This window comes from Portunus trituberculatus, chromosome 15 (assembly GCF_017591435.1).
Source record: "Portunus trituberculatus isolate SZX2019 chromosome 15, ASM1759143v1, whole genome shotgun sequence".
NCBI lineage: Eukaryota > Metazoa > Arthropoda > Malacostraca > Decapoda > Portunidae > Portunus > Portunus trituberculatus.
The window spans coordinates 11,907,764-12,051,942 of record NC_059269.1 but is presented as its reverse complement, the minus strand read 5'-3'; the positions used below and the strand labels follow the sequence as shown (position 1 = coordinate 12,051,942).

Below are 144,179 nucleotides of genomic sequence, written 5' to 3'. Positions count from 1 at the left end.
ACTTTTGGCTAACCCTTTCAGATCTATAAGGGGACTGGCAACTAAGTGGGCCTTTTCTGTTGTTGTTGTTGTTATTTTGTTTGTTATTGTTGTTGTTGTCCTTGGCCGAGAAATAAAAATGTCTATCCTCGAAGCGTTTCAAGTTCCAGAACACAACACAGGCAGCAGGACCAGATATTGCAACAGAGCAGCTACTAAATTAGACTCGTGATCACTTCAGCGGCGCCTCTGATCGTGAGGTAATCAATTGCCGGAGACATGAACTTGTCCGTCTGATTTGCTCTTGGTTAGCTGGGACACACTTGGACATTATGACAGGAATATTCTCATCCTTCTTAGTCTTAGTCTCAATTGATATCTTCATTAACCCCTTCAGTACTGGGACGCTTTTTTAGCATGAGTCTCCAGTACGATTAGACCATTTTCTTTACATTAGGAAGGGTCTATGGAGGTCGGAAGATTAATGGCCAGAGTCTTCACTATTTTAATCCCCACTTAAGTTTCTGAAGCTGTATAAAATTACCAAATAGTAAGCAGAATGAATATGGAAACGCGTCATGGTACTGAAGAAGTTAATGAGACATTAACATCATGTAGGACGTTGGTCTCTTGAAATATGTGTTGTTATTAAGGGTTTTGTGTTAATGGTGCTAAAGCAAGTGTCACGCATGAAGAATACATTCGAAAATTATGCTGTTTGTGATATATATAAAGTATTCCTCCTTCTTAACCCCTTCAGTACTAGAACACATTTTTATTATGATTTTTTTGGTGTGAATAGACGATTTTGTTTACATTAGGAAGGGTCTATCCATGGAAGAAGATTAATGATCAGTCTTCACTGTTTAATTTCCACATAAATTTCCGAAGCTGTATAAAGTCACGAAATAGTAAACAGAACAGATAGGAAAACGCCTCCTGGTACTGAAGGGATTAATCTCACCCAGCATATTCTAATATAATATGTTGTAGTATAAAGTTGGAATACTCTTTAAGGAAATATACCTGAGAGTCACGGTGTAGTAAAGGAAATGCGAGCACCTAATATTTGTAACCATTTCACTCAAATTTGGTTCATCTCTCCTTAATTAATATTGACTGATACAGGTTTACTTACTCTATAGCCATATCCATTATTTAAACTGGGTAGATATTGCAATTTTTTTTATCCCTTTCTCTCTTGTAGATACTTATAAAAAAAAATCTTGTTTCCGATGGTGCTAATTTTTCGAAACTCCTCAAAAGTCTTAAGGATCACGTTCCCATGATAAATTGAGACCCTTCATCATTATTCTAGCAACTCCAATGGACACACTGTACTCCCCCGCACCAAAGCTTCAGTTACGCGGATATTGCTATTAACCCATTGGTGTTTAATCAAGCCACATGAGTTTAGTTCTCCTTTGAAATGCTTCTCAGGTCATCACTGTTGCCTGATTGACCGGTCTGTAGTTGATTCCTCGTCTGAAAAGTTAAAGTATGGGCGTATTACTTAGAGATGGTCATTAGCGATATTGTTGTGATTTTATTGATTTTCAGTACCAAGGCGCGTGTTCATATTCTGCTTACTGTTTGACGTTTTTATACAGCTTCAGAAACATGTGTTGGGATGAGAATACTAAAGACTGGCCATTAATCTTCTGACGTCCATGGACCCTTCCTAATGTCAATAAAATCGTTTAATTGTACCCAAAAATCAAGGTAAAAATGCGTCTCTGTATTGAAGGAATGAATTGAACACTCATTGCATACAAAGCTGAAGTAAGTCATTGCGGAGGAAAGGATACTGTTGGAGCGAAAAGAAAAAAAAACCGGCAGGCTGATGACTATTAACACAGAAAAAAAAAAAAAAAACGATACTCTGAATATGCTGGTATAGAAAATGGCATAGGTTTATAAAGTTAAGCCAAATAAATTCTATTGTACTAAAAGCCGGAAGAGAGATATTTATAATTCACCACTTAATCTTCTATCACTCTTTATATTCTGGAAAAAGTCACTAATGCATTTTTTGTTTTCATTTCTCGTACATTTTCACCACACTCAGCTCGCCTCAGTGGAATCTCCATTTCCACTGATGCCGCCGTGGCCACAACACAGCCATTATTTATATCTCTGCTCCAAGACTTTTACTTTTAAATCTACAAGTTCTCCCTTATCTGTTCGGACCACTCGCTCGGCCACTGGAAAGCTGTGTGTGTGTGTGTGTGTGTGTGTGTGTGTGTGTGTGTGTGTGTGTGTGTGTGTGTGTGTGTGTGTGGATGTGAACTAGCGTATACGACTAAATCTATTTGTTAGTAAAGGAGAAAGACAAACACAGAGACACAGACAGGAAGAAGTTATCAGACATACACGGAAGCAGGGAATCAGAGAGAACGTTGGCCACTCTTTGAAGTCTCACGAGGACGACGAAGGGCTCACTAGACAGGCTCACGACACTGCACCAGCAAAGGGCAAAGGTCATCTAGCCACGGAGACAGTCACTTCTTCGCCTCATATTCCACGGTTTTCCTCGATACTTTGCCGCAAAATCTGCAGTGCGCAATATCTCCACGCATCAGTTTACGAATACCCAACGAAAAAAGGTGAATGTTAGGAGTAAGAAGATAAAAATGCAAAAGTAAAGAGAGAATGTGAAATGTAGCCACGTTAACTTTCTTCTCTCCTTTTTTTTTTATCATGGAAATGGAATGTGAACAAGAGTTTTTACAGTTATCCATCAAGTTGATTTGCTTTTGAAAGTGTAGTGCAGTACTTAGCTTCGTTTTTCAGCGATTACACACTGATGGTTTGATAGCATGCTGGAGACTAATAGCATGCATATACGTTCTTCTTCTTCTTCTTCTTCTTCTTCTTCTTCTTCTTCTTCTTCTTCTTCTTGTTCGTGTTCTTGCTCTTGTTCTTGTTCTTGTTCTTCTTGTTCTTGTTCTTCTTCTTCTTCTTCTTCTTCTTCTTCTTCTTCTTCTTCTTCTTCTTCTTCTTCTTCTGTTCAGTGACCATTTTCCACATAAACCACTTCATTTAACGCAGTGGGCGAGTGAAAGCCATAAGAACATCCATGAACGACAAATACAGAGTGATGTGAGTGGCAGTGATACGTGTCAGCTATAATATAGAGTAAATTGGACCTAAATCAAACAACGTAGATCCGACTTCAGAGGCTATAACAGGCACGAGAGCCAGACACACACGGGCAAAGGCAATAAGTTTAACAGGCAAAGGGAGTGAGAGGCCAGGTACATAAAGGCGGCGTGTGGGTGAGGGGGAACACACTCACTAATAACATCACGGTATAGAACAAGCACCATTTGGCAAAGCGACTTAACACAACTGTCTATATATATTGTGTGCGACCTCAAAATACGATTACTAGTCAACCGTCCATTGCCATAGTTGCAGAATATCCTTTTAACATGCGCCTGGGATACATTGCGTGCGTGTGCTTACTAATAATGTTACGAGATTATGGGACGCTACGGAAGTACTGGCTAATCCTGTCTTTCATTAACTTCTTTATGTTTTTTTTTCCTTTGCATTCTTGTTCTTTTTACTGGCTGCTGTCATGGGAGTGGAATAATCTTTTTTGTCTTCAGTTTATGTTTTCTTGCACAGAGAGAGAGAGAGAGAGAGAGAGAGAGAGAGAGTGTGTGTGTGTGTGTGTGTGTGTGTGTGTGTGTGTACTTTACATGTTTCCTTGTCGCAGCTGTTCGCACACCCAGGCAGTGTGACCACCACTATCGCCACCACCACCACCTCACTTTGCATTCTCAGCTCCTCCTCCTTTACTCTGCTCCCTCCTCCTCATTTTCCTTCTTTTTCTCCTCCTCCTCCTCCTCCTCCTCCTCCTCCTCCTCCTCCTCCTCCTCCTCCTCCTCCTCCTCTTCCCATTTTCCGGGGCATTAAGACAATGGTGGCGGGGCCTGCATGGGAAGGAACGCTCCTCCTCCCAAAAGCGTTGTCTGCAGATGATGCCTCCAGTTCCGCCCGCTCTCACCTCCACCCATCCCCGCGCCGCACCTTCCACCCGCTCCCTCTCACCTCGTTCTGGATGGCAGGAAAACAAAATTAAATACAAACGTAATGTCGAATTTCTTTTTCCATAAAGCACAGACGTACCTGGTGTTGACCGTGTAGCTGCACCAATAACTACCGGGAGAATTACGTAGCCATGAAATATTTGATATTAAATTTAAGACTTTTCTTAATTTCCAGTTTCAGGAAACTAGTGAGAGCTGGCTCAACATAAATTCCCACCAATCCACTTGTGAGTCACGTAACAGGTTCAAAACTCATAAGTTAAGTGAGGTGTAAACCAACGCTCCCGCACCGCAAAACTTCTCCACACCTCGCAACATTACTACCGCAACGATGCTCTGATTTTTAACTTGTTCGTGTGTGTGTGTGTGTGTGTGTGTGTGTGTGTGTGTGTGTGTGTGTGTGTGTGTGTGTGTGTGTGTGTGTGTGTGTATCTATCTATCTATCTATCTATCTATCTATCTATCTATCTATCTATCTATCTATCTATCTATCTATCTATCTATCTATCTATCTATCTATCTATCTATATATATATATATATATATATATATATATATATATATATATATATATATATATATATATATATATATATATATATATATATATATATATATATATATAATCATAAGTATGATAATGTCCGCTCTTCATTACCTTTGCTGAACTTTCTCCATAATATTTATTGACACTGGCTGTGATGGAGTGCAATTACTGTTCGACTGCAATTTCAGCGACAACCTAAATTGATAATGGTTATTGTAATTGATTTTACGTCAAATAATCACTTGAACCCCGCGCGGCCTCGTTCTAATCCTTCCATCTCACACGTCATGCCGCCACTGCCGCCCCTTCACACCGCCAACCCACTTGTGTTTCAGCCCACCTACCTCCGCCCACCCCGCACCATGCTGATGCCGCGCTGTGACCATCCTGTCAACGCTGAACTTAGAGGAAGTCTTCTTGACACTGCACTGAGACCACACACACACACACACACACACACACACACACACACACACACACACACACACACACACACACACACACACACACACACACACACACACACACACACACACACACACACACACACACACACACACACACACACACACACACACACACACACACACACACACACACACACACACTTCAGAGAGAGAGAGAGAGAGAGAGAGAGAGAGAGAGAGAGAGAGAGAGGTAAATATCTTGGAGTCAAGTTATACGTCCATCAAATTTGCATGAATATCGTAAACATTTTGGATTTTTGCTCATGCTTAGGAAAGATGTTCCGGAGCAGAGCACGATCTGGAAAAGCTACTTTGGATCTTGTTTTTGAAGACTGTGGCAAGAGAGAATATGTTATGCTGCCTCAGAAGTGAATGTTGGTAGTGCTAATGTGTGTTGGTTCGTAAGTGTGGTGATAACAAGTGGTGTAGATACGACTGGTGATTGCATGATTGTCGATTCCAAGTGCTACAAATTTGACTGAAGGTAGTGGATGAATGTTATGTGACGAAGGAAAGTGTTCATTAAAAGTGCTCCAGTATTCCAGTAGCTTTGATTGAAACTGTTAGATTGAACAGTTGAAGTGTTAGTGGAGTCCTTATACAGGGTTCACCTAGAATGTTAGGTTAGGTGAAGGTTAAGCTAAGGTTAGTTTTGGTTAAGTTTCGTTAATCCCTTCAGTACCATGACGCATTTCCATATTCTTTTTGCTTAGTATTATGTGATTGATTTTATACAGCTTAAGATAGTCAAGACTATGGCTATTAATCTTCTGACCTACATAGACTTCCTAACGTCAGTGAAATAGTCTAATCGTACACAAATCTCAAGGTAAAAATGTTTCCCAGTATTGAAGGGGGTTGAGGCTTAGTTAGGTTAGATTAATACTAGGTTAGGTTCATTTAGATTAGGTTGTTTCAAGGAAGGTGTTGCATAAAGGAGTCGTGGAGGGGAGGTATCAGGAGAAAACAAATGTGGGTGTTGGAGGGATGTGGGTGTTATGGTGGTGGTGTTTCATGGATGGTGATGTAGTTTTATGCCAAGGTTTTACGATGGTGTTTGAGAATGGAAGAATTATAGGCGCCATTGAGCTGCTGTTATTTACAATATCGTTTTATTTTTAGCCTCTGAAATGGCGTGTTAAAATGGCTCCACTCGATTGGTCCTCGTAAAATATTTCTTCTCGTCAGGCAGGCAACTTGTTAAAGAGTTAAAATGTGTTTGTATGTGTGTGTGTGTGTGTGTGTGTAATATTTACGTTTTATTCCTCCCATTTTTTTTTCTCTCTCCCTCTTTAGTTATTTGATATTTTTCTTTTACATTTTTTCAAAGTGGAATGATTTCTTCACTTTATTATTCCATACACGATTTTAGCGGACTGTGGGAAGCTCTCCGTATCTCCCCTTCCTGTGTAAAAGTTTTTCCTATTGAGTTGTATGTCTTTCCCCCTCTTGCAGTGTGTCCGTTTACCTTTCCGTGCCTTGCCTCGTACCCGCATTTTTTTTCCTCCATACAAAGGTCATCATCCCATTCCCTTCCCTCTCCACACTTCCTCACCTCTGCAGGAGAAAGACCAACAAAACGTTTTCCTTGTCAAGTTCTAAGACAAATACCTTTCGGCTTCCATTTTCTCTAATGTGGGAGAGCAAATATGCTATGATGTGACGGCTCTCTCGAAACTAACTCGCCACTTAATGGACCTTCTTATTCATTTCCTTAGAATAGTGGACGAAATTTCTTGTAATGCTGGTATTATTTTCTACCCGTGTATAAGAATTACCCTTTTTAACAACTGACGATGGATTTTTGGTAACAAATGTTGTTCTCTCTACATTAAAAGTCGGTGGTAATAAGCTTTAAGTGGTACATTTCTATTAGTTTAAGTGTATTGTATCATATTTATCTTCTTACTTTGTACCTAATGTTCTTCTCTCTACATTAAAGATCGGTGGAAATAAGCTTTTAGTGGGAAATTTCTTTAAGTTCAAATGCATTATATCACATTTATTTTCTCACTTTGTCATATTAATCTGTTCGGATGTTTCTCGTCATTTTGTTGGACAGAAATGAAGTCATCTTGAAATGGAAGGCTGAAGTGAGGAGAGGGAAATGTCTTTGTTCCTCGTAATGTTGTTGATATATCTCCATACCTTAAGCCGAAACCAATATCCATAATCCTTCTGCGCTTAGTGAAAGTGTGCTAGAGGACGAGTTTACAATATGTCTTGCTATCTCTTTCATATAAACCTAAGCCTCATATTGTGAATGTTGTCGACGAGCATAAAATGTGAAGTGACCCGTTGCTTGCTGTGTTACCGTTTGTTAGTAATGACTCCCGTACCTATATGTTTCACTTCCTAATCTTTGTATCACTATCTCTCTAACTTTGCCTGTCTGTCTGTGTGTCTGTCTGTCTGTCTGTCTTTCTTTCTTTCTTTCTTTCTTTCTTTCTTCCTTCCTTTCTTTTTTTTCTGTCTGTCTGAATGTCTTCCTACCTGCCTGCCTACCTATCTCTTACTCTATCTTTCTCGTTATGTTTCGGTACAAGACACCATGACTACGAGCTACTCTCTATAATTTTGGACAGCTGCCGCTATTCACCTGTATCTGCCTTGCTGCTGGAGGACTCGTTTGTGTGTTCTGTTAGTCATGTGCTGAACAAACCTTCCCCGGCCTGCGTACTGAAGGCTTAAAGCAGTATTCAATTAGGGCAGTTAAAAATACAGTGTAAGAAAGCAGCGTAAATGCAAGACCTCGCTCATTTCTCCGCTTAATTATAACGAGACAGAGTTAGTATATTGTTTCTCTGTGCTGTGTAGTTGCTAGCTGTGTTACTGTCAGTGTATTAGACTTTGGATTTTTTTTCTCCAGGATGGGAAGTAATGAGAAGGGCGTGTGTCATCAGAAACGTTTACGCAAGAGTAGAATTCGATGGCATGAGCTGCGACTCGATTTAGGACGTGAGTAGAATTCGAACAGTACGGCTAATGACTCTGATGCATGAGCTTAATGGAGGCCGCTCTAACACACCTGCTGCCTTGAATAACTGCATGTTTGATCGGTAATTTATGAGTCTCCCGGTACTGTAGTCTCCTCCAGAGTACGCGATATCTCTTTCCGATACACATTTCATTTGCTTTCTGCTGGACACTTGCTACCGTTTATTTTGTAGTATTGCGCTCTCTTATTTTTTCAAGGCAATGCGAGTAAAAAAAAACAACAACACACCCAGAATATTTTACCCCTTCAATGCTATGACGCGTTTTCATATTCACTCTGCTTACTGTTTGGTAATTTTAGACAGCTTCAGAACTTCAGAAACGTATGTGGGGATTGAAATAGTGAAAGCTCTGGCTATTATTCTTCTGACCTCCATAGACCCTGCCTAGTATAAATAAAATCGTCTAATCATACCTAAACTGAAGGTACAAATGCGTCCCAGTACTGAAGGAATTAAATGTGTTCTTAGATCATCTCTTTAATTTGACTTCATTCTGAACTTGCTTAGTTTTGTGTTGGTGTGAAGGGATGGCTAGTGGTGGTGGTGGTGGCGGCAGTGGTGGTTGTGGATTTGTTCTATTACTGAGATAGGGATGTATTGATGATTCTCTCTCTCTCTCTCTCTCTCTCTCTCTCTCTCTCTCTCTCTCTCTCTCTCTCTCTCTCTCTCTCTCTCTCTCTCTCTCTCTCTCTCAGGTCTCTAAGGCACAGACCATCGCTAGAAAAGTTCCGATTAGCAAAGTTTTGTACAAACAGGTGCGGCATTTGACAAAAACAGGAAATACTATCCAATGCTTGCAAATTACGAATGCAATGTAAAACTGTAAAACTATGAATTTTGTTATGTACCGTGAAAATTTCAACTAAAATGCGTGAAAAGCCTCCATTACTTGTTTAAAGCAATTTATACATTCCGCCAAACAGTGCAATGATGTGGGAGGTGAATCTTTTTAAATACTATTTCAAACTTATTATGAGAGTGTTCTTTTCGAAAAATAAGAGGAAAACTATATATTTTATGAGTACTTTGTAGTTTAATTTTGCCATTCTCTGGATCTTGTTACTATCTTGTTGATAATGGTGATGATAGTTTTATTACCACCACCACCACCACCACCACCACCACCACCACCACCACCACCACTACTACTACTACTACTACTACTGCTGCTGCTGCTGCTGCTGCTGTTACTACTGCTGTTGCTGCTGCTGCGGCTGCTGCTGTCCTTATAATGATTAATTGATGATGGTTTATAGAGCTGATTCACTCAAATTACGTAAAGATAAAAGATTAACAGTGGAATGGAAATAGTTACCATTTTATTAACTCAGTTACGAATGCATCTGAATCAAATGAAACTGACGAACTAGCACAAAGGTAACTGAATCTAATGAGTGACGAAATACCTCATAGTAAACCGAGGCTCTTATTTTCAAACAATTCTGTGCTTCACCTCCGCCATCTCAAAAGGCTTTATCTAGATTGACACGATAATTTTCAAGTGTTTTTATGGTTCCAGAATAAAACTGACAAGATCTTTACATTGTTAACTGTAGAAACACTATTCAAAATCCCGTTAATCATCTCTGTGGCCTTGAAAAAAGAGTACTGATGAGAGAGCACAGCGTTTCTGATTACGGGCCTGAATCAAAGACAGATGATGAAATACCACACAGTCCTACTCTGATCACTGTACATTCTGACCTTCCCGCCTGCAGCCCTTCACCCCGCACAGTCTGCCCACCTGCGGGAGCTTGTGGGCGAGTCAGCTTAGGTTGGGACACATTAAGATGATCTTCCCAGGATAACAACACTGACGTTGGTAAATAGTCCACATTAATTCTGCTTCTTTCGGTACTGACTCTCTCTCTCTCTCTCTCTCTCTCTCTCTCTCTCTCTCTCTCTCTCTCTCTCTCTCTCTCTCTCTCTCTCTCTCTCTCTCTCTCTCTCTCTCTCTCTCTCTCTCTCTCTCTCTCTCTCTCTCTCTCTCTCTCTCTCTCTCTCTCACCGTCACAAAAAATAGGTTCCATCCATCTATTTAAAAAAAAGGTAAATAAATATTCAAATAAATTCTTCCTATTCCATTCACCCAGTTGACTGTACACTATCATATCGTGCCGTAATTTGACGATACTTTCTCTCTCTCTCTCTCTCTCTCTCTCTCTCTCTCTCTCTCTCTCTCTCTCTCTCTCTCTCTCTCGCTCTTTAGCTCTCGCTCTCTGTCGCTCTCTCTGTTTTGCAGCAATTGGTATTAGCTTTGTTTCTGGTACATGTGTGTTTATTGACACTACATGTTTATATTGGCAGCAGTAAATGTTGAGTGTATGCATTTGTAATTAATCAGCAAGCAGTCTGGTAATTTTTTTTTTTTTTTTGCCCTTATTACTGTTATTGCTATCTTTGTGTTTCTGTGTTCTGTGTTCTCTCTCTCTCTCTCTCTCTCTCTCTCTCTCTCTCTCTCTCTCTCTCTCTCTCTCTCTCTCTCTCTCTCTCTCTCTCTCTCTCTCTCTCTCTCTCTCTCTCTCTCTCTCTCTCTCTCTCTCTCTCTCTCTCTCTCTCTCTCTCTCTCTCTCTCTCCACTAGGTCAAAGGCCATTGAAGCAACATGCAATTAATGTATTGAGTGTGAGGTATTATGGGTTGTTTTTGACCGTGTATTTCCTACCACGAGATGCTGGTAAAGGTTTCTCTACTCTCTTTAACCCTTTTAGTACTGGGACACATTTTTACCATGAGTTTTCGGTGTGATCAGACATTTTTTTGTACCCTACGAAGAGTCTATGGAGGTCAAAAGACTAATGGCCACTGTCTTCACTGTTTTAATCCACCACATGAGATTCAAAAGCTACATAAAATCACCAGATAGTACTCAGAGTGAATATGGAAACGCGTCATAGTACGAAAAGGGTTAAGGGCAATTTTTTTTTATATACCATGTCGGCTTTTTTTCACGGGAATTTATGGGCTAAAGGGGATACTTTTTGGGGTACCTCCTATCTCAAAGCCCACCCGCTAGGAAACCGTTGCCCTGATTAGTGAAACCCAACCTGCACTCGGACCATGGACAGGATTCGAAACCGTACGCTTGGAGACCCCTCAGACCCCAAAGCACGCATGGTTCCTCTGTACCACGGCGGCCTCCACCAGTTGCGTTGTTCATCGTGTTTTACGGAAGGATAAATTTTTGATGCATCTGAATAATAGTGGTATCTTCCTGAAGTGTTGCAATCGTAGCAGACGTAAAGCTCTTTGGGTGAACATTTTGTAACAGGAGAGAGAAAGTGTAAGTGTTCGTTATCGTTATTGTTCGTTATCGTTGTCTGTTATGTGAGTCTTTGAGTTATGTTCACTTTATCAAACATGCTTTAATACATTTTTATATTAACCCCGTCAATACTGGGATACATTTTTTTATCTTGAGGTTTGTGTACGATTAGACCATTTTGTGGACATTAATAAGTGTGTATGCAAGTCAGAAGATTAATGACCATAGTCTTCACTAAGTTTCTGAAGCTGTATCAAATCACCAAATAGTAAGCAGAATGAATATAGCAAAGCGTCATTGAACTCAACGGGTTAATCTCACGTGGTATGAAGCAGACAAAAGGTGAATTGTTATAGCGTTAAGGTAATAGTTGTGGGGATGCACGGCATTTCCGCAAACAACACTAAATCTGCCACAGCACACCGCCGCCGCACGCGACTCTGCCTCTTTACGTGTCCCATTTGTCGGGGTTCTGGCGGACCTCCAGGACCACTGTGGCTCCACTCCAGTAATGTCTCCAGCTCAAGTTGGTCCTTCCCCCTCCTTATGGGCCCAGCGTGACAAACAGAGCTGATGTCGTGCAATGTAGCTGCGGAAGGGCGTGTGTTAGGTCTGGCGACAAGTCCGTCCGGGGAGAATGTTACGTGTTTTTGATATGGGCAGAAGACTGGAGACGCCGTGAAGGAGGCAACTGGAAAAGGGAAGGAGGAAATGCGGGTTACATTTTCTTCTGAGGCTTCACGCGATGTTTCTTCTTTGCTGAGCGCCGCACTAGTCACGTGATGTATATACTCATCTTTCGCGTACGTTTGCTATGCTTTTGAATTCAACCTTGAACCTTTTCTTTGTTTTTAAATTTTGCTTTCAGGGTTGGTTTATTATTTTTCACTATTTTTCCAAGTCGTTGTCCTCCTCCTCCTCCTCCTCCTCCTCCTCCTCCTCCTCCTCCTCCTCCTCCTCCTCCTCCTCCTCCTCCTCCTCCTCCTCCTCCTCCTCCTCCTCCTCCTCCTCCTCCTCCACTACTACCAGCTATCGTTCGTTCATGCAATCTTATGGACTCTCTGCTCGTTCTCCTTTCCTGTGTCTGCTCTTTGTTGTTTCTCCCGATTCATTCCAGCACATTTTTTTAGACTTAGTTTTTCCGCCTTGTTCTTTGTTATGTCTGCTTTAGTTTCGTGGTTTCTATCTCTGGTTTAAAGTTCTGAATACCGAAATGTCCTTTTAATACAAGTTCCTCGTAGTGTGACACTCTTCGTAAGCTTTACTTTGTCCTCACACCCTTCGTGCTGGGAATGTTACTGTCCTACCCTGACCTCTTTAGGCGAGTATAACTTTGCTCTCAAACACTCTCAAGTTTTCCAAGTTTTTCATTTATTTGTTTGCAGTAGTTTGAGATATAATGCATGCGTCTGCTGCTGTGGTTCCTTTTATTTTTACTTCTTCTCTTGGTTTCTGGTTGTAAATTATAAAAAAAGACAGTAAATGAGGCGCCACTCTTCACGACTCTCTAGCTCCTTGTCTGCTTCTGTATTTCTTTCTTCCTCTGATTTAAACTTTTTTTTTTTTTCATGAGGGAGGTTTCAAGGCAATTAATCTTCAATACCCAGTGATTCTTTTGATCTTCCCTGTAAGGACTGACACTTAAGTAGGCCTTTTTTGTGATTCTTTTTGTACTTAGCCAGTTTAATAATAAAAAAATGTTCGAACAAAAAAGAAATGTTCGAGAGTAGTTTATGAGTAAAGCACCGTGCCATAAGTTGTGAAATGCCTACTGGATGTTGAATGCGTGTGTGCTCTGCCTGAAATAGATGTAAGCTTGTCAATAGTTATATAACCAAATCCTGTCATGTATTACTCTGTTGGCAAGGTCAGTTTCATCCTTAACGTGTCAAGATACGCTTTTGGCATTGGAGCTCAGGTCAGTGTAAAGGTGAAGCGCACAAACACAGGTTTAGGTTAAAGAAAATACATACTGGAGCGAGAACTTCCAAGGAATTACTCTTTCAGAAAATAGTATACGATAGATATAGAATCAAACACCATTCAGGAACATCATAAATAGATTCAGATACGATTCATGGAACGGATGTGAATAATACTAATAACAACTGAAAGAAAAATAACATGAAGATATTAAACGAGGATAAACCAGGCAAAGGTAGCAGAAATTAGAAATAAAATAAGGACCTACTGAGGTGTCGGTCCCCAAGCAAGTTAAAAGATTATGTAGTGAAAAAGTGACTCCAAGAATGGTATAAGAAGTTATCTTTTTGATTTTTTTTTCATGAATGTTACAAATAATAGACATGACAAGCAGTATAGTGTAAGGGAAGCTGTAAAAAAAGCCTCTAGGACTATACGTACCTGTCACTGTATGAAATTTACCAACCTATTTCTACTTTCATCACAGGAATAAAAGGACCAGAATTTTATAAACCAGGCAAATTACTCAAACTAACATTGACGATTATAAGAGAAAAAAGGTACCCCAAAAAGTATCCCCTTTAGCCCATAAATTCCCGTGAAAAGCCCACATGGTATAAATAAAAAAGAAAAGAAAAGATATGGAAGATTGTGGGCAAACGAAACGATCAATTGAGAAAGACGTTCATTGGAAGAAATGGGATAGTTATGTGAAAGAAAAGTTCCTCCTAGTTCATTACCAAGAGGAACAGAAATTCAGAGGCAATGAATAAAACTCACAAAAGTTTTCCTCCTGGACCAAAAAGTAATAGAAAAGCCATTAGCCTGGCGTTCAAAATAAAGGAAATGTTTGTAATTCCTATTAAGTGATTTAAGTGTTATCTGGTAAGGAAATGGAGAATAATTAACGAGTTCTAACAAAACAGTGGACTTATTGACTCCTTCAGTACCGGAACACATTTTTACTTTGAGTTTTGGTTACGATTAGACGATTTTATTGATATTAGGAATGGTCTATGGAGGTCAGAAGATTAGTAGTCAGAGTCTTCACTATTTTAATCCCCCACGTAAGTTTTTAAAGCTGTATAAAATCACCAAATACTTAGCAGAGTGGATATGGAAACGCGTCAATGGAGTCAAGATAAAATTAACCACCGGGGACTTCAGTGGAAATAGAAAAATTGAGAAAAATAAAATGATTATAACAAAACAGTGGATTTCTTAATAGCTTAATAGAGTTCGAGGTAAAATCAACCAGCGTGGGCTTCAAAATGAATTTGTTTATTCATCCCTAGCAAATCTAATTCTGTATTGCTCTGACAGTGGGAAGTACTTCAACTGTAGAGTGGAGGCTGTATACTTCTGGGATCTGTTTACAAAAGCTGCGGTTATTTTTGCGTCCACGATATTGAAAAGCACTGGGTTAGGGAAAAAAACGTTTGAAAAGTTATTTTGAGGTCTCTCTCTCTCTCTCTCTCTCTCTCTCTCTCTCTCTCTCTCTCTCTCTCTCTCTCTCTCTCTCTCTCTCTCTCTCTCTCTCTCTCTCTCTCTCTCTCTCTCTCTCTCTCTCTCTCTCTCTCTCTGTGTGTGTGTGTGTGTGTGTGTGTGTGTGTGTGTGTTAGTCCTTGTCTGAATGTGTTGTACGTTCCTCTCTGCCTTTGTGTTATGCAATACTCGGTGCGTGTCTGCCGTGTGTGTGTGTGTGTGTGTGTGTGTGTGTGTGTGTGTGTGTGTGTGTGTTCATGCATGTCCGTGTGTTTGTAAGCGCCAACTTCCCGACAGCAAACAAACAATTAGCGCAAAGCCAGTTCATGAATTCTAAACCAGAACTACTGAGGTGCTCTTGAATCAACAGAGTAGCTCCACAAAAACGCACGCCAGGTATATAATGTTCGGCTCTTACCGGCGCCACCTTTTTCAAACACGATGCTGGAGTTTCGCCGAAGTTCGTGAAGGTAAACTTAGAAGCACTCAAAGGGGAAGTAATGACATGCTGAATAATGAGACAAGGAGAGGTTGTAATAGGAAAAAATGATGATAATGATGACGCAGGAGGTTGTAATCATAATAAGTAGAGACTGTTCACCCTTCTTCTTTTTATTCCTCCTATTCATCCTCCTGTTTATCTTTCTTTCTGTTATCTCTCTCTCTCTCTCTCTCTCTCTCTCTCTCTCTCTCTCTCTCTCTCTCTCTCTCTCTCTCTCTCTCTCTCTCTCTCTCTCTCTCTCTCTCTCTCTCTCTCTCTCTCTCTCTCTCTCTCTCTCTCTCTCTCTCTCTCTTTCTATACAGCCTCTTCCTCATCCTTGCCATCACAGGATAATAAGTAAATTCTATTCCCCGTTCTGGTTTTATCCCTCTTGTTTACGCTCTACTTTTATCTCTCTCTCTCTCTCTCTCTCTCTCTCTCTCTCTCTCTCTCTCTCTCTCTCTCTCTCTCTCTCTCTCTCTCTCTCTCTCTCTCTCTCTCTCTCTCTCTCTCTCTCTCTCTCTCTCTCTCGCTCCTTCTATGCCTCTTTTTCCTCATTCTTGCCGTCACTCCTCTCAACCCATACAGTGATGTAAATGAAATGTGAAATGTAGTTACCGTAGAGTTTTCATCCAACTCTTTACTTAAAGATGACAGCAATTAACCATGGCCTAATAATAGTAATAATAATAATACAGTAATGATGATGATAACAATGATAATAATAGCAATGAAAGTAATAGTAATAGTAATAGTAATGATAATAATAATAATAATAATAATAATAATAATAATAATAATAATAATAATAATGTGAAGAAATTTAAGGCAATTAGCGAACATAGCTATACAGACAGGCAAATGAATAGGTAGCAACAGCGCTATAATAACGAAAGTAAATGAGAACAGGAGAATTATACCCTCGCAAACACACACACACACACACACACACACACACACACACACACACACACACACACACACACACACGATATACAAAATGTTTCTGCTTCATGCTTAGGTCTTTTTCTATTGTAGGTAGGAGACGAGAGAATACCCTCCAATCCCTGCTTTGAGTGGGCGGCTAAGGGGCGTGTAGGGAACAGATAGGGTGCGTGTGATACAATAAACTGAGGTTGGTTTCTCTTTTCCTTTTGGGGATGGCTGTGCAGATGACTGAGAAATGAACTACGAGTGTATCCGTGTACCCTCTTCCTCTTGTTCCCTTTCTCTCTTGTGTTTTCTTCTCTTTGTCTGTATTCTTCGACTCTATTTTTATCCTCTTTATTCTCTCTGTGTTCTTTTATTGTCATTTCTTCTTTTTTAAATGTTACTTTTCTTTTAATGTTTTCCTTATCTTCGTCTTCTCCAGTTTTCCTCCACCTCGTCCTCCTGTAATTATCGTTTTCCTCTTCCTCCTCCTTTGCCTTAACGTAATTTTCGTCTTCCTTTTCTTCTTCCTGAATGATATCGTACTGTTCCCTCTTTCTCTTCCTACTCCTCTTCCTCCTTCGCCTCCTCATCTCTCTCCTCCTCCCTCAGCTCATCCACATCCACCTCTTCCAGCTGGACTCCCCTTTCCCTTCCGCGAAATTCATTGTGTACTGCTTTCGTCTCAGGTTTCCTCTAAAACACCACAGTTTATGTTGTAGATCTTTTGTATACGTCCTGGTTTTTGTTTTATGCTTTGTGAATGTTAGAAAGGTGAATTACTTTTTTTCATATATATTAAGTAAAAGTGTAATATATTTTTACTTGCAGCTTTTGTTTAGTGAATGCATTCATTTTCCTACGTTTCCTCGGGTTGGTAGTCGAGTGGTGGGCTGCAGTTGTTTGTCCTAGTGGAGGAAAGTTTTCACTGGGAAACGCTTTTCCTTTTTCCTTTTTACTTGAAAATTCATTAACTTTCATTTTCTTTTCTTTCTTTCTTTTTATCTACCACTTTCTCTCTCTCTCTCTCTCTCTCTCTCTCTCTCTCTCTCTCTCTCTCTCTCTCTCTCTCTCTCTCTCTCTCTCTCTCTCTCTCTCTCTCTCTCTCTCTCTCTCTCTCTCTCTCTCTCTCTCTCTCTCTCATCAACCCTCCCACTGACAATTCCTGTGATGGTCTCACTTTGCACGGCTATTTTAAGTCAGTGACTTCTTCGGTACAAGACGTCAGACTGAGGTCGACGACACACACAATAATTCTTTCCAACAGTTGGGGAACGCGGTGTCATGAAAACTGAATTGCTGTAACGGAAAAAAAATATTATACGTTGTAATATTGATACTCGGTCTCTAGGGAACATATCTTTGACTCGCTGCACAAGACGATAATGGAGAAAAAGAGTTCTCGTCACTTACGATTTAATGAATCTTAAGGTTTTCATACTTTCCAAAGCATAGTAAAAACCTCGAAAAGTATGTCATTTTATGATCAGCATATCATTAAGCCTAATCCTACATATATATATAGGGTAGTAAAAATGCTGAATTTTACAGTGTTGCTTGGGCGTGTCTGGGAGTTAAGTGCAGAGGGAGTCAAACACATGCATTTTTTTTTTTTGCCAACATTTCCAAGCAAGGAGAAAAAAGAAACAAGCTGACGGGAACATAAGGTGCTTTTAATGTGTGAAATTAAAAGCGAAAGTTAAAATTTTGCTTAATGCCTAGAGCTAGATTGTCGAAAAAGTTTACAAGAGAGAGAGAGAGAGAGAGAGAGAGAGAGAGAGAGAGAGAGAGAGAGAGAGAGAGAGAGAGAGAGAGAGAGAGAGAGAGAGAGAGAGAGAGAGAGAGAGAGAGAGAGAGAGAGAGAGAGAGAGAGAGAGAGAGATATTAATCGTGGTATGAATCCGTCTAATGCTGATGGTCGTAAAAAGTGATCACAAAATTTTGCTCACCTTCCCACATTAAAAAAAAAAAAAAAAACACAAGAATAAAAATTAAACCTGAAACCAACCGAGCTGCGTAGAATGTGGCTTGGTTTCTCCCCATCCCTCTCTCTCTCTCTCCTCACCTCCCTCTCTTCCAAACTGCCAGAGAATAACAAGTCATAACGATACTAACAATGGAGTCTCGATCGTTACCACTAATCATGCAAAAAAGAAGTACACAATACCAGTTCAATATGACGCTTTTAGTTAAAACGCTACAATAACACAGCCGGCCATTGTTGACGGCACCGATGTGAGATAAAAGAAAGAGACCGAAGAAAAAAAAAAAGAGAAAAAAGATACACGAGCGACTTGAGTCGAGGGTCGGCTAGACAATCGGGAGATAGGTCGGACAACTCAGCAGCGCACAATAGAGGTATGAAACATCACATGGGAGGAAATCAATACTCTTAGCCACACTGAACGACTGAGCGTCTTCTCCCTATACGAGGCGCCCAACCGAGCGACTTACCGACCACGCCTGCTTGTCGCGCGCCACCTCCTGCTATTATACTGAGAAGGAGAAGCTAGAGGAGGATGGAAATAAAGAGAAGCTGTATCTAATTAACCCCTTCAGTACCATGACGCGTTGCTATATTCATTCTGGTTACTATTTGGTGATTTTATGCAGTTTCATAAACTCATGTGGCGGATTAAAATAGTGAAGACTGGCCATTAAACTTGTGACCTCCATAGACCCTTCTTGTTCTCAATAAAATAGTCTAATCACACCCGACACTCAAAGTAAAAATGTGTCTCAGGATTGAAGGGGTTAAGAGAAGGAAGGAAAGCAGTGAGGGAATCCTGATGTTATGTCTCTGTTGCGTATTTGAGGGGTTGAGTTTAGATGCATCTCGACTCAGCACCAGCAGCGTTTCTCCCCACAGCAGCCACGGTCATCAGTAACGCAGGCAGTTCCGCTCCTCCCTCGTGGTTTATACAGGATCCCCAGCCGCGGTCTGGCTTTCTTGAATATTGATCTATTGATTTGGTTATATCATTGTATCTGCTGAGAGAGAGAGAGAGAGAGAGAGAGAGAGAGATTAATAGTGGTGATAATAATGATGGTAATAAAAGTACATGTTCTCATTTCGCTCATTTCTCTTTCCTTTGTCACTGGATGCTTTAGTTATCGGTTATCGTCGCTTCCTTTTCCTCTTCCTCTTCCCTTTCTCTCCTTTCTTAATTCCTTGCCTTCATATGCGTTGATTGTATCTTTTTTCCTTACTCTCTTTGTGTTTCTTTTCGTGTTCCTTCCCTTCCTTGTTTCATTCTTCCGTTTCCCTCTGACCTCCATTGTTATTTACCCTCGTGGTTTATTTTACGACTTGTTCTCTTCGTTGTCTTTGTTCGAACTTCAGAAAAAATCGTTTCTTGTATTTTTTTTTCTTCTTTTTCTCGTGCAACTGGAAGATTTCAAATGATGTACACACACACACACACACACACACACACACACACACACACACACACACACACACACACACACACACACACACACACACACACACACACACACACACACACACACACACTTGAAAGAAAAAAAACTTCACGGAAATAATCATATCCCCAAAATAATTCCATCGTTTGAAAAGTAGAAAAAAAAAAAAAAAAGGAAAACACCACATGAATTAAATACACGCGGACACGACACACTCACCGAGAAGATGCAACGAAATATCACACCGAGGCAAGTGGTGCAAGTAACGACCGAGAAAATGTTGAAGTGGCTTGTGTTTATAGTTTTGTGTATGTCCTGCGTCGTCGTCCTGCTCTCTGAATCCCTGAGCTGGAGCTTACCCGCGAGTTGTGAAATATTTGCCAGCAGTGGAAGGGGGGAGAAGGAAGGCAGGAGTTGGTGCGCGGGATGAGGGCAGCTGGGCCAAGGCTGGGCTGGGGGTTTAGGATGGTGGGGAAAGCAGGCACGCTGGTCCTCCGGGTTCCCTCAGCGGCACGCAACGCGACGGGAAGAAGAGGACATTTGGATGCGGGCGGTCCTACTCCCATTTGTATGAATATTTGGCAAGGATTCTGCGGCGTTCCCCTGAGCGCGTGACAAAAGCACCGTCTTCCCTCCTTTCTACGGATGGTCCCAGAGGCAGCGGTTCGGGAAATTGCGTTGTGTTGTCGTTCGAGTGGTTTTCCTTGTTGTGGCGTGCGTGTGCAAGTAGCTTATAGTCCCCAGTGCTGTCAAGACGTGGTGGTATATTACTCCTTTTTTTGCCCTAGTTTCTTGTATTTTCTTACGTGTTCGGTTTTGTTCCCCTCTAGATTCGGCGATAGGTGGGTATAAGTAGGTACGTTGTATACAGTGATTGGTTTGAGTAGGTGTGGTGGGTTCCTGTAGCTTCCTTTAATTTCCTTTGTTTTACACATTTGGACTCTCCTAGACATTAACCCTTCAGTAGCATGTCGTGTTTTCATATTTATTCTGCTTACTATTTGACGATTTTATACAACTTCAGAAACTTATGTGGGGATTAAAACAGTGAGGACACTTTTGACCTCCATAGACACTTCCTAATGTCAATAAAGTCGTATAATCACACCCAGACTTGTAGTAAAAATGCGTCCCAATACTAGACAGGTTAAACTGTTGTAGATTATTATGCGTGACATTGTTTTTTCATCAAGCTCCAATGAAAAATATTAATGTTATGCAGAATATTAATGTTAAGGCCACTTCTCACAACATTTTTTCTCACGTTTTTCTTCATTATGCCAAGTTTTCTCATTAATTTTTCTTAATTTTCATGAATAAGTTTTTTCTTCTTAACTATTTTCTTCCATTGAAAGCTCAGATCTGAGATTACTTAGGACATCTTACAATGACATGTGAAAACTGAATGGAGAGAGAGAGAGAGAGAGAGAGAGAGAGAGAGAGAGAGAGAGAGAGAGAGAGAGAGAGAGAGAGAGAGAGAAGAGAGAGAAGGCAAGACAAAAGAATAGAAGAGAAGAGAAAAGAGACATGTAAGAGAAAAAAAGAGAAAGCCATAGAAACACACACAAACAAACGAAGCAAACTGAAAGAAAGAAAAAAAAAGCAACTGAAGAAAAGAAAACGAACAAAGAGAAACCATAAAACCATCCAGTACGCACTTTATAGAAAACGTGAGTATGTGTGTGTGTCTTTTTTTTGTCTAGGTGAGGGAGAATCACCACCCAGCACACATCACTGCCTCTGCCCCGCGCCTCACTGCCCCGCTGGAAGGAGAAACCGAGGTGAGCGAGGCGAGCAGGCTGACCAGGCGGGAGTTAGTGGTTGATGGTAATTAAGGTGCCACGTAAACACGACCCTCCGCGCTGCGTTGCTCCTTTTAGTCAGCTGGAGCGTAATTAACTTTATATACACCTGTAGTCCTGTTCCGCCTCACTGCTCAGGTAATTATGGGGAATCGCCGATGGTAGGGGCCACTTATGCCGTCCAAAGGTGACTCATGACCGCAGGGGTTTGAAAAATTTCCCTTCGAGTGAGCTTCCGGAAATAACAGCGCAGGAAATTGACGTACGCTTCTATACTAACCAGTGCTAATGTACCAAGAATCGAGGCTTTTGAAGGGAGGTGGTAAAAGTTGCATGAGATTAAAGGAGCGTGATTTTTTAATGTTACTTTCAGCGTGGAATATCGGTCTATAACTCTATGGCTAATGGCGTCAACACAGCAAGAATCAGGTCTTTAGAAAGAGGAGTAAAAGTTATATGGTTTGAGAGTAGAAGGGAAAGAGAATTTGTGAGTGCTTACTGGGAAAACAACGTAGGAAATTGCGGTATAAATTCATACGTGCCGTCATTAATGCAGCAAGAATCAAGTTTTCGGAAAGGAGAAGTAAAAGTTGCATAGTTTGTGAGCAGAAAAAAAGGAAAGAGAGTTTCAGAGTGCTTTCTGGAAATAATAACGTAGATAATTGCGATATAAACCAGTACTTACCGGCATCGATGTAGCAAGAATCAAAACTTTGGAACGGAAAAATAAAACTTGTACCGTTTGAGAGTTCTAGAAAAAAGAGAAGGAGGAGGAAGAGAGGAGAATTCTTTGCGTGGAAGTAGAAGATGGCGTGAGATTTTTCGTAAAGGGAAGGACAAAGGGTGCGTGTTACTACCATTAAGCTTATTATCTACGGGAGAAGCCGGTCGCCCTGAAGCTATTGCCGCAGTTCTCCACTATCTTATTCCTTTACGGTTCGCTCGTTTGTCCCGTGTTATTATGCTCATGGCCATAAATTGCTACGGGATTTTATGGCCCCTGTGCTGGTTTATGCTGGCACCCTCACCAGCGCGCCGGCAGGAAGTCTTGTTTGATGTGGCCATGGTTTTTCCCTCCACCACCATCTCCTGCTGTCATCTACGGTTGTCCCACGCCTCTTCCCTTTACTCTCTACTCTCAATCCCTAGGCGTCTTCTCTACCTCCTATCCTCTTCTCTTTCTACTACCACCACTGCTGCTGTTACTACTACTGCTCTTATTACTTCCATCTCATTGTGTCTTCTCTTCTCTTCCCTCGTGTGTTCTTGTCTCGTCCACACTCCAGTACGTCCTTGCAATGGCTGGTGTTACATCTTCACAGTTGCTCCCGAATTTACACGGAGCACTGAAGCAAAAAGGGTAGCGGGGAAGGCTTTTGTATTGAGGTTTTTCTTTGTAATGTAAGAGAGAGAGAGAGAGAGTTATAAAGACACCCACAAACACAAAAGAAAGACATTCAAATAGATAAAACACAGATTGCAGCAATATAACCTCACCCCTACCCACCCCGGGCCACATAAATCACTGGCGCCACTGTATTACATCACGATAAACGAGCTTGTTGAGTTGCCAGCTGTAAACCATCTACCCTGGTGCCTTGTTGGAGTGTTCTCGTTGGCAAGCCTGGATCAGAAGCCCGGATGCGCGACGAATCTCATGCGGGGAATCGTTCCAAGTCCATCTAAGCCCAACAATAAGTTACTGTCGCGATAGACTTAATATGTGAGGAGTGAACATAATATAGTGGGTAATACATCGACTAGTGCGAGTTATGCTGAATATTGGGGAGTGTGGAGGGTGGAGGGAGTATTAGCAAGCAAGGGAGGAAGAGGAGAGAGAGGAAGGAAGGAAGCAGGAGTAAGGAAGGGATGTTTGGGTAATTTTGCGAGTATTTATTAATTTGTTTATTTTTCCGAGGATATTGGAGGTAATGTAGGATAATGTAATAACTGGACTGCGAGGAAAATTACACGTTAATAATTACACACATAGCTGTTTTATGGCCTCCTCTTCATCCTCCCCCACCTTGCCGTGATTCACATTCCTGTACCACCGAGAAAGGAAAGTTTTTTATTCTGTAGTAAAAGAAAAGACAAAGAAAAAATACCATGGATGTCAGATTCATGTACAAGAAAAGCAAGAAACACAGTATAATAATAAAAGAATCTTCAACAGGGGCAAAGAAACAGAAACTAATATTGGTGGAGTCTGAACGGCCGTACTTAAAAGCACCCCCCCTCCCAACACACCCTCCCTCACCCGACACACACTGAGCAATGAAGAAACTCGTCGAGGAAAAGAAACACCATAAGACCAAGGAGAGACACACACAGGGGCGGGAAGAGCGCGAGATCCCTGGAGAGCTTTCAAGAGGATACTTTGCACACGCATTCAGCTGGCGCGGCCATCTTTAAGCGCTCCCACTTTCCAGATTTTTATTTAAATACCATTGCGTCTCATTCATTATTTACATTTTAGTTACGAATTTCACCGTAGTTCTTCCTCCATTAGACTTGCTGTGTTTTGAGTCACTTCTTAGTCACGCCTGTAGTTTCAAAAGGCTGTAGTTGATGTTACAATGGTTTTTAATGGTCTTTTTGTGGTTCTAGTGACAGAATAACTATATGTGTACATTGAAAAAAAATACTTATAAGAATTTCACAAATAATGTATCTTTTTTAATGAAATTTGCCAAAAAAATTAGTTTCTAAGCATGATTTGATATATTTTGTAGTGCTTTTCTAGGTGGCAGCAAGAGTCTTTTCTCCTATTGGATCTCTCGTATTTCTGTGTCCCATAGCCCCTCACCGTGCTCTGATTGATGTTCAAGGACTTTCATAAGCCTTTAGTAAGCGTAGAAGTTTCTGTAACTCATAGGTCAGGGTTGAGAAAGCATGATTAATTGTATCTCTCCTTAAAAAAAAAAAAAATATAGACCTATAATCGTAAAAATTCAAGGCAGTCCATTTTACTCTGTTCCTGTTTTAGTGTTGGTGTTTTTACTAGCCACCTCAGAAATATCCAGAACCTCGATATCGCCTCATGCTGAACGGTTATAATCCACACATTTCTTTCTTTGTTACAGACCTGACTCTACCTTCTTTCCTTTAGGTCCTCGCTGCTCCTCTCCATTGAAATGTGAAATCGACACGGAGGCGGCGACGGGAACGTGATGAAGGTACGTGTTGTCCCCTTTCTTCAGATGACAGGGATAGAAAAAGATGAAGAAATATTATAGAGTGATCGATGTGTCAGACAGTTGGCGGTGTGTCATAGGAGAAGGAAGGAGAGACTTGTTTGGTGTGTGTGTGTGTGTGTGTGTGTGTGTGTGTGTGTGTGTGTGTGTGTGTGTGTGTGTGTGTGTGTGTGTGTGTGTGTGTGTGTGTGTGCGCGTTAGAGGGTTGAGGGGCTTCGAATTATTGCGTACCACGGCTGCATGGAAATGTGGAGAGGCTTTGAGCGTGGTAAGACAGTGTGGCTTTGGGTGGGAAAGCCTGGATTCAGGAGCGTTGTGTTTGGCTGGTCTGTTTGTGGTTTGGAGTTCAGGCGAATGTTGTCATGGACGCACCGAAAGAGGCGACAGTATTACCTTGGTGATGTATGGAGATGAAATACATGGGCGCTGTGAGGAATTTGCTTTATGGAGAGAGAAAAAAAGATCGAGTGAAATGGATGGAATGGGGTGTATTACTTAGCTGACCTCCTGTGAATGTTATATAGCTGTTGGATATTATTATTATTTTTTTTAGATATTCCGCGTCTTATTTTCAATTTACTGGAACACCATTATAGTGGAAGTTGTTGGGATTCTCAAGTTTGTATTAATAGCTTTAGTTAAAGTTTAACCCCTTCATTACTGGGACGTATTTTTACCGTGAGTTTTGGGTGTGATTAGACGATTTTATTGACATTAGGAAGGGTCTATGGAGATTAGAAGATTAATAGTCCAGAGTCTTCACTGTTTTGATTCCCACATAAGTTTCTGAAGCTGTACAAAATCACCAAATAGTAATCACAATGAATATAGAAATGTGTCATGGTACTGAAGAGGTTGACAGGGATGCTGCACCGACAACAGAAGGGAAAAGAAACATCTAGATTAGACTGATTACTTTTGTGGCCTTTGGAATGCCTTATGGCTTAATGAAAGGAATATAATCTCTCTCTCTCTCTCTCTCTCTCTCTCTCTCTCTCTCTCTCTCTCTCTCTCTCTCTCTCTCTCTCTCTCTCTCTCTCTCTCTCTCTCTCTCATACGAGTTTTAGTTTCCAAAAAGCAAGGTATCACGCAGCAGAAACCGTTCACCTTTCAGGATTGTTCTGAGCGACTATTTCACTCAAACGATGGCGAAGCTGAATTTCTTCCCTTGCAACTTGTAGAAGGCGGAGAGGCGAACAGAATCTAAGCCAGGATATTGTGAAGTGTGGGGCGTTGAGGACAAGAAGTAAGAGGGATCATTGCAGTGTTCATTGTGGCGATAAATGAGTGGAGTGGTGTCTTTATCGAAGTGGATACCTTATGTAGGTCGAGAGAACTGGGAAAAGAACGTGATGGCAACGATGGCGTGGTGTGGCGATGGTAACTAAGGAACAAAAGAGTTAAAGCTTGCTGGTGGCACTCTGAAAAGAACCATACGGCAGGAATTACGGCTAATTAACCTAATGGCGTGTGAAAAGAGAAAGGGGGAAGAAGAAAACTGCCTGGAAAAAAAAGACCTTGGGTTCCTGTATGGTAGAGCCAGCTGTGAACCACGTGAGGCGGACTGGTTGATGTTGATGGGTCGATAAAGTCAGAGAAATAGGGAATGATGGGATAACGTTGGGCTCCAGGCTAATAGTTCCCCAGCCATTTGGACCAAGAAGGACCCTGCCGCTAAGACCACAACATACAGCAGGGCTAACTTCTTCATCACCTGCTGGAAGGAAAGTTACGTGGAGGAGGGATTATCAAGGCGAGTTTATATATGTAAAGAAGCTTTGTAGGCAATTTGCGCTGCCGTGTAATGCGAAAGTACTCTCTCTCTCTCTCTCTCTCTCTCTCTCTCTCTCTCTCTCTCTCTCTCTCTCTCTCTCTCTCTCTCTCTCTCTCTCTCTCTCTCTCTCTCTCTTTCAGTAGATGAAAATAAGTAATTAGAAACACGGACATAACGAGCACATGAAAACACATCAATAATTTTCACACACACACACACACACACACACACACACACACACACACACACACACACACACACACACACACACACACACACACACACACACACACACACACACACACACACAAACACACACACACAAACAGAGAGAGAGAGAGAGAGAGAGAGAGAGAGAGAGAGAGAGAGAGAGAGAGAGAGAGAGAGAGAGAGGGGGGGGGGGAAGACGTCACAGTCCACCCTTATCTAGATGCTAGTAATGGAGGATTGGGTATTTTGAAACTCCCTAAAGAATTTGGTTCGAGCACGTGTTTGGGTTACAAATGGTCGGCGGGGAGTGGTAGAGGCATGTATGGGGATGCTGCTGCCACTTTGAGTCTTTGTACAATCTCCCTTATGAATAAATGATAGATGTAGACTCTGTAGAGGAACCAGCACTCTCTCCCAGCCAGTGAATCGTGTAGTAAATGCATGGAGTTTCCAGTTTAATACCTTCAATACTGAGACACATTTTTTACCTTGAGTTTGTGTAAGATTAGACCATTTTATTGACATCAGGAAGATTTATGGCCACAGTCTTTACTATTTCAATCACCAAGATGAGTACGCGTCATGATACTCAAGAGGTTAATTTGTTATGGTGTGAGCTGAGAAATGTTAAGGTTATTTATTTATATTTTTTATTGATTTTCTGGAGAGAGGGGCGAGTTAGGAAGCCAGAAACCCTCCTGGCTGGGATGTACGTTCAGTTCAAATAGTTTAAGATTATTTCCAATGCGCTACAATTTTAGGTTTTTTATTATATGTGTTTTGTTTCTGTGTAGTTTGTGGTCAATAAGTCTTTGTTTGTGCATGTATAAGCATAAATAATCCAATTTATAAAGCCACCACGCGACATGGCATTGTTCATATGTCTGGTTCACAAATACATGCACATTTTCATTATCACATTTATTTATTTTTTTTATTTTATTTTTTTTTTATCGTAGGTGTTCTGTTAACCTCTTCAATACTAAGACGCATTTTTACCTTCATTTTTGGGTATATTTACACGATTTTATTTGCATTAAGAAGGGTCTATGGAGGTCAAAAGATTAATGGCCACAATCTTTACTATTTCAATCCCCCACATAAATTTCTGAAGTTGTATAAAATCACCAAATAGTAGCAGAGTGAATATGGAAACGTGTCATAATACAGAAGGTGCTAAAAATGTAAACAGTGTACCTCACCACCTGCAGGAGCCTGGTCGATCTTGCTTGTTGTATATTTCTCCCACTAATGTCCGCTCTAACATTCATTATTTCACGTCCTTCAGTGGTAATCTCCGGAATAAGCCGTCACTTCATTCTAGCGCCGTCGCATTCTTTGTTGTTTTTCAAGAGGACAACAAGAGCCTTACATTTTTAGGGCTGGAGAAACCTTGATTTTTTCTATTCTTTTCTTGTATTTTATTCTTGAGAGACGAGATTGCCAGATTTACTTTTCTAAATTTCCCGTGTAATCCTTGTCGCGTCTCTCTTTCCTGCAAAATTCACACAGATAATTTCTCTTGGCTGAAGGGGAAAGATACTGTAATATCGTGTTATTTTAGCGTGAGTGGCGCTACTTTATGGCAGTTTATTGCTTCAAAGAGGAATAAATTTGAAAGACATTAGCGAACTCAACATTAAAAAACCTACGTGCATTAATCCTATAAATATTTAAGTTGAATTACGTAGTTTGGATGAGTGCTACATACTTTTCACGCAGGTTGTCGACATAGGTGTTGTAGATCATGTTATGAGAGATTCATAATGCACTTTCCTATTGTCCATTCAAGGTTATGGATTGAATTGAACATGAGCACGATTCATTTGTCTTCGGTGCTTCAGTGATATCTTGAGAGGCGTTTCTAACAGGGTGGTAGGTACACTGCATAACTTTTCCTACTACCCTCAACCCCTTCAGTACCATGACGCATTTCCATATTCATTGCACTTACTATTTCGTGATTTTATACAGCCTCAGAAACTTATGTGTGGGATTAAAATAGTGAAGACTGGCCATTAAGCTTCTGACCTCCAGATACCCTTCCTAATGTCAACAGAATGGTCTAATCATACACAAATGTCAAGGTAGAAATGTGTCCCAGTATTGAAGTGGTTAATCATTTCAGTTGCCTCTATTAAGCATTGTGATGGGAAGTAGACATGAGTATAGCTTACGTACGTTTTTAATTTCTTTTGATTTATCCGTGCATTTGTTGGGATAATAGTAATGGAAGGTTATAATATATTCTGAAGTTGAAGACCATTAAACTTTAATAAGCTTTGCAAAATACCGTGCAAAGTATATGGTGATGTGTATATCCTATGACTTTAACCCTTATGATGATTTTTATCCTCACTTCTCAGTCTTAGGTTGTTGGATAGCATGTTAATCTCTAAACACTCCAACCTTCAGTGTATGTAGCATTTCGCAGTCTATTTCTGTCCTCATGCAATTTTGTTATTCATCGGCAGTGTATTAGCAAGAAGTTGTTTTGTATTTGACGATTTTGCGTGACTACATTCAATAATATTCCTTAAAGGTAGTCAAGTAGTTGTCATTACATTACTGACTCACTCGAGACAACCAGAAAAATAGAGAGAGGGAGAGGGAAAGAGAGAGGGTCCGTACCTTGGGTTACTTAGTCTCACTTTGGGCATTCTATTTATATCAGCAAGTGTAGCCAACAGTCGTGTAGGGAATTGAATACTCTGAGACATGAAACTGCGTGCCTTGTAATGTGAGTTTGTGTGTGTTTGAGCAAGTTCATCTTCGTTTGGGATAATGAAAACCGTCTGAGTCGAGAAGCAGTCGTTTTGGAAAGAGTTGATTGACATGTGTGTACTTCTGGAGAGTGACCGTGCCTCGTCTCGTCTCGTCCCCCTCGGTGCCTGGCGGGGCGTGCTGCCTTGATCAACACGATGGTCGCTACATATTTGTGGACAAACATCTGCTTCGCTTATTTGGGTTTGTTGATGTTTGTTGTTCTGCTTAATGGCGACGGTCAACATGGAGGGCCCAGAGCAACCCTTTCCTTGGCGTTCCTCCTTCTCCTTCTCCACCTTCCTACTCTTTCCTCCTCCTTCCCCTTCCTGTTCTTCCTCATCTTTCTCATCCACCTACACGTATTCCCTTATAAGCACAAACATGGACATCTGCGCATATAAACACACACACACACACACACACACACACACACACACACACACACACACACACACACACACACACACACACACACACACACACACACACACACAGTAGCAGCAGCAAACAAAGATGTACTCACTCACACATACAGAGATAGAAATGTTAATTGTACACACGCTACTGTTCCTCCGCTGTTGTACACACATTCGCTTTCTCATTAGTATTTTCTGGTAATTAGGTATATATGTGTGTATATGTGTGTGTTTGTGTCTATTGGCGGGTGTTGGTGGGTATGATGGTCTTATATACATACACGTAATAAAGGAATAAAACTGAAAGGAATAGTCATGTTTGCTTAGGTTCAAGATTTAATCAGTCATTTTGTTGCTGTTTGTTTATCCTGAATAGAAACATATTTATAAACGTTTCATTTAATCCTGAATAGCAATATTTTTACCTCCTTTGACTTTGCTCCTTTTATTTTACGTTCTTTCCTCCGTTCATGCATCACTAACATACATATCATTTTTACATGCTTATATCATATTTATTCGACAAGTGCAATGGTCTTAACTTTTCAGCTTCTTCAGTTCGCTATTAGTATTTTCTTTCTTCATGAAACATCTTAACACGTATTTCATTCTTACGTAGATGAGATATTTAACACCTTGAGTACCATGACGCGTTTCTATATTCATTCTCCTTAATATTAGATGGTTTTATACATCTTTACAAACTTATATGGGGGATTAAAGTAGTGAAGACTGTAGCCATTAATCTTCTGACCTCCATAGACCCTTGCTAATGTCAATAAAATGGTTTTATCGTACACAAATCTCAAGTTAAAAATGTGTCCTAGTATTGTAGAGGTTAATGGACTAATGCAGTATTCCCTTCCTTCTCATCCCATTCTCCCCATATACCCAGACTCCATGACACTGTTAGTATATTCTCTGTATGAAGCATCCTAACACGTATTTCATTCTTACACATATGAGTTATTTAATGAACTAATGCAATATTCACTTCATTCTCTTCCCACCCTCTCCATGTGCCCAGACTCCATGACCAGTTCACTGTTAGTATTTTCTCTCCATGAAACATCCTAACATGTATTTCATTCTCACGCAGAGATATTTAAAGGGCAAGTGCAATATTCCCGTTCTTCTCTTCCCACTCTCTCCTCGTATCCAAACTCCGTGACCTGAATGACCTGAACCAAACAGACATTGATTACTTTGAGAACTTTGAGCGACACGGGCGGCTCGGTACCGGGGCCAGGGCAAGACAGCGAGCAATGATTTAACTGGCAACAAAAAATAGATAATGAGTTCATTTGTATGCAGGTGGTAATCTGCACATAAACGAACATGACAAACTAATACCGGTAGCAACAGCCCGGTGTTCATAAGGCACGTCTGCTAAAGGTTATTTCAGCGTTGCCCCGAGGAGATTTCAGGTACAAGGTTAACTTCTTCAATACTGGGACACATTTTTACTTCGAGATTTTTGTACGATTATACCGCTTTATTTTACGTTAGGAAGTGTTTATAGAGGTCAGAAGATTGTTGGCCTGAGTCTCCACTAATTTAATCCCCACATAAGTTTCTGAAGCTGTATATACTCACCAAATAGTATGCGGAATAAATATGAAAACGATTCCTGGTACTTAGTGGGTTAAGGCGTGTCTGGTAAGGTTTTCTCCCAGTGTCGCTGCTAAGAGAGGGCTGACGTGCGCGGCGTGTCAGTGAGCGATCCTAAATGAGTGGTATGAACTGTCAGGTAAACGCTATACTTCCATCGCTAAGATAATCAACATTAAGTGAAACAGAACTGACCAGACATTGAACTCATAACTCAGGGCATGATATTTACCTGACTACCATCTAAATTCGCCAACTGTTTTCCCGCACGAGTTTATACACCATTCAATTACCTTTTTGTTATTGTTTTCTCCCTGCAAGTGTTCGAGCTTCACAGAATTCTACGCGTTCCTTTCCTTTTCCAAAATTTAATCATCGTTGCTCTTGCTTCCCTTCCCCCTCTGTTATCGTCTTAATTTTTGTTAATTTCACCAGCCCGGAAAGTTGTGATTAAAGAGGCACTCGTGGCAATTTACCTTCACCATTTTATGCAGCAGGTAATCAAACAAATTTATTCTCACCATTTTATCTTGAGCAGCACACGCATTTGCATTCCATAAATCATTTGGAATAAGAGAAAAGTAACTGTAGTTTATTCGTACACGTATTGATTGTTGAGGATAGCATAGGAAGAACAGTTACCAGGAGACATGTTTATTAAAGAATTAGTGAAATGAGTAATGCATGTCACGAAGTATGCTGACCAGTACGAGATAGGAAAACTGATCCTTCTCACTGATCTCGCTGCTGGACCCGTTATTGAAAGTAAACACATGGAGAATTCAGTCATTTAGGGAGTAAAATAGTAAGAAATTGTATGTTATCGGCTTAACTTAATGTAAAAGACCAAAAGAGATTGTTCATTTTCTATACTCCACGTAAAAAAAAACTCTTCCATCTATGTTATTTCAAGTGCTGGTGGACGCATTTGACATTCCGGTCGTGTAATTTATCAAGAATATCTGATAACCAAAGTATAAATTACCAAATATAGGTGCACGTGGGCGTTTTACTTTCAGGCAGCTTTACACGTTCCTCCAGTTGTCAAACACATTATTTTCAATCAGTCAGATAAGTGAAAGTCTTATAAGGTACACTTTTCTTAGAGCTAGTGAACAAAATGAGAAGGTTGAGCTCTTTATTTGCATCAATATAAAAGAAATCTATACGCGTCTGTGTACTTTGTCTTACGCAACCCGCTCTCCATTTTCTGAACCTTTCTCCTGACTAAGTTATCTGGCGTCTTGCCAGTCGCGGCCTCCCTCTCATTTAATGAATCAGAAATAAAAATTCTGCAGCCAGCGTAATTTGTTTTATGTAGCGGTTGACAAGAAAAAAGTTGTGGGCCTCTCCACATCTCCAATATCAGTGTGTGGAGGTCTCAGCGCCAAAGAAATGGAAGGGACGGTAGGTTGCCACTGTTGGGTTCTGTCTGGGATTCATGCGTCCTCTACTACAGATTATGTTGTTCTTGTTGGTTACGCAGATAACGTGATTATGGCCATTGGCTGGCTGATGGAATTACGCCCCTGACCTTACTACTACATGCTGGTGACTCCTCTTCAGGCACAGTAAACCACACAGTTGTCTCAAACGTCAGTGGGCTTCATGGGCCATGCATACCACCTCCGTACATTATTTACATTATTTTGCACTTCAATAGTTTTTGCATCATAAATTTCTGCCAGCACTACGAATGTTAAAACTCCACGTATCCGTAATAACAGATACCTTCTCTGATATCTCTGTTCAGTTTTCTTTTCCCAGCGAGAGTTTCGTGGAAGTGATAGTGTGGTAAGCCGATTTGGCCCTCAGGCTGTACTTTCTCAAACATTTTTACTTTTGGTGTGAGTGAACCAAGTCAGAGTAAAGGGTGCAACGGATTTATTTATCTGAATACCACTTGTGCGTGGGGAAGATATTTCTCTCTCTCTCTCTCTCTCTCTCTCTCTCTCTCTCTCTCTCTCTCTCTCTCTCTCTCTCTCTCTCTCTCTCTCTCTCTCTCTCTCTCTCTCTCTCTCTCTCTCTCTCTCTCTCTCTCTCTCTCTCTCTCTCTCTCTCTCTCTCTCTCTCTCTCTCTCTCTCTCTCTCTCTCTCTCTCTCTCTCTCTCTCTCTCTCTCTCTCTCTCTCTCTCTCTCTCTCTCTCTCTCTCTCTCTCTCATTATAAAAGATGTAAGCGTGCAGTGTTTGCACATTAGCACCTGCTCTGGAACAGGTAGCAGTGTTGAAAATTGCAGTATTATTTACATGGTTGTGCCGCACCACTCGTATAACTTTCATTAATTGAAGCAAAGCCGCCGCTGGTGGTGTGGCGCACGACACTTGGCCGCCCATGAGCTTCATAGCGGAATAATGATAAGCCTACTTTAAAGCCACTGCAATTTGGGTTGCAGGCAACAGTGTAAGTTTTTATTTTTTTTTCATCATCCTAATTCGCAGGATTTCATGATACTTGAACCATTTTCACAAAGTTTTAATTAAAGCTATTCGGCTTAATGACCCATGAGCCAACTCGAGGCTGCAAAGTTACACGAGGAGGCGCCGCATCACTCCGTTCGAGAGATACTGACCAGCGGCGCCACGGTCAGGAGGAGCTGACGTCTGTGGACCTAAGACATGTGGCGTATCGATGGTATAGATACGTGATATAAAAAATGAACTTGTGAGGGCGAAAGAAGTAAGAAAAAACAGTCTGACATACTCTTCAAGTGCTTCTACAGGCGCTATAGGCCATACCATTAAAAAAAAAAAAAAAAATCAGCATCTTAGTTATAGTTTCATTGTTACATTTTGCGTCAGTACAGAAATACACCAACAGGAATAAACTTCAGGCATATGAACAATGTTCTTATTCCAGTAAAGCTGTGGCAGTGAACAATAGTGTCCCTCTCAACTCTTTAAAATCGCCAAGTATATGCACGTAATTTTTCTTCCTTAGTGTTTACTTAATGAAATAATCCTCTTACTTCACTTTTTTCTTCTCCATTGCTTGTGTAACGAAATAGCCTCTCATGTTGGTCAAAAGCAACATTGCAAGTTTATTTCCTCGATTTTCAGGTATAAAGAAGGAAAAAAAATAGCTCTCCTCCATAAATTCGTTTTCGTTGACTGAATCGACTAGAGTTTCTGATATACTTGATTCAACAATAGAGAGAGAGAGAGAGAGAGAGAGAGAGAGAGAGAGAGAGAGAGAGAGAGAGAGAGAGAGAGAGAGAGAGAGAGAGAGAGAGAGAAATACCGTTTTCTCGTTATTTCCCAAGAGATGTTGAAGTGGTCATCAATTTTGTAGTTTTATTTTCTATCTAAAATTATAAATAAGTGAATAAGTAAAGAGGGAGGAAAACGCTACCTTGATCGACTCCTGAGCTTGTATAAATAAAAATGACGCATAAAAGAAAGACAGAAAACAAGAAAAAAAAATCATGGAAAAAGAAGAAAGAGTATTGTCGACAGTAGAGCTTTCTTTTGTTGTTGTGAAAGTTGGTAGTGGCAGAGACCAGACCGGCGTCCTCTACCTCTCTAACTAATTCTGTCTTTTCCTTCTCACTGTCCCATTTCCTCTCCTTGTTGCTTTTGGAATGGAACTCGCTACTGCCATAGTCCAATACCCAGAATTCCGTGTCGCTCCACCCCTGCCCTTCCTGTTTACTCAAGTTCTATTTTTGTGAGTTCTTCCTTCCCTCCTTTTCCCTTTTCTATATCTAGCGCTTTTTTTTCAAGATTGTGTACTCTTTTCATTTCTCTTTTGGCGTGCGAGAGTCTCTTCTGGGACCTTTCTTTAGGGTGTATAGACAACTCCCGGACTGACTAGTGCTAGAAAGAGAGGCTTCAATTGAATATACATACATACATACATGCATACATACATACTGTACATACCTGCGGCTGCTGCTGCTGCTGCTGCTACTACTACTACTACTACTACTACTACTACTACTACTACTACTACTACTACTACTACTACTACTACTACTACTACTACTACTACTACTACTACTACTACTACGGCGACCTTCTTCTAATATTGCTACTTTTCCTACTGACACTCCTTTTTTTGAAGATCTACTACTACTACTACTACTACTACTACTACTACTACTACTACTACTACTACTACTACTACTACTACTACTACTACTACTACTACTACTCCTCCTCCTCTTCTCCTCCTCCTCCTCCTCCTCCTCCTCCTCCTCCTCCTCCTCCTCCTCCTCCTCCTCCTCCTCCTCCTCCTCCTCCTCCTACTACTACTACTACTACTACTACTACTACTACTACTATATTTTCTTTCGTGTGTGCGTGTGTCTGTGTGTGCTTTTTCTTTCACTGTGGCGAGGGAGTTAACACTGTAATACACGTGTTGAGTGTTGGCTGCGGGGCAATCCTGAGGCAGCACACAGCCCTCTTCTCACCAACATTGGTAAGGCGGGACGTGGGGCGCCTGGCGAGTACTTTTTTGGGAGCAGAGAAATAAACGCCCACTATTGAACACGAAGCTGATGTTAATGATATTTTGATGTTTTTTTTTTTTTTTTTTTTTTTTTTTTTTTTTTGAGGGTGGCAAAGAATCAATTAATTTTTATTCCAGACTTTTTTTTTTTTGACCTTTTAGGGAACTGGGACTCAAGTAGGCTTTTTTTTTTTATATACATAATCTTTTGTTGCCCTTGTCCGACTTCCCCGCCTGCATAAAAAAAAAAACATTAACTTATTTTTGCAGTAAGATCAAGTGTATATAGATTTTTCTCCCTTTTCATATGAACTGTAATTGATTCTGGAACGAGATTATTATTGATTCATATCTTCCTTGTCTTTGATCAATAATACAGTCCTTTCCACATGTTAAGGTCACGGTGATTTCCATTTATTTAGATGCTTATATGAAACTCGCTGAATAAAGAACCATTTCATATTCCTCTCACTTGTTCCTTGGCCTTGGTCAGCACACACAGCACATATTCCTTCCTCACACTCTAAAATGGCAGTAATCACGGCACTTCAGGAACACTCACTCTTTGTTCTTCCATCTGAGATCAATTTAAAATGCGTCATATTCATTCATTATCTAGAGTTGTGCAATGGTGTAGATATTTTTTTAATGGTTCAATGAATATATTATTATCGTAGTTTTGCAATGTTTTTCGTGGTAGTCTTGCCTTCAGTCTTCCTGCCAAGGCTGATTCAGTAGCGTCTGTGGTCCGCGACAGGATATGAAGAGGCGGGTGGGTGACCTCACCAGCCAGGCGTCCACTGGTGGCCTCGCTCCTGGCTTGCTTGCCGGACGCTGTGGAGGCATTTGGACGACAAAGGTTCAGGGTATATGCTGGAGAGATTTACGATTTCAAGCACTTTTAACACCTTATTATACCCAGTATGAAAATATAAAGTCGCAATAGGTATATCTAAGCAGCGCATTCTAAGCTAAAAGAAAATAAATGAAAGAATGAAGAAACATATGAGATGTTACACTCTCAACACAAATGGGTGCAGAAAGGGTGTACGAAGGGTGTTTTTAGTGATTAAATAGTGTTACCCTTATTCTACCCTTACAAATGTACCCTTTTCTGAATCTCAGAGTAGCCTTTCTGAATCCCAAATTTACCCTTTTCGAATCCCTAATGTACTCTTATAAAAGAAACTCTCCTTGCACTACTTGGATATGTATCAAGACTACTGGTATTGATTTTCTGGTATGAATATAATATGGACAACAAAAAGGCTGCGCACTAAAGTTTGGGAAAGGGAACCACGTGCAGATGAGAAATATTATTGTGTAAAAATAACACATGAGTAAATCAGAGTTGACTTTGTCGCTCAGAGTTCAACTAATTATTTCATGAGAGTAATTAATTTATCCACGGAAACAGACGGTCGAACACACACACACACACACACACACACACACACACACACACACACACACACACACACACACACACACACACACACACAGTTCATAGATCATACTTTTATTGACCAGATCATGTACATACAGTGAAAATTATTTAACAATATTGATTTGTGGGTCCGACCTAATTCAGTACCATGTAATTCATTATATAGGGAAGAGGATAACAGGTCACAAATGACAACCAAAATACACCAAATTGTAACTAATTATGAGTATATAAGTTCACACACACACACACACACACACACACACACACACACACACACACACACACACACACACACACACACACACACACACACACACACACACACAGAGAGAGAGAGAGAGAGAGAGAGAGAGAGAGAGAGAGAGAGAGAGAGAGAGATGAATGTGAAGAGTATCGAACACCAGCCTCGTCATCTTTACATTTCGCCAATACCTGTGCGTTGCCTCCAAGATGTGACTTAAGGGACGCTGACAGAGGAGAAAAGAAACTCAAATAAAAGAGGTTTCATCTAGCGCGAGGCTCCTGGGTAAAGAAGTTCGCTCCTGAAAACATGAACTCTCAAAGAAACACCGTGCAGAAATACAATACCGCCAAAAGAAAGGGAGACAATTTAGTAATGGCATCGCTAATGTATTGTTTTCATTGATATGTTAATAAAAAGGAACTGAGATCAAATGTGAAACCAGACAATAAGTAATGTTTTTTGCCCACTAGATTATGAAATAAGTTGTTGTTTATTCAAAAGAAGCGTTCAGTATCAATTCAGTTCGTTCAGAGGATATTCAAAGTAATGATCCAGCGTATTCCAAGGCTTGTATACGTAATGAAAATAACAGTATTTCTCGAGTTTCTCTAAGATGTATATTTATCTGATCAGTAAAGCTCGCAGGTAGAAAAAATGTAGGAAGAGAAATATGATAATGAAGTTTTGCCATCCCTAACTTCCTACAAAAAAGAGCAGGGAGTAATGAGGGAGCTGCGACAGAGGGATTCGCTTCAGACTTTCTCGTGTGATACTGTGTCCTAAAAAGTATCCCAGTAACAGGAGGAAACCAATAATAAAGGCAGCAACGAGCACCATCTTTCAAGACATTTGTCCCAGACTTTTACGCATTTAAACATAAAAACATAAAGATAAAAAAAATGACTAAAAACAAGATTGAGAATTAAAAGTTATACCATATGTAGTGGATGAACAGACAATGGATTGGTGAGTGATGGCTTCAGTTGTGGAATATATAGGGATTACTATCCTAGTATTCATGAACATTATCGCTTCTACTTTCACCATGCTGTAATCAACGCTAATATCGCTTTCAATGTTTTCAAGGGTGTTTTCGTGATTATGGTGTGTATCTAGCCTGCATTCTCCATCTACAAAGGAAACACTCGCAGGAATCTAATTAAACATATCTGTATCATCTGTAACCTTTCAAATTCTGTACCGATGAGAGAACAAGCGTTAAACTATACCTACTATTATACTCAGAACAAAGCTGATGTCTAACTAAATGTATATACTACACTGACAGGGCGTGAGGCTTGCTGCACAATCTCTGCGACAAGCAAGACAGGTAACACAAAGGACTGCACCACCATCGCTGTGTCTTTGGCTGGTGTTCCTATATTGCTGCTGCTGCTGCTGGTGCTCTCATCCACGTTGATCCCATCGCGTGGATTGCTCAAGCTGAATTTGCATGCTGAGTGTTTTACATAGTGGGGTTGTTCAAGGTGGGATTCAATTTGCCCTCGCCACACAATGGATAACAGCGAAGTGTGGCTAAGTCTTGGAATTAATAATGCTTTATACATAACCTCCTTTCCGTTTATCGTGATGTATACTTGAAAGATTTATGTATTTATCATTTACGTATTTATTATTTTTGGTTAAATTGGCAAGTAGAAGTGAATAGTTAAGAAAAAAAAAAAGGCTAAATTGGCAAGTAGAAGTGAATAGTTAAGAAAAAAAAAAGGCATTGTCCGTGAAATAGACGATAACAGTTGCTCCTTTTCATTGTCCAACAGACGGCACTTGTTTAACGAAGCGCTCTGTTGAAAGTTTTTAATTATGTCCCGCCATTGTGACATTCTGCAGGAAGTCCTAGAAAGACCTCCAATTCATTACCCCTGAATAGGATGCCAATAAGTTTGAAGTCATTTTTTTGGCGGAGAAAAGCGAAGACATTAAAGTTATTACGTATTACCTTTCACCGGTGCTCTGCGGTGAACCAAGAGGTAGTGTTGAAGGTTAGCGACTGTTGCCTCTCTGCCCCTCCGCTCCTAGGTCACTCGACTGATATTTACTGAGTACGTTTATGCTCTTTGTGCTGTTTGACGCTTTGATGATGGTAAATATGCTTTCATACCTAGGCTTCCCCGCATGCCTACCTTCGCGCTGTCGACCTCTTCTTTTCTGTTTGCTCCCTGCAGAACCACACACACACACACACACACACACACACACACACACACACACACACACACACACATGGAGAGAGAGGGGGGGGAGGAGGAAGAGGGTGTTTGTTTGTGTCTGGATGCGTGTGTGCGTGTGTGTGTGTATGTAAGATGCTTTTCTCCCGTGCATGAGTGGAGCCAAGCCAAGCAATCATAAGGGATTTCCTCGCACAAAGTCAGACTTTCACGCCATCACCAGAGAAAGCCTCAACATTTCCCCATCAATTAGCAAATCATGACGGAAGAGAGCAAAATATTTCACGTTCACTTTTCGAATGAGAATCTGTTATCACGCAAGATTTCCTCCTTAGACTGAAAGCTTTCAAAAACATAATATAGCAGAGAGAGAGAGAGAGAGAGAGAGAGAGAGAGAGAGAGAGAGAGAGAGAGAGAGAGAGAGAGAGAGAGAAGGGTAGGGATTATAGCCTTTTGTTTTGGAATCACAGAGACAAAGGGGAAGGCTATGGGTGCTTGGCCACGGAGATTGGGGCGCTTTATGTAAATTTAATTATCTGGCCGTGTCCCTGTGTACTCACCGCTGCTCCTCTCTGTGTTTACCTTCGCCCTCCACTACTCCCATGCAGAATAATATTAGAGAGAAAAAAATATCTAACCCAGCGCAAACAAGTAGATTCTTTGACTGCAGGAATTGTACTAATAACACTCATTATCGTGTCGAGGGAATTACTTGTGCGTCCCTTCCTTGCTCGCACCTTCATACTAATTAGCGTGATTAAAGGTGGTCTACTTTTAAACACGCGTCCACACCACCACCGATACCTTCTTCATTACTTAGTGAAGGTGAATTACAGGTTTTGCAATGATTTACATGATTATCGTTCCAAATATTCATTATAGTTTACGGTCCAGGTAATGCTGAATCTATTTACTCAGGATTTATCGTTATATTGCACGTAACATTTTGGTGATAAATCTCGACATGTGCTTGTGTGACTGGCGTGGGTATGAATCTTTAACCACTTCAAGTATCATGACGTGTTTCCGTATTCATTGTGCTTACTATTTGGTGATTTTATACAACTTCAGAAATTTATGTGGGGGGATTGAAATAGTGAAGTTTGTGGCCATTAATCTTTTCGCCTCCATAGACCCTTTCTCATGTCAATAAAATGTTCTAATTGTAACCAAATATCAAGGTAAAAATGTGTTCCTTTATTGAAGAAGTTAGGTGTTTAGTCAGAGGGGTGAAAGTAATAGTCTATGTGCGTGAGGAGGCAGTGGACGGCGTTAGGAGACAACAAAGGGATTATGTCCATATTAACGAACCCTCCAGTTCTCCTCGTTTCCCGGCTTCCCCCTCGCAGCTCTCACTCAGCTGACATGACCTGTGAATGAAAATATGATAACCAAAACTAACCCTAATTTTAACCCCTTGAGTACCAGGACGCGTTTTCATTTTTATTCTGGTTACTATTTACTGATTTTATATTATCTTCAGAAATTATATGGGAGATTAAAATAGTGAAAACTTTGGGTATTGATCTTTTGACCTCCAAAGACGTAAATAATGTAAATAAAATCGTCTAATCGTGCCCAAAAATAAAGGTAAAAATGCTCTCGGTACCGAAGGGACAACCTAACCTAACGTTCGATAAGGTTAGTGTTATGTTAGGTTAGGTTAAAGTTAGGGTTAAGTTAGTTTTGGTTATATTTTCATTCACACATGTCAGCCGAGTGAAGGAGCTGCAGGGAAACGAGGAGAGCTGGAGTGTTCACTAATGTTGACATGATCCCAGCAAGGAGCCTCGAGAAAATCTTGGAGGCACAGTAGTCTACGCAGTAATGTGGGCGGCTATGTGAAGACGGCGAGGCGATGTCAGGAGTCGAGGCTTTAAATAAGCATCTTACGTGTCAGGTGGTTGCTAGGGAGTGGGTGTAAGGACCGAGGCAGCTGATAAGGGTGGCGTACTCATGTGGGGACAGGTTGCAGGCTAGCTCACGTGTAGGTAGGATTGGCGTCCCCAGTGAAGATTAGCAGTTGATAGTAATTGGAAAACTCGTGGCTCACACTCACCTGCGCGGCCACTTGTCATCTAAGGCTCTCTTAAAGGTCAGGTGGAAAAGTTAAGGAAGAAGTGTCATATTATTCTCAACTATCGATGCCTCACGTTGTATCTTTCATATCCTGGCGTTTTTATTGCATCCCGGTCACTAAAAGCTTCTATAAGATTTTTCCCTATTGTTTCATATAGATCAGAGGCAAGTGATAGAATATTTCTCCTTTTATCTCCAATTCTCTCCTCTGTTGCTTTTTGTTTGATACACGTGTTACTTTTTCCTTCCTTGTACGTTTTATATTTCTAACAACATTCGTATCACCGTCGCACACTTTGTCATCAACCATTTGTTTATGTTCCTACTGAGAATCATGACATCCAGATAACTGTCCCTTCTTCAATTATACTCGACTGCACCACTCTCATTTCTTCATTATCCTCGATTTGCTCTGTACTAAAAATCTAAACTTGGGACTTCATATCATCAACAAAAAACAGCTTCTATGTTCCTGTTTCCTTATATAGTGTGGCAGAAATGTTAAGTTAATCACCTTTGTCGCATATTTGTGACTTTGGCTTGGCTTGTTCACAATTAGAATTATCAAATGCGATGTTGCGGTAGAGTGGCGGAAATTACCTTTGATTAAGTAAAAGAGAGAAAGAGAATAACTGAACACAAACTGGGAACAAAGCGAACTTCAGAAACCAATCCGTTCCCGCCATGGCCATTATTCCCCGCCGCCTAATCATTGGAGTGCCACGAGCAGGACTGCAACTATTTGTTTCCGATAGTGTTCATTATCAGGGTGTGGAAATCTTACCTCTCCGTTTGAAGTACACATTACACATAACAGTACAGCCAATATCGCATGCTTCTCATCGGAACCCCTTTCTCTCACCGACTGTTTAGCATTATTAGATATTCTGCAGAAGTTTCATAACGCATTTAATTCCCAACCCTACAATTCAGTGACTATAACAGGGGTGAAATAAAAAAAGGAAGGAAAATAATCTTGAAGTTTTTCCTGTAGGCCTTTTTCTTACGAGTTTGATATAATGGAATAGTTCATCTCTCTCTCTCTCTCTCTCTCTCTCTCTCTCTCTCTCTCTCTCTCTCTCTCTCTCTCTCTCTCTCTCTCTCTCTCTCTCTCTCTCTCTCTCTCTTGTTATGAATACAAGTTTATTTCAATATATTTGCCTTGTTTACATACTAATATATTCTTTTTATCCCTATAGCTTTCCGTATGATGTTAGTTGTAATATAGATAATCCCCTTTACCCTTCACACACACACACACACACACACACACACACACACACACACACACACACACACACACACACACACACACACACACACACACACACACACACACACACACACACACACACACACACACACACAGAGAGAGAGAGAGAGAGATCTGTTAATGGTATGTAGTTCTATATAATGTTATCTTTCCATCCACGCTCTGCTCTCTTCACATTTAATTGAGTATTCACAGCGTCACGATTAATTTCTCGTGATCACAGGCTCGATAAGCTGGAGTTAGTACATGTGAGGATTTCAGTGACCCTTTCATTTGTTTATCGAGTGAAATTACTGTGAATCATTACCCTAAACTTTACTCTCTTTCTTATTCTTAAAAAAAAAAAATGCCGTGAAATAACAAACATTTCCTTTGTCATTAATGAAGGGATGAGCCGAGACTATTCGAGAAAATACATAATATTAATGTACCAGAATGCAATATGACTGATGATAGCTGGTGATTATTTCCTTCTAGATAGGAGATACATTTTTTGAAGCTCAAGTAATCAGCGCCATAAGCTCCTCTGGGCTGACAAGCAAAGTAGTAATTGCCTTGGTGTTCTCAGCCCCACACAGCAGAGTAGCATGAATATGTTGGAAATGCTTTGTTCTAGAGGTATCAGAATTGTGTCGTGTCGTAATATAGTCACGATATCTAAGATAATGATTAATAATACCTGTCTTTTCCTTGCCAGGTGTTTTGAGAGGGACTGAATCTGTAAGTGTTGGAAATCCGTTTTTTAGAGATATCAAAATTGCGTGTCGTGGCATAATGTACTAGTCGCTATAGCAAAGATAATGATTAATGATACTTATGTCTTTTACTTGCCAGGTGTTTTGAAAGGGATTGAAGCTGTAAGTGTTGAAAACCCGTTTTTTAGAGGTATCAAAATAGTACGTGTCGTGTCATAATGTAGTCACGATAGCAAAAATAATAATAAATGATACCTTTGTTTTTAACTTGCTAGTTCTGAGAAGAATTGAATCTGTGTCACTGTTTGAAATCCGTTTTTTAGAGGCATCAAAACTCCGTGTCGTGTCATAATGCACACCCAGTAAGTAAGACAATAAGTAAATGATACCTATGGCTTTTACTTGCCAGGTGTTCTGAGAGGGATTGAATCTGTAAGTGTTGAAAATCCGTTTCTTAGAGGTATCAAAACAGTGTGTTGTTTCATAATGTAGTCACGATAGCAAAAATAATAATAAATGATACCTATGTTTTATACTTACTTGCCAGGAGATTCAGTGTTATAAATTCTCCTTATTTGTAGCATTGAATTATGTCCTCGCCGTGTCATGTGTGCAGAATACCAAAGCTGTTCCTTGGTTGGTGTGCTCTTAGTGTTCAATTTGTCAAGTGGCTTATGAGTGCTATTGGAATCGCGTGTTTTTTTTCCTTTGCAAGAGAGGAAAACTGGCCAAAAGCAATATAAAACGACGAAAAAAAGGATCCAATTAGCTTCCTGTCCTCTTGTTGGGTGTGTTGTAATGTTTGCTGATCAATATAATGTTATGGTATTCTTTCAATTTTTCTCTAACACTTCTCATTTCGCATTATGCTGTCAAAATCAGCTATGCACACAACATCTGCCATCCATGATCGGCTCAACAGCTCAGTCCTCTTGTTGGGTGTATTGTAATGTTTGCGGATCAGTATAATGTAATGCTATTCCTTCTATTTTTCCTGTAACACTTCGCAATTCGCACTACGTTGTCAAAATCAGGTAAACACACAAAATCTGCCGACCATGATCGATTCAATAGCTTGTGGGAGTCTGCGAACACTCAGGGACACGCGGAGAATTAGTCATTCGCCAGGAGACTTAAACATGTAATCCGCTTCCGCCGCCCTTGTAAACAAACCGCTCAGCCACCGCCCTCCAAATGATGTTGGCCATTTCCGAAGGTAATGCCTTATTGTATTCATGCATTCTTTTAAACTTTATTTATTTATTTTTTTTTTATTCTAGTTTCTGCTATGTTGTAATGGACCGATAGCGCCTTTGCTTATTGTGTTTTTAGTGTGTCAAGTTTTGTAAGGTTATGTTTCTGTTTTGTGATTTTATGATTCTTCTGTGGTCAATGAAATGATAGTAATGATAATGATGATGATGATAATAATAATAATAATAATAATAATAATAGTAATGTGTCAGTGCTAGAAGGAAACCAGTGTGTCCGAGTTAGTTCAATTGATATATATACATTTTTTTTTTTTTTTTTTTTTTTTTGAGGTAACCAATCCTATAAATATCTACTTCTATGGGGAATTTTTGAGTTTTTAAGTTCATTAGTTTGCGATGTTTTGTTTGTGGCACACTTCAGGTTAGCATGCAAGAGCATATTAAAGTCTTACATGACATTCTGCATCACCAAGTAACATGGTTTTCTTACTAGTAAGATTACCTTCCTCTGTTGGCTCTAGAAATAGCTTTTTCTTTTTTTTTTTTTTTTTTTTTTTTTTTTTTACTTCTGGATTGATTTTTATTTTTATTTTTCCTGAGTGTTAGCTTGGTGATGCGTTACTTGGATGAAGTGGGAGAGGTGAGCGGGACACAACACGACACAGGAAAGTTGTGGTGGGTGCGGTTGGTGTGTTTGGTGTTATAATGCATGAGTCTCCTCGAGAACATCACACCCAAGCTTGTGGCGTGGTGGTGACTAGTGGCCGTACGTCAGGGCTGGCTGCATTGTGAGCGGGACTGCTTTTTCTACTAGTAAGGGATGTGTATGTATTAATTGGTCTCTAAATTCATGAACATTGAATTTTCATAATACAACGACAATTACTTCCATGTGCAATTAGAGTAATTATATGCTAATGTTTTTGCAGAGTTTCTGTAAATGTTATTGTACGAATATATTAGTTATAATAAAAAAAACTTACTCGTGTGAAAAATATATATTCAATATCTGTTTAATGTCATATGTGGATCTATATTGTGTGCTGGATATAGTGAGGCCATAGAAGAGGACCAGCGCTTCATGCACGCTAATATTTATGGCATTACTTAATAGTCTATGTACTCTAAAGTGGCTCCTGGGTTCCAAACATATTGCAGCTTATTGGTGATACAATTGATTGGAAGGCCGCTGTGGTACAGTGGAACCATGCGTGCTTTGGGGTCCGAGGGTTCTCCAAGCCCACGGGTTCGAATCCTATCCATGGTCCGAGTGTAAGTTGGGCTTCCTCACTCGGGGCAACGGTTTCCTAGCGGGTGGGCTTTGAAATTGGAGGTACCCGAAAAAGTATCCCCTTTAGCCCATAAATTCCCGTAAAAAGCCCACATGATATGAATAAAAAAAATAATACTTGTTTTCTGTTCATTAGCTCACTTATCACAGGAACAGCTCACGTTTTTCCTCAAGATGCGACAACCACACATATCCTGGGACACAATTCAGACCCAGATCCAGGAGCCATTTTAGAGTAAACGGACTATAGCGGATGAATTGTATAAAAGAAAAGACAATAACTTGGTCTGCTGTAAAAATGAAGAAATCTGAGTTCTCGTCAGTCCCAAGAATTTTAAGTTGTTGCGTTATAACAGATGAAGCAAGCCTCTCAAAGAAGTAATTTTGTTTGCAGTGCCGGTGAAGATGAGCTGCAAGACATTTGGCGCTCTTGATTGGATTTTTATTGAAGCACAAAAACTCACTTCTTTCATATATACGTCCGTTAGGTTATCTATCTATCTAACTATCTATCTATCTGTCTAACTGCCTACGTATCCTTCTTCCTTCTTACCTATCAGTTTACCTATCTATCTACCAACCTATGTATCTATCTATCTATCTATCTATCTATCTATCTGTCTAAGCATCTTTCTTCCTACTTACCTTTCTATTTGTCTGTCTACCAATCAATCTAACTATCTATCCATCTATTCATTTATATCCCCGTATGTTTGTCTGTCTATTTGTCTGTCTGTTCTCTGTTTTTCTGATAATACGTAATCCTGATGAGGGAGCGAGGCGTTTCAAAATGCTGGCCTTGGTGTGAAAGGAAGAGACAAAGAGAAAGAAAAGGGAGGGGGAGGGTTACCTGTAAGTTATTTTATCTTTTAGCATGCCTCTTTCTTTTAGCAGCTTTCTACTTATCTATCCATGTATGTACCTTATCAAGACGAACATTCAAATCTTTCTGACTTTTGCTGTGGTTATCATTGCTCTTCAGAGTTTGAGTGAGTCCTGACCGTCAGTTTTCCTCCGTTCCTTCATATATAGAACCGTATTTCGTTGTCATACATTCGCTATCACATTAACGTGCATGCGAGTGACAGTGCTATTCCTATCTACATTATGACGTTCTTTAACTTTATTTCTGTAAGGCAATGTCAATATCAATGGTAAGACTTCCCTGACGCTGCAGACGGGATGATGTTTGCCTCTCAAAAGGTATTGGTGCTGTCACTCTTCTTCAACTCTTGTGACATTTGTGCAGAAAAGAATGAAATGGTGAAATAGCAGTGTGTGTGTGTGTGTGTGTGTGTGTGTGTGTGTGTGTGTGTGTGTGTGTGTGTGTGTATGTCACGGTCAATGTGGGTGATTGGAACTCCCTACTTATCATTTCCTTCCTTTGATGAACCTTTTCAGAAGAGAAATATTCTGAAACTGAGCTATTTATTTGGATTTCTCTTTCACCTTTTTAATTAATATCCTAGCGAGTTCCCCTTCTTCTTCTTCTTCTTCTTCTTCTTCTTCTTCTTCTTCTTCTTCTTCTTCTTCTTCTTTTCTTCTTCTTCTTCTTCTTCTTCTTCTTCTTCTTCTTCTTCTTCTTCTTCTTCTTCTTCTTCTTTTCTTCTTCTTCTTCTTCTTCTTCTTCTTCTTCTTCTTCTTCTTCTTCTTCTTCTTCTTCGTCATCTTCAAACATAAGAGTGCAGTGGGGAAGAGGAAGTGGCTGTGTTTATTTATGATTTTGGCTGATACTTTTGATTCTCTCTCTTGTGTTTCGTCGATGGAAGGTTGGCGTGTCCCTGAATGGTGTGGTGCAAGTCGTGTGTCATAACTGGATGAAGGAAAAAAAAACGCACTCTTCTTGGAGTTTATAGAGATATCATGGACTGTGTTTCTCGTCATTTTATTTGAAGATATTGCGTTTAGATTGAGGGAAAGTTATATATTTGCTCATATTTTAAAGGGTTTATCTCTGTTATTGTTGGAACTCATAGGAATTTGTTTATTTTCCTTTAACCTCTTCAGTTCTGGGACGCATATTTACTACAAATTTTTGGGTGCGATTAGACTATTTTATTTACATTAGCAAGGGTTTATGTAGGTCAAAAGATTAATGGCCAGAGTCTTCATTATTTTGTTCCCCATTTAAAGTTTTTGAAGCTGTCTGAAATCGCCAAATAGTAAGCAGAATGAATATGGAAATGCGTCACGGTTTTGAAAGGGTTAAAACTATACGTAACACAAAAAAACCCACCAATGCAAGTAAAAGATAGAGTGAAAAAGCAGAAAATGAGAACAAGAGAAAAAAAATAGCATTGCATATCATAATTTGAGTGACATAACACTTTTCCCTCACACTTTTTATTAATCTATCAGTATCTTTCTATCGTATTTTCACTTTTCACTCCACGTCAATTTTATGCGTGTAACTTTTTCCCATCAGTGCGAGACTCGAGGATAATTCACCTTTCATTTAGCGAGTCATCCATCCCTTTCCCCGCGAGCGACAAGAACAACAGAATAGTCTTCCTGATCTAACATTGAAACTAGCGCTGATTCACTCCCTCTCGTTTGATCCTCAGCATAGAGTGAACTTCTTCCGCGACTTATTTCCATTTTATTGCCTTCCGTCCGCACGCCATCACCCTCCGGAAGGAACGAAAAAAGTCATCCCTGTCCCTTCCGTTTGTTGAGGTGCTTAGGTTCCTCTCTCATCCTCCCGCTAACCCCGCATCGTGTTTGTTGACAGCCTCTGAAGACAAACAAACAATCTCTCTCTCTCTCTCTCTCTCTCTCTCTCTCTCTCTCTCTCTCTCTCTCTCTCTCTCTCTCTCTCTCTCTCTCTCTCTCTCTCTCTCTCTCGCTTTAGATTTTACGCTAGATATTTTAATTTCCCTGAGTAGTGTTACGAATGTCTTTTCTTTTACATAGCTGGAAGTACTTAACGCCTTCGGTACTGTAGCTGGGACGCATTTTACCATGAGTTTTATGTATGATTAGATTATTTTATTCACATTATGAAGGGTATGTGGAAGTAAGATATTAATGACAAGAGTCTTCACCATTTTAATCGCTCTATAAGTTTCTGAATGTATATAAAATCGCCAAATAGTAAGCAGAATGGATATGAAAAAGTGTCATGGTACTGAATAGCTTAATCCACCAGGTGTGCCAAGTAGCAGTGTGTATTATAAACTCTGGCAGTCATCATCCTGCAAGTAATATCCGGTAAGGTGGGAATATCTGCCATTTCATACTTTCATTTTCCACCCTCACTACCTGCCATCAGAGGAGGACCAACTAATACGGTTACAAGACCTCCTCTCTGTCCTTCACCAGCCCTGGACTCCACACACCCGCTTCACCTGCCCTAAATACATCAAAATAGCCGTCCATATGTGTACTGTACTCTCGCGCTGCCTAATACACGAATTACTACGAGCAGGCAATGGGTAATGTGTATGTTGTGTTTGTGTTATCTGTTGTGTTTTTCATTCCTCAGTTTTTCCCTTCTGTGTTCCCTGTTACTCCCTCTTCACTGAGACATTAACAGATCCAATATTGCGTAACTTTGTAAGCGTTCGTGGAGAGGTTGTAATCTCTCTCTCTCTCTCTCTCTCTCTCTCTCTCTCTCTCTCTCTCTCTCTCTCTCTCTCTCTCTCTCTCTCTCTCTCTCTCTCTCTCTCGTTCTCGCTCTTATATCACCTCTTCGTCCTTATAGAGTTGTCCCGAAAATGAAGCGACTTGGAAAATTAGAAATCGGTTGACGCCGCACACACACACACACACACACACACACACACACACACACACACACACACACACACACACACACACACACACACACACACACACACACACACACACACACACACACACACACAGAATAATCGCTCCCTCAGAACAATTTAATAAGACTCCTCATTCACCTTGTCATTCTGCTTGTAATGTATATCTTTTTTATACATATTTCCTGATAAAATGTGGCTTATGTTTTATTGGGAGCAACGAACATGATTGAAGTTATTCCTGACTGACTGTGCTTCTTTCGTGGAAAATTAATAAAGACGCTATTTTTTTACATCTTTACACCAAATTCATACGTAGTTGTGCCTGCAGCGTGTCCCTGGGTGGCGTTTGACAGCTCGTGTTGTATAAGATGTGGACCAAGAAAGCTTCTACAAATATCACTGTGTATAAGATGTGGACAAGGAAATCTTCTACAAATATCACTGTTGGTTGCATTGTAGATTAAGGGTTCACCTTGTCCAGCAGCAGCGTTTTGAGTTATTCAGGAACAGAAGGGATGGTGGTCATTCTCCTTTTCCATTTTGTCTGAAGATATTACCAGAAATTCATTTGTTCTTATGGTAGAGTATCAGATCCAATGGCTGATATTCTGCTATTCTTAGGTATTGTATTATTCAGACTCGGTACAGCAATTTGAAACTCCACTTTCTCTCTATCGTCCGTATTCAGAAACGCTTTGCTCTCTCCCCCTGACTATTTTCGAGATCCGCAGAGATGATTAGCGGTGTTTTCAAGAGTGTTTCTCCAGTTAATAATGTAGAAATTTTGTCACTCTGCCTGTAGAACCATTAAAACACCTTGAAATACTCGTGTAAATTTAAATAAAGCCTTTTGAAATAGTTGAGAGGAAGCACAAAAGTGTTTGAGAATATAAGCTTATACACGATATCGAAAGAAAAGAGACTTGACAAATTTGAATATTTCTCTCATCCTGTTGCAGTTAATAATAGTGACAATTGTGAGGAAGAGTTTGGTAGAATTAATGGGTAAGCAGTGAATCATCCATCTATTTTGCCTGAAGATATTACCATTTGTTTTTATGGTAAACTATCAGATCCTATGGCTGATATTCTGCTATTCTCAGGTATTGCATTACTCAAGCTTGGTACAGGAATCTAACGCCACTTCCTCTCTTTACACGACCTCGAAAAAAGAGAAACATGACAAATTTAAGTATTTCTCTCATCCTGTTGCTGTTAATAATAATGACAATTGTGAAGAACAAGAACAGTTTGCTAAAATTTCATGGGTAAACAATGAATCATCCATCAGTAACCTGCATGGAGAGAACGATGCGAGGCGGTCTGGTGGAGTCGAGACAGGTGGTACATTTTGAAAGAGGGACATAAATCTGTGAATAGAACGAAGGGAAGTGTCCGAGAGGGCAAAAACAGGGCATGAATTATGAATGTTTGAGAGATAGGGGAGCAAGACGTAAGGAAAAGGGAGAGGTAGTGAAGAGAGTGAAGTGTTGGCCAAGTGAAATATTAAGAAGGAAAGAGTGAAGTAATTATCACACACTCACATGACAAAAAATGATAAATGAGTAGGAAGTGGCTCTTATTCCCACTTGGTATTCGTTTTCTTTTGCCGATACGACCTGATTATTAGGTCACGTGCGTCGGTCTCTGCTCAGTTTCCACCGCCGTAAATTTAACTTCAGGACGTTTTAGAAGCGCTATTTCAACGACCACTTACCAAATTATTAATAGCGACGTTCCTCAATTTGTGCCTTCTGTTTTACTGATTAATGACACCCTTAATCTTACTTCTTGCCCAGACCTCCCCGCCTTGAGCTGAACACTTTACCCTCGTATGTATTCTTTATGAGGCTCCCTGAAACCCAAATCCTGGCTGTGCAGTGACAAAGAGTGAGGTTTCAGGGTCTGGCAGGAACGTCCCCCACTATTCTCGAGGTCTGCACATTTCCATCTGGTTTATCGGTGTGCCATGTATCAGGTCAGCTCGCCAGTGACGTCCAGGACTATTCAAGGCAGACGTGTGTTGATATAGATTCCATGCACGTATTAGTATGGTTATCATCTTGTCTAATCAAATTTAGGAAACCTGTTAATAGCGTGTATATGTACAGAATGGCAGCGGATGTGTGTTATGTTTCTGTGGTCGATGATGATTCCACAAGTTTATTCCATATCCACTGAATATCAAAATAATGTGAAAAAAATTTGCACATGTACACTTGCTTAAAATGAATTTGAAAACAAGAAGCTCTATTACTGAACCAATCCAAAGTGAACTGATTTGAAATTGTAATTCTGAAGCATTTTTCTGAAAAAAAAAAGAAGTCAGGGCTTGACAATACATTTGGCCCGAAGCTGCGCAATATGTTGATGCGACCAGATGGTAAATTCTTTATAGTGGTGCCATTTTAACAATGATGGCTTCATTTTGCCAGATTCCCCCCGGGAGTCAGTATGGAAATGTAACATTACCGCACTGAAACCCGCTGCTGCTTTAGTTTTTCTACTATAGGAAAGTAGGGGAGTGTTACACTGTTACCTATATACATAGTATCAGTGGTACGTACGTACATTGAACTAAGAGTTTCACTTTTTATGGTATATTTCACAAGTTCTACTCTGAATAAGCACGTACATTTCAAATTAACTTTATTCTAGGAAAGCAGAAATGTAAGTCAGAGGAATACAGTATGTAAATACGTTTAAAAATTAATTTTACCCCGAGGCGCGAGCAAGATCAATCAGCGCGGCACACGCGGCGCCAGATGCACCGTTTTTCGTCCCGTGTAGTTTTTACTTTCAACTTTTGACGGAGGCGAAATTTTTTAAACTTATAATCTTTTCGCCCATCTCGCGTTGGATGATGTCGCTGTTATTCCAAAATTCGATCTCCCTACGTTAAGCTGGATGACTGACGTTGTATTACATTACATTATATGTCGACAATAGGTTCATGTGTGCTGCTGTACTAACGTCGTTTTGTTGCTTCCTTTTTCCTGGAGGCTCTTTTTCGAAACATTACTATTCTGTATCTTGAGCGTGCGCCCACACACACACACACACACACACACACACACACACACACACACACACACACACACACACACACACACACACACACACACACACACACACACACACATATATATATATATATATATATATATATATATATATATATATATATATATATATACACACACACACACACACACACACACACACACACACACACACACACACACACACACACACACACACACACACACACACACACACACACACACACACACACACACACACACACACACACACACACACACACACACACACACACACACACACACACACAGTTCTGTGGATAGACACACAGCTGCAGTTAACCCAGGAAATTAAGAGGCAGTGTGTTTTCATGCTGTCGTCTTACATGGACCGAGGAAAGCCTTCTTTCCGAATTTGCCTCATAAAAAAACGCGGCAACGGTAACACGATTGGCCAAAAGTGCTCCACCACAATGCTTCTTTATTGCTGTCAGACAATAGAGTAACATTAATAGCTGAAAAAAAAGAATGTAGGTATTCATAACTTAGTACATAGGTTATTAAGAATATAAGAACATAAAAAAAGAAAGACACACAAGAGGAAATGAAAGAAGACAGTCAATTTCGTTATTATTCAAGTGGCTTAACCCCTTGAGTACTATGACGCATTTCCATATTCATTCTGCTTACTATATGGTGGTTTTATACAGCTTTAGAAAATCATTTGGGAGATTAGAATAGTGAAGACTGTGGCCATTGATCTTTTGACCTCCATAAACATTTCCTAATGTCAATAAAATGGTTTAATCGTACACAAATCTCAAGGTAAAAATGTGCCCTAGTATTGAAGGGGTTAAGATGGCAAGCGCTGTTCTGGCACTATTCATGAACTCTTGGACGATTTCTAGTATAGCTTTCATACGCATGTTAAAAACCATAGGAACGCAAAAATAACAGACAAACTTTACTATAAACACAAATAATAAAAAATATCACCACCTTCCATTCACATAACCGCAATAAAACTACAAAATCAACCTGAAATACACGAAAATCTTAACCTTTTCTAAGCAACCACGTCCGAGAGCGCTTAGCTTCCTTTAAGTGGAGGCTGTCTTCGTTCGAAAAGATTACACTCCTCAGCATTAGGCCAGTCCACATCCCACACCCTTAGACCAACTTAGTCCGTACCGCCGTCACATTTCCTCGCTACTTAACTGCAACGCGCCAGCTCGGTCTGAATCCCCTATACCAGTACCGCCAGTTATCTCGAGGCTGAATGAGCAGTAGTGTGGAACAACGTGCGGCTCTTCTCTAACCCACTGCGATGCCAATGTTTAGGTTACGGAGAAGAGACTCAAAATGAAGACTCCCGTTAGTGCCTCTAGTCATGAGCTTTCATGTGTTTAGGGGGATGTGAGAGAGAGAGAGAGAGAGAGAGAGAAAGTGAGGTGGATAAGGTGATAATGGAAAGAGAAAAAAAAAACCCCTCTCTCTCTCTCTCTCTCTCTCTCTCTCTCTCTCTCTCTCTCTCTCTCTCTCTCTCTCTCTCTCTCTCTCTCTCTCTCTCTCTCTCTCTCTGAATGTGAGCCTCATATTCAGTAAGCACCTTCAACGCCGTTTCAACCTGGCTTGCGGGGCCCAGAGCTCAATTAACACTTTTTGGACTCCCATAAAGTACAGAGAGAGAGAGAGAGAGAGAGAGAGAGAGAGAGAGAGAGCATGTGGTTATCAAGTTCAGAAGACCAGTATCCTAGAGCTGTTAGAAAATGAGATATGCAGCATTGGCTTTTTAAACACAAAGACAGCAAGTTAACACATAATATATACCGGAATGAAAGATAACCTGAATTGTTGCTTGTAATATACGAAGAAAAACGCGGCAGCTTCACATGCAAGTCTCGCTCTCAATAGCATTACGAGAATTGTGTGGATAAGTAGATAGTGAAGGTCTGTTGTTTGGGACTGAATACGTTCCCTCTTTTCGTATGTCACTAATACTGCATCAGCACCGCCTTTTTTGTTGATAAGCACACGTGAGTCCGCTTATTGTCGCAGCACTTCCTCAGCCCTCGTGTCTTGGAGCGGGATATATTAACCTTACTGGATACGATTGACCGAAATGAGGATTGTCGTTTAGATGCATAAATATATATTGCAACGTGGCCTGCATTTGACAGTATCTTTCTAAATAATTGGAGATTTGGGAAAGCAGGCGTAGTGAAAGATAAAATAACATTAATTGCTTGAGTAAATCAGTAATTTTTATTTCCCTCAGCTCATACTGAGATAATATTATTGCAAATGAGGATCCAGATACGGTAAAATCTGTATATAATGCATTACACTTTGGTTTGAGACAAGTCATGATTCTCTGCTGCCTGACCTATGGTGCCGGACAGAGGGTTCCTGTGGGTTAGTCATGACCAGGCTCAGATTCCCACTCACAGATGAACAAGCCTCGCAACAGGGCCTTGTATACGACTTGCTGGGACTGTCAAGGTGACGCTCCTTATGTGTGTAGCGATGTTATGACAGGTTCTCTAAACACACACACACACACACACACACACACACACACACACACACACACACACACACACACACACACACACACACACACACACACACACACACACTTCATCTTGTGATGCATAGTAGTAGCAGTGCGGCGTTCTGAACATCAAACATCAAATTAAAGAAAAATGGCACATGTACTGGACATGAGAGGTTAGTATCCCGTTGCACTCACTGCTACTGTGTTTCGAGTTTTTTTCCTCGATCGTCTGTCTACTGATCTGTTGACAGTCTCTTTACGAAACCTGACAATTGATTTGCAGCGATTAAAATAACTTCAATTCTAGGGCGGTGTGTTACAGGTGACCGTGACTGTGTGTACGTCCATCCCTCCCTAAAATACAGCAGTGTTGGGCACGCTTTCCCTTTGTTGTGCCTCTTGATCCAGAGAACGCACCATCGTATTGTGACAAACCCGTCCTTAATTTCGCTGTAGAGCCATGACTCCGCCACCAAAGCTGTGTTCATACTGTGCATTACTTTGAAGCTATGGATAGTCTCCTTTGTCATTGCTGTGGCGTTGCAAGCTGCCAGGTAGAATCGTCATTTGAACTCTAAAGTACGGAGATGTGTGTTCCTATGTAACGTGAACTGCTCACATCATATTAGGAGTCTCCATTGTGAAGTTTCATATGACATTTGTGGAAGCAATGAGGTTGATGGTGAGGAGGAGGCAGCCGTGGATGGAAATACAGAGCGAGGCACCTCTCCGTAATCTGACCCCAAGAGTTTCTAGTAACGTGGGTGTGTTGGCGTGAAGCAGCTGCGGGCCGCGTGGTCTCGCCTGTGTTGTTGTCATGGAGTAAGTGTATTGGCTCTGCGGCGGAGATACTCACCACACCAAAGGTTCCTTGCGTATGTAGCTGCCACTTCAAAATCATTCTAGTGTAGCAGCGTCGCTTCGTTCCCAGCTGCTGCACTTACAGAGACGTGGATGAATAAGATTATAAATATTTTTCTCATCCAAACAAGGAGAAATTCATTAAGCATAAACGAAAAGAATTAGGAACAACAAATGTATTTCCAGGAAGGTCATAACGAGAGGCGCAGCCGTCGGGAGCAGGACGGCATGAGACCTCTTCTACTACAAGCGGATGAGGACATCAGCTTTACGGGTGCCATTTCCAGCTAGTATTGTCAGCGGAGACACGGTCGCTGAAAGACGACTTGCAGGCACACTAAGGCCCCGCCAAGGCCATAAGGTGCCATCATTCAGACTCGTCGCCTTAATAATGCTCACAGCGGCGCCTCACCGTAACTCACTCACGGCTCTGCAATGTGTGAACGAAGACAATGAGAACACAACACGGCGGTGCAGATGTGGCAGCATTATGGGACCTCCCTGGGAAGTTGGTACTACTGGCGGCAGGAGGCGGCCAGGCGTTAACTGCTGCGGCTCACTGGTGGCCATTTGTGTGCCAGGAAGTGAAAATGAACGGATAAATAGGGGAATAGACAAATAAAAAAGAAATGTAGTAGGATGTGCAACTGTAAGGCTTTACGTTACTAATGTTATTGTTGTTGTTGCTTTTATGACTAACTACGTACCACAACCTATGCTGTTTCTACTACTACTACTACTACTACTACTACTACTACTACTACTACTACTACTACTACTACTACTACTACTACTACTACCCTCTTTGCAAATGACGTTAATCTAGTATACAGATAGAATTATTATTATGCTTATAATTATTTTTGTGATTAATTTTGTTATAAATCTATCATTAAAGCAGATGTGTGTGTTCGTACGTGTGTGTGTGGGTGGAGGGATGGTCGGTGTGTGTTTACCCATTATGTGTTTGATTTCTACAGTAATGATAATCTGCACTTCCATACGTCCTTTAAAACCAATGAAAACTAAATTAAACTCTTCACATACATTGGTTTCTGTAGCGTAATTATACTGTCTGGCATTTTGTAGCTTCATTATCTATTTGTTAGCCTTCCTGTGTCATTACAACTCAAGTACCAGCATAATTGAACGAGACCTTCGCAGTATCAGGAATTAAGACCCCCTTACTACCAGAGACACCTATTTGTGTAGCACTCTCTGTATTCAACTGCTGAAAGAACTCATTGGTGATGTATGTATGGAGGTGAAGAAAATTTGGCGAGTCCACTGAAGCATTGGCAAGTGACTATACGAAAGAGCTTTCCAAATAAGCGATAGAAACACAGGTAGATAAGAATAACACCTGGAGAAAAGGATCCAAAGGCTGTGCACGAAAGAAGTGACGGCAAACGGAAATAAGATGGAGATCACAAAGCCCCAACGGAACTAAAGTTTAAAGTAGTAAGAGTAAAAGTTAAGCTCGTACCTCCAGGGCGATCAGGAACACCAGGAGAGTGCGCCACCGAACGTCCCGAGTCATTACGTGATGGGAGGGGAAAAAAATAGTAGTGAACGTAGAAAAATCACATAATAGCCGCAGCTGGTGTGGTGAAGATTTAATTACCCTATAATGGAGGTCGTGATGGCCCAGTTGGTAGTGTTGTTCAAGTGTTTTTTTACTCTACAAAACAACAATACATGAGTTACAGTATAGAAAAGATATATTAGTATAAGTAGGGCGTCTTGCGTTTTTTTCTTCAGTGCGTATAGATGAAGAGACGAAATATAAAGAAATACTTAAAAGAAATGAGAAAAAAGTGTCTCGCCGTCAGTAGCTCAGGGAAGAAGAGGTTTAGAAAAAGACTGAAAGACGGAACACGATTTTTTCGCAGGCAGGAAATTAGACGTCCATCGCTATGAGAACATGGTCTTTTAACTTGAGGGGGCGTGTCTTCAGTAAATGTAGAACTTACTGTGTGTGTGTGTGTGTGTGTGTGTGTGTGTGTGTGTGTGTGTGTGTGTGTGTGTGTGTGTGTGTGTGTGTGTGTGTGTAAGGGGCCTTTAAGGTTGAGGAAAAGCCTGCCAGTGTTGCCTCCCTCCCTAAGTTAAAGTCTTTCCTATAGAAGCTTACTACAGACCATGGTAAACTCTCTCTCTCTCTCTCTCTCTCTCTCTCTCTCTCTCTCTCTCTCTCTCTCTCTCTCTCTCTCTCTCTCTCTCTCTCTCTCTCTCTCTCTCTCTCTCTCTCTCCAAGCACCACGAGTAGAAACAAGATTTAGAAAGTTCCACGCTCGCCTCTGGATTGCTTCTAGCCTACACTCTACAGTGAGCATTAGATACATGACGTAGCTAACGATTATTGGAAAACTATAACAGGGCAGGTGACGTTCCTTTAGCGACCTATTGACAGCAGGAAAAGCTTCCGGCTGACCCCCGCGGCCGTCATAGAGATGAGGAAACATAAAATAGGAAAAGTGGATGGCAAAAATAGGGAGCACGAGGCTTATCATGAAACTGAGTGAAGGAAAGCTCACCAATAAAGAATCAGAATAGCGTCTCAAAGGATTATACTCTTCCCAGCTTGAAAGAGTCGTCTAAATCATTCAAAACGTGTGTTGACTTGAGAAAACCCGCTATTTGGTTGGAATTGGGAGCGAGGTTGAATACTGGTTCCTGCGCCGTCTCAAATGTTCCCTGAAAAAAAAAAAAAACGTATATAGAGAGAGCAGCGGCAATTGCCAGGGTTTGTTATAGACCGGTTGCATTGGCTTGGCTGGAAGATTGGATGACGCGCCGCTTCCTCCTGGCAGTCCTTGCTGGGAACTAACCACGAGGAAATGCGGCGGTCACTTGGTGTGCAATGTTCTGCCACGCGTGGACACCCGGACACTTTTCCCCCTCGCAGCTCGGCAAGGAAATATGTCTTGTGTGGATGTCCCTCTTCTCTTAATGGAGGTGGGACAGGGGAAGGTTTACACTTCGGCCAGGTCTTTTCTCTCTTACGGCAGGATTGTGAGTCGTGTGGAGCTGTTTTCATGTTTACCTTTCCTTTTTTATTGTGTTTTGAGAATCGTATAATCAAGATCTATTCATTGATATAGTTTTAATTAGTTTATATATTTTGACTTTAACCCCTTCAGTACTATGCCGTGTTTCCATATTCATTCTGCTTACTATTTGATGATTTTATATAGTCTCAGAAACTTATGTGGGGATTAAAATAGTGAGGACTGTGACCATTAATTTTCTGACCTCCATAGACCTTTCTTAATGTCAATAAAATCGTCTAATCACATCCAAAATTCAAGATAAAAAAAATGCGTCCGAGTATTTGGTCGTAATATTCAGATTGATCCAGAGACACATTCACACACTCACACACACTTATACAAGCTTGCACACTAAGTTAGGACGGAAAATCATACTCATTATGCGCTGAGAAAAAGCAATAATCACCACGCAAGCGGTCGTTGTAAGGCTGCGTTAAAAAATTCGAGTCTGAAATTTGCCACGAAAAATTCTTAACCGCAACACTCTTATTAGCAGATCACAATACGAAGTGCAAAACCTCATTATCCAGTTTTATGCCATCTTTTGACACCAGAGAGAAAAATACACTTACGTAGTCCAACTCTCTCTCTCTCTCTCTCTCTCTCTCTCTCTCTCTCTCTCTCTCTCTCTCTCTCTCTCTCTCTCTCTCTCTCTCTCTCTCTCTCTGTGGTAAAGATCAGATGCAAGTGTTATGGTCAATGTATCTTGTGTTCTACTTCTGCAGTGCGCGTCCTCTCAATATTTCCCTTACTCAGTCCCTCCACATGACTGAGTGCGTGCGAACACCCTCATTTCTCACAGCAGAGGAGCCTATTGACCTCTCCACTCACTAGTCTGTCTCACTTTCCCACAAGGCGAGCGAAGTGCTGGTTATATGGCGCATGAACGTGTTATAAATTGCCAAGTCAGAAGGAGAGCGAGAGAAAAAAAAAAAGTGTTTACAAATTCAAGATGGGATATTTTGCCTTTCATGTCCTGGATTTTTGACTCCGCGCCGGGTACAGTCTCGGCTATCAGTCTCATCAGCTCCCCTCTTTTAACTAATGCACTCTCATCTTTCATACTTACTCTCACCGCTGCTATCTTCCTCCACCATTTTCAGGAATACTGTATCTTTTCTTTTACTAGATTCTTTTTTTTTTAAGTAAGAGAGGAGAACTGAACAAAAACAGAAAGAAAAAAGACCCACACAATCGCCAGTCTCCCAACAGAGCCGATAGAATTAGCCAAAGGACAGGGACAAATATCTTGAAACCTCCCTCTTGAATGAAGTCAAGTCATAGGAAGCTGCCAATAATGATTCGTTGTTTATAACTTTCTACGAGATGAAGCACCAAGGACAGCAAGTAAGAAGATGTTTGTGTGTGTGTGTGTGTGTGTGTGTGTGTGTGTGTTTGTTATAACGTTACTGGTGTAAAAGTAATGTGTGGCCAACTTTAGTGTGAAAGGTAGGAGCGAATTTATCTTTCCTATGGACATATAAGTCTTAAGATTCTACAATATCCCTAATTTCTACAACCACATTTCCACAGATGGTATGATTTTCAGTCTTTTCTTTATTTTTTCTTTATTAACGAAGACTCAGGAATGGAATTGTCTCTTGACTGTCTCTAGGTAACTTCATAATCTAATCATTCACAGCTCTTCTTTATTAGACATCCTGGATAAGGCATTCACTGGTAAAGGCTTTGTATTGTGTAATTATTTGGTGTATAAAGGAATATTAACCACTTCAATACTGGGACTCATTTTTTACTTTGAGATTTGTGTATGATTAGACCATTTTATTGACATTAGGAAGTGTTTATGGAGATCAGAAGATTAATGGACAAAGTCTTCACAATTTTAATACCCAACATAAGTTTTGAAGCTGGATAAAATCACCAAATAGTAAGCAGAATGAATATAAAAACGTTTCATGGTACTGAAGGGTTTAACGAGAAACAATGAATAGAAAGAAACATAATTAACTCGAACAAGATCGTATGAATAAGAAGAACAGAAGATTATTTACTGTGTTAGTGTGATCGGTGCACCAAAACAAACATATCTTTAGAATACCTCTTGTGTCAAACTCATAATTACCACCATTTCTGCATTTCCCAATCATATTCCGCTATATTCAAGATTTATTTCCCTTCATGCTTCAGCTATAATACCCTCACAATCATCAATATTCTCATTTTATCCCTTTTTTAATGCATGAAATACTCAGTTATCAAGTACTCATCTCACTAATGCTGCAGGTCTCAGTCTATATTCTCAACATTTCTTATTCTCAACATCTTTATTTCATTATACCCTCATGTTTCACTCAAATATGTTGCAGTGGCGGGTTCTGCTGAAGGTGGCAGAAAATGGGTCAGGGGAGGATGACGAGGATTCTGAGTTGCGTGGTGGACACTTTGCATGGCGAGTGAACAAAGGAGTTGCGGCCTCGTGACCTTAATTGGCACGGTTGCGGTGAAGGAAGACTGCTGCCGTGGAGAAATATATTCTAGATACGTGTGGTTACCGAGAGAGCGCTTGTGACAAATTCTGGTGGAGGTAATAGAGAATCAGGTGAATTTGTATATAAAATTAGGATTAATTTCTTCAGCTAACTAATCGATTATTTTAGAGCGTCATAGTAAAGTAAAAGTTTGAAAGGCAAATCATTAAGTGTAATACTCTTGTCTTCACGGAGAAAAGGTTATTCACGGCGATAGGAAACAGAGGAAGACGACGAACATTGCTTATTAGTGAACTGGATGGAGTGGATAAAGTAGTTTACTCGTTCATTAATAAGACGAAGTGAATAGGATTGATAATGAGGAGAGAGACTTGTGCTGTCCATAATGAGAATGAGCTGGAGTTTTATTTATCTCAAGGAAGGAATGGCGCGTCGTTAACAGCTCCATAATAACAGAATAAAACTAGTCTGTGATAGTTTCAAAATTATAAGTACATCAAGGAAAACCTGAAATTCACATGGTAAATTATGAGTGAAAGAACGAAACGCCTTTAACCCTTCAGCACCATGCCGTGTTTCCATATTCATTCTGGTTACTATTTAGCGATTTTATACAGCTTCAGAAACTTATGTGGGATAAAAATAGTATGAATCCACCCATTAATCTTTTGACGTCCATATACCTTCTTAATCCAAGCCAAATCGTCCAATCATATCTTAAATCATGGTAAAAATGCGTCTTAGTATTGAAGGAATTAAAGTTTACAGTACTGCAACATGTTAACTCAGCATATGACAAAACCCTTTACATTCTCTTCTTCTCTCTAACTCACCTAAAATTGTGAAGTGAATCTAAGAAAATATCTTCCAAACACCCAACACATTTTCCAGCTCGAAAAGTTACGATGCTTTTATCACATCTGAGTCCAAATAATAGAAGCGTAAAATAGACAACAGACAGATTTTCTTTATATTTCCTGCAAGAGGATGAACATCACATAAAGCACTTCTACTTCGTGTCTTTCATGAGTGAGATGATTTTAACCTCCTAAGTGCCATGACGTGTTATCATATTTATTCTACTTATCATGCGGTGATTTTGAACAGCTCTAGAAACTAATGTGGGGATTTAAATAATGAGGACTCTGGCTATTAATCTTCTAACCTCCATAGATACTTCCTAATGTAAATAGAATCGTCTGGTCATACCCAATTTCATGATAAAAATGTGTCCCAGTACTGTAGAGGTTAAACACTTTTCCTAAAACTTCTTTCTAAACACAGTGGGAGTAATTAGTAATCCTTTTTTTTTTCTCTTTTGTTTCTTTTTTTTTTTTTTTTTTTTTGCAAATTATTTCTGGGCGAAAACTAAACATGATACAAATCGCCATCGCCAAAAAATACAGGACCAGTCTGCTTCCATCACATTTGTTTATTTAATACATATTGTTAGTTTTATATGAGGGGGAGCACCCAAAGCAATCAAATAGTAACCCCTCCAGTACTGGGACGCATTTTATACTTTGAGTTTTAGATATGATTAGACGATTTATTTACATTTCGATAGGTCTATGGAAGTCAGAAGTTTAATGGCCACAGTCCTCACTATTTTACTCCCCACGTTAGTTTCTGAAGCTGTATAACATCAACAAATAGTAAGCAGAATAAATATGAAAATTTGTCCTGGTACTGAAGAGGGATAAACTAATATTCGTTTTTCCTGGGACGTTTTCTTGTATGTTTTATGAATTTAGTTATTATCTGAGTGCTACGATTCTTCAAAGTCTCAGGGCATTATTCTTCCCTTATAAAATGTGGGGCTGGTTTTAGTAACAGTTTTTATATTAATGGAACTGTGTGTGCAGGAGACATTAACATTTGTTTGGTTATAAATCGATGTTCTTGTGAGGTAATGCAGTCCGGAGTGGATAGGTTAACGAAGATATCACGGTGGGGTTATATAGATGGATAATTTACTACACTGTGGACAGTAATGTTGTGTGTCTGATATCCTTCCGTACTGTGTGGTGGATGTGAAGATGTGTGTGTGTGTGTGTGTGTGTGTGTGTGTGTGTGTGTGTGTGTGTGTGTTATAACGTTTTATCTTAAAGCTCTGCATATACTAAATTGTAGATTGAAATAATTGGAATGTCCCGGATGTTCTAACACTAATTTTCATGACTAAACATTGGGATTTATTCACAGGTGAACAATGACGCTTTGATGGACGTGCCTGTAAGCAAAACAAATTCAATTAATGAAATACTAATCACGCAACACACACACACACACACACACACACACACACACACACACACACACACACACACACACACACACACACACACACACACACACACACACACACTCTACACACCGCGTAGTGTAGTGGTTAGCACGCTCGACTCACAATCGAGAGGCCCGGATTCGAGTCCCGGTAAGCGGCGAGGCAAATGGGCAAGCCTCTTAATGTGTGGCCCCTGTTCACCTAGCAGTAAATAGGTACGGATGTAACTCGAAGGGTTGTGGCCTCGCTTTCCCGGTGTGTGTTGTGTTGATGTGGTCTCAGTCCTACCCGAAGATCGGTCTATGAGCTCTGAGCTCGCTCCTTAATGGGGAAGACTGGCTGGGTGACCAGCAGGCGACCGAGGTGAATTACACACACACACACACACACACACACACACACACACACACACACACACACACACACACACACACACACACACACACACACACTGATTAAAGTAATGTTGAGGGTATTGCGTCTAGCTTCCTTTGTCTCTCGAGTTAACTTCTGTCTCGTGGGCCTTTTGAGGGTGTTATGGTGAAGAGTCTTAACCAGAGAGGAGGAGCAGATTACGACTTCCAAACTACCGCGATCTATCTTCTCCAAGTTTGCCTAAGTACCCATTTATCGACCCACCTTAGGGGAAGAATGAACAGCAGCTGCCAAGGATCTACCCGGCCAAAAAACACTACCCTCCTACACTCCCTGAAGCTCAGATGGGAAAGTACAGGCGGCTGCGTTAACTAAATACTGTACCAGAGCACGGACCCTCATCACTGATAGCCAAGTAATCGGAAAAAAGAATTATTGGTGTAGTTTATCGTATCATCTTGTGGCCATCTTCATAAATATGTTAGGTGGGCTGATTTGTTATAGACTAATTGTATATTCCTCACTACTGTCTTCTTTTTTTCATGGAATAGGGGAAAGCCGGCCCAGGGCAACAAAAATAAAAAGAAAATGCCCATTTGATTTCCAGTTCCTTTAAAGATTATGAGAGTTAGCAAAAAATCTTGGAGAGACGTCTTGAAACCATCCTCTAAAAAGAATTCAAGTCGTAGGATGATGGAAACACAGAAGCAGGCAGGGAGTTCCTGCAGAGTTTACCAGAGAAAGGTATGAATTACTGAAAGTACTGATTAACTCTTGCATTAACGAGTTGGACAGAATAGAATATAGTAACGAAAGTAATGAAGAAAGTACTTATTCCCCATTCTGTTTTTCCTTCACTAGTCGCCACGCTAAGACCTGTTACTAGACATATTACAACCTTAAGTAAAATCAATCTAGTAAGAAACACTTGAAATTTCGAGTGCCGGGTTGAAACAGGCGTGGAAAAAGGCGAACGCGACGTGGCGGGGCGGGAACACTGCATCTGTGACCCAGGCGTTGGTCCTGAAAACACGCGTTACACAGGCCGCCGCTCACCTGAAATAGGACAGAGTTACGGTGGCCTGACTCCTCCAGTGCTCACAGACATCACGGGTAGGAGGTAGTGTTCGTGCCAATTGCGTGTACCACCGTAGATCATCGGGTGGAGGTGGTAATGAATGTGTTGCTGGGATTACTATAAGCTGTGGTGGTAGTACGTAGTAGTGTGTCAATTATTTCGTTAATATGAGTTATCGGAGGTATATTCTTTAACCCCTTCATTACTGGGACGCATTTTTATCTTGAGTTGTAGATATGATTGTACGGTTTTATTTACATTATGAAGAGTCTGTGGAAGTTAAAAGAATAATGCCCAGAGTCTTCACTATTTTAATCCCCACATAAGTTACTGAAGCTGTATAAAATCACCAAATAGTAACCAGAATGAATATGGAAACAAGTCATGGTACTGAACTGGTTAACGAAATTTTCTTGTAAACTGCCATTATAATTGCATTACATAGTTAACATATTCATATAATGCAAGAGCACTGACTGTGTTTGATGTTACCTGTTTTTGTTCTCCTTCAAGACTACATAAACAACACTCCCATCTTTCCCTCCTCATGTGGGCGTCCCTCTGCTACCCGCCCCTCCCATAATGCCTCTCCATCCTCGAGTCCTGAAATAGAAGTCCCACACCGCCATTTGACCTCTACTGCAATAAACTTTAACTCTGTAACAGTTTTCATTTGTTAATTTTATTGAGAGTGCCTAAAGCTAACATTTTTCTGTAACTTTTTTTTACAGCTTTTGGTCTACCTCCATTTTTTCCTCCCGTGAAATAACAGTTTTGAATATTTTGCTTTTTAGTTTTGAAAATATATACATACAATTTGCTGTGTGTTGCGAGGCAGGTGCGAGGGTGAATGAATAAACACGAGCCATAATGTTTGTCACGAGTGGTGGCGAGTAAAACAGTACTGACTAGGAATTGAATTTACTGAGTCACCCCAGAAAACCTCAGACTTTTATCCTGTCGATCTTTATTTTCTTTCAATTTTAGCAAGGCCAGTTTCAGAAGCAAGGTGAAATAGAAGCTACACGAACCTGACACTGCCAACCAGAATTATTACAATGACATTGTTGCCCTGGTCATGTGTGTGACGTGTGTCCAAAAGTTTTATGACATTTCAGAGACACTTACGTTATTACAAACTTTTCTTTCTCTAAGGGCCATGGAGAAAAAAAAAATCCTCATGTGTTTCTAAAGTATTGTATTTCATGTTTCAATATTAGGAATAATAACGTTTTCTTTTTCCCAAAGTTTTTATTAAGAAAAGTAGAACAAATGTCGAATTCCACGTTTGGTCACTTGCTCAAGACAAGTATTTTCGTTTTCCATTTTTCTAGCGTCCTCCAGTTCTGGTATTTCTTATAGTGAGTCAAAAGAGAAAGAGAAAGTTTCTGCAGGCCGTCATTTTTAACCTCTGTCAGCTGCTAGTGTTAAGTATTTCACTTCATTCAAAATGCGACACTTTTTGTTACTTATACTGTCATAATACAATGTCTGAAACACAATTCACGTGGTCACCTATTTCTGCTTCGCCTCAACCTAGCTTTGGGTATTCAGAAGACGTTTTTTTATACCCTGACGAGCTAAGATATTCCAGCAATTAACTCAAGTGTTCTTTTAATGATCCTGCACCCTGCCCGTGAAAGCCAATTAGTGCAACATAAAAAAATATCCAAAGTATATTCATATTATTCTATTAAATACCTCGTTTCTCTGTTCCCGAAACTGCAAAACAACCTATTATGAGAGCAAAATAAAGAAAAATATGCATGAGCTTACTTTTTCCTATATGCTCCATGTATTTTTCGTTTCATTTCATTTTTTTCCGTCAACAATACTTCACACAACAGCTCCAGTGAACTCCTCGTGTTAGCACATCAGGCGTCAAGGGTGTAGCGGCTGTGTAAATTTGAGAGAGCTTGGGGACAGCAGAGCGCATGTTGCAGGCGGAAAGAATGATGACGTGACTAGTGGGGTGCAGGGCGTGAAGAGGAGGAAGAAGTGGAGGTGGAGAGAGTGAGAGAAAGAGGGGGTATATAAAGAGTAAGTGTAGGAAGAATAGAAAGAAAGAGGGAATTGGATGATGATGTATTGAAATAGGATTAGGAGGAAGAGGAAAGGGAAACGGAGGAGATTGTAGTGTTAATGGTAGTAATAGTAGAAGTAATGTAAAGGATTCAGTTAATAGTAGTTGTGTTTGCAGCCAAGGAGGAGGAGGAAGAAGAGGAGATATAAGGTTTGTAGTCGTGTTTGCAGCCAAGAAGGAAGAGAAGAGGAAATAAAAGCAGTTGCATAAAAAAAATTAAGAATAAACAATGAAAAAAAAACATGAAAATGGAAACGAGAGATGAAAAAAAGGAACAAGACGGAGGAATAATTAGACTGAACTTAACCCCTTCAGTACTGGAACACATTTCTACCCTGAGTTTTGGGTGTGATTAGACGATTTTATTGACATTAGGAAGGCCCTATGAAGGTCAAAAGACTAATGGCCACAGTCTTCACAACTTTAATCCCTACATGAGTCTCTGAAGCTGTATAAAATCATTAAATAGTAACCAGAATGAATAAGAAAACTCGTCATGGCATTAAAGGGGTTAAATACTCAAACCAAAAGGAAAAAAAAAAATAAGCCTACAAGGTATTATAGTGACACCGGAGCCTCGACACTCACCGTCATTGCCCAGTCTTGCCAGATGAGATTCCAATATGAAGTGGGAGAGAAAAAAGAAAAAAATGAGGTTATGATTGATTTATGACGATCCAACATCAAAGTCATCTGGGTTTGGCTGAGGATACGAGATAGCGCTGCCTCTTCTCCTGACAAACGGCCGTGATGGAGAGAGAGAAACTTGAGGGGAGGGAAGGGAAGAAGGGAGGGAATGGAGGAAAGAAAGCGATACGATGAAAATACTGATACATGGAACAATGGCGGGAAAATAGTGAAGTAATGAAGGAATAGGTAAAAATAGAAATGTTTAAGATGATGGAAGGGAAAGGGATGAAGAACTAGAGAGAGAGAGAGAGAGAGAGAGAGAGAGAGAGAGAGAGAGAGAGAGAGAGAGAGAGAGAGAGAGAGAGAGAGAGAGCAGACGGAAAAAAATCATGAAGGAGAAAAAAGGAGCAGGAGGAGGAAGAAGTGGAAAAATTAGAAAAGGGAGAAGGAAGAGGAGGAGGAGGAGGAGGAGGACGGTTTGGGGGAGATGGTCGTGATGTTGGCATGACGTGGGCGATGGAGTGGGAGGGGGACGGCCTTCTCCACCAGGGCGGCAATATGAAGCAAGCTCAGGGTAAACGAAGTCAAGTCCTGGGCAAATAAGGTGCCGCTCTGTCAAGTTTACATAATGCTGCAGCGACAGAAAGAGAGAGAAAGGAAAAAAGAGAAGTGATAATAAAGGAACACACACACACACACACACACACACACACACACACACACACACACACACACACACACACACACACACACACACACACACACACACACACACACACAGGCAGAGGTACACGCACACGCACGTACGCATGCACTTCCCTGCTTGCTTATAGCTGGTCTTTCTTTTCAAGCCCAACAATGCCTTGAATGAGAAGCAAATGACCCGCACGACAATGCAATTTAAAGCTAAGGATTATGGGATTCTTGTCCTTGCACGACCTAGATGGAATAATTTTGCTGTAAGAATGGCTTTACGGTGGCCTTTCTCTCACTAAAGTAGCGCATGACTGTCAAGAAACTGTTATTTCCAAGTTTTCTCGTTGTCTGTATTTCAACAGTAGAATTTCCTCTGGCTTGATTCCTAAGTTCTCGTGTGGCGGGGCTCTGAGATCTATGGTGGTCTGCCTGGGTTGTTTCCAGTACCCAGTGATCAGAGGTCTGTGTGACACTCAGTTGTATTAATTTTCTTGGGCTTGATTTCTAAATTCTTGTGTCCTCTCGAATGGCAGGGCTCTGTGATCTGTGGTGGTCTGCCTGGCTTGTTTCCATTATTTGTTTCCAGTTCCCAGTGATCAGCGGTCCTCTGTGGCGCTCAGCTGTATTAGACCAAACTCCCGTGATAAACAGATATGGATTGTGGCAAAGGGTTTCGTTTCATCGCTTGCCGGTGGTTGGGGATTGTTCAGTTTTGCGTGACGGTGTGTCTGTTGTACCACACCACACTACATACACCACATTGTTTTTACAGTAAGAGCATTTTTTTTTTATGTAATAGGGGAAAATTGGGCAAGGGGAAGGTAAAATGAAAGAAAGGCCCACTTAGTTCCCAGTCTATACTTGCAGGTCTGAAAAAGTTAGCCAAAATGAAGGGATAAATGACCTGAAACCTGCCTTGAAACACACTAATACTAGCATAACACTTGGCAGTAGCACACCACATACTATCATTCCACACCACATCACACTACACCACACTGCATCGTACCACACCACGCTACATCAAATTAAACTACATTAAAACTTCACTACATCACACATCACTATACCGCACCATGTTGCACTACAACCAGACACACACACACACACACGGGCAAGCAAGTAAGCAAACAGGCAAATGGACAAGCAAGCAAACAAACAAGCCTGCCAAACAATGCCCCATCTAGTTCATTTGGAATTAATGACCCTCGACACGCTCAATCAATACCAGGATTCTCTACCATGGGACCAGCGCCAAAAAATATAACTTCCGATACATATAATTCCTTTAACCGCGAGCACCATCCACATTTTTTTTTTTTTTATTATAGTTGTTCTCTTTCTCCTTTATATTTTTTTTCTTTTTTCCTCCTTTCGTCGCTCTCATCTATGTCTTTTTATTATCTCTTCATTTACTAAACACGAATTTCAGTGATTAATCATTAGTAGTAATCATCAGAACCATCCACTTTTTTCTTATATTCCTTCCCATTCTCCTTTATCATTTTTCCTTTCATTCCCCTAACCTAACCTAACCCAACCTAATCTACCCGAGAACCGTCAGCATTTTTTTTTTTTTTTTCCTTCCCATTTTCCTTTATCATATTTTCCTTTCATTTCCTGTCGCCATTTTCTTTTCCCAGTTCTTTTTTATCGGCTCTTCATATAGTAAACACGATTTAAGATATGAACGATACGTGATCACGGACACTCTCTTTAGTTCACGTCTACTGAGAAATGAAAGGCCATAAAGCTCTATGTGCCCTTTATGTCTTCCTGAAGAGCTATTCAATAAAGATAAATAGAAGAAAGATGAGGTTGAGGGGGGGGGAGGATGGAGAAACACTACCACTTCATCATTTCCATGGCATTGTTGTTTAAAGCAAATGAGTTTTCGTGATGGACAGCGACTCTCCACGTAATACAAAGGTATGAATGAATATTTAATCGCCTCTGCCAGTTAATCGGGAGCCGCAACACACCTTGCGTCAACAAAGCGTAGTGCAGTGCCACCCGCCCGACCGCTGCTCTGGTGGGGCTGAGAGGCGAGCGCTGTGGCAGATTGACCATTAACCTTTTTACTGCTTTTCTCGTGCCTTGCTTATATTCAGAGTAATACAGAAACTTACTATTAGACACACGGAATATAGAGAGTGGTTATTTTGTTTTATATAGCTACAGAACTGTTCAAGTGACTGTAGTGTAAAAATAAGTGACGGAAGGGTTATGATTATGATAAAAAAATATTTCTGCAGTGAAAGGGTTGAGCCCCAAAGAGAGCGTTCTCGGGAACCATCAATAGGTGCTTTTGTATGGCTGAAAGCTTTTAATTCGTGATCAGGCGCTCTTTTGTGAAACATTAATTGGTTCATTTCTCTTCTTTTTCACCATTCATTTACTTTGATGGCCTGACCCCATTCAATCTCAGACTGGCCAACACAGTTAGTGGAATTTAACCCGATGAGGCTGCTATAACAATGTGATTGGTTATTGTTGTTATTATTGATGTTGTTGTCATTTTCACTTATTTAAATAGCCAATACATTTGTACATAATGTGCTGAATTCATTAATTGTTGTTTGTTGATGTCTATTGCACATGTAAAACTGAAATTTTCAGTTCCCAACGAAAACACCTCCGTGATGGGGAATGTGCAGGGAAGGGAATAGTGAGGAGGTGCTTATATGAGCGCACTCCACACGTTTTATAGGTGTAGAAAAATGTATTTTTAGACAAGCGTTTGTGTTAAAATATTATTTTAGAGAGATTTCGTTAGTAAATGAACGTAAATGCATATTTCAGATTTTGAAAATTATTTTTGTTACAGCACCAAGTTTTAGGACACGAGGCGTGCTGTACTAAAATGCAAAACACACGCAGGCATATGACGTCATACACGCACTTTTATTCATATATATTTTGTAGAGACGGTAGTGTTCTTGTTTGATTTATCAATATAATATAATTCATAATAATGTAACCCCTGTGTTATTTACAAAATCAGTGTTCGTTGGCGTGGGGACAAGACACCTTGCAGCCGACTGAAAAAGAAGTGCAAAATTAGATAGAAAACACTGACTACAACATGTATATACGTAACAGTTACCTACATCACGGAATGGTAAGGCTAAACAGCAAAGAGCAGTGGGCGAGGGACCCCAGCCATTGAAGCACTACGGCAGGGCTGCTTCCCCGGTGCCTTACGTTATGTTCCTGACCACCCTCGGCCAAGCAAGGACCGTCAGTGCCGTCCAGCTGATTCACTGCACTAAATGGCCATGCACATCTGGGTTAAGGACGCTGACGACGACTGCAATGGCCCGCTGGACGAGACCTGCTTCCATCAAGAGAACGATCCTTGACACGGCGCTACGGTGACTCGCCCCTTCACTTGCTAATTCCCGGCGTTACTGTTTGATTCGTGAGGCGTCTTTGCTGGGTGTGTGTGTTGAAATCAGTGCCGTGCAGCAATAGTGTCCGTATGTTTGTGTGTATCATGTGCAATGGATGTTTATGGTGTGGGATTCTGTTATTTCGAATCAAGACTGTTTACTTAATGATTTTAGTCTCGTTTTTTTTGCCACCTATACTAATTAAATTCACTTAAGAATACAAAAACTACTAGATATTTGTGCATTTCTATCTGGTAATGTATAATCCAATGTGACTTTACTGTTGTAGCCTGTACTGAGGAAGTAACTTTGACACCTTAAATACTGGGACGCAGTTTTACCTTCAGCTTTAAATGTGATTAGATGATTATATTTTACATTAAGACGGGTTTATGGAGGTCAGAAGAGTAATGGTCCGGAGTCTTCACTATCTTAATCCCCACATGACTTTCTGAATCTTTATAAAATCACCTAATAGTAACCAGAATAAATATGAAGACGTGTCGTGGTAGTGAAGGGGTTAAAGTACTCACCATCTAACACTAACTGTTTATTTGAATGGAAAATATGACGCTTTTTTAAGTCACGAGCTATAATATAAAGGGAACACTAATATAATGAATGTAAACCTAATCTAACATAACCTAACGTATTATCCGCTGTAACCTTCTCTAGCGTTTACTCATTCATTTAAATCCTTCATTAGTGTTGAAACACAAATTCTACTGCCCTCAGCTCCAGGTGGGAAGAGGTGTGTGTGTGTGTGTGTGTGTGTTTGTGTGTGTGTGTGTGTGTGTGTATGCCTCAGACAAACCTAAATCGGGAGCAGGCTCGTCCGCAGGTGGTGAGTGTGCAGCAGCAGCCTCGATAAATGGTCGAGAGAGTCAACTCCACCTCCACTTCAGATCCCTAATTCGGTCCTTCATGTACGCTTATTGAACTCTGTTGCATACACTCCGCACTGGAATCAACCTAACCTGTGTTCCCGCTGCCCGCTTCGACATATCACGGAACACGGAACACTAATGCTTTCCTCTTCCCATCGCCACCTCCGACCCTCGCACGATTTTCACTACTACAGAAACAACCTTTGATATATTTCGCCCATGGTAATGAGTGATAATATTTCCCATTCATTGTAACCCCTTCAGTACTAAGACGCATTTTTACCTTGAGTTTTCGATATGATTAAACGAATTATTTACATTAGAAAGAGTCTAAGAAGGTCAGAAGATTAATGGCCACAGTCTTCACTGTTTAAACCCCCACATCAGTTTCTGAAGCTGTATAAAATCACCAAATAGAAATGAATAAGAAAATGTGTCATGCTACTGAATGGATTAAATTGAACACAAGTGCTCTCCCTCCCATCACCTATCTCCGGTCCTCACCCTCTAATTTTCACTACTACAGAAACAGCCTTTAATATATTTCGCCCATGGTAATGAATGTTAATATTTCCCATTCATTTTTAGTTGAATTTTGCTTTGCTTGCCCCGTTTATGTACCGTAAAATACAACTGCAGGAACTTAGAGTTTTCTCCCGGTTGCAGTAACAAAGAGGAAAATATATATGGGATACGTATCATATATTTTGCCGGAAGTCAGCCACATTTAATATCGTACCTTTACCAACGTGAGACTCATAAAACTCGGTGTACGAACAAACGTGAAATTCCATTTACAGAGTGCTTTCCATTCAGAGTGCGCTCATAACTAAAGGTGGCTCCGGACCATTAAATCCGTGAGCTGATGTTTTATTGCCTCTTATTCTCACGTGAGTCTGATAAGAGGGAGATAGAAAAAAAATAAAAATGGTTCATTTGCCATCAAGACCTTTCCTCATCGTTTTTTCCCTCAGGAGCAGACCAGAGTTCATATCGGCCCTCTCGCCCGAAGCCTTCAAGTCCAGAGTAAATATTGGTTAGTGGTAGGAGGGCATCTAATCTAATGCATTACAGGGGACTTCACCATCTACCGGCCTCCACTGATCTCCCCGAGGCTGAAGGAATACCTCATATCTTGCCTCTTGATCACCCGAAAGTAAACAGTAGAAGTTTAATTTTCCACACCGTCCACTCTCTACTAGCGGGGCTAGGGTAGGATGGGGGTGAGGTGGGAGTGGGGTAAGTCCTGCGGGGTAGAAAGCCACTTGATGCCACCAATATGTTGTGTGTGGTAGATGGATTCAATGTGTGTGTGTGTGTGTGTGTGTGTGTGTGTGTGTGTGTGTGTGTGTGTGTGTGTGTGTGTGTGTGTGTGTGAATTATTTGCCACACGTTTTTCATCAACCAGTCATGAGGAAGAGACAAGAGTGAACTGTCCTCAAAAGAATTACGTACATATTTCTGTCAATAAGTATCACATACTTCGCTGTGTCTGCTTTCTGCTGCCATGAACTGGAACACAAAATCGACAAATACCAAAAGCTTTTCCTTTCACGCTCGAAGTTGAAAATATAAGGAAAAAAGTGGATTATTTTTACGTGTTGGGAAGGGTCGTGGCGTAGGTGCGAGGCAGGGGTGAGTGTAGTGTGTGGGGTGTGGGGTGTTAGTCAAGGGGGAGAGTAGTGGTGTGAGGCGAGGGTAAGAGATTTGGGGCTGAAGCAAGAGTGGAGTTTGAAGTAGGGGTGAAAATTGATGGGTGAAGTAGGGGTGGTAGCTGTAGAGGCAGGGGTGAAAGTTGCGGTGTGAGGCAGGGGTGAGAGCGAAGATATAGTGGCAACGAAGGATTATTTTCTTTGTTTCGACTTGCAAAATATGATACAAAAATATTTACTTTCTTTATTTCATTCGTTTCTGGTGGCCAGTGATTTCTGTGAAGAAGAAAAGGTGAGTTTACACATCTGTTTTTTTGAGGATTTTTTTAAGACATGCATGGAAAGTTACAAGGCGAAATCTACTCACACGTGAAAGGAAGGCATGCAATCAGGTTGGTAAGCAGACAAACAGAAAGACAGACAGACATACACAAGCACGGTGAAACAAACTGCCAAAGAGCAACTCATCAAGTGTGTCTAAAGAGTTTAATAAAAAAAATGATCTCAAATGTAACTATAATGTCTTAAAATTATCACGTGAATGAGGTGGTATTGATTTACTGGTCCGGTAACGAAGACAGTAGCAGGAAGGAGCGATAATATATAATCAACCATAGCTTATTACCCCGTTAGATATCCTTGGTGTACAGAGGGAAGTGTGTCCTGCTTCTCTGGTATTGCTTTTCTGCCCCGGTAGCAAAGATAGTAGCAAGAAGGGAAGATAATCAACCTTAGCTTTTTTTCCCCCGTTAGATATCCTTGATTTACAGTGAAAGTGTCCTGCTTCTCTGGGCTGTGGCAAAATTCGGTCTTCCATGGCTCTGATATTGGTGGTGTGACCATTAATCAAAGACACAGTACCACCGTTGCCTTTGATGCCACATTTTAAACCGCATCCCATTTGCAAGCGTTGGCAAAATAACCGTACTCAACAAGCACCACCACCCTGCCCTGCCTGTCTGCCACACCTGTCAAACGCCACCTTAATTACTGCGTGCAGATCACTCTTCTATTTAACAAATTATTCATGAGTCTTGTCAGTATCATAATGAAATACGTGGTTGTATATGAAAATTAAGGGATTTCAGTATTTTTCATAAAAGTACTGCATATAAGTTGTATTGATTCAATTGTTTGTGTCGTCTGAGTTGTCATTTTTATGCTGAAAATATCCTTAATGTGAGCTAAAAAAAAACTTATATTATTTTGCTCCTGTACGAGACAGGGAACAGCGTATATACTCGCAGACTAGCTACAGCAAGCCTTAGCTGTGTCTTACTCGTTAACTTGTTCATTCACTCAGTTGATCTGTAGCTCCAGTCACTCACTCTTTAACCCTCTCTCTGTTAGATTTGTATTGCCACTTAAGTATCTATCTCACCTTACATTAGTCTGACCTTCTCATCTCCCTTATGAATGTAACCCAAGAAAACAGTCTGGTCCATTACTACTTGGCGTTCATTGTCTGTCTATGGTAGATGCAACACGAGTCTTTCCCGGAGCGCTGTGGAATGCTCCTGTCATTCAACTTTTATTAGTTTTCAACATCGCCATAAAGGCCACCTCAACTGCACGTTATTGACCACGCAGCCAAGCATGAAGGCTCCATTCCGATTTTTATTGACGGTTCTAAATCCGATTCTGGTGTCAGATCTGGAACCGTAATCCTTGATTTTATTTGGTATGACGATCTTCCACTCTTTCCAGTTCCTTTCTAAGGCAAATTTCTTTCTTGTCCTTCTTTTCCTGCAAACACCATTTGTCCAACATCCACTGAAGCTGGTCGCATTCACACCGGTGGGAGGCTTTCTTTGTCCACACATACTGTTGCATTCCACTAAGAATCCTTTAAATCCTCTTCAGTTAATTTGCTTTATTAGACTAGCGAGTTCACCAGCAGGATTGCAGTTTCTTGATAAAGAAAATTATATTCAGTAGTTGTACGAAGCGGCAGCATCACGGCCACTCCTCTCAGCAGGCGTCGGTGTTGCTATGCATGAGTGCAGGCAGCGCTGATGGAACATTGTTTGCACTCGTAATAAGATGCAGCGGGCAATTTACTCGATTATTGTCCCGAGGGCATTGCCATGCGTGAGGCAGCGCCGCCACCACGTGATCGCCCAGGCGAGCCTTGGATGGCGCAACATGGACTCCGTCACCTCATTGTTACTCTCATGTTATTGGATATCTATTTATCTATCTATCTATATATCTATCTATATCTATATCTATATCTACATCTATCTATCTATCTATCTATCTATCTATCTATCTATCTATCTATCTATATATATATATATATATATATATATATATATATATATATATATATATATATATATATATATATATATATATATATATATATATATAGTTATTATCTCCTTTGTTCTTTTGATCCATTACAGAGAAAACGAGATTCCAGGCTCACAATCATTTCCTTCCTGCATACCGTTAAACGTTTATTTCAACATTCAGAGCTTTTTCTTTCAGATTTCCTGCAGAGAGAGAGAGAGAGAGAGAGAGAGAGAGAGAGAGAGAGAGAGAGAGAGAGGGTAGGAGCATCCTGCTCTCCTATTATTTTTCTCTTAAGCACATGAGATCCATGCAATTTTTCAGTGTTAGCATACCAGATAACCTCTTTATGGGCCGCACAATCCAGTGATACATTTAACTCTCCCTCCTCTTTTTCCTCCACCACACTCGTACCATCATCTCACGCGTCCTCCTCGATCTGCTGCTGGTGTTCCCTTTCCCACTCCTGTGTTTGTCCTTGTCCTCCTCCTACTCCTTCAATCCGGTCTTTCCGTCCTCAGTGTTTTTCTTACCCATTATTTACGTATTTTCAGGTGAGGCCTGCGGGAAGCTTCCACGTCATGTGAGTACGAACGGAGAACTTTGTCTTCCCTCACCTTAACCCGGTCCATTTGTCTTAGTAGTCTTGTTTGAATCGTTTGTGTACGCCGATTATTTTTCTAGGCAGTAGAAGGTTTGTCCAAGAACAAGTGGAATTTTGTATCTCTATATTTAAACAATATGACAACAATAATGGACCATGGAATGTATAATGACTGATATTTTATGTGTGAAAAACCGTATGAAGTATTGAACTAGTGTCCAAGTCTATTTTTTCGGTTTTAAGTAATAGAAGTGCTTCAACCAGGACGAGGGAAGGTTAATGACACTCTAGTTCTTTTTTCTACCGGGTTTAAATAATATGAGTATTTTAACTAGGACGAGGAAAGATTAATGACACTGGTTCTTTTTTCTACCACGTTTAACCCCTTCAATACTGGGACGCATTTTTACCATGAGTTTGAGTATGATAAGACGATTTTATTGACAATAGAGAGAGTCTATGGAGGTCAGATGATTAATGTCCTGAGTCTTCACTATTTTAATTCCCAACAAAAGTTTCTGAAGCTATATAAAATCACTAAATAGTAAGCAAAATTGATAGTAAAGCGCGTTCTGGTACTGAAGGGGTTAAGTAATGGAACGAGGAAAGGTTAATGACACTCTTATCTGAACCAACATGAAAAACACACACAAAAAAAACTAGCAATACTCCGCATTTAAAGAACAGTAAGAGAAGCATCGAGCGTTTATGTACAGGTACTGAAAGGATTTGTAACACGTGGACGCTCAGGTTAACATTTGACGGTAATTCCACACATATATACCGTGTCTGAAGCATCCACCTGCAGCTGATGCATCGAAGCGCCTATGGGGATATTCACTTTCCATTCCGCAAGAACAAAGGGACTCTATTTTTTGAAGGCTATTTTTTCTTTACTTGGTACTATTTTTCCACGTACCCGCAGAACTTTCGAGGGTCTGTGTAGGTTTGACGCCTCGTTTGCTTCAGCCTTTGTTGTCGTTTTTTTTCTTGAGGTGACAACGTTCTTTTTTTCGACTCAAGAAGAGGGAGATAGATAGAGAGAGAGAGAGAGAGAGAGAGAGAGAGAGAGAGAGAGAGAGAGAGAGAGAGAGACCGTAAAGAAAAAAGAATAATTTTGGTCCGATGCATCAACATCCCGTTTGAAGCAAAATGAAATTGTATCTCTATGGACCAGAGCGTCAGTGTTGCGCGTGAGGTGATGCGCCTTTATCAAATGCATTTTCAGAAGTTGGTGTCCATATTTCACAACTGTATTTCATTATAGCACAGTAGTGTTGTCGATTTTGTGTTGTTTGAAAATTCTCTTGCATTGGTTTTATTGCATATTCAAAGGTTTTAATTATTAACAACTATTTAGGTCGAGAAATATTCGCTATTCTATTGAGACATGCCATTATCATACAGCAGGAAAATTTCTATGTAATTTCATAAGACAAAGTTTACGAAAGAAATAGAATTGTATGTGCTAATGAAATGAACACACACACACACACACACACACACACACACACACACACACACACACACACACACACACACACACACACACACACACACACACACACACACACACACACACAAAGTAATTTACAAATAGATTGAGACAAAAAGAAATATATGCAACTGTTTGGCTGAGAGTGATTGCGTTATCTGTAAACTGATTTATGTACCTGGGAATGGACACACCCAAAGCTTCATTAGAGGACTCACTGCACCGCACACTATCGACGCCCAAGTGATCATTAATTTGCAAGTCTAATTACAGGTGAATGTCATTATTTCTGCGATCAAAGAGTTTCCAAAGCATCTGTTCTCGGCCTATAATAGAGTTAAAATAGTCTATGTAGGTTTATTTTCCGGTGTTTGTATTCTAAATCATTCACTGTGTTGTATTTTTCTCTCGTTCTTCCGTTATGCATTCCCATGTCACCTGTTATTCAGTGAAGGGCTTGGCGTGAGGTGCTGGAGCAGAGACACATCACAGGTGTTGCACTAGACTTCATCATCAACATTGTAGGAGTTGTACTCGCTTCTAATTTAATGGCCGGGTGACACCAACACCTTCCCATCAACATCATCAGTGAGCTGCCTGTGCGTTCTCTCTCTCTCTCTCTCTCTCTCTCTCTCTCTCTCTCTCTCTCTCTCTCTCTCTCTCTCTCTCTCTCTCTCTCTCTCTCTCTCTCTCTCTCATCACTTACGTAGGAAAGATAATTCAGAAGTGAGAGAGGAACTTAGCAAAACATATTTCAGAACCGAAGGTAATCTTTAATTTTGGTATATAATTAACACCTTTGTTTTTTGCTTATTGTTGACTGACTTATTCTTCGCCTGAATGTGATGTCAAAGTTTTAACAAGAGGCCGCACCTTCCACCGCATCAACAGAAGCGTTTGTCAGTTCCAGCTTGCCGTGAAGTATGTGTTTTGAAGGAAGTATAATGTTGTCTTGCAGTCGTACACCGTCTGCGTCGCCGGAGTTTGCACGACAGCTGACATTATCGGGAACAGCCTCGACATGGAAAGTTCAAGTGAACGTGATGCCAAGTTTGTCCGGGGCACAAACTTCTGCAGCGAGGCATCGATTTTCAATATGGTAAAAGTCTTCCGGTGGTGTGACGAGGGCGACCAGAACGCTGGGGTGCCCTCGCTGCCGCTGTCTGCACCTTATTGTGTCTCATTGGAAAGACTTATCGGTGTTCTCTGGCAGCACGATATTCCCTTTTCTTTTTCCCTTACAATACTTTACCAAAATAATGAGAATAATGACCTGAATCCTAAGAAAACCAACACGTGGCTCGTCGTCAAAAGTGTAGAAAAGGAATAAACATAGAGGGCAACTGAAAGCAAACGCCAAAAGCAGTAATCTCTAATCAAATTGAAAGAGTTATATCCATGGAGATACACAGTTTGCTCTTAACCCATTCAGTACCATGACGCGTTTCCATATTCATTCTGCTTACTATTTGGTGATTTTATGCAGCTTCAAAAACTCATGTGGGGGATTAAAATAGTAAAGACTGTGGCTGTTAATCTTCTGACCTCCATTGACCCTTCGTAATGTAAATGAGATGGTCTAATCGTATTTAAATCTCATGATAAAGATATGTCCCAGTTTTGAAGGGGTTAATAATATCGTGAAGTGCTTTCTTGATACCTTTTTTTTCCTTTGCCGTAATCTTGCGATGCTGAATAAAGGACTAATTGTAGGAATATTTTGCGTTTCACGAGGCACGGTAGGGAGTTCCATTAGAACCCAGCGCCTCCTTCATACCGCCTCGCCCTGCACTGTAATTACTGTATACGCTAAGGGAGCGTTGGTAGCGCTTACTGCCGCCGACACACTCGCGTCAAGGAGGTACTGGCGGCCCTAGAGAGGCTGAGGCATAATGAGCGTGAGTGTGGCGGCCTCGTGATGGCTCTTAGGTGAGCGTGTTCCGAGCATCAGCCACCTCCAGCGGGATAATTAAAGGGAAAATCCGCAACGGGGGAACCTTTGCAGTAGTTCACAGGGTACTTTTCATTTTAAAACTAGGAATAAGGAAGCCGTCATCTGTTTGGTGAAGTAAAGGTAAACTCTGGAACTCTCTGCCTGTGTCTGTATTTGACTTCATTTAAAGGTATCAAAACCTTTTCTTTAGACTCTGTGAGGGGATTGGCGACTGAGTGGGCCTCTATTTATTTTTTTTTATTTATTTTTTGCCCTTGACCAGTCTTTCCCTCTTACATAAAAAAAAGAGCGTAACTGAAAGCCTCGGCGTTAAATGGAAAGGCGGAAAATGTCAGCCAATCAGCCGTGACTGTGGCGTGATCCTTTTTTGATGAAAGAGCAAACTAGATGCCAGCGCCGTGAAACCCTTGATGTTCGCCGCACAGTTCACTTCCCTTCTCGCACACATCACCATGCATCGCTTAGTAGTTTGAAAAATGTCCCCTCTCACCTGTGAGACTGTGCAAGGAACGTCATAAGTGCACGTGGCTGGACCTTTAGTGCCATGCTAGTGCAACAGTTGAACGTGCTGCTGAGTGAGGCGGAAGTCATTGGTGCAGACGTCACTAGAGAGTGTCCGTGTTGCTAAGCTATTGTTCTGGATTCATTGGAGCTCCCGCATAGTGTACCACGGAGAGAGAGAGAGAGAGAGAGAGAGAGAGAGAGAGAGAGAGAGAGAGAGATTTTGTTAAGTCTTCCTCTAGCTTAAATGTTTTCCCTCTTGATACACTTTCCGTTTTCTTTGAATAGCTTTATTACGAGTCCAGAAAACGTATCATCCAATATTAATAGCAGACGTTGAAAATTAGGGGCAGCAGTGGCGACTGTAATTAGGTATCATGAAAATAGCTTTCTGGTACCAACAACTGATAAGCCTCACATTTAGCACGAGGTCTCTAATGACAGCTGGTGTCCCTCCACTGTGTCGTGAATGTTCTGAGGTCAATAATTTAAGTATATCCACTATGAGCCAATGAGATGTTAGCAGAGTGGCGACAAAGATGGGAAAAAACTCACTGTGAAAAATTATGGTACATTTTGGAGCTTCACAATCTCTGAATAGTGCGGCATAATGCTTGCTTCGTATTTAAACCATATTCATTTAGCTCAGTGGATAAAAAAAAGATATTATGATTATAGATAATTAAGTGTTTAAAAAGAAATTCTTTTTACTTTACCGAGTAGCCCTTCCTACCTCACTCTTTACAGGTGGGTGTAATCGCTGTCATTACTTACCTGAATGAAAAGTTTTGTCTCAATTACGCTCCAGGAAGGGAAAAACTCTCTCTCTCTCTCTCTCTCTCTCTCTCTCTCTCTCTCTCTCTCTATAGCTCGTGACCACTACCTGTTATCTTATACCACTGCTGCACACTCTCACCATAACATGTAGACACACATTTGGTTTTCCTTTCAATTTTCAACTCCGATTGTAGTTTTTTTCGCATTTATTTCTATTTGTGTTGCATTTTCATTTATATCGACAGTAACTCCTAAATTTCAAGCCCGAAAGTGTTATATCTTTGTTTTATTTCTAGTTATATTGCATTTACATGTATAACGCCAGTCACTCGTAAATTGTGCACGTTCTTGTCAAAAAAAAAAAAAAGCCAAAAACGTTTTCTGTTCTCAGGTAGCAAAATAAACGGAGAATCTATTGTATCCAGCGAGTTTCAGGGTCAGGGGATCGTACAGCCTGATCTATATTAATTTTTCCAGCCTCTTATAATCCTCAAGTCAGGTGTCCTTCCTGCATGCATTCCAACTTTTCCATTTCTTATTTTGCTTGCTTTTATGCTATCCAAGGAGACACACACATCCCGCAGTCTTTTAAGGGAATATTGCAGTGGAAAGCGTTGCGTTTGCTGAAAATGTGTTTATCCGGAGGGATTGGAAGGAAGAGGTTTCGTTCCTTGCATAATAAAAAAAAGAATTTGAGCAAGTAAGAAAGATGCATACCAAAAATGGAAAGACAAGACAAGGCTTAAACAGATTATGTTGGCTTTAAACACACACACACAGAGAGAGAGAGAGAGAGAGAGAGAGAGAGAGAGAGAGAGAGAGAGAGAGAGAGAGAGAGAGAGAGAGATGTCATACAATAAAACTAAAGAAAAATAGGTTTGGAGCTGCTCGTAAGGAATTAAAATGGATGTTCCTTTCTTTTTACGTCTGGAAAGGTAGAGAGGAAGGAAGTTGAATGGCAAAGGTCACAGAAAATGGTGCAGGAATGAAGATGTGTGTGTGTGTGTGTGTGTGTGTGTGTGTGTGTGTGTGTGTGTGTGTGTGTTTGGAGACCACTCTGTATTCTTTCTCCCATTCACCTAAGCCTCCATCGATTTGAATTGAGTCTATAAACCTTGGGAAGTGTCTTGGAACTAATTTCTTTTTGCTTTTTCGCTTGTTTAGAGGGAGAAAAGTTACACACACACACACACACACACACACACACACACACACACACACACACACACACACACACACACACACACCGCGTAGTGTAGTGGTTAGCACGCTCGACTCACAATCGAGAGGACCGGGTTCGAGTCCCGGTAAGCGGCGAGGCAAATGGGCAATTCTCTTAATGTGTGTCCCCTGTTCACCTAGCAGTAAATAGGTACGGGATGTAACTCGAGGGGTTCCCGGTGTGTGTTGTGTGTTGATGTGGTCTCAGTCCTACTCGAAGATGGGTGTATGACCTCTGAGCTCGCTCCGTAATGGGAAAGACTGGCTGGGTGACCAGAAGGCGACCGAGAGGTGAATTACACACACACACACACACACACACACACACACACACACACACACACACACACACACACACACACACACACACACACACACACACACACAGGGAGTCGGTGGCATAGTGGATAAGGTGGTGAGCGTGGGATCGGGCAGACGTCCACGCGTAGGTTCGAATCCCACCACGTATAGCCTTAAAACACTTTGCCATTTGTCGAGTGGTTTAAAGTTACCTACATGTCACCATGATACCCAGGTTCTAGGTGGTTACACTCAAGATGAGCTTGGGTGGTGATATGGCCCCTAATATGGGTACCAGTATAAATAAAATTGCCTGCGCCACTAATGGGCGGAGCTGAACAGCGCACAATAGTAGAACCTCCTCAGAATTAAACAGTGTCCCTTGTCGAATGAAGAAAAAAAAAAGAATATAGTAGTCTACCCACGAACAGCACACATTTTCTTCTTTTTCAAGGCCTTGAAAACGTTCTTATAAATTTGTTATTACGTACCTTCGCTTTATCGCTTTGGATTTTTGTATCTGTGTTGCACTGGAATATCAAAGCCAAGGAAGGTAAAATTATTGTCTGTGTATTCTTGTTTCCTCTTCAAAAAAATGTAACAGACAAAAAAAATTCCCAATGTTGCTTTGAATTTTGAAGTCTATATCATGTTTGTTTCTTTTTATTTTCACTTTTTGTCTTGCACTGGAATATCAAAGCATAGGACGGTAAAACTTGTCTGTGTGTGTTGTGTGTTCTTGTTTCCTCTTAAAAAAAAAAATTAGTGAACAAAAATTTCGGAATGTCACTTTGAATTTGGAAGTTGGGAATCCGATACTAAACTTCCAAATATGTGACATGATGAAACTTTTTTTTTCACTATTTTTCTTATTAAATCATTTTCTCTGTGTGTTCTTGTTTCCTCTAAAAAAAAATGTAATCGACAAAAAAAATCGGAATGTTACTTGGAATTTTGATGTTGAGACTGTAATACTAAACATCCAAATAAATGACGTGGTGAAGTTTTTCGTTTATATCATTTTTTTTTTCTCTGACTTTATTTTCATTTTTTTTATTTTTTTATTTATTTATTTATTTTATTATTTTTTTTGCATCAAAATATCAAAGCAAAAGAGATTAAACTTTTGTCTGTGTGTTCCTGTGTTTTCCCTAAAAATAGTGTAATAGACAAAAAAATCGTAATATTACTCAGAAATTTGAAGTTGGGATTATAAAACTAAACTTCCAAATAAGTGATGAGGTGAAGTTTTTTTTTTATATCAAGTTTATTTATTTATTGATTTTCTTAATTTTTCTTGTACCGGAATATCAAAGCCATATGGAGTAAACTATCGTCTCTGTGTGTTCTTTCAAATACGTGACGTTAAAGTTTTTGGTTTGCATCATGTTTTTTCTTTTATTTTCACTATTTTTCTTGTACCGGAATATCAAAGCCATGGGGAGTAAACTTTTGTCTCTGTGTTTTTCTGTATTTCTTCTAAAAATAATATGTGATAGACAAAAAAGATTCGAATGGTACTTAGAATTTTGAAGTTATAGGAATCTAATACTAAATTCCAAATAAGAGACGTGATTATATGTTTATTTTTCTTTTACTTTCATTATTTTTCATGTTATAGATTGCGTAGTTGAGTCTTAACCATTTATCTTCCCTTTCTTTTCCCTCTCACAATACTATGCGCAATTTAACGGTCATTAGTACATGTTTTTTTTTTTCACCACTAGAAAAAGTTAAATTAAATTGCCGCGGAGATAAATGAAGTGAGAGTAAAGAGGAACCAACATATATATACATTCTATAGGTCTCTCTTAAAGCATTATCTCGTAGCTTGTCTCCATTTCATGTGAAGGGAAAAGGAAAATCCAGTGTTTAACTCCCTGCAGTACTGGGACACATTTTTATTTATAGGTTTCTGAACGATAAGACCATTTTATTGACATTAGGTGGGGTCTGTGGAAGTCAAAATATCAATAGCCACAGTCTTCACTATCTTAATCCACCACATGAGTTTCTGAAGCTGTGGAAAATCACCAAATAATAACGGCAAGTAATAGGGAAGAGGTTAACTCCTTCAGTACTGGGACACGTTTTTACCTTGAGATTTGTGTACGATTAGACCATTTTATTGACATTAGGAACAGTCTGTGGAGGTCAAAAGATTAATTACCACAGTTTTCACTATCTTAATCCCCTACATGAGTTTCTGAAGCTGTATAAAATCACCAAAATAGTAAGCAGAATGAATATGGAAACGTTTCCTGATACTGAAGGAGTTAATGTGGGATGATCTGTATGCTTCGAGAAAGTGTTCAGTTTTTCTTGTATACCTAAGTGAAATAAGCTGGAGTAACGAGAGGTAGGCACGTCAGCTCCTCACCTGTGCTCACCCATTGTATGTTTTAACTTGATATGAGCTCTCAATAAGGAAGTAACTCTGCTCCAAACACTCATTCAAACAGGCACGCATTCTCTCTCTCTCTCTCTCTCTCTCTCTCTCTCTCTCTCTCTCTCTCTCTCTCTCTCTCTATCTATATTACCTATCTCTCTCACTTTTTCCTTCATCGCTCTCCCCTCCTCTCCAGTGTTTCAGATCCTCTTTCCTGTGGAGAGTCTCAGCCACCAAACTGAAGCACCGATAATCCAATTTTAGGTCGAGTATCGTAGGAATATGTAGTCGTCACAAAATAGTCTAAAACCCGAACCTGCCTTGTGACACTCATATGAAAGTCTAGTCACAGGGAAACATATTAGATTAATCCTAGTGATAAGTGTGGCATCATGTGAATGGAAGGAAAACATGGATATCTTGTACTGTAAAAGTGATGTTACTGTGTTTTCGTTTATTCTTAAGCCTTTTAGTACTGGACGCATTTTTATCATAAGTTTTAGGTATGATTAGACGATTTTAATTACATTAGGAAGGGTCTATGGAGGTCAGAAGATTAATGGCCTGAGTCTTCACTATTTTAATCCTGAAGCTGTATAAAATCACCAAATAGTAAGCAGAATGAAATGAAAGCATGTCAAAGACTGAAGAGGTTAACCAGATCTTAACTCAATTTTCATGCTTTTCATTACAAATTTTCCTTTTAACATTTGATTCTTTGAGATATGCTAAGAAATACAGTTGTCGTACATATTTAAAACTTCTTAACTTGAACCAACCTAAACTAATTGAACAGAGAAGGAATAAGTCATACTAAAACATAATTACCATGGTGTTATAGCAGTCCAGTATCAGTAAAGCTTCTGGACACAGGAAATCTCTCTCTCTATGCATCATTCGTTAGCAGCAGTGCACAAATAAACTGGAAGAGAGATACATGGAATACGTAATAGATACTAGAATGGTGAAGCGAGGATTATAAGATTTCCTCGGTGGCATTGGAAATCCACGTTATAATTCCCCTTGCTGAACCACTTTTCGTTAAATTCTCACGAAAATAAAGAAGTGTGGAGCTTTAACCCTCTCACTTCCAGCATCCTCTTCCTCCTCATCCCTTCCCTGCTCAACTTAGCCTTTTAGATGGACCTCCTTCGCTGCCTGCCCAGGAAAATATCATGCCTTGAGCTGTTTGCATCCCCAGAGTGCTCGTGGGCCCTGTGTGGGTGTGGGGGCCAGCACTCCATTGGGTCGCTGGCTGGTTAAATCCGGCGTTCCTCCCTGATGGTCGATGGCCCTTTTCTTGGTTGGTAAAGATTGGGTCTCTCTCTCTCTCTCTCTCTCTCTCTCGCTCTCGCTCTCGCTCTCGCTCTCGGTCTCGGTCTCAGTCTTTCGTTCTTGTTCTCACTACTAACAACAGGAGCAAAGAACAACGTCGTAAACACACAATATACACACAGGTAAATTCATACGTCGCGCACACACACACACACACACACACACACACACACACACACACACACACACACACACACACACACACACACACACACACACACACACACGGGCATTCCCTAATGAGCTGAGACTACAAGGATAATAGGAACTAATCACAGGAAAAGGAGAGGCAGGAGGAAGGAGAGAAGGAGAGGAGGGTGGAGGGAGGAGGGAGGAGGGAGGGAGAGAAAGGGATAGCAGGAGTGGGAAAGTGAAATTCGTATTGCAATATCCTTAACTTTCCTTCACGCAGGACTCGCGCAGGACTCCAGGAAGGAAGCAATAAGGCTGTAATTTCCCCTTCAGAGGGCTCTCATTGCCATTCATGGGCCTGTGGTCGCGGCAGTTTTGCTTCATTAGATCTTTATAAGCAAACTTTTGTCTTAATTCATTCTGTGTCTTTTTCATTCGTATCTTTTCTCAAAACTTCGTGCATTATCAGATTCCACAAACGACGTAAATGGGGAAGGTGTGGATGGTAGGAAGGTGGAAGCGTCCTGTTTCAATTATTCACAGGCCTTTTGCAGAACTAATATGGTCTAATGAGTGAGGTGGTTCTTTGAAAGTCCTCTTGTGATTTCGCATTGGTGCCTCTAATTTGTGATGCGGCCCACGTTGACTTGAAAGACGCCTTCATCATGCTCACTATTCACTACTTTTTTTTCTCTCTCTCTCCTCTCCACGTACTGCCGCGGGATTTGCTGGTACGTGATGCGTGTCATCAGATAAATTCATGTATATGTATTATTTTATAGCCTTGATACAGGACACCGCTCATTACTAGTGAATACAAATGCTTGGTGTTCGAATTACTTCTATTGTATGTATACCAAAAATGTTCCCCTACCATTGTGTGAAGGGAAGTGTTAACGGATTTCTCTTCCTGGATTTATTATTAGAAATTGAATCTGTAAGCCAGATCTTTCCACCAATTCTTACAAAACAGGTTGAATCGTAAGGCAAACCTCGGCGATTTTATAGAGGGTCCTTATCTATTTTCTATGGTAGTCTACTTATATTTAGGACTGGAACTCATTCAAATAGCTCCTTTAAAACAGCGGTGTAGTCAAAAGCTATTGTGTTTATTAAGTCTTCTCCTTTAACCGGTTATCGCCACTCCCTCTCACTTCGCTGCATTGTTCCCTCGCGGTCTTCCTTAGTCATTGCCATGGTTACTGTTCTTAAAAATTTGATAACTGCATTCCTCCTCCTCTTGCATGGCCTCACTGCTCTCTTTTCCTTAGTCCGCATCAAATTACCAATAGTTTCACACCTGCATTCATTTCACCGCTTGACTTTGGAGCATTCTTCCTCTGTCGTCATTTTTTTTTTTTTTTTTACTTCACAAAAATTATTTTAAAAAGATACCATTTTGAGAAGGTAATTTTCTTGTAACTTAACGTAACCTACTATTTATTTGTCCCTCATCTTGACTGAATTTGTTATTTTCACTCATAATATGTGAAGAGATTAGTTTATTTTCGTGATAGCGAGTCTGAACAGGTTTTAAATTAGTGGAGTCAAGAAGCGCGGACCTTTTCAGCTTATATATCTTATCTACATGGAACTTGTTTGCCTTACTCTTACATTTACTCTCATTTGAAAACGCATTTGTATCTCAATAAATAAACGTAATCTCATAGAAACTCACGTCGTGTTATCTTGACTGGAGTATCTCAGCTTGCTTTCTGGCCCCATTCCTGCCTCGTTACACTTGTTGCTGCCTCTGCTTCTGTTGCTTCTGCTCTCGGCATCCCGGTGAACGTTTCCAGTCTTTTCATTCTCGATATGATATATTCTGCCTGGGTTTTCTTTCCCCTAATGGCAGTTCACCCCACGCTTATTATTCGATTTTTTTCCTCTTCTGTGTCTCCCTCGTCTCATGTTTCTCGTCTTCAGTTTGTCATAACGCTAGCGGTCTCACTACAACTATTACGTTATTTTTTTATTTTGCAGGGATTACGTAATTGTTTTGTTCATGTTTTTTTCTTGCCTGAAGTATACTCAGTCTTTAACATCCTTCCCTGTACTTAATGTATATCTGTAGGTTCTTTACACTTTTTGCCCTTTCAATAGAGAGATGCATTTTTACCATGACTTTTGGGTACGAGTAGACGATTTTATTTATATTAGGGAGAGTTTACGGAGGTCAAACTATTAATAGCCACAGTCTTCACTATTTTAATCCCCGCATATATTTCTGAAGCTGAAGCTGAAGCCAAACAGTAACCAGAATGAACACGAAAAAGCGGGATGGTAATGAAGTGGTTAAATGTCATCCTTTTGCTTTAAGTCATTAGGATGTCAATAGGAAGCTTTCTAGTCTGTCTGACCTATGAGTCTTAGATTAGTCACTTGTTTCAATAGATGATGCTTCATAAGAACATTTGTTTTTTGCATTTAAATTTTTCAAACATAATTTTCACTTTATCCTGAGAAATCTACTGTCATTCTCCCTTGTCTTGAATCCCATTTGCATTTCATACCTTTCAATTCGTAAAAGGTATATTTGATATCTGAAACACGTTTATCAGCTCTTTTCATAATAAATCAATCATATCCACGCGCGTCATATTGATATTACCAACTCCATACCATATAGTATTCAAATCCTGAATGGAATCTCGACTGCCGGCGCTATATAATCATCTTAATGCTTCGCCTTTAGACCATCAATCATTCTTACTTGCTTTTCCTGCAGGGTTAGATCAGCCTCCCTCAGCGCGCTTCATCCTTTACCTCAACTTAGATTCCACGCCTGTTTACGTTGAACCTCTTCACTATTTGTTTTCTTTTAAGTCTCTCTTTCCTTTAGATTGCATACGCTACCTCTTCCTCCCAGATAACCTTCCCAAACGGACATTCCACCAGCATGATTTCCCTCTAAGGTTATTTCCCTCAGGCAAGTTAGGTGGAATAAGTTAAACTGGACTGGTAAAAAAGTATCTTGGTGAAATATTCATGGTAGAATTTTTGTAGGTTGAGTTTATAAATCCACACACACACACACACACACACACACACACACACACACACACACACACACACACACACACACACACACACACACACACACACACACACACACACACACACACACACACACACGAAAAAAATTATAATGTATGATAGTGGTGTGTCAATTATCTGAGTCTGATAGTGATGGAAGAGGCGAGATTTGGGCTCACTTGAACGTATTATGAGGATAATAATAATAATGATGATGATGATGATGATGACAACTATGGTGGTGGCGGTGGTAGTGATGGAGTAATCTTATCAAATTCCACCACACTCGGTTCTCAGATTTCTCGTTAACACTTGAGCTAATCACCCGGGAAATATTAAGGCCACCGCTGAGACTACCACTCTAATTTCAATATCTCCACGTGAGCCCAAGGTCGACAAAAGTCACAAAGCCGCCAGAGACTCGCCAAGTAGTGAGGCAAGTTGGTGGTTAATTACACCGAACGTTTTGACTTTTGTACGTAGTTTCTTTTAACGTAACAACAGAATGAGTGAGTTACTGATTGTTTTGCTTCTTGTGTGTGTGTGTGTGTGTGTGTGTGTGTGTGTGTGTGTGTGTGTGTGTGTGTTTATGTAAGAGGGGAAAGCTGGCTAAGGGCAACATAAAACGAAAAAAAAAAAAAAAACAGGTCCGAGACTTAGCCAAAAAAAGGGATAAATGTTCTGAAACTCCCCTCTTTAATGTAGTCAAGTCATAAGAAGTTGGAATTACAGAAGCAGGGAGGGAGTTACAGAGTTTACCAGAGAAAAGGTATGAATGACTGAGAGTACTGGTTAACTTGCATTAGAGTTGGACAGAGTAGGTGTGAGAGGAAGAAAAAAAAGTCTTGTGTAGCGAGGCCCTGTGTGTGTGTGTGTGTGTGTGTGTGTGTGTGTGTGTGTGTGTGTGTGTGTGTGTGTGTAAGTCGTTTTTAGGGAAAAAATAATTGAACCCATTTTCAGCATTAATAAAAAGAAACAGTTTTCATGAATGGATTTCTTTTTTCAAGTGGCTAATCACGAATGTCAATGGTATTTCCCAAAATTAATACTAAACATTGTACTTTTATTTTCAAACACTTGAAATATTTTGTGTAAAACGAAATTCCCTCTTTAACATTTGGGCTAATTTGAAGCAAGATTTAGTATTAGAACCGTGAAAACCTTATGTTATGTATCCTCACATAATTAACTTTCCTCGCACAGTATCACAAACACGTAAACACGAGAGAAAAGAGGCTAGAAATATTCGCAACCGTCAGAAAACCTTAAGTCTAATTATTTACATTACTATTTGCATTCCTTCCCACTGAAAATCCATCCGGCAGTATGATGAAGGGAGCCTCAGCTAACACCGCCGCGCAGCCTTTCAGCCTCACTCGTCTCTCTCTAGGCTGGAATAATTGTATGTTTGCCCGTACACACTTCACTTCCCGGGAACCCTCTGTACTTTGCCTCACTCGTCCTTCAATGCCTTTTTCATCTCTTTCCACTTCACTTTTTTCTGCGTAGACACATCCCTGCACCCTCATTTTACGTCCTCGCCTCTCTCTCTCTCTCTCTCTCTCTCTCTCTCTCTCTCTCTCTCTCTCTCTCTCTCTCTCTCTCTCTCTCTCTCGGTCTCGGTCTCGGTCTCTCGTCGTAACTCAGCTTCATGACTAATCGCTTCTGCCACTTCGTTGAAATTTTAATGTCCTACAATTAGTCAAAGGTCCAGCCAAGCAAACACAGTGCAGTTTCAACCCACACAATTATATATAGATAAAATACACGAAACTTTTCTTACCTTGCTTTTTTCGTTTTCAGTTACTTGTTGTTTCCTTTATATTTTTACCTATATAGAATGCACATAACTTTTTCTCATTGTTGAATGGAGAATAGTCTGGGAAATTGTTGCATTAAAGAACTTGATAGAAGTGGCTGGAGAATGTGGTGAAATATATTTTTGCGCATATGAAAATTCCGGGCATTCTGACTTTCCATAGAAGAGGAGGAACAGAAATTGGATATTCGTAATGGCCTTTGCGGTAACTGTTAAAGTGTGGCAGTGGAGCAGCGTTGTGGCGAGCGTGTGGTGTTCACTGAGCCAATGAGGAGAGAACCGCCGGTAATAAAATGTTGGGTGTACATTATGGTAATCTGTCCTTTAGTAAGATTATGCGTGAAAACACTTGAAGGGGAGTGTGTGCCGGAGGGTGAACGATGCCTCGGGAAGGGAGTATTGGGGCGATGAAAGGTTTCCGTGATGACGGTAAAAGCTCTTAACGCCATTAAAGTTGCTTTATTAAGATGGAATAAAAGTTTGTATGGAAATCTTTGAGAAAATCCTTGATGTGTTTTATGTGAGGAGGAGGGAACCCGAGTGTTGCTATCATCTTATACAAAAATATATGGAAATATAAACCTGAGAACCAAAAAAAGATATTTGATCTGAGACGATGTTTGTGTATACTAAGAATTTGCGGTAAGATGATACATCAGTTTCCCGGTTCAGGCAGACAGATGCACCACCAACAGCATCGGTCTGCATACACATGTGCTGAAATACTCCTTCATTAATATTCATGGTGCACTCCCTCATTCACGCTGCGGGGCACACCCTGAAGGCTGGTATTGACAAAAGAACGCGGGGCCGGCCCGGCTGGCCTCGCCGAGTAACGGTCTCCTTTAAGAGCGATGCGGAATGTTCAACAGACGCGCGGTGTACCTTTGTTCCTGGTAACGAACTGTAAAAAGTAACATAAAAGAATTTCTCGTTTCAAATGTATATTGCGTAGAGTGCGTACAGCGTAATGCACTCTGCCTTCGTACATTTATCCCACCTGCTCATACAAAAGAATGCATTGGTAAACAAAATGTCCTCGCGAGAGAATTTGTGGAAAAAGGAAAGTTCACTGAGCCATCCATCATCGGGTCTGGAAAGTGTCGTGGGTGTTGCAGAACGGGTGCCTGGTTATCGTGGCATGGTGCCGCAGGGTCGAGGGGGCGGCGTGGTGGTGAGGCTTTTTCGTGTTCAATTTGAAAATATTCCAGCAATCTTGTCGATGTTTCCCAAGATCACAAATACAAAACATCCATTCTCACCCTCCACCGCCCACAGGTTGATCAGCATGCGAGGCACAGTAGGGCGAGGCGTCAGGGGCTTCGCGTAAGACGCTTTGTCTGGCGAAATAAGGTCGCTGAAAGCCCTCTAAAATTCTTTCTCTCTTCTTGCCTTAGGTGGCGGCGACACGGTGTCTGGGGCCACCAAGTTTCCCGCTCGTGCTGCCGTCAACACTGTTGGGAAATCGATCATGTTAAGGGAGCGGGGATTCTTTTTGGGTGCAATGATTACATCAGCGAAGGCGTCATCAGCTCTCTTTGGGGAAGGAAAATGTTGGCCATAGGAAGTGTGATGGACGTGGACAGCGGACTGGGAACAGGGAAAGGTTGTGGCGGAGGAAATGTATTGCTCTGTGTTACCTGGCGGTCTTAAGGAGTGCTCGGGATTCCACCGCCAAAGATAGACACCAAGTTTTGACCTTTGATGTGTGTGTGTGTGTGTGTTTCACTGTTTGATCTGCTGCAGTCTCTGACGAGACAGCCAGACGTTACCCTACGGAACGAGCTCAGAGCTCATTAATTCCGATCATCTGACGTTGAGGGTCTGTTCTCCCCGTCTGTGTCCGTTTTCCGAGAGTTATATTATTTATCCTGGCATTGTTTTCCCTTATAGGTTTTGAAGTAGTGTATCAAGGTTCTTCCGTCTTTGCCTTCCTCATCCCGTCTTCTCTTAATCTTGCCTGTGAGATGTAGCTGCTCTACTGCTCTACTTCCTTTTTAGCATGTGGGCTGAAAATTTAAAGTCTCCCTCAAACCTGTTTCTTGAGTCCCCATGCTGAGTTTGCCATCTCTGATTATTGCTCGTTAGCTCTTGTTTTCCATGGTATTTTCAGTATCCTTCATAATGTGGAGACTTCTGGATGGCTGTGCTCTAAATACTTCTCTGGAATGCTGCCCGTTTTTCTGTCCTATACTTCTGTTATTACGTGCAAGTTTTATCCTCATATAAAGGGTTACATTACAATATCGGAATCAGTCTTGTGTGTGTATTAAAATGATGAAATCTTTCATTACAAGAGTTAGCAGAGTGGGTGTTTGATTGTTAATTAAAACGTGACGTGAAATGTTTATTAAGTTATGGTTCGGAATGCAATTTACTTTTTTTTTCATTAGAATATGAGAAAGCATTCGTTATCATCGACTCTAAGGATGGAAATGTTATTATATGGATTAATTCTCCTCTTTTTACTTATTATTCCACAACTCCTTATGTCTCTGTATTTTCAACTTCCTATGACTTGGACTTCATGACATTTATCCCTTTCTTCTGGCTAACTCTATCGGACCTCATTTTTTATTACCCTTAGCCAGTTGTTCATTGTTACATAAAAAATAACTCGCCTACACAAAAAAAAACTAATTAACTAACAAAAGTACAAGTGTTTCTAGCATAGCAGTGGAGGAACTAGCAGACGAGACATGTGTGATTTAACATCCTTTAGTATCCTATTCACTGCAGACCGCCAGACAGCAGCCCTCGTGTTGGCAATCCAGGACGACTGACTTAGAAGGAAGATTACCACCCGCCGCAGCTTGTAGGCAATCAATGACCGCCCGCCTCCCTTGCTGGCCTACATTCTACCACCGTCCTTGACTCACTCACTTAGCTGTCTTGCCTACGCCTCTCCCGCGCACCTCATCATTAATTCAGCAGGTGGATAGCTTGCTGGTTACGCTCCATCCTTGTTCACTCAAGGCTATATCATTGAAGGATCATTATTCTATTACCAGACGTTGTAAGTATCCGTCACAGAAATTGCTGTCGTCTGGTGTAATTTTAACCCATTCAGTATTGGGATGCATTTTTATCTTGTTTTGGGTGTGATTAGACGAATTTATTTCACTAAAGATCATTATTCTATTGCCAGACGTTGTAAGTATCCGTCACTGAGATTGCTGTCGTCTGGTGTGATTTTAACTCCTTAAGTACTGGAACGCATTTATACCCTGAGTTTTGGGTGTGATTAGGCGATTTTATTTACATCAGGAAGCGTTTATGGAGGTCAGAGGATTAATGGCCAGAGCCTTCACTCTCTTAATCCCCACGTAAGTTTCTGAGGATGTATAAAAAGAAAATATTAAGCAGAATAGATATGAAAAAATGTCCTGGTACTAAAAGGGTTAAAAGGCTGATTATTAAGAGGTATTTGTAGGTATCTCTCATGGAAGTGAAAATGAGTACTTGATTCTCATGCTATTAAGTTTGTAGTCTTGTTTTCTATGTGTTCCTGTTTATATAAGTAACATTTCTAAACTTTATTGTCTGTTTGCTTTTGTTTCATGGTATTGGATTAATAGGAACGTGTGTATAAGTATCATTTCTACTTCCCTGGTTTTTTTTTTTTTTTTTTTTATTCTCGTGTGTAAATATTCTCTTCTTAAATAGAATTAGTAATCTGAGACTGAAGGCAAAAAAAAAAAAAAAAAATCCGTCTTCATTTCTTAACTTTATTGTCAGTTTGCCTTTAGTTCTTGATATTGGAATTTGAACGTGTGTATGAATATCATTCGTGTTTTCTTGTTCTCTTATTCTCGTGTAAATACTTCGCCTTCTTAAATAGAAATAATAAACTGAATCTGAACTCTTTCCTTTTAGTTCGTGGTATTAGATTAAAAGGAACGTGTGTATAGAATCATTCGTACTTTCCTGGTTTTTTTTTTGTGTGTGTGTTTGTATGTGTGTGTGTAAATACTCTCTTCTTAACTAGAATTACTAAACTGAGACTGAACACACAAAAAAAAAAAAATCCCAGTCTTTGCCTTTAGTTCTTGGTATTGGAATTTGAACGTGTGTATCAATATCATTCATGTTTTCCTGTCCTCTTGTTCTTGTGTAAATACTCTCGCCTTCTTAAACAGAAATAATAAACTGAGGCTGAACGCAAAAAATCCTAGTCTTCACCACTGATTTTTGTACGTTTTCTTCTTAAAAATCACCAGTACTTTTTTCCCAGCTTGTGCCGTCAGTTATGAAGGAATCCTCGCTTCTCTTATTACATTAAAGAACCATAGCGTAACATGTCCTGCCCTATGGCTCTAGCAACCCCTGGAGTACTTTAATGGCAAGTCTTAGTGGGTATAGAGAGAGTGCTGAGGTATGGCTGAGAGTGTTGTGTGATATGCCAGAAATATCAAGCTAAATGTGTCCTTCCTGTAAGAAACATTCCTGTCTTAGTGGGTGTAGAGAGTGCTGAGGTGGAATGTTGTGTGGTATGCCAGAAATATCAAGCTACACGTGTCCTTCCTGTAAAAAATATTCCCTTTTTTTTTACTGTAAAGGCGATAGTATAGCAAATTCTCTTCTCGTTAATGGGGAGTCTTAGTGGGCGTAGAGAGAAGGTGCTCAGCTGGAGTACTGTGTGGTATACCAGAAATAACAAGCTACACGTGTCCTTCCTGTAGAAATATTCCCTTTTTTTTTTTTTACCATAATGGTGATATAGCAAATTTTCCTTTCGACTTTGCTGTATTGTGTTAAGAAGTTAATCTCTCAATCACAGTATCTCTTTCTTTAGATTTTTTTTTATAGAGGCGATGTTGTAGCAAATTCCCCTCTCGTCTTTGCTCTACTGTGTTAGGAAGTACCATGACGCGTTTCCATATTCATTCTGCTTACTATTTGATGATTTTACACAGCTTCAGAGACTCATGTGAGAGATTAAAACAGTGAAGACCATAGCCATTAATATTCTTACCTCATAGACCCTTTCTAATGTCAATAAAATGGTCTAATCGTACACAAATCTCAAGGTAAAAATGTATCACAGTACTGAAGGGATTATTCTCTCAATCACAGTATCTTATTTATTATTTTTCTTCATCTTTTCCTTAATGGCAGTTTTATAACAAGGCGTAAGGCAGCGGCAGTGGGAGGGACCCGTGAGGCCGCTGGACCGAGACAAATCCTCTTGGCGTAAGGGTTTAGCTTCAGCTCATGAGGCAAGGGCAACTTATCGCGGTAATTGCCCACTAATCACCAAACGATACCAGAGAAATTGGGAGCATGGAGGAGGTAGGAGCGGCGATCTCTCTCTCTCTCTCTCTCTCTCTCTCTCTCTCTCTCTCTCTCTCTCTCTCTCTCTCTCTCTCTCTCTCTCTCTCTCTCTCTCTCTCTCTCTCTCTCTCTCTCTCTCTCTCTCTCTCTCTCTCTCTCTCTCTCTCTCTCTCTCTCTCTCTCTCTCTCTCTCTCTCTCTCTCTCTCTCTCTCTCTCTCTCTCTCTCTCTCTCTCTCTCTCTCTCTCTCTCTCTCTCTCTCTCTCTCCCTTAGTTGACATAGTAATCATCTGTTCTGAGAATTGCGATAATGTTTTATGTGAGTATTTTCCGTCACCTTGAAATGGTACAAAGATCAGAAACTACGAAGGATATTTTGAGAGAGGAGGAAAGGCTAACATAATAGAAGAGTATAGACAAAAATAGCAGCAAGGACAGCAGAGAATCCTTTGTGTGTTGTTTATACTTTATTGGACAAAAGTGAGATCATTTCTTCTTCTGATTTCTCCCTCCTCTTCTAAAACTAACATTATTCCTTATGTAGCCAATTTAAGCCACAATACTCGTTCTGGGTCCAAGTATTCATAGAGAGGAAAAGCAATGCATGTATAATTATCAATCACAAACAGGTGACACATTGGAACGAGATTTATGTCAACTGAACTGAGAGTAAAGTTTAGTTGTTGCTGAGGATATGATAAAAAGTTCAAGGTCACTAGTTGAAAGAAAAGGAGATAACAAGGTGTTGCTCCACAAACAGTGAAAGTATATTGGAATAGATTCAGTGGGGAAGATTAGACATTGATAGATGGTAAATGGACAGTTATGCGTAAAAAGAGACTGCCACATATAGACCTAATAGCTTCATGATCTTTTTTTTTTTCATGAAAGAGAGGAAGACTGGCCAAGGGCGACAAAAATATAAAGAAAAAAAGCCCACTCAGTTACCAGTATCCTTACAGAGCCGATAGAATTAGCCAAAGAATAGGGACAAATGCCTTTTACCACTTTAATTTATCCCCCCTCGAATATCAACCTATTTCACTTCAAAGGAAAGAGAATCCCAAACATACCTGAAAGCTTTGTTACCCTTCCATTGCAGTAAACAACACACCTCTTACATGACCTGCAAAACTGTTATATATGTACTGGGCTTTGAATTATTTGTGGGTGTGTATATCGATGTGGATTCATGTGTTTTCTATGACTTTAAAACACAGCCCTTTGAAGTGAAGCGTAATACTGTGTTATCAATGCGTTATAATTAGTATTTGCTATTGCCACGTCTGATGCTATCACTGGCGCAGAAAGCAAAAATGAGTTAGTTAATTAATATTTGGTCCTCCTTCAGTGAGAGAGAGAGAGAGAGAGAGAGAGAGAGAGAGAGAGAGAGAGATTCACGCGCAAAATATGTTATTCCCAAATTATTAAATGAAGTTGTCAGTTAATTCCCATTGTGCGATTCAAGATTCTCTTCAATAAATTCCTCTGATACTAACTAAACGTCATCATTTTCAAAACTTCGATGAAATAACTGGAAATTTAACTCAAGCAATAACTTCTCTTCCCTATTTCTTTCCTCTTACCTTTCCCCCCTTTTTTTCTATTCTGGCAGTGGTGTTGTCGGGTTGATACCGCCAGTCAGTCAAGCTCAGGTTTCCTTTCCTCCTGTTATGTTCGTGTTTCCGCTGCGTGTCATTCGGGAAGACGTGGATATTACACCGTTCAATTTACACACTGCTTCACGTGTTATTCTCAAGCAGTGATGAGTCGACTGATCCTAGACGTATGAGGTTGTCCAGTGTGTCTTGCTATCCTCAGTGCGTTAGCCAAGACTCGTATACCAAACATCACAGAGCAGATGACGCTTGTTTTATCGTTGTTTTGAGGCCCGAAGACATATCACCTTTTATTTTTATCTTTACACATAACCGTCGTAAAATATTAGACACTTATGGTGGTCTCATATTGATATCCAGGAAAAAAATACTTTCACTCTCCTTATTCTAAAAATACTCAAGCCGGCAACTTCCTTCAGATCCCAAGCTTTTCCCCTCAGGCCGAGAAATGTCGCAGTAAGCAGCCACAAGAGAGAGTAGAGTAATATTTATTCCAGCGCAGATCGAAACACCGCCTCTCCATAAAAGAATAAAGCCTCGGATGGGACTTAAGCGGCGCCCACCTGCAGCAGATGGCGCCGCTCCCCAAAAGGACACCACTACACTCTCGCGTGCACAACACACATATCACACTGAAACACAACGTAAACTGTGGGGTCGTTCCGTGTGGTGAGAGGCCTTTTGGACGCTATGGGAGTCCCGCGGAGTGTCCTCAGAGGGATAAAGCATAAACTTGGTAGTCCCTGTTTTTACTTCCGCAAACTACATCCTTTCAACAAACCAGCGGTATTGTTTTCGAATAAAGGAGCGTGTCGTGCATGGCAATACCCGTAGAATCAAGTCCTCTTGCAACGCTATTTAATTGTTTTGTTTTCCCCATTATTTGGCGGCGCAGTTTTTGTTTTTCCCTCTCCTTGCTGTTTCGTGACCTTAACCCACTGTGGTCGGTAAATGTAAACATGCAGATATCTTAAGACGAAAAAAGAGAATAAAGAGAAGCACGAGTTTCAGAATTTCAATTATTTTTACCTCGTGCACACAACTTTTCACTGCCAGCAAAGACACATCCCTGAAGAAATATGCCAGATATTTCATGCAGATCTTCCTTATGATGGTAGGAACTTAGTTAAGAAATGGAATGGAGGATGATAGACGTAGAACAGAAGATGACTGACGTGCTGGGGAGGGGAGGAACGCACTAGGGCCAAGGAAATGATGCAGCGTTCTTGTGTAGGAAGACTGGGGAGGAATAAGACGAGACGGAAAGTGTGGCAGAATTGGGAGAAACTCATAAGGAAGGAAGTGCTACATAAGGCCGAAGAAATGTGGGAAGCTGAGGAGGAGTAGAAAGCAAGATAGATGAGAGGGAATGAAAAGGATAAGTTAGTCTGCCTCAAATGGATGGGAAGAGGGAGAAGTAGCTTAGAAAAGAACTGGAGGACAAAGAGGACAGTAGAATGAAGAAAATGAACGGTTATGGAAGAATAAGATAAAGAAAGACTAAAGATATGAGAGGGAAGAGGTGATGAACAAGAAGAAGAGGAAGAGGAGGAAGAGGAAGAAATGTTTGAGAGAATGGAAATCGCCTGGTGTCTGAGAGGAGGAAAGAGTGAAGAAGGAGGTGTGAAGAAGTGACGGAGGAGAATGGTGGAGAGATTGGTGGTAGCGGATGCTGAAGAGAAGTGCGGAGTGATGGAAGAGAGGGGGAATGGAGGGAGTGGTTTAGAATATGGAGGGAGGAAAGACAGCCAGAAAGAAACGAGAAGGAGAAAGTGGAGATGGACGATGGAGAGAGAAAGAGAGAGAGGAGAAACAGAGAGATAGAGATAGAGAATAGTTTGCTGTATGGAGAGAGCAAAAGAGGAAAAAGAGGAGGAAGAGGAAGAGGACAAGAGAGAGAGACTTGAGACCACTCCGCTAAACCATGAAGAGTCTTTCCCTTAGCTAGCCACACCTGGGTCAGCCTGGCTTGTTACAGCAGGGAGCAATGGTTTTCATGCCGGGGACACATCTGCTCTCTCTCTCTCTCTCTCTCTCTCTCTCTCTCTCTCTCTCTCTCTCTCTCTTCCACTATGACGCAGAAAAGAAAATGGATGGAAATGTTTTGTCAGTGATGCATTTTTTTGTGTTGGTTTTGTTATTTTCACTTTTGTGTGTGTGTGTGTGTGTATGTTTTGTTTCCATTGGTAGTGGTTGAGCTACTGGTTGGGTGTTACTATTGTGATCATAGTGGTGGCGGTCGTGGTAGAGGCAGCTGTTATTTTATTTTATCATGTAGTATCAGTGATTTTTTTTTTATCTAAGAATACTGAAGGCTTTACGAATTCCCTTTAGAGTGAAATGTAATCTGCACTCAGTAATTAACGGCAAACAAGGAGTAGTCTGTAGAAGATAGCGATAATTAGCAGGAGACAACCCATAGTTTCCAATACCTATGGGAGCAACAATGAGGTTCAGACTTGTATGAGGTGAATAGTCCATATCGAATGACAGTTTTGTGTTTCTAAAGGTGGATATTTGTGAGCACTGTTCCATTGTCGTGGTGAGTTCAACATTGGTAGCATTACTCTAGTGTCCCAGATACAGCCGCTGATCGTTTGACTGTTCGGTGTAGTGAGGAAAAAAAGCCGAATACGTCGAGCCTGACACACTGGCGAGGAAGTTGTCGTGTTTTGCATGTGGTGTTTCGTGTTTTGTGCCTCTCACTAACGTTCTACTTCGTGCCCTGAAAAGTAAAGGGGTGACCTCAGAACAGTGTGGTAATGAAGTGCTGATAAGTAACGTTGAAAAAAGAGGAGTTTATGATAGACTGGCTTGTTACTCGATACTTTTGCAAGGAGAAAGGGAGAGGAGGTATATAGGAAAAGATGAGGAGAAAGAGGAAGTAATGGATGAAGGAGGAAAAAGATGAGGAAGTGTTTTCTATGTGGCGTTTCGAAGTGACGTTTACACCTTGCCCTGAATAGGTTACAGTTCACCTCAAAACAGTGTGGTATTTGAATCGTGATATTGGACAGAAAAGGGAACAAAAATTAGAGCTTTTATTCATCTTCCATTCCTTCTTACCACCGAAATCTTACAAACGAATTTTGCTTTCCATGGCAAATCAATAATGATCTGTCAGTCATTTTCATCAGAGACAAAACCGATATGAAACTTTGAGAGGTGCACACTTGACCCCTTCAGTACTGAGACGCATTTTTCCTTAATTTTGGGGTATGATTAGATTATTTTATTTGCATTAGGAAGGGTCTCTAGGAAAAAAAAGAATAATTTCCAGTCTTCACAATTCTAATCCCAATATAATTTTCTGAGGCTGTATAAAATCATCAAATAGAATGAATATGTAAACGCGTCCATGTACTGAAGAGATTAACCCTTTCAATACTGAGACACATTTTTTCCTTAATTTTTGGGTATGATTAGATGATTTTATTTGCATTAGGAAAGATCTATGGAGGACAAAAGATTGATGCCCAGAGTCTCTACTATTCTAATCCCAACATATGTTTCTGAAGCTGTATAAAATCATCAAATGGTAACCAGAATGAATATGAAAACGCGTCCTGCTGCTGAAGGGGCTAAGGAAATGTTGCAGCAAGGCCAAGGTTAGCGACCAGAGCGAGGACAAACATCAGTATTTCAGGAGATGAATGAGCGGAGGCGTGGTGTAAGTTGTGTGCGGAAGGCTAAGGTGACATTGTTAGTGTTGTGTGGGCGTGGGCGTGGCGGTGGTCGAGGACTTAGCGGTGTGGTGGTGTTTTAGTGGTGTGTATGTTAGCTTAAAGAGGTCATAACGAGTGTGTGTGGAAGGGACTGGTGTACGGGCGCTGCTGGCTGGCTGGTTGGCTGACTGGTGTTGTTGTGGGACAGACAGGCACGGCTATAGGACTTCCCTGGAGTGTTTGGCAGGAATGTGGCAAGGATGATTGTAAGGCAGTCAGAAAAAGGTGTATTGGAGAAAAATGTGTTAGTTTCCTGTTTTCTTTCTTTATCGAAGGGTATTTTCTACATTTCTACATATCACACATCAATAATTTTCTCTGTCTTTCATGCGGTGCTTTATTTTCACTTCAGGAAAAAAGAATACTAGAATAAAATCAAATGAAAACACGAGACGCATCTGCACTTTGCAAATTTTTTTATTAGATTAGACATTTATTCCTCTCTCAGAGCTACAAGAGGACTGGCTACTAAGTGGGTCTTTTTTTTTATCCTTTTATGTTACCCTGGCCACCTTTCCTCTCTTACATAAAAAAATATCTAGTTCTCCTTTGCTTTGATCTCTATGCATAAAATAATTATAGAAAATAAGCTGTATTCGATTATTCTCAATCTTAAAAGCCAAATTAACAAATAGGAAATCAACACTCCGGTGAAAAGACAATTTTATTTCTTCACACAAAACTACAAGCATCTAACATACATTCTTCACGCATTTTTACCTTGAGTTTTGTGTATGATTTGACCATTTTATTGACATTATGAAGGGTCTATGGAGGTCAGGAGATTAATGGCCATAAGGTTCACTATTTTAATCCCCACATAAGTTTCTGAAGCTGTATAAAGTCACCAAATAATAAGCAGTATAAATATGAAGATGCGCCATGTTACTGAAGGGGTTAAAATTGAAAAAATAAATAAATAAATAAAAGTGATTACTATATACCATCCTTGGAGTTCCCTTCTAACTACATCAACCTGTTTGGGGACCGGCACCTCAGTGGGCCTTTTTTTTTTTATCACGATTTTGTTATGTCCTTGGTCTGTATTCCCTCCTACGTAGAAAAAGAAAAAAAAAAGAATCTGAGTAAAACGAGTGAGTGTCTTGTAAAAAAAAAAAAAAGAATAGTAGAAGAATCTGAGTAAAGTGTCTTGTATTAGGAAGATCCGCGCATTAACTTAAGGTTGCCGGCGAGACAGAGACAAACGCCGCGGGAAATGTACGGCCGTTAACTCAACTTCCCCGTTTTCTTTTTCTCTTTCCCTCGGTTTTAAGTTCGGGAACACACTGATAGCCATGCGGGTAGTGAGGAGAGCTAATTGGCTTTTAATTTTCAGGATGTATTCTCTCTCTCTCTCTCTCTCTCTCTCTCTCTCTCTCTCTCTCTCTCTCTCTCTCTCTCTCTCTCTCGTATTTTTCCATTAATTGCATTTTTCCCACTTATTCACAGTCTTTATCATTAAAATATTTTCTGCGTGTATGTTTTTCGACAGTGATTATTCCTGCCTTCACTTCAGCAGAAATAGCACAATTGTGGCGTAGTGGCTAGCGCTTATGACTTAAAAATCTCAGGCTCTATTTTGCATCCGAGGTTGGTCAGTTGGCACGGAGCTCGCCCAGTTATTTATTCTCCCTTCTGGCTGGCCGATAAAGAGAAAGAGCATGATATGAGTGGAAAAGACGTGGGAAAGAGATTGAAATAATGACAACAGTGATAAGTATCTACTCGACATAACCTTCCAGACAACTATCCTCTCTTCTTCAATAACACTCAACTTCCCCTCTCCTCCACATTAAACACACTCGGTCTATCCTTCACTAAAAATCTAAACTGGAAATTTCACATCTCTACTCTTACTAAATCAGCTTCCAAGAAGTTAGGTGTCCTATGGCGTCTTCGTCCATTTTTCTCTCCCTCCCAGCTGCTTGCTCTGTACAAGGGCCTTATCCGCCCGTGTATGGAGTATGGCTCTCATGTCTGGGGATCCACACACACAGCTTTACTAAACAAGGTGGAATCTAAAGCTTTTCGTCTTATCAACTCTTCTCCTCTAACTGACTGTCTTGATTCTTTAAGTCACCGCCGCAATGTTGCATCTTTATCTGTCTTCTACCGCTGTTTTCATGCTGTCTGCTCTTCTGAACTTGCTAACTGCATGCCTTCCCCCTCCTGCGGCCTCGCTGCACAAGACTCTCTACTTCTTCTCATCCCTATTCTGTCCATCTTCCTAATGCAAGAGTTAACCAGTATCTTCACTCCTTCATTCCCTACACTGGTAAACTCTGGAACTCTCTACCTGTGTCTGTATTTCCACCTGCCTATGACTTAAACTCTTTCAAAAGAGGAGTGTCAAGACACCTCTTACGTTAACTGGACCCTCCTTTTAGATTTTTCTGTTTTTTCTCTTTCTACTTTTCTTTTAACAGGGCCTGGCAACCAGCGGGATTTTTTTTTTTCCAACACTGTGTTTGCCCTTGGCCAGTGCCCTTGTAATGTAAAAAAAAAAAAAAAAAAAAAAAAAAAAAGTAGTGTTGAAGAAAGAGGAGTTTATGATAGATTGACTTATTAGATACTTTTGTAAGGAGAAAGAAAGAAAAGGTATAGAAAATTATGAGGAAGAGGAGGCAGTGGATGAAAAGGAGGAAGGGAAGAGAATAGAAAAAGATGAGAAGAAAGAGGAGGAAATGGATAAAGGAGGGAGAAAAGAAAATAGAAAAAGATGAGGAGGAAGAGAGTGTAATGAATAAAGAGGGAGGGAAGGAAGAAAGGGTATAGGGAAAGGGGACAAGGGATGAAAGGGAGGAAAAAAGAGAAAAAGAGGAGTGAAAGGAGTGAGATAAATTGTGAAGATTCAGTAATCACCACGCTCAAAGGCCACGGAGATGAGCGCCGAGGCTGCGTAGTTATTGTATTCCTCCAGCATTTCCCTCCCACGTAGTTGGATATGATATTGATGTGCTTGGTGTTCTAAAAAAAAAATAATATACCGTGAGAAATTATTGCCGCTTCTGACAGTCAATGAGATGCGATATTCTCTTACTCATTTTTACTTCAAGTTTGGATCATCTTTATACCCAGTTTCAGTTCAGATAGAGAGAGAAAAAAGTAAATCTATTCAAAAATATTAAAAAAATCATATTCTGTCTGATACTCGCTATTTTCTGGATTCAATTTTTTTTTTTTTTTTTTTTTTCCCTTGAGGGTGAAACTTTGCATATCGCTTTTCTAACCTTCTTTGTGTAAGGTAAGAGAAAATCCCTCCCTAGATAAACCGTGCGGCGCGGCAATGATTCTCACAACACATTACCGCAGAGCCCCAAGCAATTCAACATTTTCTATCCAGTATTCATAAATAGTGCCTGCGGGAAAGCTTTTATATATATTTTTTTATTTAGGCAAAGGCGGAAATAATTAAGGCAGAAAACAAACAGGAAAATGCTTCCATGATTAAGACTGCAAAATAAATGGGTAAAACGCAATATACATGGCACTCGGCAGAAGGGGAGAGAGAGAGAGAGAGAGAGAGAGAGAGAGAGAGAGAGAGAGAGAGAGAGAGAGAGAGAAATCAAAAGGGAGAGAGAGAGAGAGAGAGAGAGAGATACTGGAAATCAAAAGCCAATTAGCCCTTCAGAATACCCGCATAGCAGCCTGTGTGTTTCAGAACATATTCGTGAAGGAAATAGAAAAGAAAATGGTGAAGTTTGAAGGCCATGCATTTTACCCCGGCGTTCGTCTTAGTCTCCCTGGTAAGGTAAGCAAGTTAGTGTGCTAATCCCTCTTGAAGTTCGCGTCTTGCTGAGCTCCTTTTACGTGTCCTAAGTCAAGAAGCAGGCAATACTTTTCTCTTATCATTTCGACCTTGGTGTGTTCGTCATTTCAATATAATAGCCAAGTAGTTTTCTTTTCATTTTCCATTGCAGTAATTGGGGCACAAGGGTACATAAGGACAATATGCACGATTTGTATTAATGTTTTCAGCTTTATCTAATCGTTCAGTACCATGACGGGTTTCCATATTCATTCTGCTTACCATTTGATGTTTTTATACAGCTTCAGAAACTCATGTGGGGGATTAAAATAGTGAAGACTCTGTCCATTAATCTTCTGACCTCCATAGACTCATCCTAATGTAAATAAAATCGTTTAATCGTACACAGAACTCAAGGTAAAAGTGTGTCCCAGTACTGAAGGAGTTAAAGTAGAAAGCAAATTGACACGTGATGGAGACAATTAGACATTATGATTATCCTCCTTTGTTTGTTCCAGTCCTCCGTGATAGGTGAAGAATTACCTAACATTATTTATACTTTTATCTTCAATAGTTTCACAATATTTTTCTTCTTTATGTAAATTCCACGCTTCTTTAGCAACATACCAGTAAACTTACCCAGTCAAATCCCTCCTATAAGCCGTGAGACTAGCAAGCAGTCACCTTCTGTCACCGCTAAACACACAGAGTTACCAGGCAGTCCTCTTGTAGCTTCTCTTCAACATACATGCGCTATAACCTTGCTAAGCTAACCACCCCCATACTGCAGAGTCCTCGATCACACCACCACGTCAACCCAGCACCCACACAGCCCACACGCAGCCCACACAATGTCATCTCCGCCTCCCACACCCAGCCTCTGTACCACTGCTCTCATACATCTCCTAAATTTCTGACATTCATTTCCTCTCACGTTAGTAATCTTGGTATTCCTGTAACATTTCCCAAAACGTGAGGTACTGAGTGTTTTGCATCGAATGACTAAGTTTGGTGCTCCCATCGACACGGAAAGCCTTCAAAGTAAGCTGTTGATTAGTGTCTTTTTTATAATCTGTGTTTGTAATGATAAAAATCAAGATTCGCTTAATATTTATTGGTAAAAGTGAAGTGAGGTATGATGAAAGTTGTAAATTGTGATGTTCATGTGTTTGACTTGTGTGTTAAGATTAGTGCATGATTTAGTGGCATGAAAATAACAAGAAATAAAAGAAAATTATAAGTTCTTCAATTGCTTGTGAAAAAAATGTATAACTTGAAACGAAAGCTGGAACGTGTTTGTAAAGTAATGTGTTCTGCGACGAAATAAATTATTCATGAAAGCCTTGCATGATTTAGAGCAGAAATTAATTATATCAAAAACAATACCACCACCAGCACCGCCACCACAACAAAAACACCTGCAAGACCACCACCTCTATCCCCACCCACCACCACCGCCCACGACTACCACCACCGCCGCCTCCACCACCAGATTTAATTCAAGATTCCACATATATCCCACATACTTTGATGCACAGTACTATCGCCTTTTCCTTTCAACGCAGGTATCTGTTGACACTACTTAATGAATTCTCGACCTTATCTCAGCTTTACCAAAAAATATATTCCCTTCCTTGACTTGAATCTCACCTCTAGCCATGTCTCGCTATCACACACACACACACACACACACACACACACACACACACACACACACACACACACACACACACACACACACACACACAGGTAATATATATCTCATAAAAATTGTACTCAGACAACAATTGACCGATGCAATATTACATTTATTTTTGTGTTCGTGTGTGTGTGTGTGTGTGTGTGTGTGTGTGTGTGTGTGTGTGTGTGTGTGTGTGTGTATTCATATGTGTAGTGGCAAGTGATTTTCTGGGAATGAACGAATAACAGCGTGGCGATAGAAAATATACAAAACGACACGAATATTGTAAGAGCACCGTTCTTCATGTTCCAGTTGTTTCCAGCATTCAGAATCGTACATCACACAATTCACCAATACACTGATGGACATTTGGATGATGTAATAACACGACACATTACACCTTACCTAATATAAAGCACCTCATAACCTTAGGCAGATAATGTATTTTTTAGCACGTTATGTTATTATGAGATAAAAAAAAAATCCTTAGATCATATACGTGTTATAGAGATGGAGCCTGAAGCATGAGAGTCACTCGTCTTGATGTTCAGTCCTTTAGTAATTCTGGAAGCTATCACTGTTATTGTCAGATTATACTAATTCCTCGATCACATCAGAGAAGACGGAAACTCGTGGATTGTATATGATCTAGAGTTTCTTACAAGCCTCAAGAGAACAAAGGCTTATCAGATATGTTCAAATAGTGTGGTAGTAATTGTTTAGTCTATGATGTTAGGTGAGTAAAGGAGATGCACGTGGGTATTCATCGGTGCTTAACCACTTGAGTACCATGACGCGTTTCCATATTCATTCTGGTTACTATTTGGTGATTTTATACAGGTTCAGAAATTTATGTGGGGGATTAGAATAGTAAAGATTCAGACCATTAATCTTCTGACCTCCATAAACTGTTCCTATCAATAAAATGGTCCAATCGTACACAAATCTCAAGGTAAAAATGTGTCCCAGCACTGAAGGGTTACAAACATTCATGAAGGTTACAGGTATAGACATTATAATGTATAATTAGAGGCAGGAGAGAAGGCAAGGCGACGCACTGACGAGAGACTGTTTGAGTGTTGACTGAGGAAAAGTTAACGTGAACGCATGAGGAAGTTTGCACGCTTGGGTAATAGTTGGAACATGTTAATAGGTGGAGAAACAAACTAAATGTCCCCTTCATCAGACTTGAGTTAGTAATGATGTCGTGTTAGCTTGGACCTTCATGTCACTAATTGCTACTTCAATATCATACTTTTTTTCTCTTTATTCTTAGTATCTTGTAAGTTTCCTCTCTTTTTCCTTTTCTTTTTAGTATGTCTTCCTCCTCCTCCTCCTCCTCCTCCTCCTCCTCCTCCTCCTCCTCCTCCTCCTCCTCCTCCTCCTCCTCCTCCTCCTCCTCCTCCTCCTCCCTTATATAACCTGAAAGTTTGACAAATATCTTCAATGCCCTTTCCATGTCCTTGTTTAGTCAGTGAGTTGCCACATGTGCTCCTCCCCTTACTAGAGAGAGAGAGAGAGAGAGAGAGAGAGAGAGAGAGAGAGAGAGAGCTACAAATAATGAAATATGCATAATTCGCTTTTATCAGCTCAGACAAAATGCGCATAAAATGTTCTGCTTGATTAATTTTGGACGAATTACCTCGCTGTGACTCAAACCAGTTCTCTCACCCCATCCATTTTCTAAAGCCGCAAATGATATGACGAGTTCCCAAGACCGATTTTTATGTTGGTAATGTGAAAATGTAGTTAATCTGTCACTAGAACCATAAAATAACTTAAAAATCAGTGTCTTTGGAATGTAGAGGAAGTAGAGCAGGAAGGGTTTATATATACATTCTCTAGGATCGTATTCTAAAACACTTCTGAGCTTCACCTCCACTATTTTAAGAGGATTTATCTAAATTTATACGAGTTTTTCTTTTAAGATATTTTAACGGTTCTAGAGGCAGATTGACAAGATTTCTACATTATTAACAGAAGAAATACTCATGAAAATCTCGCTTATCATCTCATGTGGTCTTGGAAAAAAGTTGTGGTTAGAGAGCAAAGCGTTTCTTAACACGGATCTTAGTTTTGCGGTCACTGGAAAGGTAAATGATAAAATGAACACGAAAGCACTTAGCCACTTCAGTACCTGGGCACGTTTTCATAGTCATTCTGCTTACTATTTGGCGGTCTTATACAACTTCAGAAACATGTAGGGATTAGAATAGTGAAGACTCTAGCCATTAATCTTCTCACCTCCATAGACGCTTCCTAATGTAAATAAAATCGCGTAATCACACCCAAAACTCATGGTGTAAAATGCGTCCCAGTACTGAAAAGGTTAGATATTTACAAATGTACATAGATTATTTGATTCATAGAAAGAAGCATCAACATTTACCAAAGTGCATTCATATCCGCTAAAATATTCTGTCCCTGGTCAAAAGTTTCTTGCTTTTTGCTTTCGTGGAACGTTTGACTTTTCTTCGTGAATTTTCTTCGTGACTTTTCTTCATGACTTATATTCGTGACTTCTGTTCATAGGGGTACTACTTCCTGAGGCTTTGCGGGGCCGGAGAGCACAAGAACGTCATCAAACCCCGTTGATATGCCTTTTCACCCCGATATGGTGGATTTTTTTGTCAAGTGACCGTTACGTGTAAGATGTGTACTGGGTCTTGGATACGCCTTGACGGGGACTCTTGTGAATGAATGTTGGATTTTCTGCTGTTCATTTTATTCTTCTCATGTCTGAACGAAGCAAAACTTAATACACCGTGTTCCATTATTTTTTTTTCTTGACTTGTTTTGTTTCATTAATTAAAACTAGATTTACTTAAAAAGAAAAAAGCGAAGAAGAAAATGGACATTTTTTGTCTGGCTTGCATGTTGCGCTACCAAAATGGAATTACGCGAAAGACCATTTTTCCTAAAACTCCTTCATTAGCTTCATGTACTCGCCAGTCATTGTGGGCAACACTGATGTAGTACACTTGTGCTGCATCAATATTACTCGTTCTCATGCACGTCAGTCAGTGAATGAATAAATGTTTTCTTTCCTGATTCCTTGTTTACACACACACACACACACACACACACACACACACACACACACACACACACACACACACACACACACACACACGCGCGCGCGTAGTGTAGTGGTTAGCACGCTCGATTCACGATCGAGTCCCGGAAAGCGGCGAGGAAAATGGGCAAGCCTCTTAAATAATGTGTGGCCCCTGTTCACCTAGCAGTAAATAGGTACGGGATGTAACGGGGGGTTGTGGCCTCGATTTCCCGGTGTGTGTTGTGTTTGATGTGGTCTCAGTCCTACCCGAAGATCGGTCTATGAGCTCTGAGCTCGCTCCGTAATGAGGAAGACTGGCTGGGTGACCAGCAGGCGACCGAGATGAACTACACACACACACACACACACACACACACACACACACACACACACACACACACACACACACTGCGTAGTGTAATGGTTAGCACGCTCGGCTCACAATAAAGAATGTCTGAGTTCGAGTCCTGGGCGCGACGAGGCACATGGGCAAGTCTCTTAATGTGTGGCCCCTGTTCACGTAGCAGCAAGTAGGCACGGGATGTAACTCGAGGGATTGTGACCTTGCTTTCCCGGTGTGTGGAGTGTATTGTGGTCTAAGACATACCTGAAGATCGGTCTATGAGCTCTGAGCTCGCTCTGTAATGGGGAAGGCTGGCTGGATGACTAGCAGACGACCGTGGTGAATTACACACACACACACACACACACACACACACACACACACACACACACACACACACACACACACACACACACACACACACACATGCACGTTAGTGAATGAATGAATAAATGTTTTCTTTACTGACTCCCCGTTGGCACGCACACACACACACACACACACACACACACACACACACACACACACACACACACACACACACACACACACACACACACACACACACACACACACACACACACACACACACACACACACACACACACACACACACACACACACACACTGAAAGAAAAATAAACTGGAATATAGTGAACAGGAAAAAAATGTAACAGAAGGCATATATCTAGACAGGGAAAAAAAAATGAAGGATATAAAAATGAAAGCTTTAAAGGAAGGTGCAGGACTGGCAAAGAGACGGAACCAGTATCACGAGGAGTAAGAGTGTTCCTGGAAACGAAGGATTTAAACAAGGAAAATAGACGAAAAATACTACACTAAGTAAAAATCAGACCCATAAATCATATAGACCATTAGTAATTAGAGATAAATGTTCGAGTTCTTAGATAGTGCCTTTGTTGCCTCGTGATGGGAATTTCCAAAGGCTGCAGAGATGAAAAAGCCTTGTTTTCTTTGCTGTTCATAACACAGACCGACGCAGAACTCATATTAAACTATATCGTAAAATTAGTCATAAAAATCTCAATAACTTCCACTTTCGCCTCTTGAAAGAAGTCGAGAGAGAGAGAGAGAGAGAGAGAGAGAGAGAGAGAATTACACTTTGATGAACTCCCAGAATTTGAGATTCATCAAAGTATAATACCTCTCTCTCTCTCTCTCTCTCTCTCTCTCTCTGACAGTTTTTTTTTATTAATTTATTTTCTTTCCCAGCGATATAAACACGACTGACTCTTCAATTTCAATCTGTGTTAATATGAATGTTGTCTAAAAATCGGCCAAAAATCGCATCGCTTATTTTTTTCATAGTTCTATTCCTGGTAAGTCTCCAGCAGAGGTCTATTTCCAGTTAGAGATAAATTCATCTTCAATTTATTTCCTCTCTCTCTCTCTCTCTCTCTCACCTGGTAGATTTAATTTTTTCATATTTTTCCTTTCTTTTCTCGTGTCTTTCCATAAAACTGGTGGAATTGTAACTGTGGCCTTTCTTTCTCCTTTTATCTTCCACTAATCTAATTAACTTGCAATGAACGCGTCGTATTGCTCTTTATATTTCTTCAGCTAATATAGACTTTTTTTAATAGTGTATTTATTTAATTATTTATTCATGCGTTCAATATCATTAGTTTTATTCATAGTTTTGTATTATATCGTAAAAGAACTTAAGGTTTGCTCCGTTTTTTTTTTTCATATTTTTGTTCCTCTGTCTTGTTTTTCATAGGTATCAAGTCTCTCTTTGCATCTCATAACTGGAAAACGCTGAAGAAGGAGGAGAGTCGTTTTAACCTCTTCAATACTGGGACACATTTTTACCTTGAGATTTTTTGTACGATTTCACCATTTTATTGACATTAGGTAGGGTCTATGGAGGTCACAAAATTAATGACCTGAGTTTTCACTGTTTTAATCTCCCACATAAGTTTCTGAAGCTGTTTAAAATCAACAAATAGTGAGTAGAATGAATATAGAAATGCGTCATGGTATTCTAGGCGTTAAGTTTGTTTAGAGTTATGGAAGTGAAATGAAACCGCTTCCCGCCTCTCATCACTTTCAAACTCAAATAATCAACTCAAATAATGAACGTAATTAGTAATAAGGTTTAAAAAATTAGGCGTAATCAATCCTAGTTTATATATTAATGAGATTAGAAGCATCTCATTTGTGTCCCATAAAAAATGTTAAAAAGTTACACACAATTGAAACCATAACAATTTAATATCATTGCTCACTAAGAGGTTACAACGTGATAACTCTAAAAATTGCCTGACTTGTGATGTAAATGAGGCTCTTGCTTGTTTTTTTACCGCTCTTGAAAGTTGTAACGTATCGCTTTGCAGTGTTATTGTCTGGCAGAGCTTTGTAAGTGGCGCTTTTCCTCAAGTCAGTGAAGGTTTTGGCGAGGCGAAGGAGTGTCAGGCGATGAGGCAGCTGGCAGTTATTGTCTCTTGAGCTAAGACCAAAGATAAATGTTTACCGAAGGAGGAGCTTTGAAACTAACCCTCTCAGGATGTTGGTTATCGTTCGATTTTCTTCAAGATTAAACTGCTACAGTGTGAGTTTGTTAATTAATCAATACGGGTGTTATCGTGTGTGTGTATGTGTGTGTGTGTGTGTGTGTGTGTGTGTGTGTGTGTGTGACAATTCACTTTCGTTCTTATCCAGCAAATGAAATGGCGTATAAAACTACAGATTATTACGAGAGTGTGTGTTGTCAATTAATCAAAAAGGTGTGTCACTGCGCTGTGTTGTGGCTGGTATACTGCTGTGACTCTACTGCGACTTCCGTTTCTCTCTTGAATATGAAATGTTTTATTATTCTGTTTGATAGAGAGAGGATTAACAAAGACTAGTGTGTGTGTGTGTGTGTGTGTGTGTGTGTGTGTGTGTGTGTGTGTCATATTTTTGTGTTATTATGTGTATTGCTGGACGTCATCTCACAATTTCCCATCGATACTGCAAAACTTAGATAAATAATTGTACGGTAATTATCTCTCTCTCTCTCTCTCTCTCTCTCTCTCTCTCTCTCTCTCTCTCTCTCTCTCTCTCTCTCTCTCTCTCTCTCTCTCTCTCTCTCTCTCTCTCTCTCTCTCTCACACACACACACACACACACACACACACACACACACACACACACACACACACACACACACACACACACACACACACACACACACACACACACACACACACACACACACACACACACACGCACGCAGCTCATTCATGTGTGAAGGAGCAAGGTTTCTTCATGCGTGTGTCGGGAATATTAAGGTGGAGTGAGTCCCTCTTTGAAGTCTTCCAATGGAGCGGCTGGACTCTAGGGAAGGAAGTGTACGGAGGTTGTGAGACCCCTGCTGTAAGACGGCCCTCCTCCACTTCCCCATATTCCTCCTCACTTTCTTGTCTCAACTATGCTGGGGAAGATTAAAAATATGCAGAGTGAAGTGGTGCGCTTCTCAAAAACTTGGGAATGACGGAGAAAGAGAGAGAGAGAGAGAGAGAGAGAGAGAGAGAGAGGGGGGAGCAGATTCAGTATAAAAAGAGGCAATATACGGCTACGTTTACACAGAAAAAATTAAGCCATGTTACTTTATTTTTGTGTACATTGTTGTAGTTACTTTCAGGCTGATTTTCCAGTTAATCTTTGAATGTTGGAGTTAAATCACGCAGTTTAGTTAAGAGCTTTATGCATGTTATTGTTTAAAGGCTACTTGTACTTACCAAATACTTTTAATATTGAGTGTTGTGAATGGGATAACGAACATAAAAAAACATTAAAAAAAAATAATCAGCAAAACTACAAGAAGTTATTTTATTTTTATGTAAGAGAGGAAACCTGGCCATAAAAAGAAAGTCTACTAATTTGCCTTGTATTTGAGTCACTGTTTTGCTATACAATCAAGAAAACGTACAAATGGTGTCTTAGAAATGCACGAAAACCAGCTTTTATTCAATCCAGCCGAGATATGAAGGAACTGTAAATCCAAGACTACCTGTCAAACTAGTAATGGCGTCTTTCCTTCTATTCCTTCTTGAAAATCTTTAAAGAAACCACTCGCTCAGCCCTCACAAGTCCTTCCTCATCTGATAACGGCCGTCGCTCGTCAGCTTGGCCCTGGGTAGCGAATAAGAGCTGGAGAGGCGATCGATCCTGCAGACTAGAGGCGGGTCACAAGGTACGCATCTCCAGTGGTCTACCCAGGAAAGACCCAGGAAAGAATTAAATGGATGAGTGTGGCCTGAGCATCGCCAGATCACGAGGAGTGTTTACGCTTACGAATAGCAAATCAATAAGCCTTCCAGGAAATACCATGTGAGGTCCATGTGCTGAGTGTGTGCCCAGGACGTGGTTGCTTCATACTCCCCTCCTCGAGTTTCAAAACCCACCAGCCTGTTGCAGCTTACTAAGTTGATCCCCGCCTCCCTCACCACACCACCTCCACAAAATCTTCCTCCTCCTCACCGCCAGGCTTCCTCTATGCATTATTTTACTGAATTTGCCTCTCGTATCCTGTATTTTTGTTCCTTGTCTTTCGAAGTTCAGATTCTGTCCTTTATTTATCCTCATGGGCAAGTGCGCTTAAACCTGACCTTTAACCCTTTCAATATTTGGACACATTTTTACCTTAAGATTTGTGTACGATTAGACCATTATATTGACATTAGGAACGGTCTATGGAGGTCAGAAGATTAATGGCCACAGTCTTCACTATTTTAATCCTCAAATATATTTCTGAAGGTGTATAAAATCATCAAATAGTGATCAGAATGAATATGGAAACGTGTTATGGTACTCAAGTGGATGTGAAATGCGTGCTCAGATTCACGACTCCTATCCATGAAATCTCTCCAACAAATTTAAATGACCTGCCTTGGCTTCCCTTTACAACCCTTGTCGCCAGAGGTACTCCATTCCTGCTGGATCCTTATATTTCCAGGTTTTATCCCGACAAATTTCATGGGGGTTCTTTTCCCAAATTATGACGTGATCCTGGGAGCAAAATAATAATCATTTGGGCAGAAAAATATGCGTGTCAGTTCCTGATGGCGATGGAGCAGTGAATGGGAGGAGAAGAAAATTAGAGAAGAGAGTGAGAGTACGAATGTAGGTGTGATTGAAATGAACTCTTAACATGTCAGTACAAAAATAAAGGGATGAGAGACGTTTTCATTATGGTTTTGCCTTTGTACATGATAAACAAAGAAAGAGTACGAATGTAGGTGTGATTCAAAGGAGCTCTTAACATGTTAGTGCACAAATTAATGGATGAGAGACGTTTACATTATAATTTTCGCGTTTCAGAAGATGGTATTTATAATTATAGAGTTCGCTTGATAGAGAAAGAGAGAGTGAAAGAGAGTACGAATGTAGGTATGATTGAAATGAGCTCTTAACATGTCAGTGCACAAATTAATGGATGAGGGACGTTTTCATTATGGTTTAGCGTTTCAGGAGATGCTGTTTGTTAATATACGTCTTACACGATAGAGAAAGAGAGTGAGAGACAGAGTACAAATATAGGTGTGATGGAAATGAAACTCTTAACATGTTAGTACGCAAACTAATGGATGGTTTTCATTATGGTTTTGCATTTCAAGAGATGATGTTTGGTAATGTACAATTCCTACATATTCCCTTGCTAACATTCATCAGTGTTTATATTTCAGAAGCCACATTCATGCAGGTTGTATCATTATATTTCACAACTAATTTTGAAGGGATACATTTACACTTTAAGTAATTAGACAATACATTACTCTCATATACACTTTGTTGTTTGCTACCATCAGTAAAGTGTCCGCTTCATTTTTCGCAAGTGGAGATCAGACTTTTTTATGAATTAATAAAGACGAGAGCTTCTTTTTTAAGCGTCGTGCAGGATATGAAAGGCGAGGCGTGGAGGCGAGGAGTGAGGAGACCAGAGGGAAAGAGTGATTTTATGACAGATTACTTATAAATTATGTATACTAAAACGTGGCCCTTGTGACGCGCTAAAAAGGAGAAAAGCCCGGGTTGATGATATTCACACACTATGATAACACTGAAGCGCCTCTGTGGTTAGTGTACGCAGCTTCCACGGCATCTGTAGGCTCGTATTCTCAAACACTTCTGCGCTTCACTTCCACTATTTCAAAATGCTTTATTTAAATTTCGATGAGTTTTTTTTAAGGTGGTTTTACGGTTCTAGAGGCAGATTGACAAGATTTCTACATTATTAGCGGGAGAAACATCTTTAGAAACCTCGCTAATTACGGTTCTAGAGGCAGATTGACAAAATTTCTACATTATTAGCGGGAGAAACACCTTTGGAAACCTCGCTAATTACGGTTTAAGGCAGATTGACAAGATTTTTACATTATTAGCTGGAGAAACAACTTTGAAAACCCCGCTACTCACTCATCTTTGCGACATTCGAAAATAGTCGTGGTGAGAGAGCAAAGCGTTTCTGAATACGAGCCCTAGTATGACTATTTCAAGGCACGTATTCGAAATTGAGCCATCGTGAATAAGGAGCGCCACTTGCATATGTTTCTTTACATTTGTGTTCGTATTGGAGTTTTGAATTGGGTAGAGATGATTTGTAGAAATCTCCCAGATGAAGTTAGGTGAGATGAGGTGAGGTGAGGTGAGGTGAGGTGAGGTGAGGTTAGATTATGTTAGGGGAAAGTCTATCACCTTCACAACAATAGGAGAGAAAAGTGGAAGAGATAAGATACTGGAACGATTGAGACGATGGTCTGAAGTCACACACACACACACACACACACACACACACACACACACACACACACACACACACACACACACACACACACACACACACACACACACACACACACACACACACACACACACAGTATTCTGCACCAATAAAGGCTGCAGGCAACACGCGAGGCTTTATTTCCTGGACCGTCCGTCTTTGGAGAAAATTTACTCCGACATATCGTGGATCGTGACATAAGGTTCCCCGAGAAATTGCCTTCGATCTGTATCCGAATCCGTCCACAGTTTAGTTGGACACTGTGTATTATTTTCTCTTTGGATATTTCTTTATTAACCTCTTCAGTACTGGGACGCATTTTTGTCACGAGGTTTGTGTACGATTAGACCATTTTATTGACATTAGGGAAGGTTTTATGGAGGTTAGAAGATTCATGGCCACAGTCTTCACTATTTTCATCTTCCACATGAGTTTCTGAAGCTGTATAAAATCACCAGAGAGTAAACAGAATGAACATAGAAACGCGTCATGGTACCGAAAGGGTTAAGAACCTTTGTTGTTTTTCAAAAGAACCTTTTATCAACTCTGCACACAAAATAGTATCCGTTAGTGAAAAGGAAACAGACTCACACTCCGCTCCCAGTCTCTTCATTATCCGATTATAAGGATTTTGAATATGTTGTGTTATTCACGATTAATGCTGTTGTTTTGTTCTGACATAAAAAGCCCCGCTGCCCCACACCCTCGCATGAGACAGCTCTGCTCCATCACTGCCTCGCAACCAACACCCTACGAGACACATCAAGCCGCCGTGGTACAGTGGAACCATGCTTGCTTTGGGGTCCGAGGGGTCTCCAAGCACACGGGTTCGAATCCTGTCCACGGTCCGAATGTAGATTAGGTTTCCTCTCTCGGGGCAACGGTTTCCTAGCGGGTGGGCTTTGAGATAGGAGGTACCACAAAAAGTATCCTCTTTAGCCCATAAATTCCCGTGAAAAGCCTACATGGTATAAATAGAAAAAGAATGAGAAGTTGCAAGAGGTTGTTAGGTCTACACGTGGCAGCTCCTGTATGATCAAAGCTACTTAATTCCATCATCTCCATTCATAAATTTATCTAATCTTCTTTTAGTCTTTTCTTCTTTTAAAGCTCCCTATTGACAAGCAGCTCAAGGTATGTTTGCGATGAAAAAGAGAATCTGTTTGGTATGTTTCGCGTTTGCCAGTAAAGTATGTTCAATGTAACATGTGAAACGCTTGGTCTGAATTCCAGGTTGATCCGAAAAAACGTGTTGATATTTCTCCTAAAACAGAGAGAAAAAAATCCCTATGAATGATCAGCGTCACTAATCTTATCGGATATGTACGAACACACACACGTATCGATACATTTCTCTTCTTTTTGTGTTATTTTTTTTTCCATAATCACTGTTTCTGTTTTTTTTTTTCCAGTAATTTTAGTATTCAAGTAACAGCAAGACTAGTTTACATATACCTTATTACGACATTGGAACCATGATATAAGAAAAATCATATAAAACCTTCACCAGTCTTGTAAATATATCTAACTTCCAACTTATCTCCTATTGTCTGACATCAATATACACACTAAAACTACAAAGAAAACCATACAAAGTCACACCAACACTGCAAACTTACTACAAACACACACACACACACACACACACATCGATAAAAATTTTCTTCTTTTCAGCGCTACTTTTTCCTTAATCATTATTTCTATTTTTTTTCAGTGTTTTAAGTATTCAAGTATCACCAAGACAGCTTATATTACCTTATTACGATATTGGAACCATGATACAAAACATTCACCAGTCCTGTAAATATATCTAACCTCCAACTTCTGTCCTATTGTCTAGCATCACTATACACGCTAAAGCTATATATAAAGTCATACAAAGTCACACCAACACTACAAACCCAACACGTCTAGAGCTCTTGTTACTATTATTATCACTCGTACGTCTCCTTTTTACCGCCACACGCCACTCTGATCTCCCCGCTGCGCCGCTTTCCCGTCTCACTTGAAGCACATATACACGCCCCGCTGCACCACACCCTTGCATGAGACAGACACCTCTGCTCCATCACTGCCCTGCAACCAACACCCTACGAGACACCTGAAAGACATTGCGTGAGGAATTATCGTTGAGGACTCGTATTGGCGTCTGGTTTCCCGACAGTGCAGTGTGACGGAAAGGGTCTCTTCTCCTCTGTTCCTCTTCTTATTTCCTATCTTCTCGCCTTCTCTCGTATTCTCTCTATCATCGTTTTGTCTCCTTCCTGTCTCTATTGTTTTTTTTTTCTTCTCTCTCTTTTTCTCTTTTTCTCTTCTATCGTCTTTATGATAATTTCTTCTAATCTTATTTGTTGTTCGTGTCATCTCTCTTTTTTTCTTCTTCTTTTCTCTTCTCCTTTTCTATCTTCTTTTTTTTCTTCCCTTCTCACTTTTTTTCTATCTTTCATCACTCTTCTTCTTATCTCTTCTCTTTTCCTCTCCTATTCTCTTTTCTTATTGTCTCTCCTCTTTTCCTATCTCATTTATTCATCTTTTCTCCTATCTCTTCTATTCTCTCTATGATCGTTTCCTTTCCTTCCCACCTCATTAGTTCTGTCTGTCATCTCTCCTCTTTTCTTCATCTCTTCTTTTTCTCTTCTCCTATTCTGTCTTTTCTTATCGTCTCTCCTGCTATCTCGTTTGTCCTTCCTGTCATCTCTCATATGTTTCTTCCCTTCTCTCTTCTCTTCTTTCCCTTCTCATCTATCAACTCTCTTCTTCCTCCTCTCATCTCTCGCCTCTGTTTCTCCTCGGTATGTTAATGGGAAAAATAATAAACTGTATTTTCTATTTCATTGCCTTTTGTTTGTCATCATTTGATTGAAGAGATGACAATATTTTTGGTTTCTGTTTACCGTTCATTTAGTTTTTGGGTACTTTTTTTCATTAAGCTATATAACTATTGGCGTTTATTCCTGTTTTATTTTTTTTTCCCTCATTTTTTGTTTTGTATATCCATCATTACTTAAAAAAAAAAACAGCGTATGTGCTTCCCCGTGTTAGCTCATTCCTGACGTTGGCTGATATTTTACTATTTGTTTACTATTTTTTTTTATCATTTCATCCCACATAATACATATTGAAGTTCCGAGTTTTTCTAATCGTTTTTTCTCCTCCTCCTCCTCCTCCTCCTCCTCCTCCTCCTCCTCCTCCTCCTCCTCCTCCTCCTCCTCCTCCTCCTCCTCCTCCTCCTCCTCCTCCTCCTCCTCCTCCTCCTCCTCCTCCTCCTCCTCCTCCTACTACTACTACTACTACTACTACTACTACTACTACTACTACTACTACTACTACTTTATCGTTCCCATATTTAGCGTCCTAATCTGTAGGAAAGGAGAGACAGAGAGAGAGAGAGAGAGAGAAAAGAAGGTATTTTCCCGTCCTGTGCTACGTCGTTTTAAAAGCACAATATACTTGGCGGGAATTTATGTGCTTTCCTCTTTTTCTCCGTGCGGAAATTAGTTTGTCCAAAGATTTTTTGTAATCCGTTTTTAAATAGAACCTCGTAGTCGTAGAATTTTTACCTCTCTCTCTCTCTCTCTCTCTCTCTCTCTCTCTCTCTCTCTCTGAGTAAGCGAAAAGGAAAAACTATTATGTCTGGCAGTACGTTCAGTCTAGCTCTATGTTGCTGCCCTATCCACCAGTATAAATTTCCCCTCCTACTGCCTCTATCTTCCTCCTCCTCCTCCTCCTCCTCCTCCTCCTCCTCCTCCTCCTCCTCCTCCTCCTCCTCCTCCTCCTCTTGTGTGTGCAGCAGCTGGCGGCGGTCAGTAGGTACTTTCCTCAACACGGCTGCGGCTTTTTTTCCCTTATCAATGACCGCTCTGATGAACTGGCCATTCTTATCTTGGGTATCAGTAGCGCGAGGACAATCTTTTACACTCGTATGACAGTAGTGGTGGAGATTATCCTTCCAGACTCGTATTCCCCTTTTTCCCTACACCGTGAATCTTTTTCCCTATTCTGATCAGGTCTCGTTCATGTCACGCCCGCCTGATAGAGAGCCTTGTTTCAATAATCCCGTCCCATGGCTCCCGTCGGGCCAATGGACTTTTCTCTTCGCCTCAGATAGAGTGCTTCTGGCAACGCGCCGCCGCTGACTGGGAGGCTCCCGAGCAATGCTTCTCCAATATCCCTGGTAGTGATTAATGCCTTTGTGTGAGGGACTCCTTTTCACTAGTAACCCATTACGGGCGGCGATCCTTTTGTGGCGGGTGGGCTTTGATATTACACTCACATTATCAACTCCTAATGTGAGAAAAAGACGTCTTCACTCCTCCACTCGGATTTTTTCCTAAGTTTATTCTCCAAAGCTTCTGTAATGTCTTTATACTCATAATTAGAATCGTGAAGAGCCGCCATCCCTCATCCTCCTTAATCACCATTATGGGTTCACATTTCTTACCTCCCCTAACTTCTTCCACCATCACGCTCTTTTATCGCGCTCATCTCGCGTTATTATGGACACGATTATGGCTGGCTGTCAGGCTCCCACCTCCACGATGTTCCAATCATCTCTATTCGAAAGGATGAGGGATGAAAAAAGAATGAAGGCGAAGGGAGCTAAATAAGGGGATCATGTCTTCAGAGGAGGGAGGTTTGGCTCTACAAAAAGATGCGTTTCCTAGGTGATGACTCGCATATCGTCTACAATTATTCCTGAAAAAAAGAGACTCATGTGTTAGTGGTGTTAGGGGACTACAAAATGCTGTAAGAAAAAAATAATAAGAGCAAGTTGAGTTTTTTTTCTTTTTTCTTTTCTGTGTGTTGTTGTTCTTGTATACGTACCTATATGCCATCTTGGTCACGTGTTGATGGGGGTGATAGGTTAGGTTACTGTAGGGTAGGGTGGGGTAGGGTAAGCTAAACTAGGTTAGGTTTAGTAAGATTTGGTTTACATTGACTTGGTTTGGTTGGGTTGGGTTAGGTTTGATACGGTTATGCTTCCTGAACTCGCCTCCTATCCCAGTCACCACAAGACAGAGGTTAACCCAGCATGGCTTCCCACACACCAATGGGCCAACGCGCCGACCTCTCCTGGCCTAACTTGGTGACGCATGACATCCAATTATCTTGCCTCCGCCACGAAGATGCACAACAATAGAGAAGCTGTGCAGTGGCGGCGGAAGCCCAACACACTCACCCTTCCTATTCACCACTGAAGGGTACAAGTGGCAGCTGAAAGCGAGTTGTATGCAAACAAACACCTTAACAACATTGTCTTGTTACACTTCACACACACACACACACACACACGAGTGTATATCAGTCCCTCCATTCACAGTATTGTGGTGCAGATATTACTCAGTGGATAGAATGGACAAAGATGGTTTTGAAATTAGGGCACAAAAAATGGATGGAAAATAAAACTTGGATCACGATTTGTATGATTAAGAAGAGTGTCGCTATAAAAATCCCATGTAGCAGCCTGCGCTCTAAGCACCGTATATAAAAGACTAATGGAGGATAACGGCGCCGATATAAAGGAGACAAAAAAAGTTATTGTCTAGTCTAAAAACATGAGATCAAAAAAGAGGCGGCTACTGTGCTGCCCTGTATTGATCACCGGTAACACAGCTGGAGGCGACAGGCCTGACAGTCTTAAAATTCACTGGAGTTATTGGTGGAGGAACATGGAACGTCGCTCGCTGATCCAGGGCGAGGGGGCGGTGTTCAGACAATGGCCCAATCCCGCGTCAATACTCCTCATTCCTGTGCGTACCGCGTCCGTGATGCCTCTCATCGCCTACGTGAAATTCTTACGACAGCAGCTGCAGTATTCACAATACTACTCAAATTTATAAGTAACCTTTTCGTTTCTTAAACGAACATTCTTATTTTCAAGAGCGTACGTAAACTCTGGAACTCCCTGCTTCCTCCTGTATTTCCAACTTTCTACGACTTCATTTAAGAGGAGATTTCAAGACATTTATCCCTTTTTTTTTTTTCTAACTTTTTCGGACCTGCAAGGGGACTGGTAACTAAGTGGACTTCTTTTTACGTTTTATGTTGACCTTGTCCATCTTTCCTCTCTTACATAAGAAAAATATTTGTCTTTCTCATGATAAGTATGTCATTGTACCGTCACTCCACGTTTAGAAAAGAAAATACGTGTGAACATCAATTAGTAGAACAGGTCGTAGTATATGACTTCCCCGCACCATCACTACTGTCCTCTTCTTCTTCCACTGCATGGGACGTATTGATCATCAGTAACAACTCAGGGAGGGAGAAAAAAACCGAAGAGACGGTTGATTAACATAACTTTCCCTCATTATCCGCACCCTGTATGCGTCAGCCACCGAGGTCGAAGGCGGTGTGTGGATAGACTGTGGATATCGTTACCTAGTTCTCTTCTTACCTACAGCCGTTTTTTCTGACACACACACACACACACACACACACACACACACACACACACACACACACACACACACACACACACACACACACACACACACACACACACACACACACACACACACACAGAGAGAGAGAGAGAGAGAGAGAGAGAGAGAGACAGAGACAGAGCCACAGAGACACATGAAAACAGACAGGCTGAGACAGAGGCGGAGACAGAAACAGTAAGAGAGAGAAACCTATTGAATTAGAGGACCTATTGAATTAAGCGAGAAAGTTTGTCCAGTCCGCCCACCACTTGGAGCACCGAGTAACTACAAATTGTTCCACCTGCGTTACGTGCAAGACAGCCAAGGGGTCAGGAACCGGGTCTCTCTTTTTCCACCAGTGTCTCATAGTTCCCTACGCACTCGAGAATATTAACACAAAATGCTGCTGTGTCACTATTCAGTTTGTCAGCCAATCCATATGTGAAGCGAAGGTTCTTATACTTGTGAAAATAAGTGTTTGAAGATACTTAAAAAATAGTAATACGTGATGAGTTATGCATACAAAAACAGCAAATTGGGATATGTTGTAAATGAGTAAACAAGGAGCAAGGTATTAAAAAGAAAGGGTATGTTGAAATATCTGCCGTGTTTAAAAGAACAACGACAGGGCTCGCTCTTGCTTCCTACCTCGGATGTGTAATGTAATTTCGCTTTAGGAATTTACTGGAACAAACAAGAAGAAAGTGTGTGGGAGAACAACAGAATGCGTAATTTCCGTGACTAATCGCACTCTTGGATGATAAACTTACAAAAATTGCGCAGAATTCACGTTGTTATGTATTGTACTCGTCTGAACCTTTTGCATTTATCCTTTACATAAATTGCACGAAAAGAATAATAAGATTTCACAGTGATGATATTTCTCTTACTATTTTGTCAACTAGCGTAGAATAAACGTGTGTGTGGGAAGGTAAGCATTTCGTAATTTACATGAAAGTTTGGTTTAAATATTTCTTTTCAGAGTCATGGCATTAGTTTCGACTGACGTGATTTTACGATTACGAGTTGCACCACAAAAGCGTCTGTGATATGAGGAACGAATAGAAAAAAGTAAATATATTTGTGGTAAATTTCGATAGATAAGCACACCAGACTATTATCCAATCACACGTCCTTCAGAACACACACACACACACACACACACACACACCACATTATTTGTTTCCTTTTAGTAATTGCAAAGTGAAAACAAAAGTAGGAAAAAAATATAATGCAGCTCATCTTGGGTTGTTAACTAGAAAAGCTCCTTAACTGAGGAAAATTGTTTGTGGTGAAAATTTATGCGTTTAAAAAGAAGAAACATGAGGAAACATTACAACCACACGAAACATCAAGAGTATGACAATTGTGTGGAAATAGGATTAGGTAAGAACATGCACACAGGCTCTCTCTCTCTCTCTCTCTCTCTCTCTCTCTCTCTCTCTCTCTCTCTCTCTCTCTCTCTCTCTCTCTCTCTCTCTCTCTCTCTCTCTCTCTCTCTCTCTCTCTCTCTCTCTCTCTCTCTCTCTCTCTCTCTCTCTAGTTTTTCATGCATTTCACTACAAGTTCCTCCTTTCGATATTTGATTCTCTCTGATAGACAAAACAAATCTGTGGTCTCTCTTTTTTTCATTTAGGTCTTGTAAAGTTTTTGGCAATTTTTGAGATAGTCACGGATAAGGAAAACTGTATCTAGTCTTTTACGCTAAGGCGGCTGACGCAGTGACGCATTTGTGACCCATATTCTGAAACGCTTTGCTCTGTCACTATCGCTGCTCTCCAAAGGCTCCAGTTAAAGATACTCGTGTTTTTAAGAGTATTTTTATGATTCTGGTGAAGGATTGGCAAGATTTCTAATTTATCATAAGGAGAAACTGTCGTGAAAACCTGACTAGTTGTCTCTGTGGCCTTGGAAATTGTCGTGAAGAGAGAGCAAGGCGTTTCTGAATACAGGTGTGTTTCAGGTAGGTCATAGTCGTAGGCCGGTGGCTAAATCATCACCTTTTGTCAGTAGTGTGTGATGCCTCGCCAGCACAAGACACTAGAATATTCCATGTCTGGGGTAGCGTTGTCCTCATGTCACCGAAACGTGTGGGTGTGTGTGTGTGTGTGTGTGTGTGTGTGTGTGTGTGTGTGTGTGTGTGTGTGTGTGTGTGTGTGTGTGTGTGTGTGTGTGTGTGTGTGTGTGTGTGTGTGTGTGTAGTATTCATCGATCATCTCCTTTGTTGCCTTGTGACGCTGGAAGGGTCTCTGCTCTCAGGCCCAGCTCCTCAATCCCTCTTACTGCCGGCTGTCCCTCTGACGCCTAAAGCCACTCTCCAAGCTCCGCCCTTAGTCTTGGCGGGTTGTGAGTCGGGATGACCAAAGGCATTACCCGCTGCGGCCAGGCACGTCCTTAGCTAATAGCATTGTCACTCGCTTCCACACACTCGATAAGATAGCCTTCTGATGCTCCCAGCGTGTGTTACAACCTGGGACTTATTTCCTCAGGTGTCTTTGTTTTGTTTCTAGGCTTCTCATCAATTCATATGTGTAAAGTATGTCAAGATGGAATATATAAAGGCGTATTGGAATGTTGGCAATTGTTTTAAAGACGCTTGTGTGATGTTTTTTTTGCAATTCACTCGGCGTATAGATATTGTGTATGTGTTAACTGTGTTCTCTCCTGCTACAGCTTTATTGTCGAGCCATCGCTTTGTATATCATGTAAAGAACATTTTGCAGAGAGAGAGAGAGAGAGAGAGAGAGGGGGGGGGAGATTCCATTGGATATTCCATGCTCCTTTTGTCAGTTTAATTTCCCTGTTCTATTTTGGTCGCATTTAGGTATTTTTCTTCCACCGACTTAAGTTAGAGAGGCAAACATTATAATTCAGTTTGTTTTAGCAGCTTTGAAAACAACCACAGGTTCACTCCAAAATATCTCTCTTGATAACTTCTTGCCACAGAATATCCTCAACAAAATGTATACACTTGAAAGAAACTGTGTTTTAGATTCTTTCAACAAATAATAGGTCCTCTGAATTGTACGAAACTTAGCCGTTTAGTATTGCATGATTGTGTTGCATTGTGCGTGTCCCGGACGCTGCGATGGTTGCATTAAGTTTGCTTCCCTGGTGGCGCTGGAAGTCAGGTGGCTGGCGAGGTGCGGAAGTTGATTTGTGCGATTGCTGTCAGGCCAATCAGTCGCAAGGACGAAGTTAGGGAGGCTACGCCCAAAAGGTGTTTTATCCTTTTCTCGCTGCAGTGTGGATCTGGTGCAAGTACTGACATTGTAGTTTGATATATTGCTTAAAAATATTCCTAGATCAGCACACTATTGAGCCATTAAAACATTGATGTGTCTGGAATGTTACATTGGTCTGGTTGTCTAGTTCTCGGATGGAATCAGCTGACAAAATAGCAGCGTCGTAACCACACATATCAACTCCCACAGTCTCTGGGCATGTGGAGAGAGAGCTGCACTGAGGCGGATGAATAAAAACATCGAAGCAAGGACACACTGCGGCTTCCAACAGCTGTCACCGATAAAAGGATGGAGAAAGGTTTTCCTGAGAAGACATGGCACCAGTCATCCCTTCGTAAAAGATGTGGAAGAGATCCGCAAACTTGTCCAGGCAACCAAAATGGTGGAGCATCCCACTCAAGACTGCGTGGAACTGTCACTGTTTGTAAACACACACACACACACACACACACACACACACACACACACACACACACACACACACACACACACACACACACACACACACACACACACACACACACACACACACACACACACCGCATATTGTAGTGGTTAGCACGCTCGACTTACAATCGAGAGGGCCGGGTTCGAGTCCCGGTAAGCGGCGAGGCAAATGGGCAAGCCTCTTAATGTGTGGCCCCTGTTCACCTAGCAGTAAATAGGTACGGGATGTAACTCGGGGGGTTGTGGCCTCGCTTTCCCTGTGTGTTGTGGTCTCAATCCTACCCGAAGATCGATCTATGAGCTCAGAGCTCGCTCCGTAATCGGAAAGACTGGCTGGGTGACCAGCAGGCCACCGAGGTGAATTACACACACACACACACACACACACACACACACACACACACACACACACACACACACACACACACACACAGAGAGAGAGAGAGAGAGAGAGAGAGAGAAAAAAATAAATAAAATAATAGTAATAATAATAATAATAATAATAATAATAATAATAATAATGATAATAGTAATGTTTGTTTTGATTCATTTGTTTTTGTTTTTTCTTTGGCTTGTGACAGTCAACGACCACTTTGATAATTGAAAAAGTAAGTTTCTTCTGTTTTAACACTCCTGAGACCTTTACAGGAAGTGTCACCAGAGACAGGTGGACACCCTCGGGACGCGCCTCATAACATCGAACGAGCAGTTTATTATTTTCTTGACGCTGGCCATTGTCTCATGGGCCCCGCGCCTCGGCTCTCAGCGTCCTTGCCTGCCACCACTGACTGAGGGTATTCTCCTTCAGATATTAGTGTCTGTATTGATTTCGGAACGTTGCGTCTTACACTAAACATGTTGTATGTGCCTCAGCATTCATGGACTCAACAACCAATATAAATATAACTAAGCCAGCAACAATAACAAAAACAGTCTTGTAAGTCCTTAGCGAATAGTGGATTTGCGTGGCACGAGTAGCAATTGTATGAAGCCATCGTCTTTCTTCCATTATGAAGCATGGTAATAACAAACACGCATATTCCGTTACCAAACCTTAACTCCCAAGCGTGACTGCAAGCACCACTAAGCCTCACAGTGCCTGCATTGCTCGCCGGATTAGTGACGGGCAGTGTAGGTTGTTTTTGTTTGGCCTTTGGGGATCGTCTTAGTAGGTATTGTTCATGTGGCAGTTAGCACTGTAGTACCAATATACAGATGTGTACGAAGAGGATCACATGACGCTATTTGATTGCTAACTGCGAAAGGCGGTAAAAAGTTTTCTCAGCCTTGCGAAGGAAATATACAGGAGTGCTCGAAAAATAATGCTAGTTGACGTTGGCCCCGATCAGTGTCTCGTCAAATGCTTTTAAACAGTCTCCTTTTTCAGCAGCTTTAAGTGTACCAAGGCCGTCACTGCCGGAACTGAACGGTGCTGTAAGAACACGACTTTCCTAATAGACGCCAAGTAATTCCATTGAAGTCATTTCCATTTGGCTCCTCAATGAACCGAGTTTGAATTTACGTCGGGTGTTGTGTAGTATTTAAAGGCTTTCCTTTCTGCAGATAGCCTGACTATGGCTTCTGGCAGGCTGAGCAGCAGCTGATTGTCACGCACCAAAGCCTCGCTGCTAATGCCTCCTTGGTAAATGATGCTGGGGAAAATTGAAGCGCAATTTTCCGGTGCGTTCTCTCTCTTCTATTGGCGATGAGCATGAACGAGGATGGTTGCATTTCTCTTATCTTTAAAACCGTTCAGTATAGGAAAGTGATTTTCCACATCAACAAGATCAGACCAGAAAGGTAATAGTAGGAGGTAGGTGAGGTGAGAGATAGTACTCTTGCATAACGCGAATACTTACTACAAGTACCCTGTAGGTGCGTCACTCTTCTCTGGTGACGTATGCTCACTGTAGCTTTCCTCTCCCTCTGCACTGCCTTCAATTGCTCAATAAAGCCTGATAAGATTAACTAGTGCTGTGTTCCCATGTGCTTCCCTCACTCAGCAGCACAGCGCCAGGCCAGCGGGGTTGATTTATGTATGGAACCTGGGCGATAAACATGCGTGTGAGGGTGGCCAGGGGTTTATGAGCATCTGTTGCTGTTATTCTTGCTGTTGCTGTGAGTTGTATTGTTGCTATCATCTTTCTCTTGTTTCATTTTCCTCAAAACGCATCTCTTTTTTTTTTCACTGTTCCTGTTACGGATTGCACTATTCAGCGCACTCTGCCATGTTACCCGCATGTATTTCTTCATCTAAAACCTTTCCTTTTGGTCTTTCTCTCTTTCCATCCCCTGGTGTTCTTATCTCCAACATCCCCATCGGCACATTCTTCATCTTTCCTCCGTGCAAGGCCAAACTAAATCAGTCTGTCATTTTTACCTTCCCGAAGTGGCGTACGTGAAACCTCAAAGGCAAACCCCCCCAAAAAATACCCTCTCGGTGCGTATCACGGGAGGCATTGCTATAGAGAACGACGGTAGAAAAAACTCCACTCAATTTATTCATATGCTTCTACATGTGAAAGCAAACCCATGGCGGGATGTCCTTCGGCAGGTGTCCTTCTGGGCTGCACATTCTCTTACACACTGCTTGAATGAAGGTAGTGAATGGTAGTGATGTGCTCCAAGTTTATAGATATAGGCCGATTGCGTGCTCTTGAAAAATAGGTGTGTGTGTGTGTGTGTGTGTGTGTGTGTGTGTGTGTGTGTGTGTGTGTGTGTGTGTGTGTGTGTGTGTGTGTGTGTATACTGTGTGTGTCCCCGTTGACATACTATCAGTTGGTGTGAGCTTTCCCTTCTCCCCTTCTCCTCCCTCCTCCCACTTCATTCCCTCTCCTTTCCTTCCTTCAGTTCGCGAGTCTCAGCCTCCTCCTTAAGCTGCTTTCCTGCCTCCGCCTGCCTCCTTATTACCCTGAACTGACATTACATGCAAATTATGGAAACTTCATGTGAAATGCAAATTATTTAGTTTTTGAAAACCGGCTACCAGACGTTTGCCCGACTCACTCCCTGGTAATTTATTCCGTAAAAATGACGTCGAAAGCTTTTTGGATAGGAAAAATGTGTATAGCTGTAGTTTATTTAGTCTTGCCTGTCACTAGCCTCGCTGTGCACCAAAAACACCCTCTAGGGAAATTTCCTCCACAAACATTCCATCCACGAGATTTTCCCCAATTATTTCCTTCTATAATAAGACAGCTTATGTTAAATTAGGTTAGGGAAATTATTCTGAGTTATTTTATTTTATTATTTTATTTTATTATTTTTTTTCTGGGGCAATCTTCGAGGGTAGAATTTAGTGGCTGCCTCCCCGGGACGAAACGCTTCCTGCCTGCATTACTCCTCGCTTCATCCGTACGAGAAAGAGTAATCACGTAACATAATTGCCTCATTTGCCTCAGTGCCGCTGTGGGGTGATTGTGATCCTCCTGTGTGTGTGTGTGTGTGTGTGTGTGTGTGTGTGTGTGTGTGTGTGTGTGTGTGTGTGTGTGTGTGTGTGTGTGTGTGTGTGTGTGTGTGTGTGTGTGTGTGTGTGTGTGTACAGGAGGTGCATTGCTTAGTAATAGTGATTTTCTCTCTCTCTCTCTCTCTCTCTCTCTCTCTCTCTCTCTCTCTCTCTCTCTCTCTCTCTCTCTCTCTCTCTCTCTCTCTCTCTCTCTCTCTCTCTCTCTCTCCACAGTAATCTTGATCTTCTTAATTGTTATAGAAAAAGATATATTTCCCTTTCTCTTTTTCTCTCTGCCTTTCATCCCTTTCTTAAAAATAGAATAGAATACTGGTAAAAAGGACATAACGTAATGATAAGAGCCCATCCTTTCTACTCCATAAGCAGTACGTTCTCTGGAGAATGTAAATAATCTCATATCAGTAAATCGTCGCGTTCCTGCCTCATTTTCTGACCTCATTTCCTCTTTTTACCCCCACGAGCACATCTTTTCCCTCTTCTTCCACCTCGCACATTTCTTGGCTCTCAGGTCCCTTTCCCGCACCGGACGCGACCTTCCCAGACCCGTCCATACTTGGCGATCCCGTGGCCTGCTTTGTGACGTCCTGTGTGTCGCGTTTCCTACAGCAAAAAGACACCAGACGCCAATGAGAAAGGTTGCTCGTCTTAACTCTTCTCTTCTACTTCTTTTCCGCAGTATTTCCTTGTTTTTATTGCTCGGTTTTTTAGATGTGTTATGTCTCTCTCTCTCTCTCTCTCTCTCTCTCTCTCTCTCTCTCTCTCTCTCTCTCTCTCTCTCTCTCTCTCTCTCTCTCTCTCTCTCTCTCTCTCTCTCTCTCTCTCTCTCTCTCTCTCTCTCTCTCTCTCTCTCTCTCTCTCTGTCTGTGCGCGCTTCCTTCATCCATCACATGCGTTTTATTCATGAGAGTCTTGTGAAGCCTCAAGACAAACGATTTCCGCCTTGGTTATGCTGAGTGTTTGGTCCTGTTGCTCCCTCGGCTCCCTCACACGTTCCAGTGCTCCTCACTAAATGCAAAGATGTCGCACGGCTCGGCTAACACAAAATGGTACACGTAATCATAAACTTTTGCGTCTAGGATATTAACTCCGTATTAAAGGTTCTTACGTACTATTATTGCTTTTAAAAGTCAAATTTTACCAGAGACCTTTTTTATATCTATTCTCTGTATTTTCGTGCATGATTTATTAGAGAACAGTTGATTTTGATTATAATTTTATGATGTGTTATTGTTTTTTTTAATGTTTAGGGATATGAATGAACGTGACGTCAGTGCAGCGAAGTGAAGGTTCCGTGGTGTGGTGGCCGCGCTGTTTATATAAAGAGGCTTTGCAATATATCACCAATTTACGTATTTCTCCCTATTCAGCTCCACACGCGATGCAGTGCACTTCAGCGAAAAATATGTATGTTATGGAGGGAATATTAGTTTTGAGTTGGAATTTTAGGCATGAATATTTGTAAATGATTATTGCGTTCAAACTGCTGTCACCGTTAGTGGCATTAGTATTGAAATTAAGCTTGAAATTATGAAACCCGTGCATCGTGATTCAAATAAGAGTTTTCCAAAAAATCAGGATTAAAGGGAAAAAATGCACAACCCTGCACCAAACAACATGCAGCAGACACACTTCTTGAAAAAGTTACAATCTTCATTAGCATGTTAGGATCTGCTGTCCTGCTCGTGCTAATTGAGAGTGCGTCTGTAAGTTTTCTCTGTGAAGGTAAGTCCCAGAGCGTGAGGGGCGGGCTGGCTGGCGGTGGCAGAAAAGCAGAGATATTGCTTCAAGTCTCCGCGTTCTGGGCTCATCCCTTTAACTCGAAAACCGCTGCTGTTTCCATGATCTTCACAAAGTAATGTCAGAAATGTCATCTGATGAGTAATTTCAAATTTCACTATTATGGAACAAAAGCGAAAAGAAAGCTCAGTTAATGTTTCAAGTAGACAAGAGTACCCGTGGATTTGTGGTGAGCGGATGTAATACACAGAGGAAGGTGTTGCGGGGACATGTGTGCCAGGAGCCGCAGCCTAAGGTAGAAGGGCTGGTGGTGAGTCTTGGAGGGACGGCCCAGTCAGCCGGCAAGTCAGGGTGGCAGGTCTCGAGGGGCTTCCAGTAATTACTCGCCAACGCACCTGTCACCTCGCAAACTAGTTTGTTTTCCCTTCTCTGAGAGATGGTCACCTCGTAGGGCCGGTGCACGTGAAGAGGTCACCACCTCCACCATCACCACCAACAGCTGACCTTCCTTGCTTAGGTCAACTGAATAACTCTCTCTCTCTCTCTCTCTCTCTCTCTCTCTCTCTCTCTCTCTCTCTCTCTCTCTCTCTCTCTCTCTCTCTCTCTCTCTCTCTCTCTCTCTCTCTCTCTCTCTCTCTCTCATTAAATTCTCTTTAATGTTACCGCACTGGAATACAAGTTCAAATGAAGCCGTACGCCCACAAGGATGGAGGACTATCGTACTCACACACACACACACACACACACACACACACACACACACACACACACACACACACACACACACACACACACACACACACACACACACACACACACACACACACACACACACACACACACACACACACACACACACACACACACACACACACACACGGGGATCCTGGAGGTCATCACAACTCTACTGGTTAGCACGTCTTAGCGTTTCCATGGTGCCTCAATGCTCAATGATACTCTGCCTTTCATCGATTGTAGCTGGAGCAAGATGTGATAGGACAAGATACGTAGCCACTATCCATTCACCTACGTACACAATATTACAAGATGTTGATAGTATAAGGTGTATGTTGGTGTTTGTATGTCTGTACGCCTTGTGTTTCGTATGTTTACGGTAATGAGGTTGAGATTCTGGTAAAGTTAACGCCATCTAATATTAATGTGAAAAAAAATTTGAACATTCTAATTTATGTACTATTTTTACATACTGGATCCATATGAACTGATAACAAATCTCAGCACACTCCATAAAGTAAAATACCGTGAGGAAACGCATACAGTTAAGGCTCCATCTGGCCAATTTATATTATTCGTATGTTTTCTTTGTCAACAGTACTTTCCTCATAGCCAGTACAGTGAAGGTATTGTGCTTTGAGTTATGCCTTGGACGTGTTCCATTCACACTGCACCTCGTGTTTACGCAGCAGAGAATGCGTAGGTAAGGGGAAGGAGGAATTATTCAGAAAATTGCACCAATAAAGTGAATCAGGACGTTATCAGGGGTTACTGGTACACACACACGCACACAAACACACACACACACACACACACACACACACACACACACACACACACACACACACACACACACACACACACACACACACAGTATTTTTTTATGTCTTTGTTTAACTTTCCTTTAATTACGTTGCGAAAAGTGCATATTTATCGGTGCATAAGAGGACCTGTGAAGTGGATCCCGGCCAGCAGCAGCAGCAGTCTTCCCGCCAGTGCTCTGCTGTAAATTTACGAGGCTCGCGAGGGCGCTTCATCCACGGGAATGAGCGACGGTGCGCCTGCTGCTCTAGCCATAACTCTAGGTGTCCAGCACTTTATTCTCCTCATATTTGTCTGGTAAAAGCAAGAAACCTGATGCAATGGAAGCCCTCAAGATGGTGCGAGTGTTGTGTTACCTTACCGAAGTGCCGTGCCCCTACAGACGCTGACGACCATGGCTTGTCACACACCTTCACCTTTTGTCGTTTATAATGTACATACTGCTCTTTCCCCACCCGCTACTGTTCTTATTCCACCTATGCACTTCTCCCTTTGTCTGACTCTTTGTTCTGGTATCTAGTATTCTTTCTGTCTACTCTAAAGTGGCTCCTGAGTTCAAAATATATTGTAGTTTATTGATGATTGATTTTATATGAGTTTTATTTGTTTTCTAATGATCAACACACTTACCACAGGGACAGCTTATGGTTTTCCTCAAGATCTGACAATTACGCATTCCCCGGGGCACCATTCAGACCGAGACCCAAGAGGCACTTTAGAGTAGACAGATTATAGTTCCTTTATTTTTCTTCTCATAACATGTCCTGTAAATCTCATCTGACTTACTCGAATCTTCACTATTGATTCTTTTCTCTACCCATTCTTCGTTGTGCATTATATAGAATCACGTTCTGCTTTATGATTTTCCTTCCTTTTATCCCTTCTTATTTCCAGCATTTGGTTTGGTTACCTGTGACGACATCTATGGGCGGTAGTATCGATTGCCTCTCACCCAGTAATCGGGTGTCCTCAGGTGTCCTTTCTGGGAAATATGATTCTCGTATATGTTCTGACTTTCCAGGTGTATTAGTCTCTACGCTAACGCATTCTTTTTCGCCGCGCTGAGTCAGTTATGTAATTGAATGAATGAAAGTGTTATTTTGGTATGTCTCAGTGTAGGTTTTCTCTTTGTTAGTGATATTGTGTAACCTTTGTTCTTTTGTCGTAAGAGAGGTAGGTAGGTGAGACTTGGTTGGATGCGTATCTTTACTCAGAACTGTAAAGGTGAATGTTTCCGTTCCCCTGGTTACCAACGGGATGAGTGATAAGTAACAAAGAAATAGCTCTCTCACTCACGTTTTCTTCTCGGGAACCACATTTGAGTGAGCTTATTTATTTTCTTCTTTCATTCTCTCTTTTACACTTTTCTTTCTCATTTGATCTCCCTGATACATGAAGAAAAAACTCGCTAATACTAACCATACATGCTCTCCCGCATCATACATATACATTGCATACAACTTAATTATCTACTTCGTATTGCAAAGACGACTCGTGATTCACAAGCACAAGGTATTGAAATCGATGGAAAGAGAGAGATAATTGTAAGTTATATTAGGTTATGTTAGGGTAAAATGAAGGCCATGTAAAAGATATTAGACGAAGATTGATGTGTGTGTGTGTGTGTGTGTGTGTGTGTGTGTGTGTGTGTGTGTGTGTGTGTGTGTGTGTGTGTGTTGGGGGGGTACAGGTGTTGCTTTTCTCACTGTTTCTCTTAATCTTCCCCTCTTCATAAACCCTTGTTTTAATTACTTTCGATATTCATGTTTTTTTTTTTTTTTCTTCTCATTTTCTTTCCCCCTTTTGTTGAATTCTGAAAAGGAAAAAGTTTAGAATTAAGACAGTTGCTGAAACACACACACACACACACACACACACACACACACACACACACACACACACACACACACACACACACACACACACACACACACACACACACACACACACACACACACACACACACACACACACACACACACACACACTTGAATTATTGTCATTATCTTTCATCAGTATTTTCCTTTCCTTCATAATCTGCCTCGTTTTTCTTTTTCCTCCTCCTCGCCCATTCTCTCTCTCTCTCTCTCTCTCTCTCTCTCTCTCTCTCTCTCTCTCTCTCTCTCTCTCTCTCTCTCTCTCTCTCTAATCTCTCTCTCTCTCTCTCTCTCTCTCTCTCTCTCTCTCTCTCTCTCTCTCTTAATCAAGGGTATTGGCAGTTTTCTCTCCCCCTCCCTCTGCATCTTAATTCCTTCCTTTTACTTGTTAGTCAACTCTCCCTCCTCTCCCCAACACATCAGCCCTTTATTCTCCTCTCCTCTCCCACTTCCCCTTTAGTCCCTCCCCCGCACTTTTCACCCTTCTTTTATTCATTCGCTTTCTTTTATTGCTTTTACCTTTGTTGTCCATTTATTACATCGTTATCATTTTAGCATTTCATCTTCTCCTTTGTTATCTTCCCCTTGTCAGTGTTTGGTTTCAGATTTCATGGTGTGTTGTGATGTCCTGTGTGTTTTTCTATACCTTGTTCATTTCCCTGCTTCGTCTTTTAGGTTGATTGTCTTTTGTTCTTCTTATACCAAGTTTTGTTGTGATTTTTTGGTTATTTTTAGGGGAGGTCTTAATTGGCCGTATAAATGCCCGTGTAAAATTTTTTGAGTGATGTGTTTTGGTATTGATTGTTCTCCATTTGTGTGTGTGTGTGTGTGTGTGTGTGTGTGTGTGTGTGTGTGTGTCTGTGTGTCTCCGGTGAGCGAATTTTTTTGCATTATTTACAGAACATATCAAAATACTGAACATTCGGACTTTTGACATTTGAGAAAAGCACCGATTTTTATGTAGAGAGGTTAGGTTGGCAAATCATTCTTTTCCTTTTTCAATTTCTGGACAGCCTTCAGAAAACGAATTAGTGATGAGTTTTGCGCAGCCATAAAAAGAAAAAAATGTTTCAGTGTATGTTTGTTTTTTATTTTATCTATCAAGTATTATTCAAGTAATCATTATTCTTCTATTCCTTATTTGTTACGTTCTCTCCCTTTCTCTTTCTGACAGCCATTTTTATCATCCGTCTATCCGTCTGTCAGATTGTCTTAAACACTTCACCATACATTATTTCTATTTAATCTATCAAGTATTTTTTGCATTATCTTTATTCTTCTATTCCTTATTTGTTACGTTCTTCCTATTTTTGACAGCATTTTTTTACCCTCCGTCTATCCATCTGTCTGGATATCCTGCACGAGTTACGTATACACACGGTCACGGGAGTAATTGTACGGAGCATTACCTATACAACACACCCTCATTACTCTTGTTTTCTTAGTGAAGCGACATGCAGATTCTTTCTTTTCCCCCGTAACGGTTCATACATAGAATTATCATAATTACACCGCCTCGCCAGGTTTTTGTTCCCAGCGCAGTGTAATGGAAATCTTGTCTTTTTGTCACTGGAATCCTTTGACCACATTCACTGATTTTTCGGTTTCTTTTTTCTGTCTTAAGTTTTAAATGAAATTGCTTTATTGTTTTTGTCATGTGCTAGTCTCTCTCTTACATTATATTCATTTTTTATCATGTGCATATATATAAAAAAAATGATTCAGTATTTCTAATTCCTCCTTTTTTTTCTATTGAATTAAAAACTGAATATCTTTCGCTTACAGGGCTTCACCATATTGCAGCATATCTTACATTTATCAGTATGTTTCATGTTCAGCTGCTGCTAATTTATTTGTCTTGTCTTTTAATATTTTTTTTGTATGTGAAAGACAGCGGTGAAGGGCGAAACAAAAAAGGGAAAGCTAAAAATAAGCCGTTGGTATTAATCCCGTCGGTACCATGACATCTTTTAATATATATTTTTGTTACTATTAGGTGATTTTAAACAGCTTCAGAAACTTATGCGGGGGGTTAAAATAGTGAAGACTGGTCATTTATCTTTTGACCTTTATAGACTGTCCACGGTCCGAGTGTAGGTTGGGCTTCCTCACTCGGGGCAACGGTATCCTAGCGGGTGCGCTTTAAGATAAAAGGTACCACAAAAAGTATCCCCTTTAGCCCATAAATTCCCGTGAAAAGCCCACATGGTATAAATAAAAAAAAAAGACCCTTCCTAATGTCAATAATATTGTCTAATCATACCGAAAATTCATAAAAATGCATTCCATTACTGAAGGAGTTAATTGTATCTACCCTCTCATTGTGTACTCAAAGCTAACCAGTTACCGATGTTTTGATGCACCACATATACATTTAGAAGACCTGTATCACCATTTCTCTTGTATAAATCTCTCTCTCTCTCTCTCTCTCTCTCTCTCTCTCTCTCTCTCTCTCTCTCTCTCTCTCTCTCTCTCTCTCTCTCTCTCTCTCTCTCTCTCTCTCTCTCTCTCTCTCTCTCTCTCTCTCTCTCTCTCTCTCTCCTGTACTATTTGCTGCGAGTGTTAGAGCGCACATCTCCACGCCAGTCACCATTTCATTTCATCGTGGCTGACAGGAGCGCCGTGTCCAGCGTCGTGTCACTTCCGCCTGTACAAGATCGCTCCATTTACTGCGATTCAGCCGAGCCGCTGTGATCCCGCAAGATCTTCAGTGCGGAAAGCCGTGCCCGGAAACGCATTGTCATTCTTCCTCCGTGTATATTTCCTTGACTTCTTAATTACGGGCATAGTTGCGATGGCCATTTACTCCATTACTTTGGTGGGTAGTTAGTTTGTAAACGTCTATAAAGTAACTCTAGTCTACATGAGAAAAAAATGTAGCTGGTTTTTTTTTTTTTTTTTTTTTTTTAAGCTGTTTATGGAATTGTATGTGTGTAGCTGTAGGTTCGTGAAATGTTGTTTATCAGGACACCTTTTCAGTTTTTTTTTTTATCATCCTTTTCTTTTTTATTTAAGGAATTAGCATCTCAGTGCGGATTATTTTCCTTCTCTCTTTTTCCTCCATTTGTTTTTGTTTTTTTTATGTAGGGAAGAGGTCCAGCCAAGGGCAAAAAGAAAAGATTAAAAAGAAAGGGCCACTTGAGTGCTTGTAATGTGTGGTTTGCTGCAGAGGAGATGTTGACGGTGAAGAACCAGAAATACCTCATCGATAGAAACACCACTAGAGACTCGTATATCCCGCTTGTTTCTGATTACTGCATCACAAAACGCGCATTATTACCGTGCCTTTAATTATTTTTCCGTGCAAGCATAGTAAACACAGCTTCCTCATAATTAGCTTCATTCTGAGACCTCCAGAATTAGAAAAACAGCCTGTAAATTCCCTTACTTGTCAGGAAAGAATGAATGATTAGCGTTCTGGTCTATCACGTTAACTACAGCCTCGTGCTAAACCGCAATTTCCTAAAAACAGTTTCTTGCTTCGAGTGTGTACTGCAGTAATTCTTCCCCACCGTTGATAAGACGTGTGTGTCCTTGCTGTTCCCGCTGCCGTTGTATATCGTGCCTGGTGATCTGCAGTAGTCTGTCTCCTTTGGTACTTGTGTGTGCATGCAGGGAAGTGTTTTCGTGGTTGTCCTGACGCCCCGCAATTAACTTCTTGGCGGGGTTATTTATGGCCGTCATGCAGTGTTGGTCTGCACGTCTCTATTATTTCCTACTTGATGTATCGCCTCCTTTTACAACACACTGGGGAGACCTACGGAGCGCTTACCAAAATGTGTTACCAATGAATTCTGTTGTTGATGTTGTTGCCCTTCCTCCTCGTCCTCCTCCTCCTCCTCCTCCTCCTCCTCCTCCTCCTCCTCCTCCTCCTCCTCCTCCTCCTCCTCCTCCTACTACTACTACTACTACTACTACTACTACAGCTACTTTTTTATGTAGGAAAGAGGGCCAGCCAAGGGTAAAAAAATAAAAAAGATAAAAAAGGCCCACTTAAGTGCTGGCTCTCTAAAAAGTGAAAAGCTACTACTACTTTTTTTTTTTTTTTTTTTACATTACAAGGGCACTGGCCAAGGGCAAACAAAGTGTTGGAAAAAAAAAAATCCCGCTGGTTGCCAGGCCCTGTTAAGAAGAAAGTAGAAAGAGAAAAAACAAAAAAAATCTAAAAGGAGGGTCCAGTTAACGTAAGAGGTGTCTTGACACTCCTCTTTTGAAAGAGTCTAAGTCATAGGCAGGTGGAAATACAGACACAGGTAGAGAGTTCCAGAGTTTACCAGTGTAGGGAATGAAGGAGTGAAGATACTGGTTAACTCTTGCATTAGGAAGATGGACAGAATAGGGATGAGAAGAAGTAGAGAGTCTTGTGCAGCGAGGCCGCAGGAGGGGAGAAGGCATGCAGTTAGCAAGTTCAGAAGAGCAGACAGCATGAAAACAGCGGTAGAAGACAGATAAAGATGCAACATTGCGGCGGTGACTTAAAGAATCAAGACAGTCAGTTAGAGGAGAAGAGTTGATAAGACGAAAAGCTTTAGATTCCACCTTGTTTAGTAAAGCTGTGTGTGGATCCCCCAGACATGAGAGCCATACTCCATACACGGGCGGATAAGGCCCTTGTACAGAGCAAGCAGCTGGGAGGGAGAGAAAATGGACGAAGACGCCATAGGACACCTAACTTCTTGGAAGCTGATTTAGCAAGAGTAGAGATGTGAAATTTCCAGTTTAGATTTTTAGTGAAGGATAGACCGAGTGTGTTTAATGTAGAGGAGAGGGAAGTTGAGTGTTATTGAAGAAGAGAGGATAGTTGTCTGGAAGGTTATGTCGAGTAGATAGTTGTAGAAATTGAGTTTTTGAGGCATTGAACAAAACCAGGTTTTCTCTGCCCCAATCAGAAACAAGTGAAAGATCAGAAGTTAGGCGTCCTATAGCATCTCGCCTTGAGTCATTTAATTGTTGTTGGGTTGGGCGTCTGTTGAACGCTGTTGAATAATGCAGGGTGGTATCATCAGCATAGGAGTGGATAGGGCATTGAGTCAGATTTAGGAGATCATTGATGAATAATAGAAAGAGAGTGGGTGATAGGACAGAACCCTGTGGAACACCACTGTTGATAGTTTTAGGGAAGAACAGTGACCGTCTACTACAGCAGCAATAGAACGATCGGAAAGGAAACTGGAGATGAAGGTACAGAGAGAAGGATAGAATCCGTAGGAGGGTAGTTTAGAAATTAAAGATTTGTGCCAGACTCTATCGAAGGCTTTCGATATGTCAAGGCCGACAGCAAAGGTTTCACCGAAGTCCCTAAAAGAGGATGACCAAGATTCAGTTAGGAAAGTAAGAAGATCACCAGTAGATCTGCCTTTACGGAAACCATACTGGCAATCAGAGAGAAGGTTGTGAGCTGATAGATGCCTCATTATCTTCCTATTAAGGATAGACTCAAAGGCTTTAGAAAGGCAGGAAATCAAAGCTATAGGGCGGTAGTTAGAAGGATTGGAGTGGTCACCTTTTTAGGGACAGGTTGAATGTGAGCAAACTTCCAGCAAGAAGGATAAATAGAAGTAGAGAGACACAGATGAAAGAGTTTGACCAGGCAGTGAGCGAGTTCGGAAGCACAGTTTTGAGAACAACAGGAGGGACTCCATCCGGACCGTAAGCCTTCCGAGAATCAAGGCCAGAGAGGGCCAGGAAAACGTCTTTATAAAGAATTTTAATTTTAGGGATGAAGTAGTCAGAGGGTGGAGGAGTAGGAGGAATATGCCCAGAATCATCCAAAGTTGAGTTGGTAGCAAAGGTTTGAGCGAAGAGTTCAGCTTTAGAAAAGAAGAGACAGCTGTAGAGCCATCTGGATGAAGTAAAGGAGGGAAAGACGAAGAAGTAAAGTTGTTAGAGATATTATTGGCTAGATGCCAGAAATCTCGAGAGGAGTTAGAATTGGAAAGACTTTGACATTTTCTATTGATGAAAGAGTTTTTAGTAAGTTGGAGAATAGATTTGGCATGATTACGGGCAGAAATATATAGGGCATGAGTTTCAGCAGTTGGATGGCTACGGAACCGTTTGTGAGCCGCCTCTCTATCATTGACAGCACGAGAACAAGCAGAGTTAAACCAAGGCTTTTTAGCTTTAGGGTTAGAGAAAGTATGAGGAATGTATAGCTCCATGCCAGAGATAATCACCTCTGTTATGCGCTCGGCACAAAGAGAAGGATCTCTGACATGAAAACAATAATCATCCCAAGGGAAATCAGAATAGTACTGCCTTAGTTCCTCCCACTTAGCAGAGTTAAAATGCCAGAAGCAC

The 144,179-nt window shown here is 40.8% G+C and overlaps 1 long non-coding RNA gene across 1 annotated transcript; it reads left to right on the top strand.

Annotated features, from left to right (window-relative positions):
- Positions 1–24,471: 24,471 nt before the first annotated feature.
- Positions 24,472–95,731, top strand: LOC123504328. Its single transcript, XR_006674818.1, has 3 exons — positions 24,472–24,540; positions 77,886–77,914; positions 95,634–95,731. It is a non-coding gene; the product is annotated as an uncharacterized LOC123504328 (long non-coding RNA).
- Positions 95,732–144,179: the final 48,448 nt, after the last annotated feature.